The sequence below is a fragment of the Semicossyphus pulcher genome, unplaced genomic scaffold (genome assembly GCF_022749685.1).
Source record: "Semicossyphus pulcher isolate SPU_LCO1_2020_fin unplaced genomic scaffold, fSemPul1.0.p SCAF_24, whole genome shotgun sequence".
Taxonomy (NCBI): Eukaryota; Metazoa; Chordata; class Actinopteri; order Labriformes; family Labridae; genus Semicossyphus; species Semicossyphus pulcher.
Window position 1 is genome coordinate 13101283 of NW_027211698.1, and position 132261 is coordinate 13233543.

Consider the following 132261-nt stretch of genomic DNA (forward strand, 5'->3'; position numbering starts at 1 on the left):
AAGATTTAACCTTTAATTTTGCTATTCTCCTTTCTTATAACGTATGATTTTTGTTTGTATTTGGTATTTGTGAGAACATAACAGCCAAAATAAACCATAAAACATCCTCATTTGAACTCATGAATCTAATATTTAATAGTTACACGTTACCATAATATAAATTTGGAATATATTTCGATTAAATCATGTTGTTGATCTTGTAATCCACTTTGTAATTCAGCCTTGAATAAAGATTGATGTGCCATGCTTGTGCTTTCATCTGTTTGCCCTCCCTGCCGCCAGAGGGCGCAGCGCTTTAAGTTTAACCCGACTCAAACCGGATGTGTCAAGTGTCAACAACATGCAAACACGTGTGGAGTAGCAGTGGAGGAAGAAGCATGTGTCATACAAACCCTTTATTTAACTTTCTACAGTGATATACACACTAATGAAGTATATAGATGCGTGAAATTTAAGGAATATTCACTAAAATGAAGTTCGCTTATCGGGTAAGTACGTCACTGCTAGCTTACTTGGTGCTGTTTAGCTGCTTTGCTGCGTAGAACTGCAACTAGTGTATGAGTGAACGTCACACCAAAATTCATTCAAAAAGTTTTATATTTAATGTGTATTTACTTATCCTTAAAGGTAAATATTATGTGACACATTAGAGACTTTTTATTTTGAAGTGTAAGCGTTCACACTTAATTTCGGCTGAAGTCTATGATAGCAAACTGCAATCTATTATGCAAGTTTAACGTTTTAAAAGCGCTCTTTTCTACCCGTCTCCAATAAAGTAACTTATGTTAAACCGATGAATAGCCATAGTATTGATAATTAACTAAGCCGTTAGCTTATCAGAGTATGTTACTGTTTACTTGTTGAAGCCAGTTTCATGTACACTTAATTGTAAGCGAGACGCTGCTGACTTACCACATTTGTGAATGGAATGAGCTTAAAGATGAAAACAGCCCCCTTTTTATTGCAGTTTTCCAACCTGCTTGGAGCAGTCTATCGTCAGGGGAACTTGAATTTCTCCAAAGATGGCAACGCTGTCATCAGTCCGGTTGGAAACAGAGTCTCTGTCTTCGATCTGAAAAAGTAAGAAATGATTAAAACATGAAAACTTGGAGCATGATTACTACTGTCATATTTTGGGTATTTAAGACGAGTATTGCTGTGCAGAGCTCCTGCTTAAAAATGAATGAATTAACTCTGTTTTTGTGTCGCATTTTGTCCATAGTACCCATTTTTTCCCAGGTGTTTTTGAAATATAGTAATTGAACTGAACTTTTTTCCTTCTCTGTTCTTTAGCAACACATCAGAGACATTACCCATCTCTACCACAAAGAACATCACATGTGTTGGTCTCTCTCCTGATGGGAATTTAGCAATCATAGTAGATGAAGGTAAGACTTTCCTCCAATCTGAATAAAACCTTGCTTGTCTTCTTTTATATTTAATGCAAGAAGGCAAGCAAATAGTAAATATCCTGTTGCAAAAAAACCCCATTAGAAGTACAAATGTGATTCGGTGTTTGTCACAGATGGAGCAGCGTTGCTGGTCAGTCTCATCACCCGTGCCATCCTTCATCATTTCCACTTTCACAAACCTGTCAACAGCATCAGCTTCTCACCTGATGGCAGGTAAGAAACATATCATCTTTACTGTATTACAACAGTTACCTGAAGTGGAACAAAACTAAGCGTCATTGTATTTTTCTGTCATAGGAAGTTTGTAGTCACGAAGGAGAATGTAGCTCTGATGTACCACGCTCCTGGAAAGCAGCGCGAATATAACGCCTTTGTGTTGGACAAGAGCTACTACGGTCCCTACGATGAGACCACCTGCATTGACTGGACAGACGACTCCAAGTGAGTTAAAGTCGACATCTATCTGCAAGTTCAGTGTAGGCCACACCAAACCTCATTCAAAAAATACTCAATTTAACATGTTTTTACAAGTTGTTAAAGGTAGAAAAGCTGTAGCATGTTTAAGACATTTTATTGTTAAGTGTTAGTATTCACACTTAAATTTGGCTGACATCAAACAGCATATTACATATCATTTTTAGGTCACACTTTTGGATTATTTTTACTCGATTGAGGAATGCACAATCCATTCCAGCAATAGACTGTTGTCTCATGTTTCCCTAGATGCAAACAGGACTGATGTAGTTTTTTAGACATTAAGTCGGAAAAAAGAAAATTATAGTAAAACATAATTGACACATTTTCCTTCAGGTGTTTTGTGGTGGGCAGCAAAGACATGTCCACATGGGTGTTTGGTGCAGAGCGCTGGGAAAACCTCATCTACTACTCCCTGGGTGGACACAAAGACATCATCGTGGGCTGTTTCTTTGAGAAGGACAGCCTGGATGTGAGTTTGTTTTGGCCTTTCAGTAGTTTTAATTAAGCTAAAAGTTCAACAGTGGTTTTGTACAAGACTAATGAAGAAATTGTCAATATTGGGATTTAAAACTGTGCCTTATAAGCGTGTTATTCCTGTGTTTTCAGCTGTACACGGTGAGCCAGGACGGGACGCTGTGCGTCTGGGAGAGCGACACCGAGCTGGACGGCCTCGTCCTGTCAAAGAAGAGCCGGGACAAACCAAAGCTCCCGAAGAAGGGGGCGGAAGACGACGAGGAGGAGGAAGAGGAGGAAGAGAGGATAGAGGGAGAGGAGGGAGAGGTCATCAGAGGGAAAGCAGAAGCTCCGAAAGAGCAGAGGGCGAAAAATGTGCGATTTAAGCAGAGGAGCAAGTAAGTAATTCATCTCTTTGGTTATATATATATAAAGAAGCTGCAGCTAATCATTATTTTAATTGTTTGTTGATTATTTTCACAAATATTTATACTAAAAAATTGCTGTCAAAAGTCCCAAGATGATGTCCTCAACTCTCTTCTTTTGTCCACAGCTCAAAGGAATTCAATTTAGTGTCATAGACTAGTAAATACACAGACATAAATCACAATTTAGAAGCTGGAATATGAGATTTTTTATACTTTCTGCTCATCCTAAAATTAGTGCAGAAGTTTTTAATCCAGTCTCTCAGTCACAGCAGTTCTGAGCAGCCAAAAGTCCTTCCAAAAAACGCCCTGATGTTCATGCTCTGACACTTTGAGAGGCAATTATCCCGCTCTCCATTAGGCTTTTGGCTTCACAGAGCAGATGTATTCGTCCCCTGGCTGCTCTGAAACTGTAATGGCAGTATCAGCATTTGTAAATCAGTCTGTGCTGCAGCTTTGAGACAAGGTCCTGCAGTCATTCTTCTTTTCAATTAAGCTTCAGAGGCTGCACAAGTTGTTCTCAAAGTTGTTAATAAAGTCGTTAGCTGCGTCTTAAGATGCCCCGTGGCTTTAGAAATCGAATAAAGGCGTATTTATCCTCTTCTTCTTCTTGTCTCGTAGACACTTTTTCAACAAGGAGGGGGATTTTAACAACCTGACAGCTGCCGCTTATCACAAGCCGACCCACATCCTGGTCACAGGGTTTGCCTCTGGCGTCTTCCACCTGCACGAACTCCCAGAGTTTAACCTGATTCACTCCCTCAGGTGAGAGAAAAGTTGTTTTTATGCATGAAGGGATTTAAGAACATCCTGCTGGCGCTTTAAGGCAGGACATTTAAATGAAACAAGGCTTCTCGTTGCAGTATTTCCGACCAGAGGATCTCCTCAGTGTCTATAAACAGCTCTGGAGACTGGATCGGCTTTGGATGCTCAGGTAAGAAGTCCTTTGATGTTGTGTTTCTTTCATGTTTTTGTACTTTTTTGTGTTTAGATAAGCGTGAATGTTGTTTCAGGGATGGGTCAGCTGCTGGTGTGGGAGTGGCAGAGCGAGTCGTACGTCTTCAAGCAGCAGGGACACTTCAACAACATGGCCTCGCTGGCGTACTCTCCAGACGGACAGTACATCGTGACGGGAGGCGATGATGGCAAAGTGAGTGCTGCAGACTCTCTTACTTCTTCCAGTAGTAATCAGAGCATTTTCTGGGAGTCATTGTGGTGTCTTTTCTTCTGCAGGTCAAAGTGTGGAACACAAACAGCGGCCTCTGCTTCGTCACCTTCACCGAGCACACCAGCAGCGTCACCAACGTCACCTTCACCTCCAGCGGCTTCGTCATCGTCAGCGCTTCCCTGGACGGGACGGTCAGAGCGTTCGACCTGCACAGGTGACTTATACTGCGCCTGGTTCACTTCCAGAAGTTTGATAGAGAAACAGTGATTAGAAATGTGTTTGACTGTTCTGTGTGCATTTATTTGTTACAGGTACAGAAACTTCAGGACCTTCACATCGCCCCGGCCTGCGCAGTTCTCCTCCCTGGCTGTAGATGTCAGTGGAGAGCTGGTGAGCGCAGGAGCCCAGGACTCTTTCGAGATCTTTCTGTGGTCCATGCAGACAGGACGACTGCTGGAGGTAGAGAGTTAATGATCACCTTTCATTTATCTATTAAGAGGTTTAATGGTGAAATGTAATAAAAATGTGGTTTATCTTTAAATTTTCATCTCTTTTGGTCTTCTGTTTGTGGTCGGCTAGGTTCTGGGAGGCCACGAGGGTCCGGTCAGCTGCCTGTGTTTCAGTCCGGTTCAGTCCATCCTTGCCAGCGCCTCGTGGGATCGCACCATCCGGCTGTGGGACATGTTGGACAGCTGGCAGGTCAAAGAAACACTTCCCCTTAACTCTGATGGTAAATAACCACCCTTAACTTGCTCCTTTTGTGTTAAGACTGTCTCTATTTTGCAAGGACACTTGGGCGCACTTAAGTCTTGAATTGGAGGGAGTTTCCTCTGCAGGAACTTTCCAAAGGGACCAGGCTTCTTTAGTGGAATTAAAGGGCCAGTTCGCTGATTTTCAACCTCAGTCCTATCATGCTATCATGGGGAGCTAATGCCATTATGGTCGGAAACTTACGAAGATGTGTATGGATGAGGGCCCAAATTTGTTGTAAAGTATCCACTCTCACCGTGTTTTGTTTTCACAGCTCTGTCAGTGACGTACCGGCCCGATGGTCAGGAGCTGGCCGTGGCCACTCTGAACGGTGAGATCTGTTTCTGGAACCCTCAAACAGCAGCGCAGACCGGCTCCGTGTCCGGACGCCATGACCTGGAGATGGGCCGCAAAGAGACGGACAAAATCACCGCCAAGCAGTCTGCGAAGGGAAAGTGAGTGAGACTGAATGTATTCCCTTCGTTACAAATCACATGACTTTTTGTGGGCGTCTGTTCAGGTTGTTTCTCACACTTTTTGTGCGTCCAGGTCGTTCACATCGCTGTGCTACGCTGCTGATGGGGAGTCGATTTTAGCAGGAGGCCAGTCAAAGTTTGTCTGCATCTACAACATCAGAGAGCAGATGCTGATGAAGAAGTTTGAGATCTCCTGTAACCTGTCCTTCGATGCCATGGAGGTGCGGCCTCACCTGCAGCTTTTAGATTTACACATAACCGTCAGAAATACACAAAGATATGTTAAAATAATGGTCTTACATTTAAAGCTTTTACTGCTTTTTTTCCCCGGGTCCTTGAATTTCAATAATTGCTGTTAAAGTCAGAGTTGGAGGTCTGACTCGTTTGTGGTCTTCTGTTGCCTTCAGGAGTTCCTGGACCGACGGAAGATGACCGAGTTTGGCAGCCTGGCTCTGGTGGACGAGGGAGCGGGAGACGGGGACGGCGTCAACATCAGCCTCCCTGGAGTCAGGAAAGGTACAACACTCTTTTCAACACTCAGACCGGCAATTTTTCCCCTGCATTGTATTGTCTAAATACTATGTTGTTGAATTTTCTTTCTGTGTATCCTTGCAGGTGATATGAGTTCTCGACACTTCAAGCCAGAGATCAAAGTGAGCTCGCTGCGGTTCTCCCCTACTGGTAGGTGACGGAATTACAAGTGGATGTTTTTTTTTGTCCTCCGTCTGCAAGAACTTTGTTTAACAGGTTTTCTACAAAGAATTTAAGTCTGACAAATGAGATAAACAGAAGCTGGTCGGTAATAAAGTGGTGACATCTTTCTCAGGGCGTAGCTGGTCGGCCACCACCACCGAGGGTCTGCTGGTCTACTCCCTCGACGGCTCTCTGGTCTTCGACCCCTACGACCTCGACCTGGACGTGACGCCGGCCAGCATCCGTAAGCAGCTGCGGCTGCAGGAGTGGACGTCGGCCATCGTCCTGGCCTTCAGGCTCAACGAGAAAGCTCTGAAGCAGGAGGTACTGGAAACAGTGCCGCATGACCAGAGTGAGTAAAACATAACATATTAAATGATGTAGCTGATTAGATGAGTTTTAAATTTGCTGAATGATATTTTGTGTCTTTGTGTTTCAGTCCAAGTGGTGTGCAGCTCTCTTCCGGACATCTACGTGGAGAAGCTGCTCGGCTTCGTGGCGGCGCGTTTGGAGAAGTCGGGTCACCTGCAGTTCTACATGAGCTGGGCTCAGAGCCTGCTCATGCTGCACGGACAGAAACTTAAGAACAGGTGAGCTCCCAGTCTTTTTGTACTGTTTTATTAATGTGTTTGCATCATAGACTTATATAAGAAGTGGACGTAGCCAACTTGACGTGCACCTGAGTTTGCATTTTTGCCATGGCCGTCTTGCTTTTTGTGCCTGATGTGACCATATTTAGACGAGAGGGTGGAGCTGGGGAAAAACTAAGTTTACCAGATAATGCTAATGCTAGCTAGGTTAGCAAGGTGCATCTGTAATTCAGGGTAACTGTAATTGGAATGCTAATTATGCTACATTAACTTCCTATATGTACTTCCCTTAAACAGTCCATGGTTTTGTCACATTACTATCGCCTTATAATAGTGAGGATCGGTACCTGATCATCTTTGTTTTGATTGCAGGTCAGGATCGATACTTCCCACGCTCCAGGCTCTGCAGAAGAGCATCCAGAGACACTTTGACGATCTGTCCAAACTGTAAGTCTCATCTCTTTTTAGCAATATCAGCTCCATCAGCATTCCATAAATCTTCATATTATTCAGACCAAATCTGTAATTATGAATGTGTTTGTTTCTACAGGTGTGACTTTAACATGTTCAACATCCGCTACGCGGCTGCCCTGTCCAAGCAGAGGGGCATGAAGAGAGCAGCTGAGGAGGACGAGGGAGAGGGAGAGGAAGATGATGATGAAGAGCTGTCTGAGGAGATGAGTGAGGCCTTCTTAGACGGTGCAGACATGATTCTGTAGGCCTGAAGCCGATCCACCTCATTCCAGCAACGTGGCAGAACAATATTGTTGGACTGTAAAAGCAAAGAAGTTTCTGTATAATTAAGAAAACATGATGTTTGTAAACTGTTTTTTATTAAATACATGTAAATGTGCATTTGTTCAAGTTTTCTTTGTCATGTTTAGTTCCTTCACAAACAGTTGATTCCACTTGATTTTGCTGATTAAACTTGAGCTAAACTGAGCCAAATTTAAACTGAGAAGAGGTCTTATCAAGAAAAATGCGAACACCTGTGTGGGTGTGCATAGCATAAATGTTTGATGTTGAAAGAGCCCTTTTTGGAAGCTTTTTCAGCATAAAAATGGGCACGCAAAGCTAGTTCTGGTATCATTCACTGCACTCATAATCCATAAGGGAGATGTAGTCTGTCTGGCATTTTAAAAACTACAAATCACAGAGGGTACCAGAACCAGCATCCTTAGTATCTCTACCACTTTAACTTCCTTAATGCAGTGCAAACAAGCAGTAGCTGTATGTTGTCACCTTTAATTCTTGAATTACCTCAAGAACATGAAAGGTTGCTAGTTTGACTCTCCTATATTTTATGTAATATTTCTTCATTTTAAACTGGCCCTAAACTCTGTTTTTTGCAGTATTCAGTAAAAATAATTTGTCATTGAGTGTATTTAATTTCTAGTGCTGCAATTTTCAAAATGTTTAATTATTTAGTTTTTTAATAACCATTTTCTTGCACAAAAACAGAACTACAACTTCAGACTGAATCGAACTACCTTACCCATCGGTAGTTGCGTCAGTGGGGCGGAAAAGGCGGAGTCTGAGCCAAAATGAGGGAAAATAAGAACATGTCCGAGTCCCCCTCTCAAGCGGGAAAAGAAATACCGGCGAAAAAACAGAAATTAAGCAGTGACGAGAACAGTAACCCCGATTTATCAGGAGACGAGAATGTAAGCAGTTGAACCCTGTTGTTCTTCTTAATAACGACGTATAACATGCTCCTAGCTAGCTAGCATCATGCTAACGAAGCCGGCCGGCTAAAGTTGTTAGCTAGCATCTTTGTTCACCTGTACCGGCTGCATCAAAACAGCTGGTGTAAATTGACTAGACATCATGTTATTAGTTTATTGACACTTATATCTGTTTTTAAAACACTGCACACATATGGTGTCATACTTTTGAACTTTGTATTGTTTTATAAATATTCACAATACGGTGTCCTATTGCTCAGACATTCACGTGCAAGCAAAGGTTAGCCCTAGCAGCTGCAGCTAATATAAGTTAATCAGGGTTAGGGACAGGATTAAGCTTCAGGTGTATTATAAACACGGCTTGTGGTGATGATGGATGTCCTGTCATTACTAAAATAGGAGGCCAAATCACAGCCATTTTAGTCTTTAGCATACAATATTTACATCCTGTCAGCAGATAAGGGCTACAAACGTGTTTAATGTTAGTGGTTCAAGTATAGAGCACTTGTAGTGAATAATATGAATACTAACATAAAACATTATGAAGAAGCAGGGTATTGTACACTTTGCGGTAGACAACAGGATGCTCTGTGCACTATGGCTCCTCACTTGTTAGAAAAATGTGTGTTAGAGTGTGAAAACAGCTGCTGCAGCCACCAAGACAGACAACTGTAACCAATGTTGACACATACGTATCTCTTTTTGCACTGGTAGGATGATGCTGTCAGCGTTGAGAGTGGGACCAATGCAGAGCGCCCAGACACACCCACCAACACCGCCAACGCTCCGGGCAGAAAGCTCTGGGGAAAGGGCAAATGGAAGTCCAAGAAGTGCAGATATTCTTTTAAATGTGTCAACAGTCTGAGGGTGAGTACAGACCCCCAAATATCGACACAGCCTGATGTACATTTCCTTTTGTTTATACAACTTAACAAGCTGAATGAATCATCTACTCCATTTAAATTGTATGTGCTGGTTGATCTTAAAATCAACCATCCTCGAGAATAATTTTTTTTGAGATAATTTTTTTAGCTTTTGCCTTTATTCGACAGGACAGCTGAAGATAGACAGGAAATGTTGGGAGTAGAGAGTGGGGGATGACATGCACCAAATGATCGGCAGACCGGGAGTCAAGCCTGCGATCAGTGCGACGAGGACTATAGCCTCTGTACACGGGGCGCCCGCTCTACCAACTGAGCTACCAGCGCCCCCCTAGAGCATTTTTACTGTAACCTCTTATCATATGCACAAATAACAAGCATATAGGTGACATGTGTTGATGTCTTCCTCTGAATTAGTTCCGTTGTTCATAATGACATTGTTGTCCTGCAGGAGGACCACGGCCAGCCTCTGTTTGGAGTTCAGTTTAACTGGCACAGCAAGGAGGGAGACCCGCTGGTGTTTGCCACAGTTGGTAGTAACAGGGTAAGTCATTAAGGAAACGTGGTACCGATTGTTCTTTAATATGTTTTATCTAGTATACACGCTAAAAATTAGTGGTGGGGCAACATAATATGGAACTACACCTGATTAATTTTTTATTTGCATTATAAAAAACTGTAGTTTTTAATTTGTTGTCTTGGTCCAAACTGCTGTTTCTTTTCTCCCCCAGGTAACTCTGTATGAATGTCACTCTCAGGGAGAAATACGACTCCTGCAGTCTTACGTCGACGCAGACGTATCCTTTCACTCGTTTGAGATAACGAGCTCCTTCCTCATTCTGTCACTCACACAGTTTCAAGTGCAGTTTGTTTAGTTTTATTGTGATATAAAAGATATTGTGTAACCTAGATGACAGAAAATAAACAGACATATTTGACCTGAGCTAACCCCAAACAACGAGTGGATTAAGTAGAACTAAATGTTGTTAAACGAGATAAAAATCCTGCCCCATTTTGTTCCCTTAAAAAAGCCCAGACACTCTTAGTATGATGCAGCCTGTTGCAGAGTAACATACACGTACCATTCCTCAGAAGAGGGCAGTTTTAAAGTGACGAGGGGGTATCTTTTTTTCCTTTGATTGTCCTTGACTGAACGCGTGCAAAGGCAGACGAGAACTTCTACACGTGTGCCTGGACCTACGACACCAACACAAGCCACCCGCTGCTGGCTGTAGCCGGCTCGCGTGGCATCATAAGGGTGATCAACCACATCACAATGCAGTGTATCAAGGTAAAGTTGTGACACATGAAAATCCAATAGATATAGTTAGTTTGTAGACACCATGGATTATGTTTCTGGGTTAAATTCAATAGCACACACGTTGCAATCCCTTCATTTGCTGTACACATGTTAAGGTCTCTGATTTAAACTTTAAGAGACATTAAACAACTGGAAGCCTTCGACTGCGCAGTTCAAGGCTCCAGATTTTAATCATCTTCATATTATAACTGATTCCTGAAAAAAAGTAGACACATTGGTTTAAGCTGCAAGAAAGGGAAGTCACATATACCGCGTATATATTGCATCAAATATTGCCTTTTGATTCTGGTTTGACTCATGAAACCGTATGCCATAAATGATTTCTCGTACGTAATTCAATCTTAAAATCTCTGTGAATAAATCAGGACGATGTCTAAAGTTACGACTTCTCCATTTTTTTGAATCTCCAGCATTATGTGGGTCACGGAAACGCCATCAACGAGCTCAAGTTTCATCCGAGGGATCCAAACCTCCTCCTGTCTGTCAGCAAAGGTAAAAAGACGTGCAGACGGTGAAACTATGACCCAGAAAAGCCGGCAGGTTACAATATGTTATTGTGAATACAACAGCAGTGACGCAGCGTATTTCTGGATGTTATAACATCGACTTTGATGGCTTTATAGACCTCATCCTAACACTAAAAAATTATCTCTCACCCACGTCCATAAAGTAAAATAAGTGCAGGTTACAGTGGGTGTTGTGTTGTGTTATCATGTGAGTGTCAGGTGGTTCCTTAAACGAGTCTCTCATTTAAGAAACCTCATATTGGCAACATCTGACTGTAGTTTAAGTTGTTTTTCTTTTTGTAAAAGTGTCAAAATTCTGCTTTTGTTTGTTTATTTGCCAATGAGCAGAGACACCAACCACACACATAATCCAGGATGAGCCGAAGTCCCGTACTCGCTCTCTTTCAGCCCTGTTTGTTTGGTCTCCTCCTGCTCCTGAATGGCTCTTTAGCGGCTAAATGTTCACCAGCTAGTTGGTAACATTTGGTTCAGACAGCTAAACAATGAACTCTTTATACAGTTATAAATATTGACTATAGCAGCTTAAAGTCTATGAAACAGCTTGATTGGTGATTGTGACGTCCTTGTTTCCTCAGATCACGCCCTTCGTCTTTGGAACATACAGACGGACACATTAGTGGCGATATTCGGTGGAGTGGAGGGTCATCGAGATGAAGTCCTGAGTGCTGTGAGTCTTGTTAAATGGGCCCCTCTTTCAGTAGCAATAAACCCCAAACAATAATGCATTTTAATATGTTTTTGTTCTCCTGCTGCAGGATTTTGATCTTCTGGGAGAAAAGATAATGTCGTGCGGGATGGATCACTCCCTGAAACTCTGGAGGATAAACTCAGAGAGGATGCAGAAAGCCATTCGTGGGTCTTATGAGTACAACCCCTCCAAGACCAACAGGTAAGAAACAAACATGATGTCAGTTTTTACATTTGTTAAATTTATTGGGGGTTTTTTAATGGTGGTCATGATTTTATCTGTTTCTCTTCAGGCCTTTCGTCTCACAGAAAATCCACTTTCCTGACTTCTCAACGCGAGACATCCACAGAAACTATGTGGACTGTGTGCGGTGGCTCGGGGATCTTATTCTTTCAAAGGTGAGTCACTTATTCAACTTTAAATCAATCAATCTTACCTTTATGACAACAAAAACAAGTTGTCTTTTTAAACCAAAGCTTAAAGTGGTCATCTCGAAGATCTCAGTTTCGTTCTCAATAAACGGTAATTGCGGGAGCACACTTCCCAGATATCCAGACAGTGCTGCATGTGTGACGTCCACGGTTGGCTCCGGCTCCTGGCTTTCCTTTTCAGACTGTTTGCTTCATCTGAGCGTCGAGTTTGTTTCTTCTTCTTTGGATTTTCACTTCTTGTTGAAGTTGTATCTGTAGTCATCCATCTTTTCTTTGTTTGTCCAGCCATAGTAGATTACTGTTTACTCGCAACACGTGCAGAGAGCGGAAAAGCAGCCGCTTAGCTCCGCCTACCCTCCCTGGCAGACCAACCACTGCTGAGTGATGGAAAACGTGTCACTAACTGGGCGCTGCTTGTGATTTTTTCCATGAAAGTCACCACAGACACCCAGTCTGTAATACTGCGATTGCAAAGGCTTTCATCAGAGACTTTACAGACAGTTATTTAAATGAAAATCTTCCTTATTACTTTTAAAATACTTTAAATAAAAGCTTAAAAAACACACAAACAGCTTTATATGTAGCAATAACTATTTGATGTAACATCCTTTTTATTTCATCCCTTCCGTCTCGCTGCAGTCGTGTGAAAACGCCATCGTCTGCTGGAAGCCCGGCAGGATGGAGGACGACATCGACCACATTAAACCCAACGAGTCCAACGTGACGATCCTGGGACGCTTCGATTACAGCCAGTGTGACATCTGGTACATGCGCTTCTCCATGGACTTCTGGCAGAAGGTAAAGTCAATCACACACGTAAGTCCACTTCACATGTGCACTGTGTCGCCTGTTGCTGACATTTTGTGCTGATTTACAGATGCTGGCTCTGGGGAACCAGGTGGGGAAGCTTTATGTGTGGGACCTTGAAGTGGAGGATCCACATAAAGCAAAGTAAGTGAGCGAGACAGTTTTATTATGACGAATAAATCACAGTTTTATTACCACGTTTGACAGACAAGATGTTTACTCTGATAAGGATTCACAGCTACATCTCTAAAAACATACGTATGAAAGGCTTTTGTTCGACAGGAAACTCTGAGTGTGATATCCACGTAAATAATAAGAAGGTTGAATATTTTGTCGGGGCTTTCAGATGATTTGTGAGGTTTATATTTGTGTGTTGGGATGAAGTAGATGTAGTGTTGGTTTCACAAATGCAGCCGTCCTTTGTTTTGCATACGTCCTCTTGATTTATAGCTTTTTTTTCCTTGTGAGAGTTTCCAAAGACAAACATTCATAAATATTCCACCGAGGTCAAACGAGCATAAACGCTGGAGAGAAAAAAAACTAAATAACTTCCTCATTCATGGCAAACATTACCAAAAAAATGGAATAGAAATAATTTAATGTGCTGAAATTAATAAATGACAGTTGATTAGATTCTTCCTGTTGCATTTGTCAGATTGCTGCATGTGTGACTGCTCGTCTCTCCTCTCTGCAGGTGCACCACACTCACCCTCCCCAAATGCACGTCGGCCATCCGGCAGACGAGCTTCAGCCGCGACAGCAGCATCCTGATCGCCGTGTGCGACGATGCTTCGATCTGGCGCTGGGATCGACAGCGCTGAGACCTTTTTTTGTTTTTTGTTTTTTAATGAAGACTTTTCATTTCCTGTTTCTTTCCCCTGAAACCCGCTGCCCTTTTGTGCAAATCTACACTGCAAGAAATGTCTGTTTAGTCTCACGTGTGGTCTAAAAGTGAATCTTATATTTCCTTAAAAGAAGTGAGAATCTGTGCCAAGGTGAGACGCTTCCTGTTGTGACTCTGGCCAAGGAGATTCACTTCCTGTTTGTCTGTTGGCAGGAAGTTTCAGGATAGGAAACAGATTTCTCAGACGTTTTATGACAGGAGGAAGGAACATTTTATACCGGACAAACATCAGAGGGGATCTGGGAGTTCTTTAGTTTTAGATTAATGTTTTTCAGCTGCAGCAGTGAAGAAACACTTTGTTCCAAAATATGAGTTTAAATTTTAGGAAACTTACTAATTAAGTGCCTTTGAGCTTCCTATGCAGACTTTAAAAGTATCAATACATCACTTTTATGATCTGCAATCAGGGATGTTTTTTTGCTAACTCTTTACACGAGGAAGTTTCTGTATTCCACTGAACCGGCAGATTTTCATCACTTGTTTTAAGGAAAAATGAGCTTTTAAGACACAACGGATGAAACGACCAAAGGTGGATATTTCTCGCAGTGTGTCGTCTTTTATATTAATTTGTTCAAACATTAAAAAAACGACGATTTAGTCCTTTTTTTATTTTGGTTGTCCGAACATGTCTGACATTTCTTTGCATCTTTTTAAAAATGTTTTGCTTTGATGCCTCCTCCTGTTCACCCCCACACAGACACACAACACACTCAATAAAATGTATTTTGTAAATATACAGTTAAGAGTGCAATTATTGAGTATTACCAGTGGAAAATGTGACTTTTATTTACTAAATTTAGGCTGTTTTTTAAGTAATTCTCCTTTTTAATTTCTTTGATTAAGCCCTGTTGGATGGAACTTTTTACTGTCAGCAAACTGACTTTTATTTTGAAAATTTCTGATTATTCCTCTAAAATAAAAGTCAACCAAAGGAGAATAAACTCAGATAATTTCACAAAGGAAAATCAATTTTTTCTTGAAGTAGTTTTAAGCATTTTTCTACCTGTGTCGCTTAAATATATTGAACCCAGCACGCTGGATCTTTTTACTGTCAGCAAACCTGCTTTTATTTTGAAAGTTACTGACTTAATCCGCCCAAATAATAGCATTCTGGAGAGAGTAAAAGGGGGAGTCTTTTGCTTTGATTGAGTGCTTTTCATTGAATTTATTTGGAATTTAATTCTTCTACGGACAGCATGCTGTATTTGTGTAACCAACGTTTCTTTAAAAATATGGCGTTAAATTGAGATTTCGAATCATCTTTACGGCCTCAAATAAACTTTTATGGCAGTTTTGGAGCGTCTTTCTGCACGTTCTCCTCCAACATGCAGAAGTCATGTGATTCAAAGCATTACCCTCCCTTTTCCTCACGGACCCCCTCTGATCAAAACCCTCCATCTCCTCCTCTGAGCGCCAGACAAACATGACGTTTCACCGGAGTGCGCACCGGCGCTGCGCCGCGCTCCTCTTATCTGCCGGAACCGGACCGAGCGCTGTCACTCTGCGGACTTTTGCCCTCTTACTTTGATAGGAGAAGATAAGCCGAACGGCGTGACAACAGCTGGAGCCATGTTTTCCCCAAAGTCGCCAAAAAGTCTCTCAAAGTATGTCTCCAATTCTTCGCAGGGTCCCGGGGAGCAGATCTGTATGTTTGAATCCAAGCCGGACTTCACCCGCAGCGTCAACTCCAGCAGCACGAGACACAGTGCGCGCGAGCTCAAGGTAGGCCTCCGGAGAGCTGAGGGCATCTGCATGAACCTCTCTTAACAGCCTCACAGGTGTCTGTGTCGAGGATTTGACTCTGAGCATTTTAGGGTCGAGAATGGGATTTTAAAGTCTTATTTTGAAAAGGTCAATACTGTGATTTTAACGTCTTAATTTGAGAGTTTATTTAGCTTCAAGAATGCCATTTTAATGTCTTAATCTAAAAGGGTAAAGAATGGGATTTAAAAGTCTTATTTTGAAAACGTCTTTTAGGATAAAGAATGTGATTTTAAAGTCTTATTGATAAAGTGTTTTAAGGGTCAGGAATGTGATTTTGCGGTCTTATTTTGAAGGGTTTTTTAGGGTCAGGAATATAATTTTGCAGTCTTATTTGGTTCTATTAGGTCAGAGAGCCACCTGCAGCCGTTTGATTTAACTCTGTTTATTTTAGCTCATCAGATCAGCTCAACAGGTAGTTTGATGGAGACAATCGCATGCTTTATTTACTCTGTGGGTACATGGAAAAGGTCAGAGGGCCCATGAGTAGAGCTGACTCTCTCTTCAGGTCTGCGGTGTGTCAGTGAATATTGACTTTAAGCAGAGTCACGTTGGGAGGCTTATGTGAAGAGCAGGTCATGTGGGTTTTTTGGCCCCAAACTTGGCAATGCAGGACTTTTCTTTTGGGGTCAAGGCCCCGTTTTAGGAGTGAAATCCTACTCCTACTTTAACCATTTCAATTTAATTGACAAATATATATTGCACCTGATATAACGGCTTCCTTTGTAGCAGCCTACATAATTGGACAGTGTTAAAACAGATAGCCGTTCTGCTGACTCCTATTTCAAGTCTTGGTCTCCAGGAATGTGATAAGAAGGAACCAGCCCAGACGGCCTGCATGGAAAGTGAGCCCGCGGGTGATTCACAGGGGGATTAAACCTTTTTGAATGACAAACTTTTGCTCTATCCATAAATCTAAACTCTAATATAATAACCATTTTAACAACATAGACTCATATGGGTCTCCTAATTTGTGGTAAGTTAATATTTTATGGAAATGTAAGCAGTAAAGTTAAGAATATATCTTATTTATTGACTCGACCAATAGCCTTTTAGCTACACGTTTGATATTTTCCAGAAATACCCTAAAAAATATCTTATTTTTATATAAAAAAATGTAGGAATAGTCTCGAAGAAAGCAGGTGTATAGACTGACATACATGCAATACCATGTATGTCTTTCAAAATAAAGACGATGACACCTTTCTTGTCCAAATAAACAAGGATAAAACAACCTACATTTCAAAATAAAAGCTGCTGTACTAAGGCGTTATGATCCTGGTGGTCTATTTCCACAAATTTGGTAGCTACGTCCCTGTGCTGAGTAACTAATAGAAGGTTTTAGTCGACAAATTGAGGTGCAGATAGAACTTTTCAGCCTATATTTAAACACAAAAAGGATTTTACTTCTACTGAGATCAGGGATTTCAGGACGGAGGTTTCAAACAGGTGTTGTAGAAACATATAAAGGCTAAACCGGGTCGAGTGGGTGCTTGTTGGGTCTCTTTAGAAACCCATTCATCTGTCCCATTGTACGTCTGCCACTCAGGAAATTGAAAAGAGCACAGAAACAACAAGGAGGGCATGTTTGTGAAGACGAAACAGGAAATTAGAAGTAAGATATGTGTTCCAAAAGCTTAAGTAAACATAGACAAGGTGATATTACAAGATATCTCTTGTGAAGTTTATCAATAAAAGGTGTGGTAGCGCTGGTAAGAGTTGGGTTTAGGGACAATCCTCAGTAATCATTTTGTAGTTTTTTCCAAGGGTAGGGCTGTCCCGATACCAATACCAGTATCAGAATGCGATTTAGGGTGATGAACCAAACCAATTCCCTTACCAACTAGCCCCCAAAAGATCAACAGGGTATAGTTCTTGGTATCGGCCAATATTCAAGTCTAGTTGTTGGTATTGGGACAGAAAAGGATGTATCTGAACGCCTATAATCGAGTGTAGATTCCAAAGAAAGATACTCAATTGTTTCTTTTCTCTTTCCAGAAAAAACGCCCTGGCGTCGAGAAGCACGGCCTCGACAACTTGGCGTACGAATATGGCAGCAAGAGTGAGCTCTACCCTCCACCGAAAACTTCCTCCAGAGCGACTTTTAGACTCCGGGGACTCTCCCCTGAGCACCATACCCAAGCAATCGAAAGCAGAATCTTGAGCTTGAATGGAGTACTCGCCGCCAGCTTGGCTCTACCCAACAGCTTGGCCAAAGTGGACTTTGATACCTCAGTTATCACGACCAAAGAGATCGCCCTGGAGTTTCAGACGATGGGGTTCAATGTGGAGTCGGCGGTGCGGATCAGGGTGGACGGTATGCACTGCCAGTCATGTGTGCAGTCCATTGAGGGGCGGATTGGGGTTCTACCTGGAGTTTCCCATATTCAGGTTATTCTTCAAGATGGTGTAGCAATGATTGTGCATCAGCCTCTTCTGGTTTCACAACAGGAGCTAAGAGACAACATCGAGGACATGGGTTTTGATGCCGCTTTATTAGGCGACAATCCACCTGGACTAGATATAACCTTATGGCAGAGGGACACATTGACGGGGACCGTTTGGATTGTAGGGATGACTTGTAACTCTTGCGTGCAGTCCATAGAAGGGAGGATCTCTCAGATGACCGGGGTTAAGTCTATATCGGTGTCACTGAAGGAGGAAAAGGGAACGATAACCTTTGACCCCAGTTTGACGGAGCTTGAGAAGCTCAGGGTGGCCATCGAGGACATGGGCTTTGACGCATCACTTGAAGGTAACGAAAAGAGGTTACTTACAATTTTGATGGTTAATTTGAGGCTGTAAATCAAACAAAAGCGTCCAGATAAAACACCCGAAGGACAATTTAGGGGGTTTGATTTTGAAGTATGATAATGGCAGGAAGTATAAATGGGATTGGATCTCTAAGAGAAGAAAAGCCAATGGATACTCAGAACAGGGTTCAAACCCGTGACTATTTTTGGATAACTGTCTATCATAGTAACCCTTAACCCTAAACCAGGATGTTTTGTCCAACAATCAGATCAAACTTCAAAGATATTCTGTTAAATATCACTGAAAACAAGCAGGTTTTTTATATTTCAGAGGCTAAAAATGGTACATTTTCATTATAAACAACTTTAATTCCATTAAAAATAGTTGCTCATTAACCCTTTGTCCTTCCATATATTGATTTTTAGACTAGCTGTAGCATTATTCTTTGGAATGTGCCGTGCTAGCTGTTTCCTCTTGCTTTCAGTGCGTATGCTAAAGCTAAGGTAGCCCTACCTTCAAATTTCCATTGTTTTATTGCTAACTAAGCAACTGCTTCCATCAGGTAGAGTAAACAAGTAAGTTTTCATCAACACTTTTCTCCATTGGCTGGTTTAAGATGTATTTTTAGCCATAGGTCAAATAGGATGATGCGATGACGAGGCGTTTTTAAGCTAGCCCAGATCAAGCTAGAAAAACATCAATTTTTCCATCAATACCGTTTAACTTTGTAATTACAGCCTCATGTGTTCTACCAAAGTAGAAGTGTATCACATCCACACCATGAGCAAAAACACTTAATTAAATTCTTTCCTCTATGACCTTCACAGAGCTTTGAGCCGCCATGCTAACCTCACATTCACCTCGCCTCCGTTTCCATAGAACCCAGAAGTACGCTCTCCAGTGCGACATGGAGGGCCCTTATGCCAGCCGGGCCTTTCTTGTAGGATTAAATGACGAAAACAGCTTGCCAAGATGTGGAATTAACTGAGGCAGATTATGAGCAGGCTCTTTCATGTACCTTTCAAGGTCGAGCTTTATTTTGGTAGTTTGAAATTGTACCCTTAGAGCAGAGGGCGGTGCAGCTTTTTGTGCCTCTGCTGTCAAGTTTATAAATTGGACTCGGCATGAAATGTTATGTCTTCCTTTACTTCTATTGCTTCACTTAGGCAAACTAAAGCTGATTTTTGGGTCACATTCCAAAAGATAGAGTGCATTTTGGACTGGGAATTCAAGAAATTAAATACTGTATGGATTGGCGAATAGATATAACTCCTGTTCGTTTGAAAGTGATTTCATAAACCACGTTTAAATGTTGTACTTTACATGTACATGCTCAGTTTCCAGTTTATATGGGTCTGATTTGACCTCTTTGTCATTTAAGAGGCTGTTATTTGTTTCTTATGCATCTGAGCAAACAAGAATCCCACGTGGAGTTCCTCAAGGTGCCAATCTCGGGCCTCTTTTATTCAACATCTATGTCCCCCTTATGGAATATTAAAAAAATCTCCTACAATACTTTTGCGGATGATACACAAATCTACATAATAGTGTCATCACACGACGGAAGCCCCTTCTATTTGCTTAATAACTGCACTGAGCTAATCAATGAGAAGATGGGCCAGAATACGATTGAATAAAGGCCCAAAGAATAAAGACGTAAGGGCAGTTCTCACCTTGATTATAAGGACTTTTAACAGCTACTATAATACAATAAATAAATACATCTACTAATATCCTAAAAACACTGCAAAAACAAGCTATTTTTTTGACCCACTAAACTTTAAACCTTTGGCTCTTGAAGCTGCTTCCACTGACTTCCTCACTTTTCCTTTACAGAACCGGCGGCATGTATCAAGAAGAAAGAAAAGTCTCCACCTGTTAGTTCTGGACCTTTTGAGCTTCCGGACTTACAATCACAAAATAAGGAAGGAATAAGCAATGGCGCGGCATCACAGGCAGCTTCTGGAAGTGAGATTAAAGTACAAAAGTGCTTTATTTGCGTAACTGGGATGACCTGTGCTTCCTGTGTGGCCAACATTGAGAAGAACCTGCTCAAACACACGGGTGAGCAGACTAAAATGTTGTTATACAACGTTTGATTTAGTCTTGATTTATAATTTTAAAACCATGTTGACTTTTAGGAATCATCACCGTGTTGGTGTCACTGATGGCTGGAAAAGCAGAAGTTAAATATGATTCAGACGTCATGGACGCTGCGGCTGTAAATCAGCTCATAGAAGACCTGGGCTATGGTGCCAAACTCATAGAGGACAGTGAAGTCACACAGGGGAAGCTTGACCTCAACGTAAGTCTGCATATTATATTGTCAGGAAATCATCCCTAAACACCCTGAAAAAGTCATGCATGTCCTCCAATTTCACCCGTAGATAACAGGTATGACATGTGCATCCTGCGTCCACAACATCGAGTCCAAGCTCACCGCAACCAAAGGGATCCTCAGGGCCTCAGTCGCCCTTGCAACCAAAAAAGCACAAGTCGAGTTTGACCCAGAAGTGCTCGGCGCTCGAGATATAATCAAGATCGTTCAGGTAATCACCACTTTCTATTTTTAAACCTCCTCTCCTGTGAGTGTTTGACCTTTTAGTAGCTTGTGTTTCTGGTTTTAGAGCCTTGGTTTCGAGGCCAGTCTGGTGAAGGCGGGCTTCAAGAACAACCTCGATCACATGGACGAGATTCGACAGCAAGTATCTTGTTTTAAATTGTCCTTATTATTAGAATACATGCATGTGTCAGTGTTAAGGCATCAGATCAGATTGTTGTTTTTCCTGCAGACGTTTGGTTTAGATTGTTTAGACTTTGTGGTCCTTCATCGCACTACTCAGCCCAGATGGGAATCAAACCCACGTTAGATTAACGATGCTTCATAATTTGACATATTTCTGTTGGACTATCATCTTGGACTACAGGTGTGATTTACGCAGGAGTGGTTACACAAGTATCAAAGCTACTAAATCTATAATCTTGACACATTTGTGATCCTCTCCAGGTGGAAGAACTCCTTCCTGCTCAGCCTCATATTCGGGCTTCCTGTCATGGGCCTCATGATCTACATGATGGTGCTGGACAGTCAGCACCAGGAGCACGGAGGCTCCATGCCCGCGGAGCAGAACCTGCTGCCCGGCCTCTCCCTCCTCAACCTGGCCTTCTTCCTGCTCTGTACGCCTGTGCAGGTAAGGAGGCATAACGTTGTTTAGACTGCACTGTAAATTCTAACAAGTTAAGTTGCATTAACACAAAACAAATACCGTAAAATTTAGTGCATAAGACGAACTTTTAATACTTTTTTTTTCATCTATTTATACCCTGACTTTAACATTATCATATAAGTTAAAACAACTGCCTTACAAAACAGAAACTTCACTGTGTCCGTGGCTGTGTCCTTCGTAGAGCCCGTGGTGAATGTTTTCAGCAACAACCATAAAACGCAGGTTTCCCTCCAGAAATATTCCTCTTCCAGCAGGCTACAGACGCGGTGTAAGTCAAATTATTGCTCAGTCGTATCGTCTCCTTTGCCTCTTGTGCACGCCGCACTCTTCTGAACGGTCACTCTGCGTCAGAGCAGCCCTCAGGCGGGTTTTACAATTTTAAAAATTGCTATGAACTCAAGTTAGATTAAATAAGTTAATGTAACTAACTACGAATCAATTGTTACAACTTAAAGTGCATCACCCAAAATGAATGTACCACAATAGTCATTTTTGAGTTCTGCTAATTCATTGGGATGAGTAAGTTAACGCTGTTAGGTTCATTTGGAGCTCTTTATCCTTTGCTTCACATGGGTCGTGTGCAAAGAAGGAAATTGATAGTTAAATGCACTTCTTAGACACCAGATAGCTCTTGGCACCAGGCTGCCTTCACCTAGAGAGGAATGCTTTAATGAAAAAACCACCAGGTCCTTCTTTGTCTTATAAAAGAACCTAAAAAAAACATTTAAAAGTTTTTTAGGTTGTGCTTCGAATCCCCAAAAACAAAGCTGACTTAGTTTTTTAAAGGTATCATCAGCCGCAAGCAAATCAAATGCAGTCCACACAGATTTCCTGTTGATGTCAGGGGAGCCAGCTCGATCAATACTCTTAAAAAGAAGAAGATGTACGTTGTTATGGTTTTATTTTCCAACCTATTAGCAGGCACTCGATCCTTGTTTTAATGTGATTTCTGTGCATTTATTTCCTTATTTGAGGCACTCTGAGCTGCCTTTCGTGTGTGAGAAATACTTATAGCTTCCAAAATGCGTACCTTTACCTTCAAAGGAGCCTCCTGCCGTACAGGAAATTATTATCCAATTTTCAGTTTGTTTTAAAGAAATGAAAGAGTAAGTTTTATAACTGACATCACATTTTCTTTCTTCTTCTTCTTCTTCTTCTTCTCTGTAGATTTTCGGAGGCCAGTACTTCTACATCCAGGCGTATCGCGCCTTGAAACACCACACAGCCAACATGGATGTGCTGATCGTGTTAGCCACCTCCATCGCCTACTTGTACTCCTGCGTCGTCCTCGTTGTAGCCATGGCTGAGCGGGCCAGCCAGAGCCCCGTCACTTTCTTCGACACTCCGCCTATGCTCTTTGTGTTCATCTCGCTGGGGCGCTGGCTGGAGCACGTCGCGAAAGTAAGACAATCAAACAATTAAAAAAATATAAATAAATATTATTGATTATAAATCCACAACCAGGGGATAAACAGTTTAACTAAAGGTACAGGATAACAGTTTAAAAACAGCTAGTGTAAGGCACAGATGCTTTATGAGCAGTCGATAACACTAGCTAAATGCTAAAAGTAACAGTTAAAATAGTTAAAATAGCTGGAATATTTTGGATAAATGGTTGAAATATAATGTCATTGAAAAATGTTTAGCTAAACTGATGGATGAACACTTGAATAAGTTGCTAAGAGTAACAAATTCATGGTTAGCTAAGCGCATCAGATAAATGGCTAAAAAAGTTAGCAAAAAAGGAAAGGTAAAAGGTGTTAGCTTAAAGTTAGAAAATGTGAATTGAAAGCTCAAATTAATACATTGTTGATATATTTAGCTTAAAGTTACAAATAAATGGATTGAAACAGTGAGCTAAAAGTAATGCGGTAGCTAATCCAAGTGGTAGTAGCACAAATGCTAACTCAGCTAACACCCAAAACATTGACACGATGCCGTTATCTGAGGTGTTACTTGAGGTCATATTGAGCTTGTTTGTGTTCAATGATTACCTGAAGCCATAATACAATCAAAAGTCAACATTACATTTTATCCTGAGGTTTGTTTATGACCATGTTGGAGCACTTCGCACAGTAAAAGCTTTGACCTTTCACCGAGACATAGAAAAAGATGTGCCCTAAATAAGAGACTTGTTTTGACATCATGTTGGCGGCTAATCTTTGGGTGAAATACGTTTCATTTTGAAATGTCAATGTGATTATTTAACCTTGGAATAAGTGAAAAAAACAAAGGAAAAATTAACTTTTATCGCTAACTAGTGGTATTGCTAGAGTTAGCATTTCTAAAACACTATTTCCCATAAGCCTTTGCTCTGCCATCTGCTCTAGAGTCAGGCTTCTTCTTTATGATCTAAAGTGCTTTCTTTGTTTCTCATAATATCACTGATATTAAATATTAAACTAAGTGACGACAAATTACACCTTTAGAATATTAAACAGCCAATCAGAACGCACTCCTTGTTAAGCCTATAATGTGTTTCTACCTACTCAGAGTAAAACCTCGGAGGCGTTGGCCAAATTAATGTCGCTCCAAGCCACTGATGCCACCGTGGTCACTCTGGGACCCGACCACTCCATCGTCAGGTGAGAAACACACACACACACGAGTTGGATATTTCGACACATAATGATCATGTTTTTTATTAAAATGTCTTGGTTGTCTTCAGTGAGGAGCAGGTGGTGGTGGAGCTCGTCCAGCGAGGCGACATCGTGAAAGTCGTCCCAGGAGGAAAGTTCCCCGTCGATGGGAAAGTGAGAGAGGGGAGCTCCATGGCAGACGAGTCTTTGATCACAGGTAAGTTACTTAAGTACTTTCCTTGAGTAGAATTTAGAAGTACCTGTCTATCTGTGTCATGCTATCATACTTTTAACGTTATTCTATTAAATTGCGAACTTTTGTTTCTTTGCAGAAAAATAAATTAGGATGTATAATTACATTACAGGTTACAATAAAACTTTATTGACCCCTGGGGGATATGAACAAGCTACCAAGCAGCTAATAAAGTAATTACATTTAGGTTTATCTTTACGAGCCGCAACATGAACGTGACACACAAATCATGCATCAATATTTATTATCTAATACTATAGAATCATTTATCTTGAATGGGCATATCTGCATAAAGAGTTATTTTATTATTATAGCATATTTATGTTATCAGATTGTTGCCTGCATATTTAGTACATTGGAGGTTATTTCAGGCATCTGTTTCGGAGCAGTTTATTATTGTGAAAAAGATTGCTTTTAAAATCGAGTTTTACAAGCTTTTATTTTGAAATTCTGTTGAAATCAGCCCCCTGGTGGTCAGATATGTTAAAGTCTTTGAACACAACCAGCAGATTCACACGTGATTGACAAGAGACATTTATAGTCACAAATCTATAAGTGAAGTTTGTTTTTTGTTTATTGTATGTTTGCAGAAATCCTGAACCTTTCAGTGTAAGAGCAGTGATTGCAATTTGAGTAGTCATATCCATTAAATAGTTTTATAATGGATGCATTAGCTTGCCTCCTTTTTTCGGCCTCTAAACCATTAAGGACATAAAGTCAGATTTTGCAGCCTTCAAAATAACGTCTTAATAAAACAACCAAATGAAAATAATTGTTTATTTAAATTCTTCTTCCTGTCTGCTCCTCCGTCAGGTGAGCCGATGCCCGTCAGTAAGAAGGTGGGCAGTCTGGTGATCGCCGGCTCCATCAATGCTCACGGAGCTCTGCTGGTGGAGGCCACGCACGTCGGTGCGGACACGACTCTGTCTCAGATAGTGAGACTGGTGGAAGAGGCACAAACATCGAAGGTCAGCGGCAGCTTGAGCTTTATTTTCAGATTTTCACAGGTTATCTCACCATAAAGTCTTTTCTCTTGGTGTGTAGAACCAAAAAACCTTTGATTTCAGAAAGAAAATATACAAAAAATACAAAAATACAAAAATACAAAAATACATGTTACTCCTTCACTGTCAAATATTATCAGCTTAAACCTGTTTTATGTGAAAAAAAGAACAAAATTCAGCCAATTCTCGAGCTTAAAAATGCAGTTTTAGATGTTTTCTACAAATCAATGTTGAAAAACAAGAAAAAAAATGCTACTACCAAAAAAATGACAATTGAAATATACAAAAAATATCTATATATCTATATATACTCTGTTCTCCTTCGTGTTGCTCAGGCTCCCATCCAGCAGTTTGCAGACAGGCTCAGCGGTTACTTCGTGCCCTTCATCTCGCTCGTCTCGCTGCTCACACTGCTGGCCTGGCTCGCTGTCGGGTTCTTAGACTTCGACATCGTGAAGGAGAACTTCCCGGTAGGAGAAGCTTTCACAAAAAGTCTCCATAGTAACGCTTTAACATGTCACTGTAACGTCCGACTCTCTTCCTGTCAGGGTTACAACCAGAACATCTCCAAAGCCGAGGTCATCGTCCGCTTCGCCTTCCAGGCCTCCATCACGGTTCTGTCCATCGCCTGCCCCTGCTCTCTGGGGCTGGCGACCCCGACGGCTGTGATGGTGGGGACAGGGGTCGGAGCTCAGAACGGGATCCTCATTAAAGGAGGCGAGCCGCTGGAGGTGGCCCACAAGGTGAGGCACTTTACTTCCTGTTTCATCTGCATAGTACTTCTATTAGAGTCTATTTGCTAATTAATTAGTGACACCTTGTGGCAAGAGGCGTTACTGCATGATAACTTTCAGCACTCTTTACCTTCTTCTTGGAAGGAAATCACTACAGCTTGCTCACCTGACTTACACTGACTTCAGCTTCACAAACTCCAGTGAGAGCTAAACTTTGGATTTAAACTCTTGCTTTTAAAATGATGATTGATTTCAGGTAAATAAGTAACATTTAGGTGTGTAGGACCAGGTCACACACACACACACATGCAGTGCTGGAGTCAAGACTCTGTTTCTGTGTTTCCCCCCTCAGATCCGTGTGGTGATGTTTGATAAAACCGGCACGATCACAAACGGCGTCCCGCGGGTCACTCGTGTGTTGGTGCTGTGGGAAATGGCCCGTATGCCTCTGAGGAAGATCCTGGCGCTGGTCGGCACAGCGGAGGCCAGCAGCGAGCACCCACTGGGCATGGCGGTCACCAAACACTGTAAAGAGGTGAAAAACTTTCATAGTCTACTTCAGTCTGTATTTTCTTGTAGCATTTGTTAATGTCTTTGTGTACACACCAGGAGCTGGGCTCCGGCATGCTGGGATACTGTCAGGACTTCCAGGCGGTGCCTGGCTGTGGGATCAGCTGCCGGGTTTCCAACGTGGAACATCTGCTGCAGCCGCAGAGCGAGCAGCGCTTCCTGCTGCCGGGAGCCACCACGGATGAAAGCAGCCTGATCGCTCCTGCAGAGGGCACGACTGCAGGTCGGAGGGATTTGTTCAGTGTCTGGGGTTTTACTCAGAATGCTAAAAGCTACCAACAGCTGCCTTCAGCACATAAACAAATATATTCAGAAAGTCTAGTAAAATTCACCCGAATATTTTGTACATTTACTCTTAAATCCTCCCTTTTGACAATATATCATTTTAATTCCATGTTTACTCTCAACTCTTAATATTTCTACGCTTTTAGGAGAGCCTTTGTCGTACTCTGTCCTGATTGGGAACAGAGAGTGGATGAGGAGGAACGGCCACCACATCGAGGCAGACGTCGATGCCGCCATGTCGAGCCACGAGACCAAAGGACAGACCGCCATCCTGGTGGCTATCGATGGTGAGGAAACAACCTGCACACAATAAAACACTTAAATGTACTTTTAAAGAATATATTCAGCATTTTATTGTCTGCATTTTCTCTGTAGGTGTTCTGTGCTCCATGATAGCCATCGCAGACACAGTGAAGGCAGAGTCGGCGTTAGCGGTGCACACGCTCAAGAGCCAGGGCATCGAGGTGGTTATGATCACAGGAGATAACAGACGCACAGCAAAAGCCATAGCTGCACAGGTAAAACACACGATAAAGAGGACTTTATACCTGATTATAAAAGATGAAATTAATAAAGTTATTTTGGATCTCAGGTGGGGATCAGGAAAGTGTTTGCAGAGGTGCTGCCGTCGCATAAAGTCGCCAAAGTTCAGGAGCTGCAGGAGAAAGGCCTGCGGGTGGCCATGGTGGGAGACGGCGTCAACGACTCGCCCGCCCTGGCCCGGGCCGACGTCGGCATCGCCATCGGCACGGGCACAGACGTGGCCATTGAGGCGGCCGACATCGTCCTGATCCGAGTGGGTGAAACTCTCCGACAGTGCAGAAGCAGACACGTGATTAAAGTGTTTGACTTTGAGGTTTCTTTGCAGAACGACCTGCTGGACGTGGTGGCGAGTGTGGAGCTGTCCAAGAAGACGGTGCGGAGGATCAGGATCAACTTTGTCTTTGCTCTTATCTACAACCTTGTTGGAATTCCCATCGCTGCAGGTGAAGATGGATTATACACCAAAGCAGCTTCACACTGAACCTTTTTTTTTGGTATGCGTTGCAGTCAGAGAATTTTAAAAGCACTGTTGCCCACGCAGTCGCCTCCTCTCTTGTTTCAGGTGTGTTCATGCCCGCTGGCCTCGTGCTCCAGCCCTGGATGGGCTCTGCTGCGATGGCTGCCTCGTCCGTCTCTGTGGTTCTGTCTTCGTTACTGCTCAGAACGTGAGTCAAATGTAATTTCCATCACTTGAAAACAGTGGATGGATTATTAGTTGATAAATGATGTGAGAGTCTCAAGAGAAAGGTTGCCGTGGTCTCACTTCTTCATTAGCATCAACAAAGTTTCAGTGTATTTATCATCATATTAAACATAAGAGGTTGTTATAACAGCCGTCTGTTTCCTGCAGGTATAAGAAAACCTCTGTGGAGCTGTACGAGGTGCGTGCGCGGAGCCAAATGAGGAGCCTCCGCTCGTCTCAGATCAGCACACATCTGGGTCTGGACGGCCAGCGGCGGAGCCCGGCTCTCCCCACCGCCGCTCGGGAGCAGCTGAGCCAAACCAGCGCGGCCCCACCTGACCTCTCCAGCCTGCCGTCCAGCCAGGGGCCGTCCATTAAGTCCGTGCAGGAGCTGCTGGACTTTCAGACTGCAGAGGACAATAATGTGTAGAGGAGGGAAAAGGGAAGATATCACAGATTCTTTACAGTGGAGCTTTTTGTCTGATATTTCTATGTATTTATGTAAATAGACACTTTTAAAAGCTTTTATTTTGGCGAGACACATATTTTTGTAGCCTATGAACCCCAAACTGCCCTCTGAGGACACTAAGTCAACACCAACACATCACATTATTAAGGAAATGTGTCAAAAAGAAGCTGCTGATACTTACAGGAAAGGTTTTACTTTGTTTTCAGGCCCTGAAAAACTCTTTGTCACTGCTGTACAAATGCACTATTACAATATACACGACTCAAAGTAAAGCTACACTTGTCTCTTTGGATCCGACTGTGTTTCGTGAGTGCTGTTCTGGGAGTCTCCGCTTATAAATAATGCATGAGCTGATAGAGAAAGAACATTTTCTGCAGCGCGTGTTTGTGCATGTTTCATCAAACCGCTCTGATTCGAGCTCAGATTGAACATTTCGCACTTCCTGTCGGCAGAACTTTGAGAAAAATGTTCAACTCTTATTTTTGAACAAGCGTAAAGTTCTGGTGTTATATATAGAAGTGCAGATGAAGTGCAGAGCAGGCTTTCTGGACTGTTCCGAGGATAATGAATGGAGTATATTAATCACATGATTCATCCACAGACTCTAAAGTTAACCAGGAGGAATCAGTTTCACGCTCTGTTGAGCTGAGGCATTAATTAATAGCTATGTGAGGGATATAAATATAACATGTTCACCTTTTTCACAGCAGACATTTTGACAAGGGGAAAAAGGAGAACGAGGTGCATGCTGGGAAACATTATGTTATTAATTACACCTGTGCTATTCCTGCTAAGCTAAGTCCTGCAAACATGGCTGCTCACAGGAAGTGTAACATCCAGGTTAGTGCTGCACTTTCATTTTACTCAAATTTGTTGATGTATTTATAATTACATCCACTGATTTGAAAGCTTCTGTTACATATAAATGCTACATAACAAGAGAGCAAGTCGTCAGAAATACATCCATGCATCATCTATAACGCGCAATGAGAGGCGGGGTTACACCTGGTCTGATCACAGGGCCGACACACAGAGGTAGACAACCTTTCACGCTCACAGTCAGAGTGAGCCGAACGAGCATGTCTTTGGACTGTGGGTGGAAGCCGGAGTACCCAGAGGGAACCCACGCATGCACGGGGAGAACATGCAGACTCCACACAGAAAGGCCCGCTATGTCTGGAGTAACTGGAGGCTAAAACGATTGACTAGCTTTATCTTAAGGTTTAAATAAAAGTGTAAATGAAAGAATTAATGCATAAAAAGCTTATAAAATGTGATCTTTTGTTATTAATTAAGATACTTGTGCCTTAATGATACGAATAAGCGCTCAGTGAAGAAACCCCCTCCCTCTTATAATTCACCTAACCTACCACCGCAACCCAAGCAGCACTGAAAACTTCAACAGACCGAGGCTCTGTTCATGCAAGCTCCAGGTATGGACAACGCTGCTACTACCTACACTTCTACATGGCTTCTAATAGCACCCACATTTGAATTAAACACACAAGAGAAAACATAGAGAGAAGAGTTTGAAGAGAGATTAGGCTGGGCTAGGCTGTACGCTCTACCTCCCCCTACTCCCCCATTTTCATGAGGGAAGATGAGATACGATAGAACTTTATTAATCCCGAAGGATTAGACAGTTCCAAAAATACAGTAAGAATTAGAGATATACAAAAAACAACTTGAATATAAGTGAAAATATAAAGTGTGTGGGTTAAAGAGAGGAGAGAAGAGAGAGTAACTTAAACTTGTGGTTAGATGGGCAGCGAGAGCCAGCATTCTTTCAGAGAACATTAATAGGGAACTATTTTTACTGTTAAAGTAGTTTTTCTTTTTCTTAATTAACAAACTTCCTGCTTCTCAAATGTGGGAATTATCTGCTTTCCTTTAAATAGTATTTCTGTACTAGAAAAATCTTTAAGATCCTACAAAACACTTTCCGTCTTAACGTTATGTGCTTGCCTCCAGACTTCTGCAGGGAGAGGCTTTACAGATTGCATCTCCTCTTTAAGAGTTATTATCTTCGATTATCACTTTATGTTGTCAAAGTGCTAAACACGTTGGAATCGAAGCCTAACAGGGTGTCAGAATGTGTTTTACAGCAGTGTTATACAGGCACACAGCACCCTGGGGAGTGCTTCCCCTGTTCGGTTATGCATCTGTAAGCGTGCCAAGTTTGAGGCCCAGAAACACGGTCCGATCTCAGGGCTTAGAAACACGCAGAGACGTTGTAAAAAGGCCCTCTGACAGAGCATGGCAGGGAATTATCTGTGGTCCGCACCCTTGACTTAAACCATGAATTTGTTAATCCTATGACAGCTTGACAGGTCGAAGAGGATCAATCAGATCTTCAATATAAGCTGTTGGGATGTCCAATGACAGCACTGTAGGTAGGGGAACAATGACATCATAACAGGCCTGTTAAAGACTTACAAAACTCCTGTTCTTTAAAAGAAGGTGTCGGCCATTTTTAAGGAGTTAAGCAAGATTTCCTATTATTTCCATGTCTTTTTTCTTCTTCAAACTCAGTATAAGATTTGTGTTGCACTTTCCCTTCTAATACTGGTACTTCCCAGTAGAGGGCAGTATATTTCCCCCCCTTAAAGCCACGCAGACCCCAGCAGAGGCACAGTAACGTCAGCTCATTTTAACATTCACACACAACACACTGCCTGAAGCTCAGAAACCCCCGAGTGAAGGTTTTTCTGCAAAGACAATCCTCTGACCCGAGAGCAGAGGACGAAGAGATTAAGCGTACTTCCACAGAGCCCACATGGATTAAACATTTCACCGCGCAAAGGTGTGAAAATACTTGTTTTACTTTTTCTTTTACGGATATAAACGAGCTCTTTGTTGCAGTTTAGGGGCTGCAGCAGCCTCTGATAAACGACCTCCCTGGCCACTCGCTGGTTTTAATAGGCTGCTGAGGGCGCTGACTGGTTCAAGTGCTCCTCTGCAGCTGGCCTGTATCGTCCTTGTGCTAAATAATTATGGAGCTGTGCCTCCAAACACAAAACAGATTTAAAGAGAAGGAAATTCTCTATAGAAGGTTTCCTGAATTTAGGGGTCGTAATACTTTTGTACAAACACAAGCGAAGCCCAGAGATGCCTCACAAGAAATTAATTGAAGTATGTCTGTGGCTACAAACCGAGGGTTCAGGACTCCACAGGGTAAATCTGAGGGGTCCAAAACAAATTAAAGAGATTGAAAAGGGAAAAAAAGAGATATATTTGTTACATTTTTCATTATTTTCTTTTATATTTGGCTCTTAAGTTGTTTACATTCACCTCCACAGACTTTGTTGGTCTGCCAGAGAGGGTAGGCGGAGCTAAGCGGCTGCTTCTCCACTCTCTGCAAGTGTTGCGAGTAAACAGTAATCTACTATGGCTGAACAAACAAAGAAAAGATGGATGACTACAGATACAACTTCAACAAGAAGTGAAAATCCAAAGAAAAAGAAACAAACTCGACGCTCAGATGAAGCAAACAGTCTGAAAAGGAAAGCGACCGTCAGCCAGGAAAATCAAGAGTTACAACCGGAGCCAACCGTGGACGTCACACACGCAAGGAAGTCTGGGAAGTGTGCTCCCGCAATTATCATTTATTGCCTTGGGTGCTGCCAAAGCCATTTTATGCTGGGATACTTCAGTATGTCTCTATTTTGAGTACATGTAGGTTTACAGCATATCAACATTGTCCCGTGCTGCAATGAATAAAAATAAATAAATGGTAAATGGACTGTACTTATATCGCACTTTTCTAGTCTTTGCATCCACTCAAAGATGCTTTTACATTACATGTCACATTCACACACACACATTCACACACTGATGGCAGAGGCCATAAAGTGCCCAACTGCCAATCAGGCATCACACCATTGGCTATGCCATCAGGAGCAATATGGGGTTCAGTGTCTTGCCCAAGGACACTTCGACTGAGGGAGCTGGTGATCGAATCACAGCCGCTTATGATATACCATAAGTGTCTCAATTTGGAGTGTTAATTAATTTGTTAATAACATTTAAACCCCACAATTAGATTTTTATTAACTTAGTTTAATCAAATTATATTAAATAGGTACAAAAATGCATAATTAACTATTTAAAGAGCGTTTAAATCAAGAATTTGTGCCAAGAAAAGTACACTTTCTCAGACCTGGTTCCAGTTGTCCAGATGACACACAAAACACACAACATTTTAAGTCAGTACTCGTGCATAAAACTCAGAATGTATATAATCATATACCATGTCTGTGCGTCCGCATAAGTGTGACCATCCCTCTATTGCTCTTTCCATCCTGTCACACACACCGATATAAAAACGGTCTCTCAGCGAACGCATCCTGAATCAAAATCATGTCAAAGTGCAGAATTCATTTTTTATCTGCCTCTGCCTCATCTCTTTCTCTCTCACACACACACACGCCCGCTCCAAACACTTCATATCTCTGAGATTTCATCCCGAACAGAGCGGGGCCCCGCTCAGCATGTTCACCCACCAACCTCCCGGTGCAGCACAATGATAGTGAATCATTCTCTCTCCAATTCTCTCCTCCTCTGTACGCCCAAACGTTGCACCTTCCATCAAAACTGCGGTCTAAATGGAACGGCCCCTCACTGTGAATGCCTCAACTTTTTGTCGCAATGCTCTTTTCTTAGTTTGTCTTCTTTGTTAGACTCTGTCTGCTTCCTAATGTCCTTACTCACATATTAAAAACACTCATTTGAGAAGGCATCCTGAATTGAAAGACAACGTATTCGAGGAGGCGTCCTAAGTCTCGTTAGCATGCGCCCCTTGTGCTATTTTGGATAACAGACGGTCATTAGCAGACATTATGTGCTCCATGAATATCCTTACAACAGAAATTTGTATTCATTGCAGTGTTTCGTTTGCTTTTCCACTCATGTTTCATGTGTTGCCTGTCTTGACAAACAATTTCAGCTACAATGAATGTCTCTGGAAACCCGGGAAACATCTGCTCAATAGTATCAAATGTTTGCAAAGGGAAAAGATGTCAGAGTGCAGCCGGTTCAATCTTGGGAAGAATGCTTTTTGCACATATTCATCGCATTATTACTGACATGCTAAAAATTGTTATGCTGAATGTATCTCTCTACCTTAAGGGCAAAATCTGTGTGTGTTCATCACAACATGTGTTGAATATTAAAGTAGTTGTTAGCTGTTTGGTACCTGATCCAATAAAGGGAGACAGTTTCCTGACACCTTAATTGAATTAGGTGTGGAGAGGAGAGCTGCTACAATAACACTTTAGGACAGCTGCTTGCACCGAGGAATCCACTTGGATAAACACATGAGGGCTGATGATCTCAATAACCTTTTAAAAGACATTTTAGGAGTCACTTTAACCACTAAGTGATGCTAATTTTCTTATATATGTAAATAAACTCTATTGATGCAACTCAAAGTCAAAATTCAAATTCAAAACAACTTTATTAATCCTTCTAGGGGCAATTGATTTGGAGCAGTTTGTACATAAAAGACAGGAAAACACAGTGACGTACAGACGACGATTATATATATAATAGCTCAAATGAAATAAGATGTAATACTGAGTAGACTGATTAATAAATAGAAAAACTAAGTTGATGACCTGTCTTGATAAAAGGATAAAAGACTCTATAAGAAATATAAGAAAAAAACATTAGGAACTGTTTATTAGCTCACAAAGTAATCATTGGAAGCTATAAAATGTGTCATTTAACATGCATTAACTAGAAATGGAATAAAAAACGAAATTAATTTCTTTACCATTAGTTTATTGTAATTTTAAAAGGGTTTTTCTTTGTTAATAGACAGATTAATCGTGCTGCACCTCTCACCATTTGCTACTCTCTCCTCTTTTTCCATCATTTGTGCTGTCTCTCTTTTTTTGTCTGTCTGCATCACATAAAAACACTGTATGATCAGATGAGTAGTGCAAGCTAATTAAACAATGTAGGTTCCAATATATGTATCAAAACATTAAAAAAACGATTTTTCAGAGGGTACAGACGCCAACTTCTTACCCTCCCCTCTATTACAAGATCGAGCTGTAACTTACGTAGGAAGTGCGGAGTGAGTGAGTGGTCGAGCAAGCAAGAGAGAGAGCGCAGCAGAGTGACGGTACTATGCGCGAGCGTCATAAGGCTTCAGCTACAGGCAAGTTAGCAAGAAACACGTATTAAAATTGGAATTTAAGGAGACTTCAAAGCAATTGTCAAGGGTGAGTTTGTTTAATTAATACTTTAAGTTTGAGTAATTGGAGACATTTGCTTTCTAATTCGCTTATATCTGATACATATCTGCTAATGCTAGATGCTAACATTCATTTAGTTGGTTTAGCTAACATTGGGTTCTCAAGTTGACATTTTCTTTTGTTAAGCTATGATTTTTTGGTTTAGCTAACATTTTTTTTATTTAACGGTTAGCTACTTTTCTTTTGTTGAGCTAACATTAGTCTGTTTAGCTGACATTCTTCTGTTGGGCTTTATTTTTTATTTTTTATCAGACTAATGTTCCAGGAGGGTCCATATGCAGTAGCTCAGACGTCTCTCCTCACGCACCCAGAGACCTCCCTACTCAGGTACCCCAGACATCTCTGCTCAGGTAACTCAGACCTCTCTGCTCAGGTACCTCATGCGGGAGGATGTATTATATTTTCATGGATCAGGAAAGTGACAGCGTTTTAGTTTTATAGTTACTTGCAGAGCACACATTGTTTATTTATTTTATAAAACTGCATTGGAAAGCCAGATGCTAGCGGCTATGAGCAATGTTGCCAACTCAGTAAGGAAAGTAGCTATTGGCTGCCCTAAAAGTCGCTAGAAGTCGTTAAATGATGTCATCGCCTAATTGGAAAAATTGACCATTTGCATGTAATTGTAATGGACGCTGTAGGAGAGAGGAATGACGTCGTGTGAGAGACAGAAAGTGAGTAAAAAACACCCTAAATATGTTTAGAACTATAAATGAACTTTCTTCTTTTGATTCTTGGTTTGTTTGTTTTTTTATTTTGCCATTGAAATCGGCCATCACTTCTCAAAATAACTTGACTAATGCTTTGTTTAGACCCACATTACATGTATCGATTTTATCCTGTATTGTTAAATGTTAGAATACCAAATTTATAAAAAAACATTTACTCTTGCATCCCGCTCTGTAAGCCAGGGCGGGATCAGAGGCGGTTTTGCGCACGCGCGATTCATTGCAGTGTGGACACGGAGTGGTGTGGGTCTCCTCTGCGCTCTGACTGTAGCTGGGACTGCTGCGCGAGGCTACTGTGAGACTGACCGCCAGTGAGTGCTTTGGGACGGGGGAGGGGCTCACGGCAGCACCTGCTGATCGTTATCCAGAAAAGTCTCCAATAACACCAGAAAAAGTCGCTAGATTTGTTGCTAGTCGCTTTTAAAAAAAAAGTCGCCAAGAGGATTTGGAAAGTCGCCAGATTTAGTGAGAAAGTCACCAAGTTGGCAACACTGGCAATGAGCTAGTGCTTAAACATGGAGGTCACGTGTGCCCATGCTCAAACCCCATTGGCTCACAGAACTAGGTGCCGGAGGTCTGCATTTGGACCCCTCTCTAATGTTCCTTTCTTTAGCTAACATTCTGTGGTTTAGGTACCATTATTTTGTTTAGCAAAAAGCCAGCGTTCTTTATTCAGGAAACATTCTTATGTTCAGCTTTTATTCTTTATTCTTTTGTTAAAGTAATAATAAAGTTTTTCATTTAAATAAATCTCTGTTAAGTCACTATCTATTGCTGAATGAGGTAACACAATAGTGATTGAGCCTATAGCCCAAGCTCTGGTGCGACTTTCATGGAAAAAATCACAAGTGGTTTGTTATACGTTTTCCATCACCCACTGCTGGTTGGGTGAACTCGACGCCCAGATGAAAGCAAACAATCTAAAATGGAAAGCTACCGTCAGCAAGGAAAATCAAGAGTTACAACCGGAACAAAGGGAGCCAACTGTAGACATCTGGTCATCTGGGACGAATGCGCCCGCAACTGCCCCTTAGCGCCACTAGGTGCCGCCAAATAGAACAAAACTGAGAACTTCGAGATTATCACTTTAAGCTATTATTCTTTTATTAGGGTATTGTTCTTTTGTATCTAACATTTGTTTGTTTAGCTAAAATTCCATTTTTAAGCTAATATTCTTTCATTCTATTGATTGTTTAGCTTATTATTTTGTTTAGCTCTTTTTTAACAATGGTTTTTGTAGCTAACATCCTTTTTTAAGCTAACATTCTTTTGATTAGCTTACATGCTTTGGTCAGCCTAACACTCTCTGTTTTGCTTATATTCCTCGCATTCATAATGGCAATTTTCCTTTCCTCAGGAAATATATTTTGGCTTTTTATTCTTTACTGAATGGACCGGAACTACAAAGGACATCTTAAATAGAAGTTCAGGTGAGATTTGAAACTATTGGGTTTAATGTAATAAATAATTTTGTGCCAGGCTAAGAAACCAATTGCTCTTGCTAACATCAAGGCTAACAGCAGCCAGTTATCAGAGTGACTTGTTGTTCCCTGCAAATCTGTATGTGTTGACGAAAACAGATATTATTCATGCTTCAGGGGTTATACTGTATCTGCATACTTTTTTAATTTCATAGAGCAACAGTCAAGCTATTCCCCAGCTTGTCTTGATTATATGCTTGGCTAATTGCCTCCTGGTTCTAGCTCCATAATTAATGCATGAGTGGTGGCTAATAAGTGCCAGACCAAATATTGTTTAATATTACACCCTTAAGTGCTTGGCTTGTCTGTTTTAGAATCTTAACTAGAATGTTACATAATTCATGCATGTAATCCTACTGTAAGCCACAGTTTATGCCTCAAATGTTGACATAATCATTCTTTCTTCTAAAACTTTAATACTATGTGATCTTTGAAAAATAAAAATAATGCAAATAATGCAAAAGTAACTCCTCCAACTATCTCAATGAACCATAACCTTGGCATTATTAGCACCACGCTCTAACCATCTGAGCTAACCGGCCTGCTTTGGACAAGTTTCCAAATTTGTCCGACAAATAAATCAGGTAAGAAAGTAAAAGTGTAATTTCTGGGGATTTTGCCTCATAAAGCTGGTCTTTCAACCACGAAGGGACTCGAACCCTCAATCTTCTGATCCGAAGTCAGATGCCTTGTCCATTAGGCCACGTGGTTGTGCAAAGCATGTGTTTGTTCACATTTTGGAATGTTTATTCTCTTGACTGGTTTGTGCAAGTGGTTTCCTGAGAACCAAAGCAGCAGAAAAATTGTCTTTTGTTGGTCAGGCAGTCTTGACTGATGCAGTCTGACATCAGTCTTTGATAAGCTTTTAAAGGAATGACTGTTGGCCGCACCGTTACATCCATGTGTCAGTCAATGGCCAGTATGGGGATCGAACCCATGACCTTGGCGTTATTAGCACCACGCTCTAACCATCTGAGCTAACCGGCCTGTTTTGGACAAGTTTCCAAATTTGTCCGATAAATAAATCAGGTAAGAAAGTAAAAGTGTAATTTCTGGGGGTATTGCCTCATATAAAGCTGGTCTTTCAACCACGAAGGGACTCGAACCCTCAATCTTCTGATCCGAAGTCAGACGCCTTGTCCATTAGGCCACGTGGTCGTGCAAAGCATGTCTTTGTTCACATTTTGGGATGTTTCTTCTCTTGACTGGTTTGTGCAAGTGGTTTCCTGAGAACCAAAGCAGGAGAAAGATTGTCTTCTGTTGGTCAGGCACGTTTGAATTCAGATGATAGCTGACATCAGTCTTTGATAAGCTTTTAAGGGAATGACTGTTGGCCGCACCGTTACATCCATGTCTCAGTCAATGGCCAGTATGGGGATCGAACCCATGACCTTGGCGTTACTCTAACCATCTGAGCTAACCGGCCTGTTTTGGACAAGTTTCCAAATTTGTCCGAGAAATAAATCAGGTAAGAAAGTAAAAGTGTAATTTCTGGGGGTATTGCCTCATATAAAGCTGGTCTTTCAACCACGAAGGGACTCGAACCCTCAATCTTCTGATCCGAAGTCAGACGCCTTGTCCATTAGGCCACGTGGTCGTGCAAAGCATGTCTTTGTTCACATTTTGGGATGTTTCTTCTCTTGACTGGTTTGTGCAAGTGGTTTCCTGAGAACCAAAGCAGGAGAAAGATTGTCTTTTGTTGGTCAGGCACGTTTGAATTCAGATGATAGCTGACATCAGTCTTTGATAAGCTTTTAAAGGAATGACTGTTGGCCGCACCGTTACATCCATCTCTCAGTCAATGGCCAGTATGGGGATCGAACCCATGACCTTGGCGTTATTAGCACCACGCTCTAACCATCTGAGCTAACCGGCCTGTTTTGGACAAGTTTCCAAATTTGTCCGACAAATAAATCAGGTAAGAAAGTAAAAGTGTAATTTCTGGGGGTATTGCCTCATATAAAGCTGGTCTTTCAACCACGAAGGGACTCGAACCCTCAATCTTCTGATCCGAAGTCAGACGCCTTGTCCATTAGGCCACGTGGTCGTGCAAAGCATGTCTTTGTTCACATTTTGGGATGTTTCTTCTCTTGACTGGTTTGTGCAAGTGGTTTCCTGAGAACCAAAGCAGGAGAAAGATTGTCTTTTGTTGGTCAGGCACGTTTGAATTCAGATGATAGCTGACATCAGTCTTTGATAAGCTTTTAAAGGAATGACTGTTGGCCGCACCGTTACATCCATGTGTCAGTCAATGGCCAGTATGGGGATCGAACCCATGACCTTGGCGTTATTAGCACCACGCTCTAACCATCTGAGCTAACCGGCCTGTTTTGGACAAGTTTCCAAATTTGTCCGATAAATAAATCAGGTAAGAAAGTAAAAGTGTAATTTCTGGGGGTATTGCCTCATATAAAGCTGGTCTTTCAACTACGAAGGGACTCGAACCCTCAATCTTCTGATCCGAAGTCAGACGCCTTGTCCATTAGGCCACGTGGTCGTGCAAAGCATGTCTTTGTTCACATTTTGGGATGTTTCTTCTCTTGACTGGTTTGTGCAAGTGGTTTCCTGAGAACCAAAGCAGGAGAAAGATTGTCTTTTGTTGGTCAGGCACGTTTGAATTCAGATGATAGCTGACATCAGTCTTTGATAAGCTTTTAAGGGAATGACTGTTGGCCGCACCGTTACATCCATGTCTCAGTCAATGGCCAGTATGGGGATCGAACCCATGACCTTGGCGTTACTCTAACCATCTGAGCTAACCGGCCTGTTTTGGACAAGTCTCCAAATTTGTCCGAGAAATAAATCAGGTAAGAAAGTAAAAGTGTAATTTCTGGGGGTATTGCCTCATATAAAGCTGGTCTTTCAACCACGAAGGGACTCGAACCCTCAATCTTCTGATCCGAAGTCAGACGCCTTGTCCATTAGGCCACGTGGTCGTGCAAAGCATGTCTTTGTTCACATTTTGGGATGTTTCTTCTCTTGACTGGTTTGTGCAAGTGGTTTCCTGAGAACCAAAGCAGCAGAAAGATTGTCTTTTGTTGGTCAGGCACGTTTGAATTCAGATGATAGCTGACATCAGTCTTTGATAAGCTTTTAAAGGAATGACTGTTGGCCGCACCGTTACATCCATCTCTCAGTCAATGGCCAGTATGGGGATCGAACCCATGACCTTGGCGTTATTAGCACCACGCTCTAACCATCTGAGCTAACCGGCCTGTTTTGGACAAGTTTCCAAATTTGTCCGAGAAATAAATCAGGTAAGAAAGTAAAAGTGTAATTTCTGGGGGTATTGCCTCATATAAAGCTGGTCTTTCAACCACGAAGGGACTCGAACCCTCAATCTTCTGATCCGAAGTCAGACGCCTTGTCCATTAGGCCACGTGGTTGTGCAAAGCATGTCTTTGTTCACATTTTGGGATGTTTCTTCTCTTGACTGGTTTGTGCAAGTGGTTTCCTGAGAACCAAAGCAGGAGAAAGATTCTCTTCTGTTGGTCAGGCACGTTTGAATTCAGATGATAGCTGACATCAGTCTTTGATAAGCTTTTAAAGGAATGACTGTTGGCCGCACCGTTACATCCATCTCTCAGTCAATGGCCAGTATGGGGATCGAACCCATGACCTTGGCGTTATTAGCACCACGCTCTAACCATCTGAGCTAACCGGCCTGTTTTGGACAAGTTTCCAAATTTGTCCGAGAAATAAATCAGGTAAGAAAGTAAAAGTGTAATTTCTGGGGGTATTGCCTCATATAAAGCTGGTCTTTCAACCACGAAGGGACTCGAACCCTCAATCTTCTGATCCGAAGTCAGACGCCTTGTCCATTAGGCCACGTGGTCGTGCAAAGCATGTCTTTGTTCACATTTTGGGATGTTTCTTCTCTTGACTGGTTTGTGCAAGTGGTTTCCTGAGAACCAAAGCAGGAGAAAGATTGTCTTTTGTTGGTCAGGCAGTCTTGACTGATGCAGTCTGACATCAGTCTTTGATAAGCTTTTAAAGGAATGACTGTTGGCCGCACCGTTACATCCATGTGTCAGTCAATGGCCAGTATGGGGATCGAACCCATGACCTTGGCGTTATTAGCACCACGCTCTAACCATCTGAGCTAACCGGCCTGTTTTGGACAAGTTTCCAAATTTGTCCGAGAAATAAATCAGGTAAGAAAGTAAAAGTGTAATTTCTGGGGGTATTGCCTCATATAAAGCTGGTCTTTCAACCACGAAGGGACTCGAACCCTCAATCTTCTGATCCGAAGTCAGACGCCTTGTCCATTAGGCCACGTGGTCGTGCAAAGCATGTCTTTGTTCACATTTTGGGATGTTTCTTCTCTTGACTGGTTTGTGCAAGTGGTTTCCTGAGAACCAAAGCAGGAGAAAGATTGTCTTCTGTTGGTCAGGCACATTTGAATTCAGATGATAGCTGACATCAGTCTTTGATAAGCTTTTAAGGGAATGACTGTTGGCCGCACCGTTACATCCATGTCTCAGTCAATGGCCAGTATGGGGATCGAACCCATGACCTTGGCGTTACTCTAACCATCTGAGCTAACCGGCCTGTTTTGGACAAGTTTCCAAATTTGTCCGAGAAATAAATCAGGTAAGAAAGTAAAAGTGTAATTTCTGGGGGTATTGCCTCATATAAAGCTGGTCTTTCAACCACGAAGGGACTCGAACCCTCAATCTTCTGATCCGAAGTCAGACGCCTTGTCCATTAGGCCACGTGGTCGTGCAAAGCATGTCTTTGTTCACATTTTGGGATGTTTCTTCTCTTGACTGGTTTGTGCAAGTGGTTTCCTGAGAACCAAAGCAGCAGAAAGATTGTCTTTTGTTGGTCAGGCACGTTTGAATTCAGATGATAGCTGACATCAGTCTTTGATAAGCTTTTAAAGGAATGACTGTTGGCCGCACCGTTACATCCATCTCTCAGTCAATGGCCAGTATGGGGATCGAACCCATGACCTTGGCGTTATTAGCACCACGCTCTAACCATCTGAGCTAACCGGCCTGTTTTGGACAAGTTTCCAAATTTGTCCGACAAATAAATCAGGTAAGAAAGTAAAAGTGTAATTTCTGGGGGTATTGCCTCATATAAAGCTGGTCTTTCAACCACGAAGGGACTCGAACCCTCAATCTTCTGATCCGAAGTCAGACGCCTTGTCCATTAGGCCACGTGGTCGTGCAAAGCATGTCTTTGTTCACATTTTGGGATGTTTCTTCTCTTGACTGGTTTGTGCAAGTGGTTTCCTGAGAACCAAAGCAGGAGAAAGATTGTCTTTTGTTGGTCAGGCACGTTTGAATTCAGATGATAGCTGACATCAGTCTTTGATAAGCTTTTAAAGGAATGACTGTTGGCCGCACCGTTACATCCATCTCTCAGTCAATGGCCAGTATGGGGATCGAACCCATGACCTTGGCGTTATTAGCACCACGCTCTAACCATCTGAGCTAACCGGCCTGTTTTGGACAAGTTTCCAAATTTGTCCGAGAAATAAATCAGGTAAGAAAGTAAAAGGGTAATTTCTGGGGGTATTGCCTCATATAAAGCTGGTCTTTCAACCACGAAGGGACTCGAACCCTCAATCTTCTGATCCGAAGTCAGACGCCTTGTCCATTAGGCCACGTGGTCGTGCAAAGCATGTCTTTGTTCACATTTTGGGATGTTTCTTCTCTTGACTGGTTTGTGCAAGTGGTTTCCTGAGAACCAAAGCAGGAGAAAGATTGTCTTTTGTTGGTCAGGCACGTTTGAATTCAGATGATAGCTGACATCAGTCTTTGATAAGCTTTTAAAGGAATGACTGTTGGCCGCACCGTTACATCCATCTCTCAGTCAATGGCCAGTATGGGGATCGAACCCATGACCTTGGCGTTATTAGCACCACGCTCTAACCATCTGAGCTAACCGGCCTGTTTTGGACAAGTTTCCAAATTTGTCCGACAAATAAATCAGGTAAGAAAGTAAAAGTGTAATTTCTGGGGGTATTGCCTCATATAAAGCTGGTCTTTCAACCACGAAGGGACTCGAACCCTCAATCTTCTGATCCGAAGTCAGACGCCTTGTCCATTAGGCCACGTGGTCGTGCAAAGCATGTCTTTGTTCACATTTTGGGATGTTTCTTCTCTTGACTGGTTTGTGCAAGTGGTTTCCTGAGAACCAAAGCAGGAGAAAGATTCTCTTCTGTTGGTCAGGCACGTTTGAATTCAGATCAAAGCTGACATCAGTCTTTGATAAGCTTTTAAAGAATTGACTGTTGGCCACTCCGTTACATCCATCTCTCAGTCAATGGCCAGTATGGGGATCGAACCCATGACCTTGGCGTTATTAGCACCACGCTCTAACCATCTGAGCTAACCGGCCTGTTTTGGACAAGTCTCCAAATTTGTCCGATAAATAAATCAGGTAAGAAAGTAAAAGTGTAATTTCTGGGGGTATTGCCTCATATAAAGCTGGTCTTTCAACCACGAAGGGACTCGAAGCCTCAATCTTCTGATCCGAAGTCAGACGCCTTGTCCATTAGGCCACGTGGTCGTGCAAAGCATGTCTTTGTTCACATTTTGGGATGTTTCTTCTCTTGACTGGTTTGTGCAAGTGGTTTCCTGAGAACCAAAGCAGGAGAAAGATTGTCTTTTGTTGGTCAGGCACGTTTGAATTCAGATCAAAGCTGACATCAGTCTTTGATAAGCTTTTAAAGAATTGACTGTTGGCCACTCCGTTACATCCATCTCTCAGTCAATGGCCAGTATGGGGATCGAACCCATGACCTTGGCGTTATTAGCACCACGCTCTAACCATCTGAGCTAACCGGCCTGTTTTGGACAAGTCTCCAAATTTGTCCGATAAATAAATCAGGTAAGAAAGTAAAAGTGTAATTTCTGGGGGTATTGCCTCATATAAAGCTGGTCTTTCAACCACGAAGGGACTCGAAGCCTCAATCTTCTGATCCGAAGTCAGACGCCTTGTCCATTAGGCCACGTGGTCGTGCAAAGCATGTCTTTGTTCACATTTTGGGATGTTTCTTCTCTTGACTGGTTTGTGCAAGTGGTTTCCTGAGAACCAAAGCAGGAGAAAGATTGTCTTTTGTTGGTCAGGCACGTTTGAATTCAGATGATAGCTGACATCAGTCTTTGATAAGCTTTTAAAGGAATGACTGTTGGCCGCACCGTTACATCCATCTCTCAGTCAATGGCCAGTATGGGGATCGAACCCATGACCTTGGCGTTATTAGCACCACGCTCTAACCATCTGAGCTAACCGGCCTGTTTTGGACAAGTTTCCAAATTTGTCCGAGAAATAAATCAGGTAAGAAAGTAAAAGTGTAATTTCTGGGGGTATTGCCTCATATAAAGCTGGTCTTTCAACCACGAAGGGACTCGAACCCTCAATCTTCTGATCCGAAGTCAGACGCCTTGTCCATTAGGCCACGTGGTCGTGCAAAGCATGTCTTTGTTCACATTTTGGGATGTTTCTTCTCTTGACTGGTTTGTGCAAGTGGTTTCCTGAGAACCAAAGCAGGAGAAAGATTCTCTTCTGTTGGTCAGGCACGTTTGAATTCAGATCAAAGCTGACATCAGTCTTTGATAAGCTTTTAAAGAATTGACTGTTGGCCACTCCGTTACATCCATCTCTCAGTCAATGGCCAGTATGGGGATCGAACCCATGACCTTGGCGTTATTAGCACCACGCTCTAACCATCTGAGCTAACCGGCCTGTTTTGGACAAGTTTCCAAATTTGTCCGACAAATAAATCAGGTAAGAAAGTAAAAGTGTAATTTCTGGGGGTATTGCCTCATATAAAGCTGGTCTTTCAACCACGAAGGGACTCGAACCCTCAATCTTCTGATCCGAAGTCAGACGCCTTGTCCATTAGGCCACGTGGTCGTGCAAAGTATGTCTTTGTTCACATTTTGGAATGTTTATTCTCTTGACTGGTTTGTGCAAGTGGTTTCCTGAGAACCAAAGCAGGATAAAGATTCTCTTCTGTTGGTCAGGCACGTTTGAATTCAGATCAAAGCTGACATCAGTCTTTGCTAAGCTTTTAAAGAATTGACTGTTGGCCACTCCGTTACATCCATGTCTCAGTCAATGGCCAGTATGGGGATTGAACCCATGACCTTGGCGTTATTAGCACCACGCTCTAACCATCTGAGCTAACCGGCCTGTTTTGGACAAGTTTCCAAATTTGTCCGACAAATAAATCAGGTAAGAAAGTAAAAGTGTAATTTCTGGGGGTATTGCCTCATATAAAGCTGGTCTTTCAACCACGAAGGGACTCGAACCCTCAATCTTCTGATCCGAAGTCAGACGCCTTGTCCATTAGGCCACGTGGTCGTGCAAAGCATGTCTTTGTTCACATTTTGGGATGTTTCTTCTCTTGACTGGTTTGTGCAAGTGGTTTCCTGAGAACCAAAGCAGGAGAAAGATTGTCTTTTGTTGGTCAGGCACGTTTGAATTCAGATGATAGCTGACATCAGTCTTTGATAAGCTTTTAAAGGAATGACTGTTGGCCGCACCGTTACATCCATCTCTCAGTCAATGGCCAGTATGGGGATCGAACCCATGACCTTGGCGTTATTAGCACCACGCTCTAACCATCTGAGCTAACCGGCCTGCTTTGGACAAGTTTCCAAATTTGTCCGACAAATAAATCAGGTAAGAAAGTAAAAGTGTAATTTCTGGGGGTATTGCCTCATATAAAGCTGGTCTTTCAACCACGAAGGGACTCGAACCCTCAATCTTCTGATCCGAAGTCAGACGCCTTGTCCATTAGGCCACGTGGTCATGCAAAGCATGTCTTTGTTCACATTTTGGGATGTTTCTTCTCTTGACTGGTTTGTGCAAGTGGTTTCCTGAGAACCAAAGCAGGAGAAAGATTCTCTTTTGTTGGTCAGGCACGTTTGAATTCAGATGATAGCTGACATCAGTCTTTGATAAGCTTTTAAAGGAATGACTGTTGGCCGCACTGTTACATCCATCTCTCAGTCAATGGCCAGTATGGGGATTGAACCCATGACCTTGGCGTTATTAGCACCACGCTCTAACCATCTGAGCTAACCGGCCTGTTTTGGACAAGTTTCCAAATTTGTCCGAGAAATAAATCAGGTAAGAAAGTAAAAGTGTAATTTCTGGGGGTATTGCCTCATATAAAGCTGGTCTTTCAACCACGAAGGGACTCGAACCCTCAATCTTCTGATCCGAAGTCAGACGCCTTGTCCATTAGGCCACGTGGTCGTGCAAAGCATGTCTTTGTTCACATTTTGGGATGTTTCTTCTCTTGACTGGTTTGTGCAAGTGGTTTCCTGAGAACCAAAGCAGGAGAAAGATTCTCTTCTGTTGGTCAGGCACGTTTGAATTCAGATCAAAGCTGACATCAGTCTTTGATAAGCTTTTAAAGAATTGACTGTTGGCCACTCCGTTACATCCATCTCTCAGTCAATGGCCAGTATGGGGATCGAACCCATGACCTTGGCGTTATTAGCACCACGCTCTAACCATCTGAGCTAACCGGCCTGTTTTGGACAAGTCTCCAAATTTGTCCGAGAAATAAATCAGGTAAGAAAGTAAAAGTGTAATTTCTGGGGGTATTGCCTCATATAAAGCTGGTCTTTCAACCACGAAGGGACTCGAACCCTCAATCTTCTGATCCGAAGTCAGACGCCTTGTCCATTAGGCCACGTGGTCGTGCAAAGCATGTCTTTGTTCACATTTTGGGATGTTTCGTCTCTTGACTGGTTTGTGCAAGTGGTTTCCTGAGAACCAAAGCAGGAGAAAGATTGTCTTTTGTTGGTCAGGCACGTTTGAATTCAGATGATAGCTGACATCAGTCTTTGATAAGCTTTTAAAGGAATGACTGTTGGCCGCACCGTTACATCCATCTCTCAGTCAATGGCCAGTATGGGGATCGAACCCATGACCTTGGCGTTATTAGCACCACGCTCTAACCATCTGAGCTAACCGGCCTGTTTTGGACAAGTTTCCAAATTTGTCCGACAAATAAATCAGGTAAGAAAGTAAAAGTGTAATTTCTGGGGGTATTGCCTCATATAAAGCTGGTCTTTCAACCACGAAGGGACTCGAACCCTCAATCTTCTGATCCGAAGTCAGACGCCTTGTCCATTAGGCCACGTGGTCGTGCAAAGCATGTCTTTGTTCACATTTTGGGATGTTTCTTCTCTTGACTGGTTTGTGCAAGTGGTTTCCTGAGAACCAAAGCAGGAGAAAGATTCTCTTCTGTTGGTCAGGCATGTTTGAATTCAGATCAAAGCTGACATCAGTCTTTGATAAGCTTTTAAAGAATTGACTGTTGGCCACTCCGTTACATCCATCTCTCAGTCAATGGCCAGTATGGGGATCGAACCCATGACCTTGGCGTTATTAGCACCACGCTCTAACCATCTGAGCTAACCGGCCTGTTTTGGACAAGTCTCCAAATTTGTCCGAGAAATAAATCAGGTAAGAAAGTAAAAGTGTAATTTCTGGGGGTATTGCCTCATATAAAGCTGGTCTTTCAACCACGAAGGGACTCGAACCCTCAATCTTCTGATCTGAAGTCAGACGCCTTGTCCATTAGGCCACGTGGTCGTGCAAAGCATGTCTTTGTTCACATTTTGGGATGTTTCTTCTCTTGACTGGTTTGTGCAAGTGGTTTCCTGAGAACCAAAGCAGGAGAAAGATTGTCTTTTGTTGGTCAGGCACGTTTGAATTCAGATGATAGCTGACATCAGTCTTTGATAAGCTTTTAAAGGAATGACTGTTGGCCGCACTGTTACATCCATCTCTCAGTCAATGGCCAGTATGGGGATCGAACCCATGACCTTGGCGTTATTAGCACCACGCTCTAACCATCTGAGCTAACCGGCCTGTTTTGGACAAGTTTCCAAATTTGTCCGAGAAATAAATCAGGTAAGAAAGTAAAAGTGTAATTTCTGGGGGTATTGCCTCATATAAAGCTGGTCTTTCAACCACGAAGGGACTCGAACCCTCAATCTTCTGATCCGAAGTCAGACGCCTTGTCCATTAGGCCACGTGGTCGTGCAAAGCATGTCTTTGTTCACATTTTGGGATGTTTCTTCTCTTGACTGGTTTGTGCAAGTGGTTTCCTGAGAACCAAAGCAGGATAAAGATTCTCTTTTGTTGGTCAGGCACGTTTGAATTCAGATCAAAGCTGACATCAGTCTTTGATAAGCTTTTAAAGGAATGACTGTTGGCCGCACCGTTACATCCATCTCTCAGTCAATGGCCAGTATGGGGATCGAACCCATGACCTTGGCGTTATTAGCACCACGCTCTAACCATCTGAGCTAACCGGCCTGTTTTGGACAAGTTTCCAAATTTGTCCGGCAAATAAATCAGGTAAGAAAGTAAAAGTGTAATTTCTGGGGGTATTGCCTCATATAAAGCTGGTCTTTCAACCACGAAGGGACTTGAACCCTCAATCTTCTGATCCGAAGTCAGACGCCTTGTCCATTAGGCCACGTGGTCGTGCAAAGCATGTCTTTGTTCACATTTTGGGATGTTTCTTCTCTTGACTGGTTTGTGCAAGTGGTTTCGTGAGAACCAAAGCAGGAGAAAGATTCTCTTCTGTTGGTAAGGCACGTTTGAATTCAGATCAAAGCTGACATCAGTCTTTGATAAGCTTTTAAAGAATTGACTGTTGGTCGCACTGTTACATCCATCTCTCAGTCAATGGCCAGTATGGGGATCGAACCCATGACCTTGGCGTTATTAGCACCACGCTCGAACCATCTGAGCTAACCGGCCTGTTTTGGACAAGTTTCCAAATTTGTCCGACAAATAAATCAGGTAAGAAAGTAAAAGTGTAATTTCTGGGGGTATTGCCTCATATAAAGCTGGTCTTTCAACCACGAAGGGACTCGAACCCTCAATCTTCTGATCCGAAGTCAGACGCCTTGTCCATTAGGCCACGTGGTCGTGCAAAGCATGTCTTTGTTCACATTTTGGGATGTTTCTTCTCTTGACTGGTTTGTGCAAGTGGTTTCCTGAGAACCAAAGCAGGAGAAAGATTCTCTTTTGTTGGTCAGGCACGTTTGAATTCAGATGATAGCTGACATCAGTCTTTGATAAGCTTTTAAAGGAATGACTGTTGGCCGCACCGTTACATCCATCTCTCAGTCAATGGCCAGTATGGGGATCAAACCCATGACCTTGGCGTTATTAGCACCACGCTCTAACCATCTGAGCTAACCGGCCTGTTTTGGACAAGTTTCCAAATTTGTCCGAGAAATAAATCAGGTAAGAAAGTAAAAGTGTAATTTCTGGGGGTATTGCCTCATATAAAGCTGGTCTTTCAACCACGAAGGGACTCGAACCCTCAATCTTCTGATCCGAAGTCAGACGCCTTGTCCATTAGGCCACGTGGTCGTGCAAAGCATGTCTTTGTTCACATTTTGGGATGTTTCTTCTCTTGACTGGTTTGTGCAAGTGGTTTCCTGAGAACCAAAGCAGGAGAAAGATTCTCTTCTGTTGGTCAGGCACGTTTGAATTCAGATCAAAGCTGACATCAGTCTTTGATAAGCTTTTAAAGAATTGACTGTTGGCCACTCCGTTACATCCATCTCTCAGTCAATGGCCAGTATGGGGATCGAACCCATGACCTTGGCGTTATTAGCACCACGCTCTAACCATCTGAGCTAACCGGCCTGTTTTGGACAAGTCTCCAAATTTGTCCGAGAAATAAATCAGGTAAGAAAGTAAAAGTGTAATTTCTGGGGGTATTGCCTCATATAAAGCTGGTCTTTCAACCACGAAGGGACTCGAACCCTCAATCTTCTGATCCGAAGTCAGACGCCTTGTCCATTAGGCCACGTGGTCGTGCAAAGCATGTCTTTGTTCACATTTTGGGATGTTTCTTCTCTTGACTGGTTTGTGCAAGTGGTTTCCTGAGAACCAAAGCAGGAGAAAGATTGTCTTTTGTTGGTCAGGCACGTTTGAATTCAGATGATAGCTGACATCAGTCTTTGATAAGCTTTTAAAGGAATGACTGTTGGCCGCACCGTTACATCCATCTCTCAGTCAATGGCCAGTATGGGGATCGAACCCATGACCTTGGCGTTATTAGCACCACGCTCTAACCATCTGAGCTAACCGGCCTGTTTTGGACAAGTTTCCAAATTTGTCCGAGAAATAAATCAGGTAAGAAAGTAAAAGTGTAATTTCTGGGGGTATTGCCTCATATAAAGCTGGTCTTTCAACCACGAAGGGACTCGAACCCTCAATCTTCTGATCCGAAGTCAGACGCCTTGTCCATTAGGCCACGTGGTCGTGCAAAGCATGTCTTTGTTCACATTTTGGGATGTTTCTTCTCTTGACTGGTTTGTGCAAGTGGTTTCCTGAGAACCAAAGCAGGATAAAGATTCTCTTTTGTTGGTCAGGCACGTTTGAATTCAGATCAAAGCTGACATCAGTCTTTGATAAGCTTTTAAAGGAATGACTGTTGGCCGCACCGTTACATCCATCTCTCAGTCAATGGCCAGTATGGGGATCGAACCCATGACCTTGGCGTTATTAGCACCACGCTCTAACCATCTGAGCTAACCGGCCTGTTTTGGACAAGTTTCCAAATTTGTCCGGCAAATAAATCAGGTAAGAAAGTAAAAGTGTAATTTCTGGGGGTATTGCCTCATATAAAGCTGGTCTTTCAACCACGAAGGGACTTGAACCCTCAATCTTCTGATCCGAAGTCAGACGCCTTGTCCATTAGGCCACGTGGTCGTGCAAAGCATGTCTTTGTTCACATTTTGGGATGTTTCTTCTCTTGACTGGTTTGTGCAAGTGGTTTCCTGAGAACCAAAGCAGGATAAAGATTGTCTTTTGTTGGTCAGGCACGTTTGAATTCAGATCAAAGCTGACATCAGTCTTTGATAAGCTTTTAAAGGAATGACTGTTGGCCGCACCGTTACATCCATCTCTCAGTCAATGGCCAGTATGGGGATCGAACCCATGACCTTGGCGTTATTAGCACCACGCTCTAACCATCTGAGCTAACCGGCCTGTTTTGGACAAGTTTCCAAATTTGTCCGGCAAATAAATCAGGTAAGAAAGTAAAAGTGTAATTTCTGGGGGTATTGCCTCATATAAAGCTGGTCTTTCAACCACGAAGGGACTTGAACCCTCAATCTTCTGATCCGAAGTCAGACGCCTTGTCCATTAGGCCACGTGGTCGTGCAAAGCATGTCTTTGTTCACATTTTGGGATGTTTCTTCTCTTGACTGGTTTGTGCAAGTGGTTTCGTGAGAACCAAAGCAGGAGAAAGATTCTCTTCTGTTGGTAAGGCACGTTTGAATTCAGATCAAAGCTGACATCAGTCTTTGATAAGCTTTTAAAGAATTGACTGTTGGTCGCACTGTTACATCCATCTCTCAGTCAATGGCCAGTATGGGGATCGAACCCATGACCTTGGCGTTATTAGCACCACGCTCGAACCATCTGAGCTAACCGGCCTGTTTTGGACAAGTTTCCAAATTTGTCCGACAAATAAATCAGGTAAGAAAGTAAAAGTGTAATTTCTGGGGGTATTGCCTCATATAAAGCTGGTCTTTCAACCACGAAGGGACTCGAACCCTCAATCTTCTGATCCGAAGTCAGACGCCTTGTCCATTAGGCCACGTGGTCGTGCAAAGCATGTCTTTGTTCACATTTTGGGATGTTTCTTCTCTTGACTGGTTTGTGCAAGTGGTTTCCTGAGAACCAAAGCAGGAGAAAGATTCTCTTTTGTTGGTCAGGCACGTTTGAATTCAGATGATAGCTGACATCAGTCTTTGATAAGCTTTTAAAGGAATGACTGTTGGCCGCACCGTTACATCCATCTCTCAGTCAATGGCCAGTATGGGGATCAAACCCATGACCTTGGCGTTATTAGCACCACGCTCTAACCATCTGAGCTAACCGGCCTGTTTTGGACAAGTTTCCAAATTTGTCCGAGAAATAAATCAGGTAAGAAAGTAAAAGTGTAATTTCTGGGGGTATTGCCTCATATAAAGCTGGTCTTTCAACCACGAAGGGACTCGAACCCTCAATCTTCTGATCCGAAGTCAGACGCCTTGTCCATTAGGCCACGTGGTCGTGCAAAGCATGTCTTTGTTCACATTTTGGGATGTTTCTTCTCTTGACTGGTTTGTGCAAGTGGTTTCCTGAGAACCAAAGCAGGAGAAAGATTCTCTTCTGTTGGTCAGGCACGTTTGAATTCAGATCAAAGCTGACATCAGTCTTTGATAAGCTTTTAAAGAATTGACTGTTGGCCACTCCGTTACATCCATCTCTCAGTCAATGGCCAGTATGGGGATCGAACCCATGACCTTGGCGTTATTAGCACCACGCTCTAACCATCTGAGCTAACCGGCCTGTTTTGGACAAGTCTCCAAATTTGTCCGAGAAATAAATCAGGTAAGAAAGTAAAAGTGTAATTTCTGGGGGTATTGCCTCATATAAAGCTGGTCTTTCAACCACGAAGGGACTCGAACCCTCAATCTTCTGATCCGAAGTCAGACGCCTTGTCCATTAGGCCACGTGGTCGTGCAAAGCATGTCTTTGTTCACATTTTGGGATGTTTCTTCTCTTGACTGGTTTGTGCAAGTGGTTTCCTGAGAACCAAAGCAGGAGAAAGATTGTCTTTTGTTGGTCAGGCACGTTTGAATTCAGATGATAGCTGACATCAGTCTTTGATAAGCTTTTAAAGGAATGACTGTTGGCCGCACCGTTACATCCATCTCTCAGTCAATGGCCAGTATGGGGATCGAACCCATGACCTTGGCGTTATTAGCACCACGCTCTAACCATCTGAGCTAACCGGCCTGTTTTGGACAAGTTTCCAAATTTGTCCGAGAAATAAATCAGGTAAGAAAGTAAAAGTGTAATTTCTGGGGGTATTGCCTCATATAAAGCTGGTCTTTCAACCACGAAGGGACTCGAACCCTCAATCTTCTGATCCGAAGTCAGACGCCTTGTCCATTAGGCCACGTGGTCGTGCAAAGCATGTCTTTGTTCACATTTTGGGATGTTTCTTCTCTTGACTGGTTTGTGCAAGTGGTTTCCTGAGAACCAAAGCAGGATAAAGATTCTCTTTTGTTGGTCAGGCACGTTTGAATTCAGATCAAAGCTGACATCAGTCTTTGATAAGCTTTTAAAGGAATGACTGTTGGCCGCACCGTTACATCCATCTCTCAGTCAATGGCCAGTATGGGGATCGAACCCATGACCTTGGCGTTATTAGCACCACGCTCTAACCATCTGAGCTAACCGGCCTGTTTTGGACAAGTTTCCAAATTTGTCCGGCAAATAAATCAGGTAAGAAAGTAAAAGTGTAATTTCTGGGGGTATTGCCTCATATAAAGCTGGTCTTTCAACCACGAAGGGACTTGAACCCTCAATCTTCTGATCCGAAGTCAGACGCCTTGTCCATTAGGCCACGTGGTCGTGCAAAGCATGTCTTTGTTCACATTTTGGGATGTTTCTTCTCTTGACTGGTTTGTGCAAGTGGTTTCCTGAGAACCAAAGCAGGATAAAGATTGTCTTTTGTTGGTCAGGCACGTTTGAATTCAGATCAAAGCTGACATCAGTCTTTGATAAGCTTTTAAAGGAATGACTGTTGGCCGCACCGTTACATCCATCTCTCAGTCAATGGCCAGTATGGGGATCGAACCCATGACCTTGGCGTTATTAGCACCACGCTCGAACCATCTGAGCTAACCGGCCTGTTTTGGACAAGTTTCCAAATTTGTCCGACAAATAAATCAGGTAAGAAAGTAAAAGTGTAATTTCTGGGGGTATTGCCTCATATAAAGCTGGTCTTTCAACCACGAAGGGACTCGAACCCTCAATCTTCTGATCCGAAGTCAGACGCCTTGTCCATTAGGCCACGTGGTCGTGCAAAGCATGTCTTTGTTCACATTTTGGGATGTTTCTTCTCTTGACTGGTTTGTGCAAGTGGTTTCCTGAGAACCAAAGCAGGAGAAAGATTGTCTTTTGTTGGTCAGGCACGTTTGAATTCAGATGATAGCTGACATCAGTCTTTGATAAGCTTTTAAAGGAATGACTGTTGGCCGCACCGTTACATCCATCTCTCAGTCAATGGCCAGTATGGGGATCAAACCCATGACCTTGGCGTTATTAGCACCACGCTCTAACCATCTGAGCTAACCGGCCTGTTTTGGACAAGTTTCCAAATTTGTCCGAGAAATAAATCAGGTAAGAAAGTAAAAGTGTAATTTCTGGGGGTATTGCCTCATATAAAGCTGGTCTTTCAACCACGAAGGGACTCGAACCCTCAATCTTCTGATCCGAAGTCAGACGCCTTGTCCATTAGGCCACGTGGTCGTGCAAAGCATGTCTTTGTTCACATTTTGGGATGTTTCTTCTCTTGACTGGTTTGTGCAAGTGGTTTCCTGAGAACCAAAGCAGGAGAAAGATTCTCTTCTGTTGGTCAGGCACGTTTGAATTCAGATCAAAGCTGACATCAGTCTTTGATAAGCTTTTAAAGAATTGACTGTTGGCCACTCCGTTACATCCATCTCTCAGTCAATGGCCAGTATGGGGATCGAACCCATGACCTTGGCGTTATTAGCACCACGCTCTAACCATCTGAGCTAACCGGCCTGTTTTGGACAAGTCTCCAAATTTGTCCGAGAAATAAATCAGGTAAGAAAGTAAAAGTGTAATTTCTGGGGGTATTGCCTCATATAAAGCTGGTCTTTCAACCACGAAGGGACTCGAACCCTCAATCTTCTGATCTGAAGTCAGACGCCTTGTCCATTAGGCCACGTGGTCGTGCAAAGCATGTCTTTGTTCACATTTTGGGATGTTTCTTCTCTTGACTGGTTTGTGCAAGTGGTTTCCTGAGAACCAAAGCAGGAGAAAGATTGTCTTTTGTTGGTCAGGCACGTTTGAATTCAGATGATAGCTGACATCAGTCTTTGATAAGCTTTTAAAGGAATGACTGTTGGCCGCACTGTTACATCCATCTCTCAGTCAATGGCCAGTATGGGGATCGAACCCATGACCTTGGCGTTATTAGCACCACGCTCTAACCATCTGAGCTAACCGGCCTGTTTTGGACAAGTTTCCAAATTTGTCCGAGAAATAAATCAGGTAAGAAAGTAAAAGTGTAATTTCTGGGGGTATTGCCTCATATAAAGCTGGTCTTTCAACCACGAAGGGACTCGAACCCTCAATCTTCTGATCCGAAGTCAGACGCCTTGTCCATTAGGCCACGTGGTCGTGCAAAGCATGTCTTTGTTCACATTTTGGGATGTTTCTTCTCTTGACTGGTTTGTGCAAGTGGTTTCCTGAGAACCAAAGCAGGATAAAGATTCTCTTTTGTTGGTCAGGCACGTTTGAATTCAGATCAAAGCTGACATCAGTCTTTGATAAGCTTTTAAAGGAATGACTGTTGGCCGCACCGTTACATCCATCTCTCAGTCAATGGCCAGTATGGGGATCGAACCCATGACCTTGGCGTTATTAGCACCACGCTCTAACCATCTGAGCTAACCGGCCTGTTTTGGACAAGTTTCCAAATTTGTCCGCCAAATAAATCAGGTAAGAAAGTAAAAGTGTAATTTCTGGGGGTATTGCCTCATATAAAGCTGGTCTTTCAACCACGAAGGGACTTGAACCCTCAATCTTCTGATCCGAAGTCAGACGCCTTGTCCATTAGGCCACGTGGTCGTGCAAAGCATGTCTTTGTTCACATTTTGGGATGTTTCTTCTCTTGACTGGTTTGTGCAAGTGGTTTCGTGAGAACCAAAGCAGGAGAAAGATTCTCTTCTGTTGGTAAGGCACGTTTGAATTCAGATCAAAGCTGACATCAGTCTTTGATAAGCTTTTAAAGAATTGACTGTTGGTCGCACTGTTACATCCATCTCTCAGTCAATGGCCAGTATGGGGATCGAACCCATGACCTTGGCGTTATTAGCACCACGCTCTAACCATCTGAGCTAACCGGCCTGCTTTGGACAAGTTTCCAAATTTGTCCGACAAGTAAATCTGGTAAGAAAGTAAAAGTGTAAATTCTTGGGGTATTGCCTCATATAAAGCTGGTCTTTCAACCACGAAGGGACTCGAACCCTCAATCTTCTGATCCGAAGTCAGACGCCTTGTCCATTAGGCCACGTGGTCGTGCAAAGCATGTCTTTGTTCACATTTTGGAATGTTTCTTCTCTTTATTGGTTTGTGCAAGTGGTTTCCTGAGAACCAAAGCAGGAGAAAGATTCTCTTTTGTTGGTCAGGCACGTTTGAATTCAGAAGATAGCTGACATCAGTCTTTGATAAGCTTTTAAAGGAATGACTGTTGGCCGCACCGTTACATCCATCTCTCAGTCAATGGCCAGTATGGGGATCGAACCCATGACCTTGGCGTTATTAGCACCACGCTCTAACCATCTGAGCTAACCGGCCTGTTTTGGACAAGTTTCCAAATTTGTCCGAGAAATAAATCAGGTAAGAAAGTAAAAGTGTAATTTCTGGGGGTATTGCCTCATATAAAGCTGGTCTTTCAACCACGAAGGGACTCGAACCCTCAATCTTCTGATCCGAAGTCAGACGCCTTGTCCATTAGGCCACGTGGTCGTGCAAAGGATGTCTTTGTTCACATTTTGGGATGTTTCTTCTCTTTCTTGGTTTATGCAAATGGTTTTCGCGAACCAAAAGGTATCCAGAAATTATCAACAGAATTTAGCTGCAATACTACACACAGTCCAAAGGTAGAGCTCCAACATAAGAAATGGATGATGTCCATAAAATGTACATGGAGTACAGCCTGTTAGCCAGGTTTTACACCAAGATAGAATTCACGTAGAAACTTAACGCTTGAAAATACTCAATTATGAAGAACAAACAACTGAAATAGCAACTGCTAAATGCAATAAACATACACAAAGCCAGCATTGATATGCTAGAATTCTGTACATGTGTTTGTAGCATTAGCTTAAGCCTGGCAAGATATTAGCTGAATTGCTTAGCATAATGTAAGAGTTTGAAAGTTCCACAGTAACAGTAAATGGTGTGAACCAAGTGAGAAGTGATACTTGTGCAATTGGTCATTACTTTGATTCACATAGATGCACCCCAAACTTCACAAAAGAGAAAGTGAATTTAACAGACGGAGCAGCGGGTATGTGACCCGGAATGCTTTGGACAAGCTTCCAAACAAATTTAGTCCCACATATAAATAGGGTAAAAAGGTAAAACTGTAATTTCTAAGGGTTTTGCCTTTTCCATTGGGGTGCTTCATCTATATAAGATTTACAGCATAATGTATAATCAATAATCTTTCAACCAATTTCTTTTCGTGGCAGATTGCACTTTTAGCACATTATCTTCTCTCTGTTTCATTAGCCAGCACCAGCCTCTGATTTAAAAAAAAAAATCTTTCCCTGCAATTATAGGCATTGAACCCATGACCTTTGTGTTATCTCTAGCACCCTACAACTGACAAGTAAGAGAAAGCAAGCCATTTGACGAAAAGGAATACTGATGCATACATTTATTGTCAGCCTGGATCTAATCATGACTGGATTCATACATTCTTCTTTTAAGGGCTTTTGCCAAGACTTTCTTTTCTGACTTGTGAAACTTGAAACTGAGCCTATTCCTTCCTGGCTGTAGATGGTATCAATGGAAAAACTAAAAGTACAATATGTACGCAGTTGCCTTTTGACATTTTCTATTGTACTTAAGGTCATTGTTTATGGGAGAAGACAGGGTGGCCTTCAGGTTCAGTATTCTGCAAACATTGCCTGTCCACTGAAAAGTGCTAAATCTCCAAACAAAACAAAATCCTGTTGTCCCTTGTGTATGTGTATCATAAATCAATGACACTGCAGTAGATTGGAGTAAATAAGAAAAGAAAAGAAAATTATAAAACAACACATTTTCCAGCACTCCGATAACTACAAGAGATGGTACAGTTGTATAATTCTTGCAGAGAATAATATGACAACTCTGACCATTGTTAGTGCGTATTTGTGTTTGGAGGAATGACTGGTCTCTCCGCTGCACTAATGTTATTTATTATTATTATTTTTGTGTCAGTAGTGATGTATATGTGTCTTTAATCTTTGATTTACATTCCGGATGCTGCTTGTTCAGCAATATGGACACTATTATTCAACAGCCTGGCTTTATATATTCTAATTTGTGGTCAGTTTGAGGAGCAGGATGTTTCCAAGAGGTGTTTTTCCCTCCCTGCCTTTCACCCTTTTTAACACTCTTTACAACATGGTTTTGAAGTATGTATCCAAGACCAACAACAGGAGCAATGGTGACTAAAGAATGGGAATTCAAAGCATTCTTCAGGACAGCTGCTAAATACTATAGATGCAGGCACATTTTTTGTTGCTCATGTATGTAAATGAATGCCTCCTGTTTCACTGAACTTAGATTTAGAGAGACACACTGACCTCAGCTGGAACCAGGTAATTATTCATATTCAATTCATTAGTACGTCCCAGCCCCAGGGACTTGTAAGACAAAGAAATGTGAACCATAATTAATGTTGTGACCGTTTGACAGGAGAGAGAGGTCGGGTTTCAATTAATACAAGGTCACCATTATACTATACAAAATATGTATAGACACAGTTAAAAGATAAGACTGGTAACATTGTCTTACCAATACAATTTAGCTCATTGACGAAGAAAGTAATAACTATTAATCCCTAATTCAGACATAGTCTAAGACGAGTAAAGCTTTCCTCTTTAAATGTTTTCCTCCAAGTTGCACTGGCAGACAGGAAACTCCTTGTAAAAGGGAGTTGCCAGGAGCAATAGAAATAACATTATTTATTTACAGAAATGTGAAATAGTTTTGCTTATTTTGTCTTAACTCTGAATACTAATTTAAAGAGAGGCTCTGAGATAAAACATAAAAGTACGTGCGACAACTTGTCGATGAGTGACCGCTTGTATTCCAAAGTGAAGTAGCTCAAAGCTGTCCTTGCTTCCCCGCGTCTTGTTAGCTTTCGTTGGCAGCTTGATAAAGGCACATCTTCAGAAGTGCTACCATTTGCCAAAAAATTCAGAGTTTGTTTGTCTCCTGATATTTTTGTGTGAGCAGACATTCTCTGTTAGGAACTTGAAAAAGAACCACTTGATGTCGAGAACTGATCCCTTGGTGTATGTACTGCAATCCACATCTTTGTATCACATCTCTTATTTGATTCAAAATGTTACCTGTGTCTTTGTCGTATGAAATTCTTATATCCTTGTTTCTGAGTGTTTGAGCCTTTCAATTTGTGTTGGAAAGATTTTCCACTGTTAAAGTCTTGGTTTAAATGAACCTGTGAGAAAGACATTTCTCAGCTTCGGGGAGCTGTTAAGAATTCTTGGCTGCTGTTTGCTTTTTTGATCTGACAGTGAAGAGACCTGTTTAGAGCGGGGCTTAAATTTAACTATGTTACTATTGGAAAGTGTTACAGTGCATTGCATTTGTTATGGTACAGAAGTATGAGAGGAGGCGCAGTCGGCCCTCAGGTATTTTCAGGATAATTGAATTTTGCCCTTTTTAAATTAGTCTGGACACCCCTGATAGATACTGCAGAGAGATCCTAAGTGAGCGCCATCCACAAAGGCTCATTACATTTATGGATTTGAACAGTAAGTGGGATGGAACTATTTTTGGGTGGCAAGACCTGTATTAATATTCAGCCTCATCCAGATCTATGCAACTGAAGATATATGGGTTCCATATTTGGAGCTGTGGATATTTTTTACAGTAATCTGGAAGGAGAAATAACAGATTTAATGACTGTGGACGAACTGATAAAAGATTGTGTGGAGGTATAAAATGTTTGCAAACTTGGAGCATATTTGTTTGCTAGAGGCTGTAACGGCAATGACCTTAAAAATAACAAATTTGTTGCAGGATTCAAATCTCTTTCTTCATAAAAAACGCACAAACACACCTTTTACTTACCTTTTCTTCTTCTTTTGAGGAAAAAAAGGGACAGGATTCTGATAAATGTTCAGTTTTGTTTTTATTGTCCAAAGAAGAAGGAAGAAAATAAATGTCTTGTGATAAGAAGTAGCAAGGCAGCAGTATCTGACTTATTGAGCGAGCCACTGGGACGCTCACAGACCCATAAAATCGCAGCAGCTGTAAATACAACCTCTAGAAAATGTACTCGAACACACATAAAGCTGCAGTTTCTAATTAAAAATACACCAATTGTATAATTCTTAATCTGAAAGTGGGGTTGTAATTGAGAAAACCAGCTTAGAAAGAGGAGGAAAGGACACAGTCTATGCTTGGGTTTTGTACATTTTGTGGGGAGCTGAACAACCAAATTTCATACGTCATCAATTTGACTTTGGAATATGGTGAAGTCCCTTCGGAAAGGGAAGCACCAGGGCCCGCACACACTTAGCAGAGATTGGGATTGGACCAATAGCATTGACCAGCGCTGTTACTCTTTATCTTGATCAACTTAAAGCTTTCATAAAAAGTGGATGGAAGTGTGAATTAATGTGCGTAATGTGTGTAATTTTCTTTTACCAAAAATTTTGCTTGAATTTGCTTTACATTTGAATGGATATGTGATTTGTAAGACCATGTGAAGTGGTTTGTCTTACCCATATAAGTTTTAGGAGTCAGGCACAACTGGAAGTAAGTCATTGATTTCAAGAAGTTGAGGGAAACTGTTCTGCGTTTGATTGTATACAATTGAACTAATGACAGGAGAAGAAACACAGTTCCAATTTTCTCAAAACTACTTCCTTACTATTTTAAACTTGAGACATGTCACACAATATCAATTAATAAAAACCTTGTAGATCATTTAGAGAGACACAATCCCAACAACTTTTGTTTTACAGCCGAGACAGACTCATCTAATCAACATTTTCTTTGACAGGAATTGTCTTCACTCTTAAAAGTGACAAAGTTATTACCTTTAGAAGCAAAACCTTAAGTGAAGTGACAAGTTGTCAAGCTTGAAATTTAATTCTTACAAGTGCCCTTATCTGCACTACTGACTTAGATCCTTTATAGATCCATAAATATACAGAATCCTGACATTAAGTTGGAGCATGCACTAGCCTTGACATTGAATTTAATAACACATCTAAATATAACATTCACCTTTTCCTCTTCTTCTGCTGCCTCCTAACACCCCCAGTCAGGATTTACTCTTTTGAGCTGCATCATCAAAGAAATTAAAAGTGAGATTTTTCTGCACTTAGCCCCCTCTGAAGCTATGAGGTTATACTTCAGGTACCTAGTTGAATAATATGAAACACTAGGGTTTTGGTGGAGGTAACCTTCAAAAAGCTTTTATGTTTTATACATATCATGTGAGTGAAAATGATGATCTGCTACGGTTATCATGAAAGGAAAACAAATTGCGACTGCTGAAATCTCTTAATGTTTTCTCTGCTGGTCTCCCATTTGAGCTTTCTAACAAGCTGAAACTTTAACGATTTGTTATTGAAGTTTTTCCGTGTAGTTTTAAAAAGCCTTCTGCTTTTTTAAGCCTGTACATGTTGAGAACATCTTACTTCATAATGTATTTGTACATCGTGCAGTGCGTATCACAGAGCAGAGTTTTATCACTCTCTGTCAAGCTGTCACTTATCAATGTTCCCTATAAGCAGTAAACATATTCATTGGTACACTTCCATCTGTATTTACTTGTGCACATTCAACTGTATTTCCCAGAACAGTACATCCTTTCTCAAACACATTAAAACACACTGCTGGCTGTGTCATAGTCCTTACTAATGTGGGAAGTGCTGGGTAGGGACTTAAGGTACTCCATGTGCCTCCTGGCGTCCTCCTGGTTGTGTTTGATGTAGTAAATGATGTAAGCAGTCACCATGGAGAACCAGCCGAACATGGCCACAAACATGGCCACATCTGTCGTTTTGTGGTGGAAGTTGCAAAAGTTTATCCCAGAGTCCAGGACTTGGATGACCGACTGTCCCACGTACTCCTCCTGCACCGACGTGTAGCAGCTGACCTCGTTCACCGTCTCAGGATCGAGCCTCAGCTCCCTTAGCACTTCCTGCAAAGAGCACTCACAGTGCCAGGGGTTGTGGGACAGACGGACCCGGGCGTGTAGCTTAGCAAAGGTGTCCTTTGGGAGGCTGCTGAGGTGGTTGTTTGATAGATCCAAGGTCCGCAGGCTCTCTGAAATTCCCTGAAAGGCACCTACCTCCACATTCTCTATGGTGTTTTGAGATAAGTCCAATTCCCTGAGGCGGTGGAGGTCCATGAAGGCCTCCTTTGTGATGTGTCTGATGCGGTTAGATGAAAGCAAGAGAATGACCGTGTCCTTGGGCAAGTTCGTCGGGACACTCTCAAGGTTCCGTGAGGTGCACTGCACCACCACACCATTCCTGTCTGTGCAATGACAGACCTTAGGACAAGAATTTGCAGTCATAATCATTGACAGAAGCCACAATGTTAGTACAAACAAAGGAGAACCAGAGGACAGAGGTTTTTTGGATGACCTGCACCTTTTAAAGGGCCCCATTAGCGGGCAAATCAGCCCTGCGGCAAAACAACGCAAGGGGTTGCGTTGGTGGGATGTTTTGCTTTTGGGACATGAAATACAATCCAGGAAGTTCAGTTTGAGTAGATCCGTGATTTTGAGGTTTATTAGACGCCAAAACTCTGAAGAGCTGTTTTGATACTCAGGAACAGATATCGAATTGTTTGAAAAGCTATCACGATGGAGATTTTTATCACCTGGCTTGAAGATTGCAACACAAGGAGCAGAAATCCTCCGTTCACATTACAGAGTAATCTGCATATTTGGTTTGCCAATGAGTTCTCTTGTGGATGAAGTAGCGTTGCAGCAAAACATGAGCCAGTTTCAACTTATTTGCTGGATGACCCCGCTGGTTGTTGCTGGTGCCCTTTATGTTAGCATCCCTGCTGTGTTGCCTCGTTCAATGAATCAAAGGGCTGTCTTAACGCAGCCTTGGTGTCGGTATTCACTCCCAGGGCACCTTTCAGCAGTCGCTTGGACATTATCGTTCATCATTTACGTCAGATGTAAAGGGAATCCAAGCCCTGATCCAACACAAAAGGAGCTGATGTCTAAAGGTTTGCATGCTAGCTAAATGAGATGTCAGAGTTCAAAACAGCTGAAGAGAAAGGGCCAGAAAAACCTGGGTGGAAGGAAAAACTTCTTGGCTGATAGGAAACCTGCAAGAGAAAGAGATGAAAAGATGGAGAGACAACAAGTAAGATAACGAAAATGTCAAATCTTTCCTCAGAGTTCTTTAGAAATGTCTTTGTTTTGTATTTTTTTGTGTGCCCAGTCTTACAAAGATGCTTCTCTTTACGAAAAGGCTCTGAAAGCTTGTAATGATGCAAATTTAACAAACAACTGTACCATTCTTATGTAGATACATTTTTGGTCCTATTATCTCACAGCTGATTTTCAGTAAGATTCCCACAACATTTCCCCTTTTTCAGATGACTTCCTTTTTGGATGGCAAGCAAGCAAAGTTCAGGATTATCATAATAATAGCATCTTTCTGAGGCATGGGTCCCTTTACACAAGATGTGTCCCTGTGAGAAAATGACAAGCCATTAACCAAGGTATAGGCTCATCAATATGCAGCAGATGAACTTTGAATCAGTGATTTGTGATTAAATAAAGAACTGATGTACTCTATAAGATTAACACTGGTGTATGTGAAAGCAGTGAAGGTCAGAATACAAATTAAAATAGGACACAGTGCATTGGGGCTGGAAGATAAGAATTCAAAGGCTATCTGATAAGCAGGAAGGAGTTGTTTGATTGAGATGATCAATGTCAGAGTTTCTCAGAAATAGCTTTTAATTTCTCCAGCAATCCTAGAGTTAATATTAATATCAATAGGATACATTTCTTAGCAAAACTATTAACTAATTGTAGTACAAGAAACAACCCAAACCTTACTAAAGGATAGAAGATTCAATAGGTTCATTCATAGATCATTTTCAATATTGGTTATTTTTTAAGCAAAAATTACAAAAATCAGCTTGGTCCTGTTCAAATCCGGTACTTTATCTGGATATTTACTTGTTTCCTAAATCTTTTGTGATAGTAAATTTGAATATTGTGTTTTGAGCTGATAAATTGACAAAACGAGAGGTTTGAGGATATCAGTTTGGTCTCCAATCATCAGTTAATCAAGCTAGAATATAAACAGCTGATAAATAGGTAATGAAAATAAATAGTTGCAGTCCCATAAAAAACACTCAAACAGACCTTAAGAACATTATAAAAATGAAATTTCAATTTAAATAATTAAGCAAGTTATGACATCCAGTTGCTGAGAAACTAATTTTAAGATGAACAACCAGAGCTGGAAACAAAACAATTTGTGATTCTTACTGTCTTAAATCAATCTATTAAGTTTGATTTGCGATCATATAAGATACCATCACCCTGAAATACAAGCATATATATTACTTACAATTACGTATTCACCTCTTTAAAATGTAATTAATTCCATCACAGCAGTAAGAAGGAGAGTAAAAAGTGAGTCGAGGTTGTCGGCACCTACCTGATAGCTTCACTCCGTCTGGCTGGGAGATATATTGTTTGATGAAACATCCAGGAGTGACTACCCAGGGAAAAATCCTCTGCAAATAAACGTCTCCAGCAACAGAGAAAACATCCAGTTGAAGAGTTCTGCTCCAACTGTTTGATCGCAGTTTACAACCTGCTGTCAGTGCAGCTTTGCAGCAGCTGTGTGCCTTGTCGGTGTGTGTATGTGTGTGGATATGCGCAGAGGCGCAGTAGTGCAACTTGCACCGCTGTGGTCCTTTTTCCTCCTCTCATGCTGTTAAAAGGGATCCCTGCTGAACCTGCGAGTCAGCAGGGACAATAATGTTATTACCCCCCCTCCCCTCCCCCAACTCAAGCTTTATCAACAGTCCATCCTTTCCACAGATAATAATCCAATCACAACATTTTAATAAAATGGCTATATTAATTTCCCTCTTTTATTACAATTATACGGAAGGCTATAATACTGAAGCATATACCCCAAAGACAATAACTGGCCTATTAATAAACTTTCATTTGGATAATGGAGGTATCATTTACTTGAGTACAATTTTGAGATCCTTTTTCTTGAGTTTATCCAATTTCTACTTCTCTACTTACAAATTACTTTACATAATTATTTTACAGCCAAATATATTCTGTAGGATCAGCTTGTATCATATGATAATATTCTATCTACTCTTTAATCCTACAAAATAGAACTTTTACTTAAAGATGTAGTTTGCCATTTGGGTAAATACATGCATTTGCTTTATTGGTTAAGAGATACATGAAACAATTGATACCACTGTCACATGTGTATGGTCACAATTAGGCTAATTCCAGCAGCTGGTTAGCTTAGCTTAGAATAAAGACTGGAAACAGGTGGAAACTGCTAGCCTGGTTCCGTCTGAAGGTTACAAAACCCACCTACCAGTGTCTCTAAAGCTCACAAATAAATATTTTGTGACATTATTTTTTTTAGAAATACAAAAACTAGCGTGAACCAAGCTAGCAGTTTTCCCCTGTTTCCAGTCTAAATGCTAAGCTAAGCTAACTCATCAAATGCTGTACCTTGCTTTGTGGCATTTTGTATCATGAACAGTGTAAATTTACCCACAACTTTGAAATCACATCTGGAGTTTACTAGACTAGTTGCTTATAATGTTCAGAATACAATATCACCTGGAATTTCTCTTTGTTATAATGCACCTACTGATGTGTCAAATTTAAATTTCATGCTCAGTGGCACCTTTGGATGGCATCCATAAATCTCTTCCTTAAGTTTTTGGATGTCTCCTTTATTTTTGCATATATACGTTAATTCATATATCTACCATGGTCCATTTATTTGAAGCACTCTAAAAAAGGGGGAAAGACAAAGGGCAGTATAATGCAAAAGTCCTCTGTAAGTGCCTATATATAGATACTGCACTCTACTCCATTCACCAACAAGATATCGTGAGAAAGAAAATGAGATAAGGGTGGGTCTGATCACAAAATCAATGACAGGACTGTCCTGCAAAGGCATTTTGTCTTCTTTAACAGCCCATCATAAGACCCCTGAAAGCCCCTGAACCTCCTTTTTGGTCACCTGCCAATGCCTTATTTTCGTCCGAGCCCTTGTCTGTGACTGATTGCATGACTGACCTCCGTGTCAGGCTCTGTCATTCTTCATAAGCATTGATTACAATTGCCCGGTCCTGAAGGAGGACTTCAATACTCAGCCCTCCGCATGGACAGTGACAAAAGACCTTTGAAGGTACTCTCGGCTGTATCACTGTGACACAAAAAAAGACCACCTGAGCACAGCCAGCGCTTTGCAAAGCATCTGTCTGATTAAATGTGCAGAGTTCAGCCCTGTCAATTTTGCTGAGAGGCAGAATCATTGATTATATTGACCAGTGAAGCGTTCTACAGAGTGCGAGTATGCTTTATTGTAAGAGCATCAAAAATCCCAAAGTGCGCTCATAAATGTCACAATAACCCCGGACACCAGAGTTTCTCTTGTGGCTGGGTTATCAGGGTGATTTACTTCACATTCTCCGGTGTTTACTTGAAACTTGCCAAGGCATTTGTTCAACACCCTTTCTCATCATGTCGGACTCCTGGCAAAGTCCCTGCCTGGTGAGCCATCTTGAATAAATTCATACCCCTTTCACCGGATCACAATGATATGGAGACATATTTCTCATTTTTTCCTCCTGACAAAGCCACAGTTTCGACATCAGTCTGTCCCATCTGCACTTCCTGCGTGATTTGTTCCTGATGACATTGCGAAGTCACTCTCTGAAAGCAGCACTGTGCTGCCCTACAGTATATATTGACCTCTCCAAAGCCATGCTGAGTACATTTGATGATGCTTTCCCGGAGCAGAGACTTTGTGACATTGGATTTTGCTCTGTCTGCCTGCAATTGGTTTCACTCACGAAGGGACACGGCACGTTTTGGCATCGTGACACCCTGCATTCAAACACGGGGGGGTAAAAAAGCCTGGGACTCCTTACACTTCAGGAAGTATGCAGCAACTTCTAGATACCCATGTCATCTTCTTCATTGCAGTGACATCACTCCTTTGCATTAAAGAAAGGGTTGTCTGTAAGTAGCTTACAGTATTGCTGAGTAATATCATGGGCACACTCCAACTTTAATGCCAAGCCAACACAGGGGCCTCGGATGCCTTTACGTTTTGTCAGACGAGCCAAGTCGGACAAACTTAATTGAAGAGAGCACAATCTGATCTGCTGACGTCCTTTTTTTCGCTTTAAGCCAGCTTCAGAGTGTTCTGCGTAACATTCCCATATTTTGGTCCTCCCTTGCTCCAGTTTATGATCCGAAAGGGCACACAAAGCGATAGATGAAAGTAAGTGTGTGTTTTTTAAGTGGAGCAGATTATCTGATCGTTGGCTTAAGTCTATTCCCGGCTCAGATGTCTCTTCAGATTTACTGTAAGCCTCTCAGGTCATTGAGGAGCTGGATGTCACAGTACTTTATCAAATGCATAATTGGCTCCAATAGAGTTGTGATGTGGGAGTTATTTTGGGCAGTCCAGTTCATCATCTGCATAGGGAATAAGAGGTGGCCAGCAGCTGGAGTACTTCCAGGACTTGAATGGACATGAAACTCTCCTGGCTGACTCATGAGTACAAGCTGCAATACGGACTATTGCATATTAGTATATGTCTATGTCTACTATATGACAACAATAGCTGAGGCTTATGGGTAGACCAAACCAATGGAAAATCTGTGACTTCTGATGGCGATCCTAAATAAGCAGCACCTTCTATGTAGCTGCTTTGAAAGTAACTTAACAAGTTCTTCTCGTTTCCTGATTAAATTCCACGAATTAGAGTTAAAATGTGTTTTGTTTCTGATTTATATCCTTTTGCTTGCAAAGAACTCCATGTTATTCTGGTCTTTAAAAGTACAATGTGTTACATTTCTTATGCCTGTTGTGTGACAGGACTTGACTACTCAGTCCGGCCCTTGGTCAGCTGCAGTGGCAGCACGTTGAACTCTCATACACACTGCAAAGCTCCTCGCTGGACCCCTGCCAATAATTATGGCCTGCCGACGTATCAAATTCTCAGACAGCTTCTTGGCTCTCACGAAGAAAAATTCTTAATCTACCCTTGAATCCTGCCCTGAACCCAGAAAAGACTGTTCTGTTTCACTAAAACTTTGGGGACCCCTTCCCACCGGCGTGAAACTTAAAATTCCTGGCATTGTCTTTAAGCCGTCAGTTAAACTCAGTGGTATGCTGGCCATCACACATGATTTCACTGCTCAGCCACACACCATATAACAAGACCAGCTTTCTGTCCTTGAGGATCTTCTCGTCTTAGAACGAATCTAGACACAGAACACTTTATCCTGACAAGTATCTCTTGAGTTTGAGCTGAAAATCCTCTCTGCTGTTTATCCTCTTTAATGCTCACAACTGTAAGGTTCGGGTCTTTCTGCGTAATCCAAGTAAAATTCCTACATGGGTGAAAGAAATTACTGGTCGTCCACTCCAGAGGGGTGAAGCCTTTAAGTCTGTCTGTTGCTTGCTAAATTTAGAATGACAAATAGCTCCATATATTAAATGTGTATGTGCTGAAATTTGACACTTTATTTAGTGAAAGAAATACCAAACCAAAGCCTTATTGTATGGAAACCTTGGTTAATAACATTTGTTGTTACAAAAGGAATCTGATTTTATCTCAGGGGACCCTACAATAGGATCCTTTATTCATTGATTTATCGTGAAATTATCCAACTATCTGTTCTGTAGCTGCTTAAATAAGAGTGGTGAGAGAGCATTCTTTAATTAGCATAGTCATCCTTTGTCATTCTCTAATTAGGACAAATTAAAATTAAATAAGAGTTAATGGTTATAATTATAGGAAATTAAAGTTATTCCTCATTTTGCCACAGACTTTCACAAAAGTCCTGTACGACCTCACAATGCCCCCAAACCCCCCCACTTTGACGGTATCACTGCTCATATTTAATTGCCTTTTTTCAATCCATTTGTAATTTTTGTTTCATCAAATAGCACGGCTATCTGCAAAAATTTAAATGTAGGTAAGAGTCCCATTTAAACCTCATCGTCTAATTTCCATAATCACTTTGCCAAACAATAATTAGCTGTATTCAATAACTAACAAGACCTCCTCTCCCTTTTGGCAGCCCGTAGTACATCAGGATTTTATGTGCGCACAGAGATAATGCAGGGATGATCTCACTCATGAAGAAGCAAAAAGAAACCCAGAGAAAAACAAGTCACAGAAAGAAAAAATGAAACTTTATTTGCTTTATACTTACCAACACTTTGAAATTAAAACCTATGTAATTACTCACAACTAATATAGATCTGCACATTGCAAATAAATCAATCGAAAATAGTTACGAAGTTCTATCACTTTTTTTTCCCAAACTGCAATACACACAAACAAAAGCTGAAAAACAAAATAAACATGTCTAGTCATTCTTTTTTTCCTGCTGTTGCCGCCACATGTAAAGTGGATAAAATTAAAAGCATTTTTCAACAAGCTACACAGCTCTCCTGTACCTATGCTATTAAGTAACTAACTGAATAAATAATTGCACATTGCACCCTATTATTGCATTAGTTGCAGTTTGTTTCAAAGTCGTAGTATACTCAGCCATATACACAAATGTAAATACAGTTTTCAAACACTGAGTAACACATGAATATTGATGTTATTAAAATCACACTGCCATCACTTACAACTCAGTATTCCTGCTTTGCGATCAAATTCATATAACACAACAAGATCTTTGTCAAACGCACAACTGTGCTAATAAACATTAGCAATCCATGTTTTTCAATGATTTTAATTCTTACATATGTGTACTATTTTGAAGCAAACATTTCAATGGTACACATGCACTGATAACAGTTGTATAAAAGCTGTAATACCCTTGAGGATGTTCTTTACTGGTGAAGTGCTGTTGGGAAAGAATGCCCTCTTAGGTATTAGCTAACTGTTGTTAAAAGTAAGTTTGCTGAACAATTTTAGTTTGTTCATTTGACAAACGTTTCCATTGAAATACAAGCTATGACAATTCAAAGTAAAAAGAAACACAAATTTATGATTTCAATGCTAGCACGACTACTTGAGTTCACATCAAAATGTAAGAATTATTGCAGAATAATCAGTGACGATGCATGGTTCAGTATAGTGATACAGCATTTGGTCCATTTACATAATCACATTAATGTCATGAAAGCGCTTAAAGTTTAACAGTTCAAGAATTAAAATTATTCACTTACTTGCCGAGAGTTAGACAAGTAGATTGATACCACTCTCAAAGCCGTTTGCAAAAATATAACGGCTAGCAGTCTGCTAACTTAGCTTAGCATAACAGCTAATCTGGCTAATCTAGCTAATCCACATATTCACAAATCATAAGATCACTTATTAATAGTTTATCTTGTATAAAAACTGAAGTATGTAACAAGTAACTGTGTTCTATGAACAGGTATTTGCCAGACTATTTCCTGGTTAGTGCCACTTAGCTCAATTTATTAAAATCTCTGTCTGGGCAACCAAGAACTAGTCCAGGTTTTTTATTTTATTTATCTCTGATAGAGTAATCCCTAGCAGAGTTGCTAAATATAAAGTCACATGCAGGACACAGTTAGCTTAACTTAGCTTAGCACAAAGACTTTAAACAAGGGGATGCTGCTAGCCTGACTCTGGTCTTTACACAAACTACATGTAGCTAGTATGCTTAAGGTACTGGTAAACAGTTTTCTTTAGCTTAACAGGGTCAAGTAGCTGTTTCCCCCCTGATTCTAATCGTCATGCTAAGCTAAGCTAACCATCTGTAGGAGGCAGCTTCATATTTAACTTACTGACATGAGAGTGGTATCAATCTTCTTGTCTAAAACTCATAAAAGTGAATAAGCCTATTTCCCAAAATATTAAACATTTATGTTGAGCTCAGCTTGGAAATGAAATAAAGTAGTGGTACGTATGTATGAAGAAATTCAGACACTGAAAATGCAGAATGTTGCTGTGTTGGACAGTAGATAATGTGATTCGACAATAACATTCAACAGCTGTTTGTATGTGTCAAAACTTGATTGAGCTCAGCTGAAGCTCAGAATTGAGATAACTCAAGCTGTCCAATAGTATTTAGCGCATCCTTATGAGTAGAATACACGAGGGGTGGTTGAAATACTGACTCAAATATCATCCATACCTCCCTCTCAAATAAAATACAATACAACAAAACTAACTTAGCTTAAGTGTCATGATCAACAAACAAAAAGTCAAATGTGCATCACCACACCATAAATAAATACATGCTGGTTTTGCTGGAAACCAGTGAAGCAGGAATTGTCATCCAACTCGTCCTTTTTTAAATAAAAACAATTAAATTGCTGACATAAGTCGTGACAATAAAAAGACATTCAAACCTAATGCGTCAAATCAACCGTATGACAACAAAAAGAACACGACAAGATGAACAATCTTGAAAAAGAGACTGAGTGGTCACGTCCGCCCAGGCCCCGTGGGTTCCCCCCAATGAACCCCTGAACATTCCTTGGCCCGAAAAATACCATTCGGCTTCGTCCAAACACGTAGGCTTCTTTGCCATGAAGAATCGGCTTCTATCCCTTGTTTTTCCCCTCTTATAAAAGCCTAAAACAAAAAGCAAATTTTTTGCCAGCAAATATTTTCCTTGACAAGAGAAAGAAGCCGATGGTTTGGACGCAACACTTGGCTTTTAAGTCCAACTTAATCCTCCCATATCAGAGGCAGTCCAGAGTAAAGTGTTGAATAGTCTATTGCATGAGCGCCGCGTAGTCGACTAATGTGCTAAGTCACAAAAGTCATTGTACAAAACAAATACAGTATAATAATAAGTTAGTAAACAATCATTTAAATTTTCAGTTAGCGTTTTAGCGACTGATTTTTCACTAATTCCCATTCATGCATCTATATACTAATAATCGGTGTTGATAGAAGGAGGCTATGTCGGAAAGTTTTCCATTTGGGCAGGGAGTAGGACTAGACGTGAATGGCCAAAAATGCTGAAAAAGTTTGCGGAAAAAGAACGGGAGCGCAAAGATATAATAATAACATTTGAAGGAACACGTACACTGAACAGGTATACTCAAATACACAACCATACAACATTGAACACATGCAATATAAGCGATAATGTAAATATAGGAAATGAACATGAGAAGGGAGGCTCTAGGAGTGATACCATTGGCTTAAAAGGGTCATGTGATGCAGCAAAGAGTCATGGGTAGAGATTGGATTTGTAGAGTATACAAAGATGCAAATTAGGACAAAAGCAGAACAGTCCAATGTTTTTTTCTTTTCAAAATATATTATCAAAATTTGATAATTTGGCTACATCCCACCACACACTCTGCCGATAGCATCACTGAGCAGCTGTAATATGCAAATAACTACGTTCTACAAAAGTTTTCAATCTTTTACAAGTACTTTAGTTAACTTTTAAATGATGTTCTATGACGCAGCACTGACAGAGAGAGAGAGAAAGCAATAGATAGAGAGAAAAAGAAGAAAGATTAACACAAGTTTTTCCTAATAAACATTCAACATGCTTCAACAGTTCTCTAAAAAACCTAATCAACAGAGAGTTTCTTTTTTGTAATTCTTTTTTTAAATGATTTAATTTGGCTCTCTGAAATAGTAACGAGCGCCGAACCCTCCCTGATGTATAAACAACTTTGAACCAGGGCGGGAAGGCGGTCAGGGTTTTTCAGGGAGCCACAGCCAGAGTCCGAAGGGCTTCATCAGGGTTGTCTGCGGTAGTCAGTCATTGGAAAGGGCCAAACGGAGGAGCCAGTCAGGGATCTCAGGATGTGGTCATGGAAGATGGGTCGTTCCACATGGCCGCCACGTCTCGGAACCTGAAGGAGGAGCATCGGAAGGTAAGAGATAATTCCTTATTTTCCTTGAAGACACCTGCGTATAGTGGCGTCTGTACTATTTCTAGAGTTGTTTCGATACAGGTATTCCCTATACCGATAGGCACTGTTAAAAATATCCGGCTACTAGCCCCTTGTAAAACACCAAAGTTTGAGGTTGCATTTTGTACGGATTAAACAAAGAAGATGTAACATGTTAGTCAGTCAGCTTTCAAGATGCTGGTGAGCTTATTTTGTTACCTTTGGACTTCTCTATGCTAAGCTAAGCTAACTGGCTTCTGGCTGCAGCTAGATATTCACAGAAACATAATGGGAGGTGGATAAATCTTCTGATCTTTGTCTTGGCAAGAAAGCGACTGATTAAATTTCCAAAAATGTCTTACTATAAGGTTCAGGTAAGGTTTGAATATGGCTGTTTACAGTTTAAATTACAAGATGTGAGGATGGAGGCGTTACTTGTCCTTCTGCCACCCTAACCTTCTCACACGTACTTTTCAATCCACTGCATTAGGGGCAAATTGTTAACGGCAGCTCTCTTATATTTCAAAGAACAGAGACAGACTGCAGGCAATTTAACAACAAGAACAATGCTGGAAAGCAATAGAAAAGGAAGAATAACTAAGATAAATGCAGACAGACAAGAGGCTTAATGTGGTTCTATGCTCATTAGGAAACCAGTGCTGAGAGCAGCTAATTGGCTGCTTCGTTATTTCAAAACAGAAGAATCCATGCCGTAGCTTTCACAACACTTTGCAAAATGAGACTTTAACAGTCATTGACGTCTCACCTTGCATTGATGAGGTACTGGGCCAGGCTGATGTTGGCGGGGGTCCCTGTGATGGTGATCTGGCGCTCCGATGACCCTTCCATGGCGTTAGCAATTTTGATCTGCGCCCCAGACATCTGACGGATCTCGTTGATTTTGGTTCCCTGGCGTCCGATTATGCAGCCTATTAGCTGGGAAGAAAATAGAATAGCCATGAAAGAGACATAAATACACGCATTTTTATCTTGCGTTATATTCTGCAGGACATGTGAGTACAATTTAATCATTGTAACTTCGATGCTTTGCCAACAAGTCTCTTCCATTAGGGACAATGTCTTTACAAAGCCAACTGCCTTTGGCTATCCTAAATCTCCACTGTGGAAGAGGAGATCTCAGTAGCTGAACTGCTGTCAGATTGTATCTCAGGAAACCTCAACAGGAAGCCACTTTAAAAGACAAGAAAGCAGTTATTTAGCCAATAATGTTTTTGATATTTGGGCTGTGAGAGCGGCTAGTTCCCGACCAGTGCTGGGGTTGTTTCTGTTCTAATCTAATCTGTCTTTAAATATACTTAAATACTCAAGAAGGAAGAAATATTTGCAATGTTGCTTTACGTATGCAGTATGTAGTTTGCAGTTGCTGTGACAAATTACCACAATTGGCAGCATATTATCCTAACCGCTGAATAAGCCTTACAGTTTGACACATTGTCGACGTTATTGTGTTTAAATGCCTGCGGTAAGCAGAAAAATTGACACCCTGTCAGTTTTTAGAAGACAAATCTTTCCTTATGAATTGAAGTGTTGTTGCTGTTTTGTTCAGAATGAATTTCTGCCAGGAAAAGTGCATAAACAACACCTGTAATAGTGAGAAGCAGACATGTTTCACACTATGAGAAATCACCCAGTCGAGTGCCAGCGGACGGAAATTCGAGATCGATTTTCGCCAGTAACCTCATAACATCTCCCGCTTTTATTTAATCTCATTTAGACTATTGCAACTCTCACTACACCCGCCTCAGTCATAAATCAATCACACGTCTGTAGCTTATCCAAAATGCTGCAGCAAGACTTTTAACTGGCTCTAAACATAGAGACCATGTTACAACTGTCTCAGCACACCTGCACTGGCTTCCTGTAAGATTTGAAATTGATTTAAGGATTTAACTCATTACCTTTAAGGCCTCTGGATATATTGCTGAGCTTTTAACTCTATATGAGCCGGAATACAGGCCACGAGCAAGGCTGTTTTGTTTGTGCCTCAGTTCAGACTCAAGACTGAAGCTGACTGTATGGCCTTAAATAAAACCATAACAGCAGCAGTATAACTTACACAACTTTTGCAGATATGACATCACAATAAGCAAAAAGCAATGAAGGCAGTGGCAGAGTTTAAAGGTTTAAATGTACTCACATCATTGGGAATGGTGAGTTCATGAGTACTGGCCTGGTTACTGGCATCCAGACCTGCTGCTGAACACAGGAAGCAGAGAGAGAGAGACAGAGAGAGGAGGGAAGGAAGAGGACATAAAATAGAGGGAGTGAACAGCATTGATGAACTGTAGACCTGGAGTGTTTTTCATTCCCCTGTCTATTGACCGCTAGCTTTTCTGTGTCACTGGATGGCCTGATTCGGCCCTGAGCAGAGCCCATTGACTGGGAAACTATACTGTACTCTCAAAATTGGGGGGAACAATCTGAGGTAGCATCTTCAAAAAAGGGGGAACCAAAGAACAAAAGAAAACCTCAACATCAACAAGAGCAGACCACCAGCAGGCCATGTCATGTGATTCTGTGCACCACAGAGACCATTAGGAGGAGAACGACGAGAAGAAGAAAAAGAGAAACAGGACAGAGACAGGAAAAAGAAGAGAAAGAGAAATAAAAGGAGGAAGAGAATGTGTTTGTCTCTACAGGTAAAAACGAGAGAAGGAGCTGCGGTAAAGAGGGTTCGTCGTGTAGGTGGGTACGTACCGGGGAAGGCAGGGGTGGTCTGTCCGAGGGGGGTAAAGGGGGTTTGCTGCATAGCCAACTGGTGGAGCTTGCTCAACTGCTGAGGGGGGGAGGAGGAGGACAGCAGAGCTATGAGGTCATCGTTAAAAAAACACACACAAAGTCGCACACGCTCACGCAGACACACGCACAGATGCGCACAGGTGTGTCCGAGAAGGCTACAAGAGTAGAGAGAGGATCTGAGGAGAAGTAACAACACAGACAGGTGAAGGACAAAGACCCAGAGAGACAGAAAAAGAGGAGAAGAAGAAGAAGCTCATTAAGGACTTGGCCTGAGTTTGTTTTTGTTGTGGAATGAAACCACGTGCAGACGACTCTCTAATTTATATACCTTTGATTTATTAACATCAAGTGAAGTTTTATTTGAAGGATCATATCAGCCTGTTCAGGATGTACCCGCTGCAGCACCCTGTGACGAGGAATGGACGATATCAAGGGTTTATTGCGTGTTCCAAAGCTTATGGTATCTTTCTTTCAGAGTCATTTCCTCAGCCGCGTTTCACACCTCTGAATCTACAGATCTTTAGTGATTCTTACAGGCTGTTTATTGACGGCTGTTTCCTCTTGTGGAAAAGTAACTGAGCCAATGAGAGCTTCTGAGGAGGACTTAAGAATAATGCACTCTGAACACTTCTCTAGATTATTTTCTGTCTACGTTGCACATTCTCTATCTTGTACATTTGCACACTCCCTGGTCAACATTTTTAAATATCTTGTACATTTCTTATGTAATTTTCTTTCACTGTTTCGATGCTTTTTTTTTAGTTTATTTAAGTTTCGAGGAAGAGAACTGCTGTTGACTAATCAGTTGTGTTGTCATGCACCAAACTCCAAACCTATTTGACAATAATCTTGATCATCCATCCATCCATTATCTATACAGCTGGTTGCGGCGGGCTGGAGCCTATCCCAGTTGTCATTAGGCGAGAGGCGAGGTACACCCTGGACTGATCGCCAGTCAATCACAGGGCTGACACATAGAGACAGACAACCTTTCACGTTCACATTCACACCTACTGCAATTTTAGAGTCACCAATTAACCTAACGAGCATGTCTTTGGACTGTGGGAGGAAGCCGGAGTACCCGGAGAAAACCTGCGCATGCACGGGGAGAACATGGACACAGAAAGGCCCCCTAAGTCCCCCTAGTATCCACAACTGCTTCTTTATTGACTGAAAATGATGATAAAACTGTTAAACTACCAATATTTCCAAAAAGAAATGGCTACATCGAAATGATGAAGCGGGAAAATAGGGCTATTAAATGATTAGACATCATTTCCTTTAGTGTCAAAAGTTTTAAAGCTCAGAACTGCATTATATTTTTACCCCCCAAAAAATGAATAAATCTGCCCAATGTCTTCTGCAATGGATCGCTAAGTTTATTTCTGTCATATTGAAGTAAAGGGAAAGCACCAGCTATGTGAAAAGAAGGAGAAAAACTTCTGTCATGTCAATTTTTCAAGCCACATTTGTAACGTACTTCAGGCCAAGCCCCATGAGAGTGTATGCCAAACAAAGGGCAGGGAGGCAAGAGTCAGAAAAGTGAGAAGAAATAGGAGTTATATATCAGAAACAAAGCTGTATTAATATTAACAGTTAATATTAATATGGGTGGAGAGAGAGCAAAAGAGCCTGCGAGTCATAGAGAGAAACATTTGGATGCAGAGAGACAGACGGGCTGCCTCGTGGGGTTAGCACTCACATCTGGATGAGGGATGGCGTACTGTCCTTGAATGGTATAAGCCTGCAAACATGAGAGGAAGAGCTTATTGTTATCTTGTTACGTCATTGGAAAAGCACAAAAACATCCTTGTAAATACATTTTTAACAAGATAAAACTGTTAAATCTACAACTAAATTAAATTAAATTTAAGAAAAATTACATCAAGCACTTTATTTTTTACATTTCCTGCTGTATTTTTACCCTATTACAATAAAAGGTCATGCACTATAGACTCCCTGTCATGTTCTCATCAATCAGATCCAGTTGAACTAAATCAATAAGGGACAACTGAGACAGTGGGGAGGTGACGGGGAGGGCGTGAGGGAGGAACCAGAGGAGCGGCCCTGAGAGGAGTAATGAGACTCCCCCTATTGGACGTGAGTTAAAGGGTCCACAGAGGTCAGAACTGAGCTTAAGTCTATTTCATCGGCCATGACAGCTACAAGAGTGATCATCTGCATGAGGTCGAGTCAGCGGGAATATAGAAAATTATGACCAAAAAGGACCGGCATTATGTATTTTGTTACTTTAGTTTAGTTTATTTGTGATCATATATATATTATTAGTAAATGGATACTGTAAGCTAACATGAAGCAAGCTAACAGTAGTTAAATGTAAATCTGATGCAATGAATCCATCAGGTGTTTAAGTTCTTTAACCATTTTTACCATTTATTAATTCATTTTCAGGTCATTTAGAAACCAAAATGCAAAGAATTCATGAGGATTTTCATATTTTGTGATAGTAAACTGAATATTTTTGGGGTTAAAGGTGATTTTTAGAACCTTAAAGCAACATAAGGTGCTTTTCGACCAAAAGTGCCAGGAACTTTTAGTTCCAGGAACTTCTCTTCAAGGAACTAAATGGTTCCTTTGGCCCATTGTTGCCTACACCACCAGTCCAGTAGGTGTCGGTAAGAAGAAGATGATGCCACACAACAAAGATGACGCCATAAAACGGGCCAGTATCATCATGTGTGCGACACTACACGGAGATTCAACCTGTACTGTTTTTCATAGTGCTTTATTGCATTGCAAATTAATTCACAGAAGTAGCACGATGATAACAGCGAGCTTGCAGCTGCGTTCTTAAACATAGCAGGTGAAATAAAACGCTGCGAGTACTCGACCAATCAGAAACAATCAGCACTGCAGGCCCCGCCCTGAAAGTTCCTGGACCTTTGGATAGTACTACCAGTTACCCTGGAGCTAAATTTAGACCCTGGTTCCTGCTATTGAGTTCCTCAAAAGGTTCCTAGTTCCTGGGGAAAGTTCCTGCTGTCGAAAAGCACCTTTAGAGGGAAAATTTAATAGAATGAATGAGGCCTAAGAATGTCAAATATAGCTGATCAGATCAGTTAGAAAGCGTTTAATTCTGGAGTCAATCAACAGTGAATTTAGCAGCTGTAATTTTAAAGAGATTGAGTGAGTAAGTGATGATTTTTATTAGAGAAAGTGCTTAAAATTCAGCTTTTTAAATGTGATTATTAATCAAATTTCTTGTTGTTGTTTATGACAATTTTTAGCCCCAAAGGATTATAAACTGATTAATATATTGGCAAATTGATAGTTTGAATTTTCGGCCTCAATAAAGTCAACTATAAGAGCCCTGACGCTCTGTGTTGTTTACTCTCATCTCCTGTCATTCACCTCCCGTCCACTAGATGCCCCCGCTGAGTCTCCCTCCCTCTGCAGATCACCTGATTCAGCTTCCTGTCGGCACACCTGCTTCTCTAATCAGCTCTGTGTGTTTACCTGGTGCCTTCTCTGATCATGTTACTGTAGTTTTAGGAAAATTGACCTCATCGTAACCAGGATGTTACGTCTGCTTTTGGATCCATGCTAAGGCTAACATGTGTTAGCTTAGCTCTGCTACCGAAATGAAGGTAAAGTAAGTTAGCTGGCAAGATGGGAGACCATTATTGTGATCGCTCAGGTTATGAATGAGTGAAAACGGTAGCTCTGTCGTTTTAGAGTCTTGTTTTCAGTGTTTTTATGCTTAGACTTGAGATTAGTTGGTTGAATTTAAGTGTTTTTGCACCCTCTGTTCAGGATTTGCATGGAGTCCCATCAAAAATGTTGCTTTCACTGCCTCTCTTCTCATCACCTAAATGGTAAGTTTGCCAATTTTCCCCCTAAATTTGATTAATTAGTTGATACCAATAAACACTAGTAGTATTTATCCCAGTTCTGGTTTGAGTGGCTGCAGGTGGTGGATGACAGTGAGGGCAAAGTAAACAGCAGTGATGGTTTCATGCTAGTCAAGAGGGGGGTCGGGGGAAGTGAGGGAGGGAGGAAAAGTGAGTAAAACCTGGTGCGACACTAACAGGCAGTGGCTGGTGCTGCAGTAAGAGGCTGAGGTTGGCTGTGGACGCCCCCAGTGGGTCTGCTCTTACCTGGCCACCTGAAAAAATGACAGGGGTGGAGGCAGGCTTGGGGCGGTAGGGGATGGTGGCACCTTTCGGTGGGGACTGAGGAGAGCAAAGGAGGAGAGAGTGGGGGGAAAAAAGAAGAAGAAGAAGAAGGGTGAGATGTGGAGAGAGTGTTAGAGAAAGAAAAGAAAGAGAGAAAGAAAAAGAAGTTGCATAAAGTGAGACCAAAGAGGGACGGTGCCTGAGGGAAGACAACCTGTGACACTCACACAAAAAGTGCTCTTCACTGTGTGTTCATGCTGACAGAAATGTCCAAATCGTGGTTCAGTGCACAACTAAACTTGGATTTACCTGGAACATCACTTTCAACTGGATAATGATGACTCTACAAACTGTGTATTTCTTTACATATATCTGGTAAAGCCTGTGTTCTAGTGACTTACAGTCATGTCACATATGTCCTAGTATCCATGGCTGGTGCCATCATGAAGGCCCAATGGAGAACTGGCTGTGCAGATAGTTTCAAATTAATGGTGCGAGAAAAAGAGAGACAACTACAGAGTGTGTAGCCCTTTTATCCAAAGCATGATCAGGATCAGGAAAATCAGCTGAGAGTGGTTTTAAGCTGCAAAATAGTTCATAAAATGAAATATTGCTCATTTAAACATGGACCTAAGAGCTAAAAGCACAAGTTTCTGCTTAATTTGTTGCTAATTGAGAAGCTAAATGTGTTTGCAGCAGTGGAAAAGTACAACTTCAAAACACAAAACAGTCATATGCATCAGGTATAAAATAAATATATATATTTATGCATAGTTTAGCAGCAACATTGTTATCTAGCAGCTTTATCATTGGAGAGCCTTTGAAACTGTTAAAGTTATAATCCTTAAGATTTTAAAGGTTTCAAAGATGCTGTTTTCTTTGTTGGTGATGGAGTCCGCCATTTCCATACAGAATTCAGGTGCCCTAAATGCAACCCCAATCAACAGGAAATGGTGCAGCTTGTACCCCAGTGTTAGTATGTGCAATTTTGTGCATGAGCCATTGAGCCATTGCCATTGATAAGGCAAATTATTGACTGATTCCTCACTTAGATCGTATCATTTTGTTTGGCTGAACTGTAAAGTGATGCACAATTATTGTAAGCAGCTGTTTGGTTGCCACCAATAACGTAGAGTGTCTCCCATAGACTGTATACGAGAAGTGAACGTAGCCACCGTGAAATCATCAGTACGTTTGTGAACGTTTTTAAGCCTCGAGTTTGGCATTTTGATGGTCGCCATCTTGGTTTGTTGGAGCCATATGTGACCATATTTGCGCACGAAACAAATTAGCCTCAAGTCTCTGGTAGCTTGTCCAAACGCGTACCCTACTTTGATGATGATTTTACTCTAAGTGGGGGCATAATTTACGATATGAACATCATGCTGTATTGAGGAAGACTTCAAATTAGTGATTGAGGACATAAACTCTTCAGAAAAATGTTTACTTTTGGGAATTAATGAAATAAGAAGTAGGCTCATTTTCCCATCTGGTTTCATACAGTTTGAGTCAGTTGCCCCCTGCTGACCATTAGAAAGAATGGCACCTCTGCATTGTCATTACTTTTAAATCAAACAAGCTACATCCACCTCTTATATGCAGTCTATTTTGTCGCCACGGCTGAAATCTTAAGGATTATAACTGTAAAGCATTTGAATCCTAACATATATTCAGTGTTAATAATACATCCTTAATGTTCCCCTCCCTTCCCCAGTGTACCTCCAGCATCACCACACATATCTGTTTGACACACTGGATGATGGCTTCTGGGGCCCCTGAGATCGTCACTGCGCGCTCGGTGGAGTTGGGGAGCATGTCGCCTGCAACCTGGACCTGAGCTCCTGTGGACTGAAGGTGAGAAAAAAGTGATAATTTACTGGAGAAAATGTAAACAATAAACTCTCAACAGAAAAAAAGCTAAATTGAACTTCCTGCATGGAGATTATGAGGGATTTAAAAGCTTCAATGAAAGCTGTAGAACTTATAATGTTGGTTTAGAGAGTTTATAAGGGAACTATCAAGATAAATATGGGCATTTATGCACCATTAATGAGAATATAAACATGATTTCTGTCTTAGTTTTACACTAAAGAGTCTCTACAGTCCTTTGAACTCTACCTCTCTCATTTCTTTGATTTTGGAGCCTCCTTTCCCGATGAGGGAGCCGCACTGGCTGGCCGGGACGACGAGCCTCAGGGTGACAGGGGGTTTACTGGTGGCCGGACTGTTGCTCATAGAGTTGATTATATCCTGAGGAAAGAGCAGGTTTATAAAATGAATGCAGCGGTTACTGTGTGTGGTATAACCCCACCTTCATGCGTGTGTCCCGTATCAGTACAAAGAGTAGGAATCTCTCTCTCAAGAATGTGTTTCTAACTTTGTGGTTTGAATTTTCCTCAAGCTTTTTTGGCAATATGCTTTTGAACTTCCTTCAGACAATATTTAAACTTGCAATAGTTAATTTTTGTGCCACTAGGGGGCAACAGAAACGAGCTGTTAAAGACTAAACCTGATAGAAACGTCTTGCTTTTTTTGCTTCTTAGTGCTTTACTATGTTCAGAATGTAACTGGTTACTGTATCTTTCTGCTGTTGGCTGCTTAGCAGGAAGTAAACAGTGTTTATTCCCACCGAAATTAGCGCGTTGATGTGGGTTTTTCAGACCCAGAAAGACCCGCTTATAAATGCTGATTGTCTCTTTTCCCATTGCCAGTGAAGTATACTCCTGTCGGTCTCTTTTCTGCTGCGTCACAAACGCGCCAGAGACAAGGTTAGTAAACAGTGAAGATGTTACAATGGTTAGTTCTTTATTATATCTATTACTCGTTCAGTCTGTGTATGAAACTCATCGCCGATAAATTTGGAACGATGTTCGAGCGCTGCTCAGACGGAGACTAGCTCAGATGACAAGAAGTCGCAGAAGTTACTGACGGAGCATAGCATCGTGCCGGAAAGGGGGCGGAGATTAGCGTGTCGACACAGGTTTTGGTTTCCCATCAATGCCGATCGAAGCCGAGGCGATAATTACCCGGGTCTACTGCAGAGTCATTTGACCCGGGTCTGAATGCCGATTGTAACCTTTCACACTAAGGAAAAAAGTGAGTGGGTTTTTTGACCAGTGGGGAAGCGGCTTTAGAGTGATGACAGTGAACCAAAACAGTTAGGTTGCAGGAGGGACAGAAATAAAAAATCTTGATCCGTTCTCATAAAGAAATATTGAAAATATATTTTGCATAACCCTTTCTGGTTTATTTAAATGTATTTATTTGTGCCTTTTACATTTTTGGAGAGACGTGACAGGTGGCCAAGGGCGGGAGTTGAACCCGGAGCTTCCGCACCAAGGACTATAGCCTCTGTAAATGATCGCCGACTTAACCACTGAGCTAAACCAGCACCCACTCTTTCTGTTTTAATTAGGAAATAAACATCTGTCAATATTTAACGGTTTAAATCTGTGTCAATTGTTTAGTCTTATTATTTGGGGTGGGGTTTTTTTTGGAGACAAGAGAATCCTTTCCATGCAAACTATAAAATATGCTAAGAGTCAGGCACTGTATAGCTCTTTGTGAGTTGTAAAATAGGGTAGGGTCTTTTATTAACAAATTACATTTTATCATTACAATGTAAAAGTTTCTATATTTCAGAAGTAAATATTGTACTTCCTAGTTTCCACTCTAATTATTTAAGAGCTATAGCTAGTAGTTACTATGCAGATTCATATTTAACAATCATAATTAATGATCATTTTAATAAATATCCTCGTGTAAGTGTAACTCCCCTCACACAGTGTTTTGGAGATGCTCTGTCTCGGTCCGGCGGGCAACGTGCTGATCCGGCTCCCAAATTCAAACACAGACCTGGCCCAGATTCAAAGGGTGCTGCAAGGTTAGATCAGCACATTTCTGTCCTACATAAGCGGGCCAGGCCTGCTTTGTATTCATTTAGAGAGCAGTCAGGACGGACACTGAGGCAGAGCGAGGGAATACAAGCAGGTGTATTTACATCAGGACTGACAGTGTTGTTGTGTTGTTGAAGATGTTTTTCTTTTAGATTAAACTTCATATGCTTGGCATAAAATTTTCAATCCTAGACTTTTATTTTTTACAGTGTAAGTAAACCTTAAAAAACAGGCGAAAATGAGTTTTATACCTCCTCAAACTTGTAGGCGATCATTGCAAACGCCTTGAAAATAGCATCTGTCGGCCCGGTGATGGTCACTATCCGCTCAGGGCAGTTCCCCTCTGAGATGTTGATACGTGCACCACTCTGAAGGGCAGAACAGTACATAATTATGATTCAAAAACACACGATAGAAGTGTCAAAAATAACAGAGGACTTGTGGAAAAGTTTAGCTCACATCTTCGCGCATTTTCTTCACCGTCTCTCCTTTCTGGAAGTGAAGAAAAGCAACATTATTGAGATGTTTTGTGTGTTTCCAACAGGCATTTACATGGTCTGTTTGATGTGTTTCAGATGCATACCTTTCCTATGATGCTCCCAACCTCCTGCAGAGACACAAAGACTCATTATTAGGTGTATCCAGGGCCTTTGCAATAGTCTGTTTTTGATGTATATGACTGATGGTGTTTTGGTACCTTGCCGTGCATCAGCAGGCGGATGGTGAGCGTCACATTCAGTCCACCTTCTGATTGGACCTTGATGGGCTCCATGTCGGGATTGGATGTGAAGGAAGGGGCGTGGTCACGTGAGAGAGGAGTTCAAGGGCCAACGCGAGTGTGATGGTGGAGTCAGCCAACCGGTCACCTGAAAGATACGAATAAGACACACGGACGGAGATTTAATGTTGATGTTGCTTCCAGGTGACAAAAAAGGATAAAAAAAACATGCACATTTTAGGCTGATTAGCCTTTTTTCCACATGTTGTTCGAAAATAAGTTAATGACGGAGTCGGACAACTCGAACAAAGCGTGACTGAAGAGCGTCTTGTTTAACAAACGGAGGAAAAAGGGATTAACACAAGGCTGGATTACAAACCGGGGGACCCTCCGAAGACCTTGACGGGCCCATAAGGCCTCTTCTGTCTAGTTTGTGTTTAATTAAATGAAGAATCTTTTTGGAATATTATAATAACTATAGCTCATTATAGACTTGCTTTAAATAAAGCGTATGAGGATAATTACTGTACACATTTAGGCTGACAGGCTAAACAGTAAGTCTGTCTCACGCTACTTCCTGTTTGTGGCTCTCAGCTCCAAACTGATTGGTTCCTGCAGACTTAAATATAAAAAAAAGACTTTTTAAATGTTTGAATAAGGATCAGCATTCTCCTCAAACAGTTCCTTACTTTTGTTTTTATCCAACGTTACTTAAATCGGAGTAAAAGAGCTTTTGAGAGCTTTTCTACTAGAATGATGGAGCGTGTGGCTTTGAGAGGGAGTTTTTTCAGTGCAACAATGTTGCTCATTTGTGTTTTTAATAGTTTTTGGACAATAAAGAAGCTTTTGGGCACATAAAAGGAGATAAAAATACTTGTTATGTGATGAAATCGTTGTTTGTTTTGGACTTTATCTGAAGAAATATGTTGAAAATCATTGATATTGCTCTTTAAGCTTTGTCTTAAAGTTTGTGCTTATATGTTCCTCAGCTTGATCAAATAACAACCTTCAAACCTGAAGCCTGGTTGTATTTTTGGACAGTAAATTTAAAGAAAGGGGCGGAAAAGAGGGTAAATCTGGGCACAGGATCTGTCTTTTCCTCCGAGGGTTTAAAAAAAATCACAGGATAATAAAAGGATTCAAATTTGCTCCACCAATCCTGGTCACAAACGAGCAGCATTTCCCCAGATGTTGAGCTGTTGTCTCCCCCGTCTGCGGTTCACGGTGGTTTGTAATAAAAGCCGTTGTAATGTAGGTCAGCATATGTCTCTCCTGTCACGATATGAGCCATCGAACGTCGAGCGCCATATTTATTTTTATCAAGCCCGTTTCAGCTGGAAGCCCTCTTAATTCTGTCTGACAAGTGATGTAATGACTCAAACAGGCCTGCAGTATCCAGAGTGGCCACAAGAGGGCGGTGCAGACCTGGCAGTGGATCCGAGGACTTCATGCAAAAGGGGGCAGAGATTAAATCTGGTGCAAATCCAACACAAAATCAATCTGGCATTTATATTTAAAGGTTTTAGACAACTATCGTTTATGCAGCTTTAATTAACGGCTTTAAATAACGACAAAAATAATTTGAATACTTTATCCTCTTATATTTAAAGGGAAACACATTTAGTGTGTGCAACTGCCAGATTTATTGTCATTCTGCTGCATGAAAATCCAGATGTAGGCAGCCGTAAAAGTGCAACAATAGTTGATTATGCTTTACATTTCAAAATAAAAGCACCACAAACCATCAGATCTAATGCTGAAGCTTCAGGTTGCTGCATTTTGAGATCTAAAAATGATAATAGCATTTAAATATGAGTCAAATATCATTTAATCTTTGTGATCTTCACTGCTGCCAGATAAAAGGCCCTCCATGTAGAGAAGAAGCTCCTGAAGCCGCTGACCTTGACTGAAGGGACAGATAAAGTCACCGTCTGCCAATCAAACACATTGTCGCTGTGTGGGAATGGATTTTTCTCTCTCCCTCCCTCCCTGCCTCGTCTGATTGCTAATTAGCCGTTCCGGTCGTAGCAGTTAGAAATAAAGTGATCTGTCTGATGGCACAGACCTGGAAAGGTGTAGACGCTTCAGGTCATCAGGTCGGAGGACTGTTAGACCTTTCTGTCACCTGTTAAAGGGCCGTTATCACAAACAATGAGAGTCTGATTTAACAGCTTTAAATCCCCTGAACACGTGTGAATGCTGCAGAGTCGGTTGGCCCAGCACTGCGCCTGTATGTGGGGACCGAACTGATGTTGTAACATCTATTAGAAGCTTTAAGGATGCATCGAACGGGAAAACATGAATCTGTTAAAGGAGGTTAAGGATTTACTTCAACAATGATGTCTTAACGTTTTTTTTAAGGGACTTTTCCTGCACCTTATTCGATATTTTATCATAGATATATATGACATATACTCCCTTTACATTATAGTGCAACTGCTGCAGCATGAATCCATCTTCTCTTATGTTTCATACATTCTTTTGTTTGTTAGTTTGTCCTTTGACACGTGCAGGAAAAGCATACAGCTCTGAGTGTCTTAGTAAAAGTAGTTTAATCTTAACGCAGCTGCAAGTAACAATTAAAATTCATTTATCAGTTAACCTGCAAGTATTTCCTCCAATGATCCATGCATTCAATGTTTCATCTAGTTACGTTAAGTTCTTCCAATGTCTCCAAACCAGAGGATCTTCTCTTTGTGTGAACCTGATAAAAGCAGCTCCTTCTCACTCTGCAGAAGCTTCAAACACAGAATCACTGTAAGACTAAAAGAGTTCATCGATCCTGCTGAGTTTCTTGTCGAGCTGTTTCAGCCTTCCTGTTCGCGTGTCGGCGCAGCAGGTGGACTGCAACATGCGCAGACGTTTAGGGAAGATGCATGTTTATTAATGAAAGCACAATCCATCTTCTGCTGCTTATCCTGCGCTTATTTCATCAACATATATTATAATGTGAGTTAAGAAATAAGCAGATGATTCCAAAGTGTATTATTGTCGACACTCAGGCAATTTGGGATCCTGGCATCTTAAATTGACAGAATATAAAGTAGCTAAGTGAGTTTAAAGGATGCTAAAAATAGGTTATTAAAGTAAAATATACTAAAATAGCCACGGTTGGTTTCCAGTTGTTCCAGCTGAGTGTTTAAAGTATTAGATAAGAGCCACAAATATACTGAAAGTAACATGTTATAACTGCACCCATCAACCGCTGGCTGCAGAAGGCTCCTCCTCTAATCTACGCCGCCTGCAGAGCCGCGAGCCGAGGGCCGCGCTGGTCGCAGGCCAGGGGAGGTTCGGGAGATAAGGACAGGGATTCTGTTGCCAGCTGTCTCTCCAATCTCCCAGAGGAGACCAGATTACATAAAAAGCCTTAATCCGGGTTTAAGACCCAAGCCAGCGGTGCAGGTCCTCTCCAGGGGCAGAGAGGGAGGAGGGGCGGGGGAAAAGGTCCAAGATTGACGACTGGATTCAAGCTGACGTAGATGGTGCGTGGCGCGGTTAGGACTGTAAATTGAAGTTTTTAGAGGCAATTTGCTTCAAGATTTCTTTAAGCTTCGACTACATAACATTTGCACGCTATTATTTTGGACATTTGGAGGCCTGAATCTACTTCCTCTTGCCCACTAACGAACAACTTCCTCCCCCACGATCAAGGCGTAGAAACTGTAGATTTAGGTCGGCAAAAACGAGCGTGCCGGATCTTCTGAGATGAACGAGGTCACCGTTAAGAGCTGCGTTTGTATCGCCGTCCTCCCAGACTGTATTTTGCTCATACATCCTGTAGCATAATAGAATTAGGTCAAGGCCCTGTGAATCATTTGCCCCCAATGGGCTCAAACCTCCGAGCGAAAAGCCACTTTTTTATTTTAAGGTCCGAGTTTTCTACCCTGAAAAACAGCCACCAAACATCCAACTGAAAGCTTCAGACATTAGGATATAAACCTCCGCTCTTTGACCTCTTCCTTTCAAACACATCGCACATGCATCTATTTGCACTTTCCCTCCCGGTCTTTGTTAATCAGGCAGGAAGTTGGAGAAAGGGGGGATATGAGAAGCACACAGAGGGATGGCAGGGAATATTTCATGACATCTGATGGGGAAAGTGGGTCATGCTCGGTGTTGCAGCGCTGCTAGCCTCCTCCTCTATGGCGGCTATTGAATTAATCACGCTTTACGCTCGGCTGGACAACGCAGTGCACAAAATGGCTCCCCCATCCCATCTCGCCCCCCCCGTCCACCCCCTCCACCCCCCGCCTCCCAGCTCTCCCTGCGTCTGCTCAGCGCCCGGCACAGAAAAGACTCTTACATTGCTCTTGAAGAACTTGAGGTCTTTTTTTCTTTTATCCCTTCGTCCTCCTCGAACAATGAGGAGATGCTGCTGTTGTGCAGAGTCAGCCGGGTGTGAATGATGCAAAAACACTCGCAAATGCACAAAAAGCAAAGTTCAGAGGCGATTTCTGGCATGTGAAAGAGCTCATGTGCAGACTGATGTTATACGTGACTTTAAGTTGCATAAAACATGTTTATTTTTTAGATATTGAGGTTTATATCTGCATGTTTTCTCTCTTGACTTTGACAGGAGGAAGACAGGGGTTGCTGCAAACATGGAGACGTCTCATTACTGACATTAAACTCTTACTCCTCCCTGAACTCCTCGCTGCAAAGCTAAGTGACCATCAACTTACTTTGCCCCCCCTTTGACTCGATCCACGTCACGCTGTCGGGGAGTGTTTTTAAAGCGTGAAAAACCTGCAGTAGGTAGAAAAGTTCAAGTCTTACATCTCCTTTAACTTTAGGACAAGGTTGCTGTGACAACATAAAAGTTCTGTCCACTTATTTGAGCCATTTATGGATCTTAGAGCAACCTGAATGTGCAGAAAACAAACCCAGCAGCTCACAGTTTGCCTTTCATGATGCAGCCACGATCTACCTTTCTCAGCTGACCCTCTAGTTGTGCATCTTCTTTATAATCTCACATTAAGAGACATTTTTAAATACTTTTAATGCACAAGCTCGGCATAGAGCTTTAAAATGTGAGATTATTTCTGTTTCAAATGATCATTTTTCAGCACTTTCTGAGATCATCAAGGTGAGTTAAAACTCTCCACTGAATCCTGCAAAAAGCAGCAACTACAAATTTGCCAGAAAACCTGATTTTGCATGAAGTGTGCATGTTTATGTAATCATATAAAAAGAGTGTGTGTGTGTTGCAGCTTGTAACTCTTTAAGTTTTCCTATCATGATGTTGCCACACGGTCAGCACAGAGAGATGCAGTTAGAACAGAGAGAACAGGATATCAAACAGACAGAGAGAGAGACGCATCTGAAATCCTGTAAAGAAAATCATTAAATGGACGGCCTGCGGTCTAATCTGGGCCAAAGCCTCTGTCATCTGTTCCATCCTAATCCACATATCTACAGATATGTCATTCTGACGTTTTGATATAAAACCCTTCATGACTGTTGAGCAGAGCTGAGGCATGTGTAGCAACAAGAACCATAAGTCAAGCGACGGTCTCGTCTATTTAGTGCTTTGTCTCTTCAGTTTGTGAATGTGGCTTTATGCGTTTCAAAGCTTGGCGAAGAAAGTACTGTTTGGTTGTCATGTCACGTCTTTAATGTTTCACGTTTGGCTGAAAGCCTGCGCAGAGATTCTGTTCCCAACTGCTTAGCAGACTTAAACATAATGAATCCCAAACTAAGTTTATCTGCACGCTTCACGTGCTGTTAAAGGAGGCGTTGAACTCTGAGCAACACAGATAACTTCTTTGAACAGGTTCAAGATCAGTTCAAGTCGTGTTCGGCTGTTTTTCATGGGAGGACGGAGATTTGAGACCTTTAAGAGAACTCGTTTTGGTTGAATGCGGAGCAAGAGAAGGTCATTCTCAAGGTTGACTCTGTACGACAAGAAATAAATAACTTTTAAAGAGGGGATAAAAGGGCAAATTGGTGAAATATCCACATCTACTATTCAATCTGCCAATGCATCCAATGTTACAGAGCAAATAAAAGCAGCTTTCAAACCATCTAACCAATGAAAATGAATTATTTTACTCTTATCTTTTGTAATACGGCCAATAAATAGTTACACAACCGTAGATCTCAAGCAATGCAGCCAAATTGAACAGCGAATTTGTGCAGCTGCAAGCCAACTCAACCATGAGAAGAGGTTCACTTTTAATGTAGCCAATATGTTCAGCCCACGTCTGGGGAAGTCTCCCGACGCCCATGTTTGTGCTCCAATTAAGGCCGAACAAAAGGGAAATTAGCGTGCATGTAGGGCAGCAGAGGGGGAGCACAGAGGGTGACCTCGTTAATCCATATGTTGTACACGAGATCTGATCAAAGCGTCCGCACGGAGGAACTTCTCACTTTCTGGAGCGTGAGCCTCTTTCAAGTCGTCAGTTAAAGGAGAAGAAAAAGCTCTTAAAGGCAAAGTTTGTGACAGAGGAAGCAACAGGAAGAGGAGCAAAAGGGGGATGAATAATTGCTGGCGTTGGTCGCCCCTGTCAGAATTGTTAACTGTGGGCAGATCGAGTAGACGAAATCGAAAGGAGTTGCAGGGACTCCAGAGGATTCGGCCCTCAGTTTACTGGTATATGAGCAGCTCTCGTCTTGTCTGGCGCAGGCTTTTGTTGTACTTGGTGCGGTGCAGCAGAGTGAAGGGGGGGCGTCTACCCCATCGGCCTTCCTATACGCCGCTATGACAGTGCTCTCAAGAGCTGTCAGCCCACATCAGCAGCCCGGCATCCTGATAGCTCAGTCCAAATCACAATCAAAACTGTGGCCACCACATCCTCACCACAACCAGTCAAATCAGCGAATGCAGTGACCAAAGACGACGTGGGGAGCAACTATCACCAACTAGCTTAAAAAAGTAGCTCACAGAGGGCTTAAAATAGTCCGGGTGGAGGGGGGTGGGGGGTTCCAGTGAGTTAACACTGGTCGCATTAGTGTCTTTACAATGCAGGCACACCATGTTGTGCAATGAATGCGGCGCTAAGAGCTGAGCGTTAAGTCGGCCATTTTAGATTTGCCACAATTTGTAATGTGAGATCACCGCTTGTCACAAAGTCATGGCTTCCATACGCCGAGCTTTCATGCGGAACGAGTCAAAAGCACGTTCCCCCTTTTTCTTCACTTCCCCTCGTCTCCCCTCGCTCTGCTCGTTGCTTCCACACCTGCTTTGGTCGTTGCCATTTTTTTGGGAATTGTCACCTACATCTAGACTTTCACTGCTGATCTCGCTGCCAAATGACAAGCTTTTTTTTACCCAAACAAAGGAGCCATTCATTGGCGTGTTTCAAGTCCAATGCAGCGCTTAGCTTTTGAGGTAATGACGAATGACATTTTTGGTCTATGACTACCCAAGAATAAGGCCATCAGCTGCGCTAATATCAGCCTGACGATAATTGGAATAATGATCTTTGGAGCGAGTTGATGTATCAATTCCACTGACCATCATTTATGCGATCAATCCTCCATAGAAAAAGGTCAGCCCGGCTTTATACTTAAACAGCAGTTGTTTCGGTTATCATACATTTGTTTCCTGCCCTCGTTCAGACATAATTCGTCAACAATGAAATCGCTCATGCTTGAATCTAAGCCACGACAATGAACTCCAAAACAATGATAATCAAGAGACACCCAACAGCAAAATCGACAGAGCGTATAATCGAGTATTCTCCGGGGAAAACCAAAATATTTCCACTCGGCATGCCGTCACCTTCTTTGGGTGAACTCCGGATAACTTCCGAAGATGTTAACTTGATCTACCTCGAATAGCCGCATTGGATAACGAGTCAATAAGTCACGCTGTGTCACAGCTCATTACGAGGATAATGATTTTTCCCGGCTGTGTGTAAGTTATCAAGTTAATTAATTATTGAATGGTGTAACCCAACTCCGCGTTGGCCTTGCAAGTTCTCAACAGTTTGATGCTCTGGAAGTCCGGATGCCATTCATGACTGAATATGTTTATGATCCACTAAAGATTAATAAAGCAATTCATGCATTTGCTTTAAATATTCCAAGAGAAAATGCTACGGCACACCCCGGCCTTGGATTCACCAAATTATTCCGAATAAGAGGCATAAAAAGAGGGCTTACCTTTATGTAGCGCAGGATACCGTAGATGACGACCACTTTCGGCGTTGCAAGATTAAAAATCGCAAAGGGAAAATGATTTTTTTTCCCCTCTTCCTTTTGCTCTGCCCAGGATAAACTCTGCCTCCTGATTGGTCCGTACCAAAGGGTCACATGAGCGACCAGGGGAACACGTGACGGTTCTCGGAATTATATGATGAAACGAAATCGACTGGCATCCTCAGTGAGCACCGTTTTTTTGTTGCTGCGGTGCGATACTCTGTTTGCCGTACTGTTTGGTGTCAAGTGTAAATAGGCCGTATGATGAGGCGTAATCTGGGTGACCATCACCCACCGCCCCCCGTCAGCCCCCCCCTTCCATCGGCTGCAACAAAAGGGGGGCATGCCCAGTGAGGCAAGCGGGCATTGCGGGGGCATGTCTGGGGATGAGGTGGTCTGAATCAGAATTGTAGCCTCCAGGGTGCTCGTCTATCCCAAGGGAGCGTCGAGTACCCCTGAAATCCACCAAACTACCATCCTTGTCTTCGATTGACGAGAAATAACCCAACTGACATGTTCAAATATTTTCTTTACTTGAATTTAATCACATGAAGCTATGTTGTGAACTTTCTGGATGGTGCACCTTTAAAAAGTGGAGGTCAAACCAAACATGCACGCACTTACATATGCACCCAACAGTGCTAAAAACACGCCGCCATGACATGCATATCCCCTCCAACCTCTCTGCTTTTTAATCTGCTTCGAGTGTGTGTTCATGTGTGTCTCCATCCGTGAGTGTGTGTGTGCAGAATTACAGAGCTTTGGAGGCATCCCATCCAGATTTTCCAATCCAGCACAAATCCAGCCCTCATGTCAGATGGACAGTTGTGTGCGGAGCTTAATCTGACATTATTAGGGTTGGACGGCAGCAGCAGCAGCCGAACGTTTAAGGGAGATGCCTTGGTGGGGTTGTGGGCTGGATTAGGGGCAACAATGCAGACAATGAAGTATTTCACCTCATTGTTGATTGCTTTTATTTTGCACAGATGCTCCTCATGCAAAATCCAGTCCTACTCCTAAATCAAAGAAACTAAACACTCTGTAATGTGGCTTCCAATATGCATGTGCTTTTATATTTGTACCTACACAACAAAAAGTGGTAGCCATGCCTTTACCTACCCATCCGACAGTAAAATGGCCCATGGGATAAAATACAAATAGAGCATTAAATTTGCTCCACATTGAATCATAAAAGGAAGAGAGTGTGTGGTAAAAATGGAGCACCACGTCAAAGGAAATCTGCTTTATATTCCAACGACACTGTTGGCTCACCTTCAAAACCCAAATCAAGACGGGTGGCAGCCCTGGAAAAAAAACTAGTTTACATAACATTCTTGTATAATTGTGTAAAGTCTAATCCTCGTTACTGGTAAATGCGCTCTGTCCTCAGTCCTTTTGAAACGACATAAGCTGTAGTTTGATAGAGGAGCATTAATGGCTTACGGAGCTGTAATAAGCCGTCTAAATGGAAAAAATGAAATAATAATAAGTCGCGTATGTGAGCTAAAGACCCTTTTCTCAGGCTAAAACTTAAGCATTCTCACTTAGACCTTTTTAACAAGGCTCTCCTGAGGTCAAAGGTCAAACTGCTTACCGGTTAAGATGTGGGGAAGCTCCTTACCAGGAGAGAGGAGGTGCAGTCTGGGAGTTTAGGACCAAGATGGCAGATGATGGGCACACTAAGGGCTGGGGCAGCACCCAGGGCCCTATAAGTCAACTAACCCCCCCCGCCCATGGCCTCCAGCAAGGTGATGAACCCTGGCTGATCCATCATGTATAGACACCCCCGTTGTTGCCACCCCAACCCCACCAGGGCTTGTCCTCATAGCCACCCATGCGTCCTATCAGGGTGCCAGGGTCCTAATGGAGGCAGAAGGGCGTGAAGGAGAGAGTGAGGGAGATCACAGTGGCAGTCAATCCAACTGATTGCTGATGGACCCTGGCGACAAAAGGGGGCTGAGTTGACCCCGTTAGTACTTGTGTAGTGTGAAATTGTATGACAATTCCTAAGTGTGTGTAGTTTAATTTAATTTTAGAGGTGTATTTAATAGAGCGCAAGTCTTGAAAATCTTTAGGAAGTAACATTTTACCAACGTGTCCTTTTTATAGAAATTGAAAAACTTGAAAAGTAAGCTTGTGTGTGAAAAAGATGGAGAGGCAGAGTGATGGTTGATATTTGCTTTGGGCTACTTTAACCAGACTCTCCTTTGCAATCAATGTTGATTTTCCATTAGTAACAAACAGCATGTAACATTGACTGTCTGTCTGAGAACTGGACCATTGCCAGCCAACTCAGTGGGTATCACTCAAAAAGAAAAATATAAATTGCTTCTTTGGTGTCGTTCTGCTTAAGTGATGAAAATGTGCATCCTCCCAAATAACTATAGTCTTGGAATCTACAGCGATATCTGAGGATTGTTTTGAATTGTTTTGTTTGAGAAAATGTGAATAACGATACAAAACATAACCTCAAAGTTTGTATGGTAAACTTTGGTGTACCACAAGGCACTATACTCGGCCCACTTGCCTTTCTGGATCTTCATGCTCCGTCTTTAAGCTTCACTTGTACGCTGATGATTCTCAACGTTATATTTCTGATCGATCCAAAATAAGTTATATCTGTTGCTCTATTTCCAATACTAATTTGAAAAAAATATAAGCAGCTAGCCCTAACCCTAGGCCATCTCTACTCCGATAGCACAAGATGATCTGGTTTATGCTCTTTTGCCATGTCAATATTCTTTCGTTTGTTCTTTGTAGATGAATTTTATGCTTTTGAAAAACCCTCAAACCCTCCGAACCCCGGACTTAGACGAATCGGTGTAAAAGCAGAACATAAAAGATTTTTCAGACACAGAAAGGAAGCTGTACTTCATCACTAGTAAATTTGTTTTGAACGGAATATAGAAGCTCTTTTCACCCTTTTCCATTTTGACAATGTCAATCTCCTTTTATGTTGAGAGTTCATACCCAATAGCCATAACAGGAGCACTCTTGTGTCTTGGGAACAATAAACCTCCCATGAGTATTCAGCGTGCTCTGAAAAGCCTTCATCCTTTAACTCTAGAGCTGCTCCACACAAAACAACTCCGTGTTCCTAATGGAAAATATCGCCTGACCCTGTCCACTGATGTGGTCAATGCAGCCAGTAATGGGAACACATTGCCTCCTGGCTAAAACCGATGATGAATAGACTTGTGTTTGGTGAGGAACTTTGACTGTGTCTGACTCCTCTGGGCTCAAACACTGTGTTCTTGCTTTGTTCGTGTACAAATAGTCAAGATACTGTACCACGCAGATGCAATACATAATGTACAATAACTTCATTGGTGAGGAAGTTTGGGTTTTGCAGGGCGTTCAAAGAAATCATGACGCAACCTGGCCTTTTCGCGATGTTAATGCTGAAAATAACTTTTTTTGAGGGCCTTTTCCTCAATGACTGTATATATAGATGGACGACACATCTCCATCTGCTCCCATTGTACGAAAGTGAAGCCAAAATAGCCCCTGCGATAGGCGCTGCCATCTTGCGATGGTGACGTCATACAGAGCCAGAGTCTGCGCAGTAGAGATCGGCGGGTGGCGCCGCCGTAGCCACTTCCGCTAACCAAAACACACAACTTACTGAAACGTTCACAGGTATGGAAACTTCAATGACTGTGGTGATTGTTTTAGGTACGTCCCCTCTCGCCGTTCGTCCTCCACTCTGCTAATCCGGATCTGATCGGCTGCAGGAGCCGTATTTGTCAACAGAGCTGTCAGTCATCCTTTTTACCGCATCAAATAACTAATTAAAAATAAAATTGTCAGAAAAATTAACACTTGGATGTGAATCAGCATGATAATAACTACCTATAATGACAGAAACCATGTTTGAGAAAAATTTCTTTGCCGTTTATTTTGATTTTATAGTTTGACTCATGTCCCATCTGTTAACATGGAGGAGGCGGGCTTTATGACCTATATTGCAGCCAGTCAGCAGGGGGCGATAGAGAGGGTTTGGCTTCACTTTTAGGGAGCTGTCATGTCGTCCATCTATATATACAGTCTTTGCTTTTCCTAAACTATTAACACCAAAGATTCTGTTAACCTTTTTTAATATGAATAATTGTAGCAGAAAAATGCAGGTACTTGGTTTTGCATTCTACCTTGTTTTTCAAATATATGATCTCAAGCAGCAGAAGATAATCCCTGTGCTTTATTTTCAGTTCACCAAATCCCCGGCCCTTTGGTCAATCCTAATCTTTTCACATTATCTAAATGCATTGCCTTTATAGACAAAAAATCTAACATCAGGTTACATATAATGTCAAAACACATGGAAAACACTGGGCACGTCAGACTCGGAGTATTTCTTATTTCAACATTAAATCAAATATGTAATGCCACTTGTTCCCAACAATGCAGCTTTAGGTAGATTTTAGCCACAGTTAGCTCATCAATTTGGAAAACAGCTCTGGGTTGCGCCGTACACCATCTCAGAAAGATGAAATGAGGCAGAGCTGCAGTAGAGGAAAAAATGTTGCAAACATGCTAAAAAGCCGGTATTGAAGGTGGTGGAGACCAACACTGAGCTGAAAGGGATTTTTCATGTGGCCACAAACACGACTTGATCTAAAACCCCGTTGAAATTATCATTTTAATTTGAATCTTTGGGAGTTTAGCTGTTGGCTAATGTAAAGGTCATGTTATCTGGCTGTTGAGCTCACAACTGGTTATTGATTCCCCCAAGTGGCCAAAAATGGTTATTGCAGGTTTCATATTAGAGTTTTAACAGCTGTAACAGATGTATTTTGACTAGTATATATGGCAATTAAATGATGCATGGCTGTACTTGTCTGTCACCAAAACTGTATGACAGTTCAATCTGCAGTCCTAACATCGAGCAGGTTGCCTTCAGTTGGAGATGCCCCATTATCTTTCATTTGTCCCTTGTCACACAGCTTGCATATCTTTTATGCAATCAGTTTGGTTACTCTTTTGTCCAACAACTCATAGCTGTAACCTTGCATGTTGGCAGCTTTAAATGGCACCATGAGGAAGCTGGTTTAAGTCTCAGATAGGATGTTTTTTGTGCATAGCTGAAGCTGAAACTTTCTTTAAAAAATGGCTTTGGACGTTCTCTGCGTTTGCTGCCCACATATGTAATTTGTGCAAATGAAACTGTTGTACTTAGTAGCTTCAGTATCGCGGGAGGTTTTTTCCCACTGCAGACGCACATTGGTGTTGACGCTTTCTCAGGGTGTCTGCTTCAATCCGAGGATTACCTTGATGGTAATACAGTCCAGAACATCGGTGTGGAGTCACAACAAATACTGCATGGCGGAAATCTATTTTAATCATCACAATGCTTCGACACGTGGGCTCCCCTGGAACAATCCCGATAGGATTTAGACTTATACCATGCGATGAGATCTGACATGTTAAGATGCCGGGCACATACAGCTGTGAAATCAGATGAGGATGATGAGCAGGGCAACCATGTGCTGAACTATGGTGATATGAGCCAGGGGATTATAGGTACGGTAACTGCAGGGCAGGCAGCTCAAGAACACACGTGTGATGGAGATGATTTACAACACAATCGATTGACAGATGGACGTACAGAAGAATAAACGGGAAGATGAATGGACTCTTGAGTGATTGTATTGATGAGTAAATGGATGATGGTGCATTGCAGAGGCAGAGGAAACCATTTTCGTAGCCCGTCCAAAGAGCGCGGTGATAGAAATTGGTCCTGACCACGCCAGAGGCTGGAGACGAGAAACACTCGCACACACATGGAGGAACATCACAGAACCTCAGAAGGACAGTTTTTGATGCTAGCAAAGTTAGAGGGCCGTAACCCACAAACACTCGAGACGAAACCTCAGGGGCCTGAAGAGGAAGTGGAGTCGACTGGAACAGCCAGGCTGCATTTATTTAATATCAGAAAAGCTGCAGATGCACTCTAAATTCATATAGCAGACATACAGTTTATCAGACATAAACAAATACATGTTAAACTGATCTGGTTTACTTGTTTTAGATTATAAGGAAAAAGGTAGTTCAGAAAATGAAGGCATTAATGACTTATATAATACATAATAATAATGCATTTTTCTTTATCAAGAATGCTTCAAATACATTTTGTGGGGAAGCAACTTGTGTTTTTTATTCTATTAATCATATTATTATTATTTCTCAAATGAATGGTTTAATGGTGTAATTCAGCAGTACTTCCCAGAGCCCAAAGTGTTTAAATTGCTGGTTTTGTCCAACCAAAAGTTCCAACCCCAAACTGATTGAACCTATTAATCAATTCAATTAGTTGCAGTTAAATTTCAGCCTATTAAATATTTGGATTTATCATTTAATAAAGGTGTTTGAAAACCTTTTGAAAGCCTGTAATCGAGTAAAAAACGGCCAAAGTACCAATGACTTTAAACAAAGAACATTACATCAACAATTACTCCTCAGATTGTCCTGAAATTTGGTCAACCCATTCATGTTCCCCTCAGGATGAACCTTGGGGATCCTCTTACATGTTCTTTAGCAACATCATATTTTTGCACTTTGATTTATGCCCAAAGGCCTGCAAAAGCCTACGACATTCCCTATCGCCTTAACTCACTAGCATGCTAACAAACCAAGGCATGCAATCATGGTTAGCAGTTTCATTGTGGGTATGTTAGCATTAAGCTAAATGCCTCAGCAAAAAGTAGAGTGTGCAAATCATCTTGGTTTGAAGAAAGCATCAGTACTAATTGTCTCACCCTTCAAATCCTCCCCCAAACCGGAATAAAGGATCCCTTAAAGTCTGCAGGATGGAATAAATGAAAATATAATAATGTAATCGTAGTAAAAGCCTCGCGAAGACATATTTCAAAAGCTTGGATTGGTCTTTTTTTTGCACGCCTCTGCAGCTTCAAATTAATAATATTAAGAAATGTGTTCGCCCACTGGGTTTCTTTATAATTGAATGTGCTAGGCTCCAACATAAAGCAATCTTTTTTTGGCTGCAGGTCCTCATTTTTTCAAGATGACAGATTAAGTGCTGATACATCTTGTCTGTGTCCTTGTTGCTAAGAAATCACATCCGCAGTGTCGCTGGAGACCAGCTGTCAATCAAACCGTTCAATTGTGACTGGAGGTACTTCTGGATTTTATGTAGCATGGCCACGCAATGTCCTTAATAGTCTTACAGAGCACATAAATATCGGGATTTCTCTCTCTTTCTTAATACCATACTGTCTCTCGCCCACATACACACACAATAAACACACACACATACGCCCCGGCTGCCTCCTAGCTGAAGCTGCCAGTGTGGCAGAACCAGTTGCTTTGACAAAGGACACAAGTTCCCCTGGGTGTCAGTAGGACTGAAGCCTTGATGCCCTGAATATACTGGAAGTGTCACTGTTTGCATATTGGTGTGTTTGAGTGTCTGTATACTGTAAGCAAAGGGCCTGTGTGGTCATTCTACACTTGTGAGGACCAAGTGTAAAAAGGCGATACATTCAGTGTACAGAGCATTAGGGTGAAGGTGCGGTTATTATTATTACATATGTTCATGTTTAAATCCTGACAGATTGAAGGATTTCTGATCAAATGTATATGGCCAAACAAGAAGAGAAAATCCTGGATTTAGGTATTAAACACAGATTGGAACAGATTTGTGATGTTCTGATATAAGGTTGTGTGGAGCTTCCAACAGACAACGTGTACAGTACAGTTAGGTTGTGGAAAGCAGCAACTCGATGTCCTTTCATGTCTCTTTGTAGTTATTTTGAAAAGTCTACGTAGTTTATGGAATTTTTCTACCAGTTTTGTGTCTCATTGTAATAGTTTCATTTCTCTTTGTGTTTTTTTGTTGTCTTATGTCTTCCTGGCTGTTTTCTGCCTCTGTCTTGTCATTTCTTTCTACAGGTTTTATGTCTCTGGTTGCTTGGTGTCTCTTTGTGGTTACTTTGTATCCTTGTGGTTGTATTGTCTCCCTGTGGTTGCTTGGTGTCTCATTGTGGTTGTTTGTGGCTCTTTGTGGTTGTTTGTGTCTCTTTGTTGTTGCATGGTGTCTCATTGTGGTTGTATTGTGTCTGTGGTTGCTTAGCGTCTCTTTGTGGTTGTATTGTGTCTCTTTGTGGTTGCTTAGTGTCTCTTTGCAGTTGTTCTGTCTTTTTGTGGTTCCTTTGAATCTTTGTGGCTGCTTTGTGTCTCCTCGTTGTTTTATTGTGTGTGTTTGTGGTTGTTTTGTGTCTATTTGTGGTTGTTTGTGTCTCTTTGTTGTTGCATGGTGTCTCATTGTGGTTGTATTGTGTCTGTGGTTGCTTAGCGTCTCTTTGTGGTTGCTTAACATCTCTTTGTGGTTACTTAGCGTCTCTTTGTGGTTGTATTGTGTCTCTCTGTGGTTGCTTGGTGTCTCATTGTGGTTGTTTGTGGCTCTTTGTGGTTGTTTGTGTCTCTTTGTTGTTGCATGGTGTCTCATTGTGGTTGTATTGTGTCTGTGGTTGCTTAGCGTCTCTTTGTGGTTGTATTGTGTCTCTTTGTGGTTACTTAGCGTCTCTTTGCAGTTGTTTTGTCTTTTTGTGGTTCCTTTGAATCTTTGTGGCTGCTTTGTGTCTCCTCGTTGTTTTATTGTGTGTGTTTGTGGTTGTTTTGTGTCTCTTTGTGGTTGTTTGGTATCTTTTTGATTATTTTTTATTTATTTCTTTGTATTCATTTTGTGGCACCTTGTAGTTGTTTTCCTCTGTTGTAGTTTGGCATTTCTGTCGATTTATTCTGATTAATTTTGTTGATTTTCTTTGTCTCTTTGTGGTTGTTTGTCTCTGTACTGATTTTGCATTTCTTTGTGCCTCTTTATTGGTGTGTTGTGTATCTTCGTGTGTCTCTTTGTGGCTGTTTGAGTGTCTATGTTTTTTTATGTCTCTGTAGAAATGCGGCATGTTTTATCTCTTTTATGTCCTTGAGGTTTTATTTCTCTTTGTGGTCATTTCTTGCCTCTCTGTAGTTCTTTCACTTTCCTTTGTGCATATTCTTTAATCTGTGTGGTTATTTTATGTCCTTAACAGTAATTTCAAACGCAGTCCCACACAGTCCAGTGCTGTTCCCGGGGCCTAATTGCTTAGTCATACAGTGTGGGCGACGTGTGACATCTTATTCTCTGATTTTGCTGCAGTGCTTGTTCAAATAGATGCTACAATACTCTCCAGAATTACACGTTGTCTGTGATTTTTACAGATCTACCAGCTTATATGAATCAACATCAAACCACTACACTTTCTTAGGCCAGTCTGGAATGAGGGGTATCATTTATGCATATATAAAAAACACTTAATTCAAGCAAAGAGGTATTTGCAGGAGAATAGGAACCTGTAAATAAAAAACGTGAATGAATTTGAGCCCCTTAGCCCTCATGTCTGTTTGACATCATAATGAGCTGCTCCATGCATCAATACAAAAGCTGAATATTGAGACTGAAGCCACATTTAATGCTGAAAACAAAGTCTGGCTCACTCTGTTTCGATTATGTAAAAGCCTCTGCAGGACGGACGCTGCCACACAGTGCATTTGCTGCTCAATAACACTGACATTCCTCGTGGCTGCGGCGCCATATGTGGAGCTGCTCACTTAGCACACGCATGGCTAGCTCTCATCATTAGCAAAGAATTTTAATATCTAATTAGGTCTTGTAGTTTCAGACAATTCTCTCCCCCCTCGAGTGAAGATGCAGAGATTTTCACGGCTGCGTAAATGTGTGAAATATGAAAAGGAATCAAAAACAAACGACAGAATTTTAATTGATAAAAGCAGAAAGTTAGGAGACAAATTAAAGAAATCATGCAAAGAATGCATAAACGCCAGCAGGGACTGTTTGTGATTTATAATTCTTTCCATTGCTGTCATAAAGTGTTTTAATTTGCACTCTTTACGTCTTTAAGGGGAAACTGTAAGGTAGCATGAGCCGCTCAGCTGTGGCTAATTACAATGAACCCTCCAGCTTAGTGCTTATTTTAACAGGGGAATGCCTCTCTTCATTTGTTTTTAAAAGAAGCGTTCGGGGACAGCTCACAGCATTAAGTTGCATGTGAATATCTAAGGAGCAAATGTAACTGTTAATATAGACTGTGTTGCTGTCGTGATCCTTCGACCTTCGTTTCGAGTGATATGTCCCTAAAACAGTCGGATGAATTACCATGAAAATTAGTGCAGCCATTCATGGTCCCCAGAGGATGCATCATACTGACTTTGGTGAACCTCTGACTCTCTTGCCATAATTAGTTTCATATTTTAGTTGTATGTGACATTTCTTGGCAAATACTGGATGGAATTTTGTGCAGACGTTCCTGGTTTCCAGAGGATAATTCCTCGTGAAGTCTTCTTCTGTTGTTTGAGCTTAATGTCTGCACTACTTTAGGATTGACTGCAATTAATATCTGTACAGAAATTCATGGTCCTCAAGGATAAATGTCACCAGCAGGGTTTCCTTTGTCTTTAGAAACATAAACTTGGTGGACTCATTTAAAATTTGGTAGAGACATTCATGGTCCCCAGAGGATGAATCCTGGTGACGTTGGTGATCTCCTGGCTTTTCCTGTTGTGCCATTATGATGTTAACATATGTGATTTACAGTAAAATGCCTCGAAAACTATTGGATGGATTGCCATGAAGATGTGCTTTAGACATTCATGGTCCCCAGAGGATGAGTCCTTGTGACTTAAGTGACAGCTGCTAGCGTTTCCTTTGTTATCATTAACTTCAGATTGGAGTGTCCTCGATAAATATTGAATAGATTGCTTTGAAAATTGCTGTGGATATTCATGTGCCCATAAAGACTAATTATAATAACTTCAGTGAAGCCTAGTGCCATAGTCAGGTCATAAAACTGGATGTGTGCTGCATTTTAAACCAATAACATTTCCTTTAACACTGAGCTATGCTTTCAAGCTTGTTAGCTAATGTTAGCATGCTGAAACACTTAGCATACCTGCTATAAATCAGCAAGGGAGCTTTGTCATTATGAGCATGCTGCCAGGCATGCTTTGCATGTAGTACATGTAGAGTTTGTGCATGATATTGAAAATATAGTCATCAATTTCAGTGCTGAAAAATCCATTTTAATTGATATTTTGTCCTTTTTAAAAATGTAAAAATCTAAATAAAATGGTGACTAGTTGTAATAGAAACATTGTCCGGGGGTTGCTGCAAAACAGAAGATTTTAAACGCTTAATTTATCCCATAAATCAGTGCCCTTTCGTTGGTCGTTTAGTGTCATTCAGTGTGATATACGCTCGCACTACATTTTGTAATTTCTGCGTCCCACAGTTTCCTTGTAGTTCGATCAGTTTAGGCGTCAAATACATGAAATATTTTGACTCCAGCTGCATCCAGTGATTGCCCCTGAAGCTGCGCTGTCGATTGCTCATGTTTTACAGCCTAACAAGGTTAAACAAAAGCACAGGCGAGTCACACTGTATCTCTGCATGTGTGCTGATGTGCTTTGGCCTCGTTTCACTGGGCCTGCACTGGGTGTGTGTGTGTGTGTGTGTGCGCTCTGCTGGAGGAAGACGTGATCTGAAGTTGGTTGACTCATAATCTTGGCATCTTGGCCAAAGGATATATAATGTTGTGCAGGGTGCCAGCTCCCCCTGGTGGGGAGAATCGATGCTCAGAAATATAAAGGCATCATTTTAAGGTTTGTCTTCATTAGTTCTGCAGATTTAATCACATTTGCAGATAATAAAACATGCAAACGATCTGTTAAAGCCATAAAATACTTTATTATCGTAGCAATTATGAAGTCACTTCATTATTTTCTGCTATAAACTCAACAAAGTCATCGAATCGTTTATGAAAAATGTCCTGTAATCATCTTTAATCAGTCTTATGAAGCGACATCACTTCTCATTGATATTCAGAGCTTGATTTGTGACGCAGACGCCAAATAAGGCCCAGAAAAAATGTGACAGATCAAATGTCAGTAATTCCCTTCATAATTTATCCTGATGTGTTGTTTTATTATTCAAAGCAGATGCACCGTTAATCCTTTCACTCTGCGTCTCCACTCCAGGGCTTTCTCTTCCTTTCTGCTTGTTTCTCAGAGCATCATTCAGCAGGAACACATTAGCATACTGACATAAACAACCAGGGAGTCAACAAGTCCTCCTGGGAGAAGAGAGAGAGGGAGAGAGAGAGAGGACAGCTCATCAGGCTGTGCAGCAAAGTGGAACTTTAACAACAAAGCAAGTGCAGCTTTAAATACTGACTGTTTGGTTTGAGTTCCTTTCGGCTGCTGGCAATATATCGATGTTAAAGGACATTATACTTAACGCTCATACAGTCATGTTTCAATGCAAATCCTAGCTAACTCATGCTAATGCTAAATATAGATAATCTCTTATTCTAGTGGGATTTAATTGCAAGATTTAGTGACATCTAGTGGTGAGCTTTCTTCTTAGCATGTAATCGAACACGCAGGAACTCTGCAGAGCAGGTGTTTGGTTTGGCCTTTCTAGGCTACTGTAGAAACATGGCCGTGCAATGTTTACATATACAAAGGGCTCATTCTCAAGCAACAAAAATAGTACTTCTTATTTTCAGTTGATTCTACTCTGATTAAAACATATTTTTACCTAGAAATCCATCATGCTAAACCTTACGCACTGTACCTTTAAATACAGTCTAAATTATATATTCAAATGTTAAATTAGAAGTTAAATTAACACTAAATCATCAACTTGACTACAAAATATGAAGCTCATATTTACATTTCAAATACACATGATGCTTTAACATCCAGTGGCTGTGTATGAACATGTATAGATGCTTTTACTGCCCATCACCACCAACACATCCATTATTTACACGATACTCATTTCAGTCAGACGGCTTACGTTTGTAATAGTTACAACACAGCTTGTGTTTGGCGTCTCGGCTCCGCCCTCATCACTCCTCGCAGATTTATTTTACATGCACAAATTTGAGGAGTGATGACATCATATCTTAAAGCCCCCTCAGCTGGAGCCTGCAGGTGGATGCTGGGGCTGAAAGCATGAGTGCAGGGAGAGAGCGGGAATCTTGCAGCTTAATTAATTCTCTGCATGTTTCTGCAATGATTGTGGACTTTTCAAAATAAAGTTACAAAGAATCTAAACTTTTTTAGGGCAACAAGGAGGCAAATAAAATCACACGATTAAATGCTGCAGCAGATATGTCGAAATAGAAAAGTGTGCTCGCATTGATTCTGCAAGATGTAACTTTTTTATGTAAAATAATAATCTTGCACAAAATGAAGTCATGAAGACCTTTATAATCGGTTCAGAAGTTTAAGCCTGAGACCTTAAAACCAAACGTCCGCCCCCTCTCGGTCTGCTCCTCTCCGCCTCTGTGCAGCTCTGAAGCCTTTCCCTTCTGTCAGAGGATGATTCAGCTCATGCAGGGGGATCCCGAGGCGTTCCCGGACCAGATGGGATATTTCGACCCTCCAGCATGTTCTTCATCTTCCTGCTTTGTTGTTCTCCCTGCTGCACCAAGTAATGTCCACAGGGGGGCGTGCAGGAGGCGTCAGGAGCAGATGTCAGGAGCAGTCTCACGTCAACCAAAGAAAACACTGGAATAGATGTATTTATTTCTCAGATCTGTGACCGCAAATAGACTTTCAAACTAAGTTTTTAAGCTTCTCTTCTGCGTCTGAATCATGAGGTTATTTCAGTAATCACACAGGTGCATGCAGATGTTTGACTTTGGGTGTAAAAGCGTAAAAAGTGTGGACATTTTTATGTTTTTTGTTGTAGGATTCAGCTTTTTTGGACACTGATTAACTGAAGAAGCGTCCAAAAATCAACTTTAAATTAACTTTTATTCCATTTTTAAGACAAAAAAACATCAGAACAAACTAATTTAATCCTACAAACTGATTGGAAGCTCGTTTTTTAGCATATTTTACGCATGCAAAAAGTGATGAAATTATGCAAAAAGTGTTTGATGTCCTTGATGGCGAAGCTGCACACAGCTGCAAACAATTAAAACAATTGAAGAAGGTGGAGACGCAGCTGAACACGATGCATCGGCCTTCATTCTGCAGCATTTCTAGTGTTTTAATGGTCTGATACGCTGCATAAAAATGGTAAAAAATAAGGTGGATTTAAGTTCTAAAAACGTATAACTTTGAGGCTTCTTGTACTTTTCTTGCATCCAGCCTCGCACTCGACTCCACTTCCTCCTGCAGAATCCACTGCGCCTCACTCAAGGTCAGACTCTGACATTTCCTCTTGCAGATAAACTCCATCAAACTCGACGTAAAAAAGTCGTCTTTCTAGTTCACCCCCTCTTTAAAGGTTGTTCAGACTTCTCGCTGCCGTTTAATCCCAGAAAATCCAGCAGAAAACCCGTCGGCCTCCTCTGATCCTGAATCAATACGCCATGTCACAGATGTCAAACAGTACAGTGTGACTTTGCAGTGAAATAAAAAAAAAAAACAGGCTAAAGATTAATGACGGGTGAAACAGTCACTGCTGCCCCAAGCACTGTATTAAAGAGGTATTTTATTTTGACAGCACATCTGGGACAGATGCCAGTTTCCTGTGTTTATAGAGGTGAGTTTACAAACAAGGTCGCTCTGCTCCCTCCCTTATCTTAAAGTCACTTATTGCAAAGGTGCATCTATAATATACAAAATATAACATGCACATTTCTTTTGCTTTTATTATGAAAATCAAAATGTCTTTCCTGTTGTGTTACTATGGGGAACGATTCAGTTTTATTGACGCTTTTTGTCCGTTTACGAGGAAACACTTCCATAAAACTTTAGTCAGGCTACAGAGGATTTATGTTTGTGATATCGAGGCATCAGTAGAGAGTTTACAATGTCCATCTTCTGCTAGCTCTCCTTGGGGTGGTGGTGCTCAAACTGAGGATCATGACCCCTTCAAGAGGTCGCAAGATAAATCTTAAGTGGCTCCCAAGGTAGGATTACACTGAGAATTTCACCTTTATGCTAATTTACTCTCCCTTTTTTGGCCAAACTGCACTTTTTAATTGGAACAAATGTCGGATAAAATGGTCCAGTAAATTCTAATGTTTTATTAAAGCTCAGGCTACCCAGCAGTAGAGAAGAGTAGAGCTCCTTATTAAAGTAATGAACGTATGAATGCAGGTGCAATGGAGAGGCAAAAGCAAGACAACCCCCAACAAGGGAATGGTTTTGCATGTGGTGGCCGCAGACAGTTGCTCTCTCCCGATACTTTCTGACTGATTCTTCTTTAGTTTCGTGTTCTGCTAGAGTCCTTGTCACTACTGGTAGCATGAGGCGGTACCTGCAGCCCAATCAGGTTGTAGTCCAGCTCCTCCAGGATGGCACATCCATACGTGCGGTCGCAAGACTGACTCTCCCAGCACAGTCTCAAGAGCATGGAGGAGGTACCAGGAGACCGGTTGTTACACAAGGAGAGCTGGACAGGGCCGTAGAGGAGCATTAACCCAGCAGCAGGAGAGATATTTGCTACTTTGTGCGAGGAGGAACAGGAGGAGCACTGCCACAGCCCTACAAAATGACCTCCAGCAGGCTGCTGGCTTGCATGTTACTGACTAAACTGTCAGAAACAGACTCCATGAGGGTGGCATGAGGGCCCGTCGTCCTCTAATGGGACCTGTGCTCACAGCCCAGCACCGTGCAGCTCCATTAGCCTTCGCCAGAGAACAACAGAATTGGCAGGTCCGCCATTGGCACCCCGTTCTCTTCACAGACGAGAGCAGGTTCACACTGAGCATGTGACGGACGTGAAAGAGTCTGGAGATGCCGTGGTGAACGTTATGCTGCCTGTAACATCATCCTGCATGACCGGTTTGGTGGTGGGTCCGTGATGGTCTGGGGAGGCATTTCCTTGGAGGGCTGCACAGACCTCCATGTCATAGCCAATGGTACCCTGACTGCTGTTAGGTACCGGGATGACATCCTCCAAGCACTTGAAAGACCTCATGCTGGTGCAGTGGGCCCTGGGTTCCTCCCGGTGCAGGACAATGCCCAGCCTCATGTGGCCAGAGTGTGTAGGCAGTTCCTGGATGACGAAGGCATTGATGGCCCTCTCGTTCCCCTGACCTAAATCCAACTGAGCACCTATGGGACATTATGTATCAGTGCATCAGACGCCGCCAAGTACCGCCACAGACTGTCCAGGAGTTCACTGATGCCCTGATCCAGGTCTGGGAGGAGATCCCCCAGGACACCATCCGCCAACTCATCAGGAGCATGCCCAGACGTTGTTGGGAGTGCATGCGAGCTCGCGGGGGCCATACACACTACTGAGTCACATCATGAGTTGCCATGGCGACATTCACGCAAGTTGGATCAGCCTGTGATTTCATTTTTTTACTCCGATTTTGGGTGTGATTTAGAATCCAACCCTCAATGGGCTGATGATTTTGGTTTCCACTGACTGTTCTCAACAAATTACATGTACATCAGTAAAGATTTTCAACTTGAATAATACGTTCATCAAGATCTGATGTTTGATTTAAGTGTTCCCTTGAGCAGTGTATTTTTGGATACATTTTAATAAAAGTTTTTATTTCACTTTTTCAAGGTCAAACATAATAATTTTCAGTTTTTTATTGATAGTTTTTTTCCGTGTGGTATTGTGTGATATCCAGAATCAAGTACTTTTACTCAGGTATTGTACTTAAGCAGAGAATCCTCTATTTTGTTCAGTGTTACTGCTTCAGCAAGAGACGGACATCAGACATTCATCATACGGAAAAACTATGAGAGGACCATTTTACTGCACAAATATACAACACTTTTACTTTGTTGCTTATAATACTCACATAAAGGTTTTAAATGCAGGACTTCAACTTGGAGTTGAGTAATTCTCATTAATAGGCCGAGCTCATGTTCAGAACTCCATTTGGAAAAGCAACAATTATCAACCAAAAGAAATGCAGAAATAAATCATAAATCTATTTTGAATCTGGTTTTGCTTGTCTTCCTGAACTCCTTTCAAAAAAAAAGACCAATTAAAAGCTTACTGGTAAGAAAAAACTAATAATAATGTGTGTACAATTTTGACAGAAAAAAACAGTCTTAATTACAATATATGTGCTTGTAATAATTCAGGCGATCTTTCAGGTGTAACCAAGCCAATACTTTAAATACAACCTGATTACTTTGTAACTTTAAGTACATTATGTCAGTAATAATTGCATACACATTTTTAATGCAGGACAAATACTGTTGTACCTTTTTGTAACGTGTTGAATGCAGTAATTGTAGCGGAGTATTTTTACAGCGTGGTTCTGTCAGATAGTGAATGTATCCATAACAGGGAGGACTTTAAGCACATGTTGCTAAGTAACGTTTCGAAAGCAGGACTTGTACTTGTAATGGAGTATTTCTGCAGTGCAGTATTAGTGCTTTTGTTTGGGCTCTTTATGTCGTATCACTTTATTGTGTATTATAGGATTACTTCAATCCAATATACTGCACGGGCATGTCTGTAAGCTGATTACATAATCAACAGTTATTTGACAGCACGCAGGTGCTTCAGGGTGATGACATGCGCTTCCTCTCCCTCCCTCTCTCCGTCCCTCCTTCCTCCTCCTCCTCTTCCTCCCTCGCCCTCAGTGTAGTGGCAGGAATTTAACGTCAGTCTCGTGCACGCCGCGTGTGTTTATGCGTGTTTATGTGTGTGTGTGTTTGGCTGGAGGAGTTACCATGAATCTCCCGCAGACAGACATTTTCTGATGCTGCGGGCTGGCCATAATCTGTCAGATTAAAGCAGCTGGAGACGCTCGTGCACCTCTCACCGGAAGACTAAAAGGTGCTGTTTTATTCTTCATTTGTTTTGTATTTATTTAAATACTGAGAAAACGCCGATTTTTCTTCTTTCTTCTTCGCTGAAATGACAGCCGGACGTGCCTGAGCGCTGTCCGTGGTGCTGAAACCTCCCGCGACCTTTCACAGCTGCAAAAAGGTGAATTTCTGCGCCTCAAACCGAAGATTTGACGCAATTTTGAGCCTCATAGTCGCACGCGGAGCTGAGGACAACCTGTTAGCTTCTCCCGGATTATTCCGCCTCTGCTGCGCCTCTAATCTGACACCCAGGAGGAGAAGAAGACATTCAGAATATCACAATTCTTAGCTGCATACCTACTGACCTACTTTGCGCAAGTTGGGAATCGAACCCGCGACGCAGAGCTGGTGGAGATGGAGATGATGTGGAAGCAGTGGTGACCCTGCACGTGGGGAAACTTGCAGCGAAATCGCAGGAGAGTTAAAAGGAGTGAGGAAGAGAAGGGGTGATGAAGAGGCAGAGGTGTGCGCGCGCGGAGGAAGAGAAGGTTATGACCGCGTCTCTGCACCTGAACGTCGGGCTGATGCTGCTGCTGCTGGCCTGCTGGCAGACACCGGGGCTGGTCGGAGCAAGTGAGTCCTGTCTCCCGTTTCTTTTTTAGTTTCTAATTTTCAAAATAAATGCATTGAAATGAAGTCCAGAACGACTTTTAATGTGAAAACGTGACGTTCAAGAATCATACATGAACCCTCCGTTTAGAACTCCATTTGGAAAAACACAGAATTGATCTCAGATTTGTATCTGGACAATTACCAACCACAAATTGCTGAAGTACATCATAAAGATATGTCTTTCTGTTTCTGCTTGACTCTCCAACCTTGTCCCTCAAAAATATAAAATATAAGCTGACTGATGAGGCAATATTAACAGAAATAACGTCCTTAATGATGATATATAGGCTGTAACACCTTTTGTAATGGTAGGAGAGGTAGGTCTGGTGGTCATTTGTGTATCTAAGCCTTCTTTCCGAGCTGCCTGCCCTTTTCCTTCACATAGGACAAACATTTTTCTTGTTTTCCTCAAAATAATCCTCATTTCTGCAAAGTTTTTGGGTGAAAAAATATAGATCCTAAAGTGTATTTTGGCTTTTGAGGATTGTATCCAAAAATTGACAATAACCAGGCTGAGCAAAACATGATGAAATTATGATCATCTTCTCAGTGCATGAATGTCCTCTCTGTGTGTTGTCCTCTGCATCGATCCATTTACCCTCTAGCCTGCTGCTGCTCCAATCATAGGAACTCATGCTGTGCAGCCAAACATCTCTCTAGCCACAATACTAGAAAAGATCCCAAAGCTTCCAAAGATACCAAATATGTCAGGCTGAAACTTGAAGAACGTCTGTACAAACTGATGAGAAGAACACCAAACAAAGCCATCAAAATGTCTCACATTTCAATACAGAGGTAGAATCAGCTGATTCAGAATGACAGGAACAGGATGAAGGAGATACTAAAGAGGGAGCAGAAAGGGGGGAAACCGTATTGTCATAAGAAGCCACATAATGTAGAGTGTGAGGTTTATGACAGCTGCACATGCTGCTCCGTCTGTCCGACTCGGGGTGAGTGCTGGGGGTTGCTGCACCGTGTTCATGCCTCATAATTCAACTAGACAAACAGCTGTTGTAAAACTGTCAAAAGCTTAATTTAATGTTTATCCTGGGATTGGAATTCCAGAACAATCTCTCCCCCTCTCTGGAGTCTGTTTAATTAGCTGCAGCAGGAACGTTAAATCACCCCTTTCCACCGCTCACATCCCTGCTCCCTTTATCTTTATACAGCGTTAAAATCAAAGCTACGTCTGTGCAAATGAAACCAAATCAACGCTCTCCTCTTTGGCTGATCACCAACAGGCGGCTAATCTGCCTTTACGAGCCTCCGTATTGATTTATCCGGGCAAACGTGCCTTTTTATGTTTCCCCACATGGCCTTTAGCTTCCCCGCTTGTGAGCTCGTATCCGCCACGCTGCGTCCTGCTGCTGCCTGCCTCGGGGTGAAACCAGGGTTTTCATTCATGAAAAAAAAAAAAAAGCCGGATCAAAAATAAATCAGTGGAAAATGCTACCAAAGGCAAGAAAAACACATTTCTGCTCAGAGAAAGTAGCATGCAGTCATATCGGATTTTTAAAGATCTTTATTTACTTGGAAAAATGGATTTACCTGCAAAAACATGGATTATATTTAACCTGTTTCCAGCTTAAATCTCTGCAGGACAAAGCTGAAACTCCTCCAAACCCTGCATCTTCTATTAGGGGAGCTATTATGGCATTAAAACTTGAAATGCTTGGGGGTTATCATGTTCAGTCTAAATTGTGGACACAGTCGTTGAGGAAACAATCTTGCCATTTGGGTCCATTTAGTAGCTGTTCTGGAGCTGTCCGTAGTACCACAGGAGTTCCCCCAGTTGTTTGGGAAGCACAGAAGTTCAAGGTCAAGGTAATTGGTGTACTTTTTTTTATCATTTTGGGGGCATTTGATGTCTTTGTTTGGTAGCAATAGTGAAGAAATGACAGGAATAAAGGAGGACATGGATGCAATAGAGGCCTCTGACTGGATTCAAACCAGTAATGTGGCTGTTTATGGCTCGACTATTGGTTTTTATTAAATGTTTAAAACGTCAAAATCCTAAGTACCATATCACAACTGCTACCATACTGCTGGTGTCTCTTCAAACTTTGGGTTATTGCAGTTGTTGTAGATGTCAAATAAGGAAGACCGAGGCAGAGGTCAGGACTTTATTTAACTATATTATAAACCACCACCTGTTGTCAGGAGACCGAGGTGTGTACTCTAGACACATAATGACTCCCTAAGCAAGTTACATTCGCTGAAGTTGTCCTTGGAAGAAGGTCAAATGCCCCGGTAAGTGGATCTTGAACTTAGCATATTCACAATATGTATTTGTTGCAGAGATCAAAGTGAATCTGCATATTTGCGAGGATTCATTTTGGTTGTAATTCAACTCCAGGTTGCTTTTCTGTGTTAAACCTCTCTGTTCCCAGGTGGAAGTCTGTCAGGCAGTTCGTTTTCTGACCTAAAAATCTACAAGGTGTTTTGAAAAGGAGCTCAAAGCAGAAAGCTGAAGCTTCGCGGCACGTTGGGGATCATAAAAATGCACCGGCTGCGACCCCAGGAGGTCTTTATTAAGGAGGAGGGCAAAGAGCTTCTTTATTCATGCAGGGAAGACTCTCTCTGCTCGGCGCTGACTCCCATCACAGCTCCACTCATTGTCCATTATATATTCTCTTTGCTCGACTACCTGAAGATTTCTGTGAGCCCCGTGTCTCCGTTTCTTACACTTTATCTACCTGGGTTGATTTATTTTTGCTGCATCACTGCCGTGTTGTTGCACAGCAGATCTCACTTTTACAGCTTCTTCTGGGAGGCGACTTTATTTGACCGGGTGAGGATGAATTAAAATTCTCCACTAATTGCTGACATTTTGGCACAGTTCAAATAAGTTGTTGCATAATGTGGTCATTAGGCAGAAAATGATAAGCAACTTTCATTTGACCCACGGAAAGTTATGCAAGAATTAAAAATGGCGTCTTTCATATCATGTCTTACATTTATATGATACTACTCATTGAAGGATGACTGAACTGCCTTAGCCGGTGCAGGACCAGGGGCCAGAGGGTTAGAGGGGCAAAAAGAGACAAAACAACGACAAAGAGACATGAAAAATACATTAAATTACTACATGCAGAAATAAAACACAGAGAGAAACAACTACAAAGTAACACAACTGCAAAAAGTCTAATACAACCTACAAACTACAGAGATTTAAAACGACTACAAAGGCACTCAATATGTTGACAAGAACTAACTGGCAACAAAGGGACACAGAAGACCACAAAACAACTACAAAGACACTCAAAACAACTACAAAGAGACTCAAAACAGCAACAACACTCAAAACAGCTACAAGGAGACTTGAAACAGCTACAGAGACTCAAAACAACTACAAAGACACTTAAAACAACTACGAAGAGACTCTAAACAACTACAAAGACACTCGAAACAGCTACAATGACACTCGAAACAACTACTACACTCAAAACAGCTACAAAGAGATTCAAAACGGCTACAAAGAGTCAAAACAGCAACACAGAATCAAAACAGCTACAGAGACTCAAAGCAGCTACAAAGACACTAAATATCTACAAAGAGACTCAAAACAACCACAAAGAGACTCGAAACAGCTACAAAGTTGCCGCAATGAGTTGCAAAAAGACCATAAAAAGACCAAAGACAACCTCTTGGAGGCAAAAAATGACAACAGAGAGGAAAAATAAACATAAAAAGAGACAAAACAAACACTTTTTCACAAAACGACCTTTGGGCTTGTGGGTCTTTGTCGTACATAAAAGGAAAAAGTCACGTGTCTTTGTTGAGCTCCCCAAACACTCATAATTCCCTGATCAAACTGTATCAGCATGCACAGGTTGTAACTGAATCTCCAGCACACACACATACACACACACACGCTGAGTGGTGGGAGCCATTATCCAGATTAGGCTGTCTGAGTGTATCAGCAGACTGTTTCTCTGCAGTGATTTACGGCCGCCTGTCCGGGTCGGGTCGTACGTCACAGAATACTCCACTCTGTGAGAAACAATGTAAACACGCCGTCACGAGGCTCGCTGTTGTTTTCCAGACGGTCATTGTTGTGTTGTTGTGAGGGGCTGCAGAGAAAGCAGAGGCTGGATTTGATAAGAAATTAACATCTGGTGGAAGCTTTTGTCCGTCTTTGTGCAGTAAATGAATGGAGTATTGTGAGGAAAGATCAAACCGCCAGGCGTGTGTGTTTTTCTAAACTTCAAGGGCCAATTAAGGAGAGAAAAATGAGGGAAATCCTGAGTAAACACAACATAAGTGAACACATCCCCCCTGCTTCTCTCTTCTTGTTAGAATTAATTAACTTATCATTTTACTTTTGTGCTAAACAAGGATTAGGATGTGTTTTTTTTTTAATTCTGCTACTCTAGCAGGATCAGTTCCCAGTGATTTTCAGTAATTTACTTGTAAAGAGCTCCACTACTCCAGACTGAATATCCCAACAACTATATGATGGATTTCTATGAAATTTTGTGCAGACATTCATGTTCCCCAGAGGATGAATCCCACCAAGTTTGGTGCATATAGTCATTGTGTTATAGCAAATGTATCCCAATGACTGGTGATCCTCAAATGTGTCCTAAAGCTGCACCAACGTTTGTGGTTTTGTGTGGTACGTTTGGATTTATGTTGGACGATTCAACGTGATATTTGGTTCTGCCATTTGGTTGCCTAATGTGGTCCTTGGGCAGAAAATGATCAGCAACTTTCATTTAACCCACAGAAAGTTACACAAGAATAAAAAATGTCTTTAGTATAAAATTCTGTGACTGTAGCCAGATCGGTCCACCAGCTCCCTGTATTTTAAGAGTCAGCACTCCAGACGGAATATCCCAACAACTATATCATGGATTGCTATGAAATTTCGTACGGACGTTCATGTTCCCTAGAGGATGAATCCCACCTATTTTGGTGCAGATTTTAATCGTGTCATAGCAAATGTTCCCCAATGACTGTGATGATCCTAAAATGTGTCCTCATAGCTGCACCAAGAGTTCAACGTTTGAATATATTGGATGAATTGACGTGATATTTGGTCCTGCCATTCGTTATCCTCTAAGGATCATCTGTAATCACTTTAGGCACTGGATTTATTTTCATTTAGCGCCACCATCTGTTCAAAATTTGAATTTGTCCAATTCTTTACATTAAGTTAAACTTTTGGTTTCAGAAAGGACTCAAACTCCTGTTTGAAAGTCATGTTTGTTCGTCCCATCCATCGTCCCTACCTGCCAACCTAAACTAACTTTTCAGCTTATTTTACTTACCACCTTTTCTACCGTAACAACTCAAGGTCGCCAGACGTAGTCATCTAACTATAAACCTAAATATGAGTCCAAAGAAGCTTCGGCCCAGACGACCTTCAAGTTTTCAGGCTGCATGGGAACAAATCTAGAGCTGCACTGAAGCTAAATGTGTCCTGAAATGTTTAAAAAAATATGAATGGGCATGAATAATTAATCTGAACAAACAAGCTGAAAACATGAAGGACGAACAAGGTCGAGCGAGGACTGTGTGTGCATACGTGTGCTCGTGTGTGTGCTCCAACATCCACCTGAACTGCTATATTTCATCACTTAATCAATACCTCCTCCTCCTTGTTTTACCTCCTCTCTCTCTCCGTCTCGCGCTTTCTTTTACTCCTCCTAACATTGATCTTTTTTTCTCTCCCTCGCCGTCCATCCATCTCACTTTGCCCTCCGTCTGTCTTTTCCCTCCAAACTAAAAGATTGAAAATTCACTTCATCTCTTGATATCAGCCCGAGATAATGGCTCTCACTTCATCTTTTTATTTCCATCCTCTGTCCTCTCATATTCCTGTCCTCCTCTTCTTCATCCTCTCTTTCTTGACTCCCCTTTCGTCTCCTCTCCTGGTGTGTATAATGTAATCGCACAAGTCTATTCAGCGTGTGTGCACTGCGTGGCAGATGAAAGCGGTTGGGATTTAGCAGCCGTGACGTGACGGGAGTTCGGGGGAGATGTTGCTGTCATTGGCAGTGACACGAGAACACGGCTGTGTGTGTGTGTTCTTCTCTGAGGAGCGCGTGTAGGTGGAGGATGGGGAATTGTTTTGTATGTCTTCGCTTCATGTACATATGTTTGATTTGAGAATGTCTACATGGCGTCTTTTCTCTTATGTCCTCATAAAAAGTCAGTGTTGCTGAAACTAAGTGGAATTGCATCTGTGGATGATTTCCAGCTTACAGTTACTGGAAGAAGAACAGTTTCCTGTTCAGCCTTGAGCATTCAGAGTTCAGAACCAGATCCAGGAAGAAATCGTTTCCAAGTTCTTTTTGGAAGAACACAGAGCTTCGACTTCATCCAAAACTTTGAGCTAAATCAGAACATCCACAGTGAGTCGGCCTTCTTTTGTTGCCAAATTGACTTGAGGTGTTGTCAGGAAGATTGCCAAACCTCCTGTTGCATCAGCGGATGATCAGATCGAAAACTGTGCTGCTTTCGAAAGCGTGCATGAAGCAGAGTTTAAAAGGACTTGAAACCAGGAAAAGTTAAATCTGTTAGAAGAAAAGTTCCGCTGCTTAAAAATTCAACAACTGTTATAACTTTTTTTTGGCCATGTCTACTAAAGAGACAGGAATTGAATACCTTTTCTTATCATTGGCGTAGTTTGTACCAGTGTTGGCATCAAGTCATCTTTGCTCAAGTCCCAAGTAAGTCTCGAGTCATTTTTTCTTGGGCAAGTCAAGTCGAGTCCTTAGTTAAAGCAAGTCAAGTCACTTTTTTTCCACCCATGATCCAGCACTCTCACCTGTAGTATCCGCTCTTTGTAAAGAGAAAAGATGAGGTGTTAGCAGCCCGTCTAATAATTATATCATTGGCCATTTTATATAACCTGTTCAAAAAGTCTGACAGTGAATTGTATCTGTATTATCTCGGCACAGATGCAGCCATGATGATGGTCTGCTCTGAGACCATATTGAGTTGTAATGAGTACGACTGATGAGACTTCTCTTTGGGGGCTTTGATGTTGCGTGTTGCCATAGCGAGGAGTTGGACTGACAGCCAGCCATCCAATCAGTACAATCACATACCGGGGAGGTTTTTGAGTCGTCCAATCATGATTCCCAATTAACATACTTGATATTTAGGCAGAAACTTGACAGCATGGAATTCTATTATTTTAGATTTAACAGCTAACATTCAAACTTATGGACACATAAGTCAGCCGAGTCATCATGCCTCAAGTCATCAGAACAGTGACTCGAGTGTCAAGTCCACATCTCTGGCTTGTACAACCTTTTTGTTACAGAAAATCTTTGGAAGTTTGTTGCAGGTGCTGCTGAGACAGAAGATACAATCCAGGAAGTCCAGTTTGAGGTTAAGCAGACGTCAAATTGCTGCACAGCCATTTATAACACTATTTAAACTCTCAAAGGTAAGCTCTGTTGAAACAAATCAGCATCAGCAAGTTATTGTTACGAAACATAAGTAAAAGGTCTTTATTTAATCGGCCATTTTATAGTGAAAATGTGAAAAACATATCATATAAACACACGTGGGTGCTGGTTTGGCTCAGTTGGTAGAGCAGGCAGCCGTGCACAGAGGCTATAGTCCTCGACGCACTGATCGCAGGTTCATCTCCCGGGCTGCTGATGCACGTCATCCCTCACTCTCTACTCCACACATCTCCTGTCTCTCTTCAGCTGTCCTGTCTTATGAAAAAATAATCTTAAATAACACATAGACGAGCTAAAAAAGTAACAACCTACACATAGCTGCAAAAAAATGTCTCTTTAGCTTGTGGCCAAGTAAACTGTAAGCGAAAATGTGCATTTGTATTTGATTGGCAAGAATGACATGCTCTGACAATTGACACTAAATTTAGGTGCGGAAAAAAATATAGCAGGGTTCCATGTTTCCACGTAGGACTCCTCTTTCAGTGTGAACATACGTATGCATCAAAAAAAGGCATGTACAGAAGACACAGTGACACTTTGCAGAAGTTAGCTGTAACTCGTAAGCAACAATTTGTATGCACAAAGCGTGTATGTCTGCGTGCGGTTTGACAGCTCAGCTCGGACTGATCTACAACCTCACCAGGAATCGAGTTTATTTTTAACTCCACAAGATGAGGATCACTTTTTCATCTAGCATGGGCACTCATTCACTTTATCTGCAGACATGCTCCAAGTCGTCTGTCGTAGGAGCACATGAATTCCTCCGCACATAGAGGTTATAGTTTGGATGTCCACATATTTCTGGTCGAGTTTGATCTCCAGAAGTGATTCAGAAATGTAAAACATGCAGCTGTTCACACCGAGTCATTTCCTCCCAATCAGACATCCAGAGTGTCTTTCTGCAGCCACCAGCTATCACAGACATTTAATAATTATACAGAGAGGAATTTGTCACAGCAGCCAGTTCCTACGCCCACAGAGTCAGGAAATAGACCAGCATGCATTGCAAGCCACACATGCTGCTTTTTCTCAACTAAAAAAAAGACTCCCACTTTCTCTCTCTGGCTGCTTTCATTCACTCCACCTACACACACTGAGTGCAACAGGTTCATCAGCCTTCGCTGTCAAAGGGCATTCTGGGAAATCTAGGCTGACAAACTGAAGTAGACAAGGCAGATTGGAGACTAAACTCTCTTTATGCATTAAAATGTTCAAGAAATTTAGTAGATTTATCCTTTAATGACTCGGAACAAGCCTTGGCAGGCAGGCAGAGAGTCGAGCTAGCATAATGAGCTGTGGTTAGCTTGTTAGCCTCAGACAGAGCTTGACATTCATGGTCGCACTCCACAGAGCCCGGCGGGAAGCTTTCGGTTTGAAATCACTCTGACGAGCTAAAAAAAGAAAAAACCAGAGTGTTTGGAGAGTCGGTGTCGGTGCAGCCGCCTCCAGCCGCCTGGAAACGAGCTGTTGTCTTTGTTTTACAGCACAGAGGAGGTAAAGCTGCTGTCGTTTCTGGTTGGGTTGTTTGTTTGGCTCCAAATGAGGTGGGATTGATTTTAGAAATACTTCATGGAAGATCAATAAGACCAGGCCTCAAAAATAACCCTATGCAGCTGTGCATGTGGTTCTCATGACTAACATTCTAGCGATGGGTTTTGGAATAATTAGGCAATAATAACGCAAATAGTAGTTGAAATACTCAGCTAAAAGTTAGGAATGTTATCTTAAAGTAATGCAGAGAGAGTTTGAATGGTTAGTGTAGGTAAAAATAATGCCTCAACTGTTGAAATTGTAAGCTAAAGTCTGGGCTGGACCTAGCACATTCAGGGCTCTGGGCTAGCTCCCCCTGGTGCCCCCTGTTAGCTTAAATATACGAATAAACTATTTAAATTATTAGCAGAAGTAATAGATAAACAGTTAAAATAGATTTGTTTAAATAATGACAGTATTTCTGTAAGCTAAAATGCGTTAAACAGCTGAGATTATTAGCTCGATGCAATGAATGAACAGTTGAAACACTCAGCCAAAAGTCATAATTGTTAGCTTAAAGTAATGCAGAAACAGTTATAACAATTAGCATCGGTAAAAATAATAACTTAAAACCGTTGAAATTGTTGCCTAAAGTCAGGGTCGGACCTAGCACATTCAGAGCTTTGGGCTAGCTTAAATATGCTAGCAAAAGTAATGGATAAACAGTTAAAATAGTGTTCTTAAAATAATGAAATGTTTTGTAAGCTAAAATATGTTAAACAGCTGAGATTGTTAGCTCGATGTAATGAATGAACAGTCATAATGCTCAGCTAAAAAGCATGTATAATAGCTTAGTTATCATAGTTAGCATAGGTAAGAATAATGGCTCAACTATTGAGCTAGCTTAAAAATGCTAGCAGAAGTAATGGATAAACAGTCAAAATAGAGTTCTTACAATATTGACTAAGCATGACAGCTAAAATATGTTAAACAGCTGAAATTGCTAGCTTAAGTTGGGGCAGGACCTAGCATTTAGCGCTCTTGGCTAGCTCCCCTGGTGCTAGCATAGATAAACGGTTAAAAATGTTTGCAGAAGTCAGCTAAATTATGTTAAACAGCTGATTGTTTGCTGGATTTAATAAATAAGGAGTTGAAAATGTTAGCTTAGTTCTAATAGCCATGGATAAATGATTGAAATGTGAAGTTCAGGCCAACGAAGGCTCTTGCTAGCTTGTGAACCCTCACCCAGATGCTTAAAGCTTTAGACTCCACTTTTAATGAAATATACTCTTTGAAATGTGTCAGAACAATATGCCCAATAGCTTCAAAAGTATTATTGTTTCTATTTTCTTTCACAACAACATAAAAAAACAGTTTTCAGTCTGACTTAAAATATGCCATTATGCTAAACCTCAGCATTTAAATGCCCCCTTTTTAGCCTTGATGCCCTAATTGGCTGCTGTGAAGTCTCCTTCTCCCTCCTGACACAACACACACACACATAAGGACACACACACACACTCTTCCAGTGGACACATATTAATCTGGCGCCGGAGAAATGGAAATATGGAGAGCTATTCTTGTCTGAGAACTAAAATAAGGGCAAGTGTGAGTGGATGAAGTCATCGATAGATCCTGAGTGTCAGTAAAAATCCAGATATTGATCCCATTAATGTGAAATCATCAGAGGCAGACCTGGACGTGGCCTGATCATCTCTGTCCTTTTCTTTCTGGGTTTCTCCTTCTCTCATTTTATCAGTTTGTCTGCCTCTTTTTGTGTTGATTCTCTTGTCTTGTCATTTTCTTTCTTTTCTAAAGCCTGTCTTGCTTCCTTGTCTTTTTCTGTCCCTGAGTGTCACTATATGTCTTCCCTGTCGTCAGCTTTCCTTTTTGTCTCATTAAGTTTGTCTTTGTTCATCTTTTTGGCTCGTTCTGCCTGTGGTTCTGTCTCTTTTTATCTTCCTTCATGTCTTTCAGTTGAGTCTAATTTTCTGTCTTTCTCACTTTATTTAATTCTTTCTTTTCAGTGACATTTTATCACTTTCTTTCCTGCCTTCTAGTTTTTATGTCCTCGTTTCTCTCCTTTTATTTGTCTTTTTATGTCTTTCCTTGTTTTCTTTCTTTCTGTAACATTTTGTCCTTTTGTTTCTCTGTCTTTCTAAAGCAGTTTCTTTCTGTCTTTCTTTCTCCCAGATTCCCTTTCTTTTCCTCTTTTCCTTACCTTTCCTTCCCCCTCTCTCAGCAGAGGTTACAGCCTTTACCTGATGATTTAACGCCATTAAAAAAAATCTCTCTTAGCCGATACTTCCCATCAGTTTGAATGTCCCCCCAGAGAATCATTAATACAACCTTTAATGTGTGTGTGTGTGTGTCTTACATCTCCTGCACATGATCATACATTTACATTGCAGCCATTTATCTGACACTTTAATCCAGTGAGTGTCCGGAGAGGACAGAAAAGTCGTCCTCAGCATTGTGGTGCTGAAGGACGCTCGGACAAACGTCTGATGGAAACGGACAAAAACGCATGATGGAGTGTGACTGTGTCTGTTTGTGTGTTCAGGACGTCCAGATAGAGACCAGGACACTCAGAGGACAGGTGTGGGTGTGTTTATCAGCAACATCACACCTGTTAAATTTGAAGGACCTTTTGTCCTTTTTTTGTGTAATTGAAGGTTTTTTCTCACTTAGATACAAACAAAAACAGGAAGCTAGATGGAGAACCATTACAGGAGTAGATGTACATTTGCTTTCACCACCTTGCCAAGAGTTAGACGAGAAGATTGATACCAAACTTGTGTGATCAGTAAATATGTAGCTGGAGTTAGCTAGCTTAGCTTAGCATAAAGCTAGGAAACAGTAGCATGGCTCTGTTCAAAGGTAACAAATTTCATCACCTAAACTTCAGGCAAATTGCTTTAAAATGCTCACAGCAACAGGTTAAAAAAGTCTATTAATATATAAAAGAAGAGAGTAGAAAGTGGTTAAACTTGTTGAAACAGAGCCAGGGGGTTGATGTGCATAATTCATGTACATTAAATAGGTTCATGTTTCATGTATAACTTGTACTGAGCGGCATAAAAGCCTGAAATCTCAAACATAACTCAAACATTAATTTGATGTGGCTTTGAGGTTAGAACAAGGATTCTTTTGTCTTTGCGGACAGGAAACCGAGTTTAAAAGCCTGTAAAAAATGTAAAAAGATTTTCTTTTACATATTCGTCCTCCTGGTTTTGTATACCAACAGATTTTATGGACCAAACTATGCCGACTCCTCTGTTGTGTGCTGTGTTTTGTGCTTTAAGAAGTCATAAAATCTGGGTCCAAATAAGCTCTTATAGCTGCAGATTAATGAACATGTTGATGAATGTTTTCTTTGCTGCAGCAGGGTATGGACGTTCTGCAGAATAGATGTGTATCCTGATTCTTAATTGTGTCACTGCCCGTCCCCAACAAGTAAAAAACAAGTAACAAGTAAATGTGTGTGTTCACAGCTGTGCCGGCGGCCCCGGTGAACGTGTCGGTGACCCAGCTGAGGGCTCACTCGGCCATGGTGACCTGGAACGTCCCTCAGGGGGACACCGTCATCGGATACTCCATCTCACAGCAGGTATCGTCTTTGTTTTATCTGCTCGACTGTCGGTGTGTGTGTGTGTGTGTGTGTTTTATACGCCTGGAGCTTTAGATTGATCTCTCTTAATTGGTTTAATCCTCAAAAAGCTTGAAAAATAATTTGTCAGACTGCTCATTAAACGGAGTCAATCCGTCACACGTCAAATTTCTCCTGATCTGAACCTCGCTCTGTCTGCGCTCGTTTGGTTGAAGGCCAATTAATTTTTCAGGGATACAAATTGAAGGGATATAAATTATGAAGCCTCTGCCCAGAAAACCTGGAGCGCTGCCACGCTCGGGGCCAGAAAACAGGCTTCTCCGAAGTTGAATTATGTATTTTTTGTGATTGTTTTTGTCTCCCGGGGCTGGACTCTCTTCTGTTTTTGTCTTCCTGCGGGCCACGGGGGGTTTTCTAAAACGCTGCGTCATTCAGGAGGGCAGTGTTTTCCCAAACACACTCAGTCACGAAGAGGTGTCTCCTCTAAAAGTTCGCATAAAAACAACATTAAACTTGTCCGAGAGTTTGTTAACATCAGGACACAAGTTGTTTTCGGAGTAATACCAATAAACAAATGTCCTAATTACAAAAGTTTCACGCCAAAAGGGGACCTGGGACTCATTAAGTGTCCAATTAGCAGGAAAAAGAAGGCAATTATTAGTCGTAGAGGGGCAGTGTAGTTCACAGAAAATAAGTGGAAACACTGAAAGGACCTGGTTTTTATTATGTATTACAACTTTCATATCCCAAATGTGTGCACCCAAGCCGCATGTTATTTAATAATGTTAACAATAAAGTTTTATGCTATTGAAACCAGACTGAGGATTGTACAAGTTTATATCTTTTGGCCAGACTGTGCTGAGTGTCCATAAATCCACGGTGCTGTCCGTGGTGCTGAAGTAGCAGACGGGTGAGCACTCGTGCCTCCTCCTCTCAGTCCTGTCCTTCTGCTGGCTTTGTCTTTGAACTATAATATTCTAATGACTTCATATTATAATTAAAGAATGCGATGATATATTGTAGCCTCTTACGGGAACAGTGTCGCCCTCATGATCAATGTCACAGTCGTTGCAGACGAGCGAGAGGATCATAGGAGACACACCTGCTGCCTGTAGTAAACATATAGTGTTTATATCATTATGTAGCATCTCCTCTGCTGGACATACACCTCCAACCCGAGCCGCCTCTGTTAATGTGCAAATATTTTGAGGGAGACATGATGACAGTCAATCTGAAGACGTGTTCAGCCTGTCCTTGGTACACTGCAGTTTAAAAGCAGACAATGCTATTAGCCTTTTTTTTTTACCACTTATCCATGACTTCCAGCTGACTGTGTAAACAAATTTTTCTTTTACTTCTTACCAACCATTTCAGCCATTTATCCAGTGTTTTAATCTATATATATTAACTATTTAGCTACCTAATTCAGTCATTTATCTGTTCCCACAAGATTAAGTATTTCCACTTCTGATCCATTGCTTTTGGGTAACTACTCCAGCTTTAATCCAGGACTGTTAGCCAAGTGTTTCATCCACTTAGCCGTTTCTTTTAGCTTACTATACAAACCAATTATCCTTCACTTTTAGCCGAACAGTTCAACCATATTTCCTTTCAGCTATGACCTCTCTGCTCCTTTGCTAATTACTTTTCTCACTTTCCAAATGCATCACGTAGTACTCTGGTGTTACAGCTGACTCACTGTGTGATATTTAGTCGCACAACTACCAAACAATCTTTCCGAATACCCCCCGACGGCACCTGCAGCAGTCTCCCCCGGGGTGTTACAAGGACCCCCGGTTGTGAACCACGAGACATCTCACATTTAATCCTGCTAATAAATCACCTCATTTGTTGGTCTCGCGTCTGCTGTAACACCGCCTGCTCACTCAGCTCGCTTCGTCCTAATCATTTTTTACCTCCCACCGTTTGGCAAAAGCCGAACCAGACATTAGCCGGGCTCCGAGTGGGAGTCGTCTCCATTAGTGGAAATTATTTGGCTGGGTCCCGTCTCGCAGGAGAGACATCCTCAGCGGCCTCGCTGCCAAACGACTCTGTTTTTTACTTATTTATCTTTTTAAAGTCGCCTCCCGTCTGACTCACAATCCATCAACCTCAAGAAAACAGAGGATGAGGATGTAAAACATTCCCTGCCATGACCTCAGAGAGCACTCATGTGAAAAACACTCAAGTATTAATAGGGGTGCTGATGCAGGTAGATGCAGCCTTTGAGAGCCTTTTTTCTGTCCGTTAGTCATCAAAAGATGTGAGATAAGGGTGCAAAGAGGCTGTTACATAAAAGATACAGAGCTATCAATCAAGCAGAGATCCAGGATTTAATCAAGGAGCTGCTTTTAAGGCGCAAAAGAACAACAGAAATGACCATCTTAAGGCTCGATTTGGACGCACACAGGCCGCTGCGGGAGATTATTTGGTGTTCGTTATCTTTCCGTAACAAGCTGAGCCGTGTGTTTTGTGAAGGAGAAGCAGGACGAGTGAATCTGCTCAGACAAAGACTTCCTTCACTCATCTGAAGTCGTTCCAGAATCCCAGAGAGGCAACATCTCCTCCGCCTGCTGAGATTCACACGTTACGCAACACGCTCACACAGAAAGTAACCCAATTTGAGACGAACACACTCGCAGTGATCCTCACAAACACGACGCAAGGTAAAGTGATGATTGATGTGTGTGCGGGGGTGGACGTTGATCAAATAAATCCTCGCTGCTCCTGTTTTAAACTGTAGGCGTGTTCTGACGCGTCTCTGCCACCTGCAACAAGAAAAACTGACAAAACAGAGATTTGTTTGTCTGCTGAGCAACGTGACACCGCCGACTCCTTCTGACCTAAAAATAGCTTTAAAACCAAACTTTGTCTTCACCTGCTGGATCAAAGGTCTGTGCGCACAGGAAACGCATTTCACAGAGGGCGAGACCTTTTTAAAAAGTCAGCTGGAGGAAGCTAAAGGCTAAATGTTCCCAACTGAAAGGAAAATTCTGGATGACCTTTTGGTTTATCGTGTAACGCTGTAAAGGAAAGATATTGGTTCTTTGACTCAGGAAGACTTTAAAGACCTTGTTAAAGGGCCAGTACGCCGATTTTTAACCTCAGTCCTATCATGCTATTATAGGGAGCTAATGCCATTATGGTGGGAAAAGAAAATGCAGTTTGGAAGACGCTATCCGCTTCTCCAACGGGCCCTGGAAAACCTGGCCAGGGAGCTGTTAAACTACACTTCCTCAATCTAGGACGCCGCCTCCGATGTCATGTCTCGTTCAAAATCGTCAGGTTTGAAATGTCGACTGCAGACCTGAAGATTTTTTAGACGATCCACCTGCCGTATTTCAGATTCTGTCCCGCTCTGAGCCGTCGCCTGCAGGGAAACGGTAGTATTTCACTCCAGCGTCTCTTGCTGGGCCGTTCCTTTCAGAAGGAGGGGCGCAATGCATGCTGGGTGTTGTAGGAATGTAGAATGGACGAAACCACAAGCTGTTTGTACAACTTTCTCCAAAGCTATGGCGCCAGTATCAAATTATATTGCTTCTATCGATTACAGAGAACACCAGCTTTGACTGACTGTGGCTTTTTACAGGGACGATACTGCTCCTTTTAAAGAAGCATGTGCAGAAAAAGGTGGTGTTCACAATCAAAAACTGGAGCTTAAATTCACTTAAAACCCAAATCCAGAATAACACAATACATATCATCTAAAAAGCATCACAATTAAAGTTGGTGTGGTTAAAATCGGATATTTACTTTAAAAAATGTGCAAAAAGAAAGTTATACTTTTAATTTGATATCTTTATCAGCTTTAAAGGGAGTTTTTAAGAAGTTTGTGCAAAAAAAGTTTTATTTATTAACAAAAATACTGACCAAAGAGTGCACACATGAACTGTGACTTCAAAGCTTTTCAGGCATTTGAGCTAAACGAGCAGTTTCAAGTGCTTGATGGGCTTTTTTGCCCCGGGTTTTGCCACTCAGGCTGCCCTCACCTCGAGGCTAAGGTTGCAGGACTGCAGGCAAAACTCAGGAAGGAAAAGAGAAGTTGCTTCTGCTTTATATGTAATATAATATTTATGTTGATATTTAGGGATATTACCGTCCTCAAATGTCCAATTAAAGATAAAACTGTAAGGTTCAATGCTCTATTAATAAAAATACAACATGAACAAGAGGTAATTGTACATTTCTTGCACTAATATTCAGGAATAGATTCTGTATAACAACACTCTGACGTCATACACTCGGATATAAACCTCAAAAGTCGCACATTCTTTCCTTTTTATTGCCTGAATCAGTTGTTTTGTTGTTTCTGGCTGAAGTTCTGTTGCTTTAAATTTGATGGATTTTAATTTTTTTTGTCCCTGACTCGCCGGATCTTGCATAATCCCAGCTGAGTCACCGGTTCTGATTAAAAACCCTGATTAACATCCCTTTCAACCTGCATAAAGAAATTGTCTATGACGGTGTTTTTGTGCAGTGGGACAGTAAATCCTTCATCGCTGATCCGCGCCGCTCTCAGAGCTGCCAGAGGAGGCTTTGACTCCGCTCTGACTCTGCTGAGTCTCTGGTGATTCAGACATCTGGACCGCCTCGAGCGTCCTGCCAGCCCTCCATTTATTGACTCCTGCTCGGCTTTTAGTGCTTTACAGACACATTTACGTGCTGGGAAACTTGTGTCTCGTTCTGAAGTAGACTTTAACGCCCACCGCTGACTGGAGAGTGGAGTTTAACGTCATCGAGGAAGAACAGTTTGTGAACAGGGACTGTTTACTCGTCTTTAACCCTTTAAAATTCAGTGTTCATGAAGTGTGTGCACATTTTTTGATAGATACATTTCAATGAACTTTTTAAATATTAAAATCTGGAATTGTTGCTAAAATAAGAGTACTGGCTAGTTATAGATGGTGCTGTAGCTTTAAACTGAGGACAATCAAAGTCATGCTCGACTCTGGACATCCTCTTTTTAAGCCACTCAACTACTTTACTTTTATTAATTGACTTTTATTTGGAAGAGAAACAAAGATTTAAACTTTGATCTGTAATAACCCTTACCCTCGTCTTAAAGGAGCCGTATGCGACGGAGTATTAGGGCAACATTAAAGAAAACAAAAGTCTGACATAACGAGACAAAAGGCCAGAAGGGGGAACCAGAAGAGCAGCCAGCCGCCTGAGCTAAAATGGCTAAAATCACGAGCCACCCATGACAGTTACTAACGAGCGACTGTCGCCTTGTATCAGTTGTATTTCGTATTGCCTTCTATAATGGTAAATCTACATTTTCCGGTGCCGCAGCGGTGAGAGAGAGAGAGCGAGTGACGACAGGTGCTTGTGTGTCCCGTCTCTTCACGTGCACAAAACGCATCCAGGCACGCTCTGTTCTCTCGCCCTGTCAGGAGAACGGCGGGCTCCATGTCCTGTCGTGCTAGAATTTGTGCAACGGACACAAGCGCAAAAATTAACCATCATAAGAGCTGGTGAAATGCGATGTTAGCCACCTGCTTCTGCACGCTTAGCTAAAGCAGAGTCGGACACCGCGAGTCCCTCTTGTTACGTTAGCAGCTTTACTGAAAACGTTTAACTCTAAATGTGTGCCCTTATGTCTGAGTATTAATCTCCTAAAAAATGTTACCTACAAGTTGCTCTTGAAGTATTTGTGAAACCTGTACTAAATGTAAAGCTGTGTAATGTGCTTGCACAGTCTGCAGCGAAACCTTGGAGATCTCGCGTGTTCTCGCGAGGTACATGTATGCTATGCTTCCATGCTACCGGCTGTGTTCAATAAAGTGATATTAGCCTAAAATCACTCCCCATTCTCGTAATCTTTCTCGTAAATCTCGTACTTTTCCCCCCTTTAATGTGGCTCTCTCAGCTGTAGCTCATCTCAGCTCATTGTTTCGGTTCTACAGCTGCAACATTATCCTTCCGGTCCACTGTCACGGCTCTCAAAGGGTCGTTTTTAGTGGCAGCAAGCAGCTGTTTCTAAAGAAAAAACACCGTTGATTACTTGTTGATTAGCAAACGGGCAAAGTTAGCAGCCAGCTGGTGCACAACAGAGCTCCAAACAGATCCTGGACTTGCATTAAACCTGTGCTCTGTATCTGCTGGATGTGTAAGTGTAAGAATTAGGCATGACTCTTATCTTGTCTTTTCATGACATTGGTCCGGCCTCCAGAGGCAGGACGGCCTGATGCAGCGCTCCATCCGAGAGGTGAACACGTCGAGCCGCTGGTGTGTGCTGTGGGACCTGGACGAGGACACACACTACAGCGTCCAGGTGAGACGCACACACACACACACTCATCTCTGTTTGAAAGCTGCATGAACTTTGAGGTAGTTTAACATGTTAAAGACGTAGTTAATTTAATTTAATATTGACATTAAGCACTTGATTAATAAACCTTTCAGCCTGCAGGCTTACGTTTGTTCGCTTTCTAACAAGCTATTTTGTGAAAGTTAATGTGCTAAAGAGCCATTGATTAACATTTATATTAATAATGCATTAAGTGCAACACTTTATTTCACCCATGTATTTAAGGCAGCCCCTCATTATGCCTTTATAAAACACATTATCATGCATGAATGAGAGATTTGTGAGGTGTCTGAGTGATTAAAATACGCTCTAATTTATCTTTAAATGATTCTTCCTTATAACTGCTTTATAAACACTTAATTATTGCTCATATAGATAATCAGGTAATTCCCCCCCTCTATCACCATCACTCTCTGCAGCCTGCGATCGTTCAGGCTCTTATTAAAGACCGAACAAAGTGTCATGCAGAGAGATTATTCACCAGCTGGCGTCCCAAATGTTGTTTTTAATAACTGCTCGTACTCAAACGCTGATTAAACACGGAGCAAAATGATTAATGAACAACTAATACAGACGTCAGATCCAATTATCCAACTTTATTCAGATTTCTCTGTTTGCAGAAACACTGAATTGTTCTAATTAACTCGTGATTTTCAGGGTGTTTCTAAAACAACATTGCTTAGCTTAGCATCATAACTGCAAACGAGGGGAAAGGGCTAGCGTCAAAAAACGGTCAAAATATTCTAAAGTTAGCCCCTCAAAAATCAGAAAACGTTATTTATGTAGGAGGAGGAGGAGGAGTAGTGGGAGGTGGTGTAGGAGTAGTAGTAGTAGTAGTGGTGGTGGATGTGGTGGTAGTAGCAGGAGGCAGAGGAGTAGTAGGAATAGTAGGAGGAGGAGGAATTGGAGGAGCAGATGCAGTAGTAGTAGTAGTAGGAGGAGGAGGAGGAGGGGGAGTAGTAATAGGAGTAGTAGGAGTAAAAATAGTAGAGCAGGAGGAGGATTTGGAGGAGTACATGCAGTAGCAGGAGGAGGATTTGGAGGAGTACATGCAGTAGCAGGAGGAGCAGTAGTAGCAGCAGTAGGAGGAGGAGGAGGAGGGGAGGAGTAGAGATAGGAATAGTAGTAGCAGTAGCAGGAGGAGTAGTAGTAGAAATAGGAGTCGTGGAAATAGTAGGATTTGGAGGAGTAGATGCAGATGCAGTCGTAGTAGCAGTGGGGGGGGGGGGTAGAAATAGGAGGAGTAGGAGTAGTAGGATTTGAAGGAGTAGATGCAGATATAGTCGTAGTAGTAGCAGCAGGAGGAAGAGAAGGAGGAGTAGTAATAGTAGGAGTAGTGGGAGTACAAATAGGAGTAGCAGTAGCACCAGGAGTAGTAGTAGGGGTAGTATAGTAGGATTTGGAGGAACAGATGCAAATGCAGTAGTTGTAGGAGTAGAAATAGGAGTAGTAGTATTTGGGGCAGTGGTAGTGTTCGGGGTACTAGTAGTATTAGGGGCAGTAGTAGTAGTCGTAGTATTAGGGGCAGTAGTAGTAGTCGTAGTATTAGGGGCAGTAGCAGTATTAGGGGCAGTAGTAGTATTGGGGGTAGGAGTGGTAGTAGTAGTATTAGGGGCAGTAGTAGTATTGGGGGTAGGAGTCGTAGTAGTAGTATTTGGGGCAGTAGTCGTAGTCGGGGTAGGAGTCGTAGTAAATAATATTAAATTGAGGAGCTTAATTAACATTCTATGAATCGGCTCCTTTTCTTCTTGACCTCCTCTCTGTGTGTAATTAACACTTTTCCTTTACAGCTTTTAGTTCTTCAGCTCGGAGCTGTTTTAATCAGACGGCAGCACAGACTCTCTGAAGGAGGAGTATCTAATGTGGCTCCATTATCATGACTCTATTAAACAGTTTATAATCCATTATGGCTTAATAGACTGGCACAGATTGTCCTTCAGCCAGAGGACTCGGTTAAATTCACTCGTCAGCAGGCGGGCGTCCTGCAGGAGTGTCATTGAGCAAACGCACTGAAGCCTCGCCAACACCGGGAGCTCGGAAAGTTTCGACTTTTTTCACCTCTGACCTTCATGCAGCGCAGTGGGAGATCTAAAACGGACATTTTCTCTATGGAGTTTGGTGTCGAGTTTTATCCAGAGGGAGCGGATAGAATAGAGAGATCAAACTTGAAAGTTTTAATTTGGAGAAGACCTTTGAATACTTGTAGATTAATTCAAGGACTTTTTTTACTCTATTATTCTTTGAATGACTTGCAGCGTCTGCACAGAAAATCTGGACTTTTTCACCTCTGACATTGCTGTAGAGGAGAGGGAGATCAAAAACTGACATTTTCTCTGTGGGGTTTGGTGGAGAGTTTTTTTTTTCACTGTATTTTTCCTAGAATGACTTACAACATCCTCCAAACAAAAC

The 132261-nt window shown here is 41.7% G+C and overlaps 6 protein-coding genes and 80 non-coding genes across 87 annotated transcripts in view; 4 read left to right on the forward strand and 82 right to left on the reverse strand.

Moving 5' to 3' along the window:
* Positions 1–446: 446 nt before the first annotated feature.
* On the forward strand, positions 447–7253 carry pwp2h (PWP2 small subunit processome component). Its single transcript, XM_069675331.1, has 21 exons — positions 447–488; positions 968–1080; positions 1294–1388; positions 1526–1625; positions 1710–1853; positions 2223–2358; positions 2496–2740; positions 3389–3532; positions 3631–3701; positions 3781–3917; positions 4001–4149; positions 4247–4394; positions 4515–4665; positions 4960–5140; positions 5235–5382; positions 5569–5677; positions 5777–5842; positions 5988–6206; positions 6294–6444; positions 6817–6891; positions 6995–7253. Exons 1-21 carry the CDS (start codon positions 471–473, stop codon positions 7161–7163), a joined length of 2769 nt encoding a protein of 922 aa, XP_069531432.1. The 5' UTR covers positions 447–470; the 3' UTR covers positions 7164–7253.
* Positions 7254–7982: 729 nt separating this feature from the next.
* Positions 7983–14424, forward strand: eed (embryonic ectoderm development). Its single transcript, XM_069675292.1, has 12 exons — positions 7983–8108; positions 8844–8996; positions 9462–9554; positions 9742–9807; positions 10176–10301; positions 10742–10823; positions 11434–11525; positions 11614–11747; positions 11839–11944; positions 12617–12775; positions 12855–12928; positions 13479–14424. The coding sequence occupies exons 1-12, from the start codon at positions 7989–7991 to the stop codon at positions 13603–13605; spliced, it is 1332 nt and encodes a 443-aa protein (XP_069531393.1). The 5' UTR covers positions 7983–7988; the 3' UTR covers positions 13606–14424.
* A 903-nt stretch (positions 14425–15327) lies between these two features.
* Positions 15328–28754, forward strand: atp7b (ATPase copper transporting beta). The gene is made up of 21 exons (XM_069675091.1): positions 15328–15410; positions 17448–18250; positions 20086–20267; positions 20345–20508; positions 20591–20752; positions 20831–20904; positions 21211–21394; positions 22598–22831; positions 23924–24015; positions 24099–24226; positions 25076–25230; positions 25602–25736; positions 25815–26009; positions 26353–26535; positions 26610–26793; positions 27005–27142; positions 27231–27373; positions 27448–27651; positions 27724–27841; positions 27961–28063; positions 28249–28754. Exons 1-21 carry the CDS (start codon positions 15336–15338, stop codon positions 28508–28510), a joined length of 3918 nt encoding a protein of 1305 aa, XP_069531192.1. The 5' UTR covers positions 15328–15335; the 3' UTR covers positions 28511–28754.
* Positions 28755–37656: 8902 nt separating this feature from the next.
* Positions 37657–37729, reverse strand: trnar-ucg (transfer RNA arginine (anticodon UCG)). Its single transcript has one exon. It is a non-coding gene; the product is annotated as a tRNA-Arg (tRNA).
* Positions 37730–37931: 202 nt separating this feature from the next.
* On the reverse strand, positions 37932–38005 carry trnai-aau (transfer RNA isoleucine (anticodon AAU)). Its single transcript has one exon. It is a non-coding gene; the product is annotated as a tRNA-Ile (tRNA).
* A 98-nt stretch (positions 38006–38103) lies between these two features.
* On the reverse strand, positions 38104–38176 carry trnar-ucg (transfer RNA arginine (anticodon UCG)). Its single transcript has one exon. It is a non-coding gene; the product is annotated as a tRNA-Arg (tRNA).
* Positions 38177–38542: 366 nt separating this feature from the next.
* trnar-ucg (transfer RNA arginine (anticodon UCG)) lies at positions 38543–38615 on the reverse strand. The gene has a single exon. It is a non-coding gene; the product is annotated as a tRNA-Arg (tRNA).
* A 205-nt stretch (positions 38616–38820) lies between these two features.
* On the reverse strand, positions 38821–38894 carry trnai-aau (transfer RNA isoleucine (anticodon AAU)). Its single transcript has one exon. It is a non-coding gene; the product is annotated as a tRNA-Ile (tRNA).
* A 98-nt stretch (positions 38895–38992) lies between these two features.
* On the reverse strand, positions 38993–39065 carry trnar-ucg (transfer RNA arginine (anticodon UCG)). Its single transcript has one exon. It is a non-coding gene; the product is annotated as a tRNA-Arg (tRNA).
* Positions 39066–39270: 205 nt separating this feature from the next.
* Positions 39271–39344, reverse strand: trnai-aau (transfer RNA isoleucine (anticodon AAU)). The gene has a single exon. It is a non-coding gene; the product is annotated as a tRNA-Ile (tRNA).
* Positions 39345–39442: 98 nt separating this feature from the next.
* trnar-ucg (transfer RNA arginine (anticodon UCG)) lies at positions 39443–39515 on the reverse strand. Its single transcript has one exon. It is a non-coding gene; the product is annotated as a tRNA-Arg (tRNA).
* Positions 39516–39881: 366 nt separating this feature from the next.
* Positions 39882–39954, reverse strand: trnar-ucg (transfer RNA arginine (anticodon UCG)). The gene has a single exon. It is a non-coding gene; the product is annotated as a tRNA-Arg (tRNA).
* A 205-nt stretch (positions 39955–40159) lies between these two features.
* On the reverse strand, positions 40160–40233 carry trnai-aau (transfer RNA isoleucine (anticodon AAU)). The gene has a single exon. It is a non-coding gene; the product is annotated as a tRNA-Ile (tRNA).
* A 98-nt stretch (positions 40234–40331) lies between these two features.
* Positions 40332–40404, reverse strand: trnar-ucg (transfer RNA arginine (anticodon UCG)). The gene has a single exon. It is a non-coding gene; the product is annotated as a tRNA-Arg (tRNA).
* Positions 40405–40609: 205 nt separating this feature from the next.
* trnai-aau (transfer RNA isoleucine (anticodon AAU)) lies at positions 40610–40683 on the reverse strand. Its single transcript has one exon. It is a non-coding gene; the product is annotated as a tRNA-Ile (tRNA).
* Positions 40684–40781: 98 nt separating this feature from the next.
* On the reverse strand, positions 40782–40854 carry trnar-ucg (transfer RNA arginine (anticodon UCG)). Its single transcript has one exon. It is a non-coding gene; the product is annotated as a tRNA-Arg (tRNA).
* Positions 40855–41056: 202 nt separating this feature from the next.
* On the reverse strand, positions 41057–41130 carry trnai-aau (transfer RNA isoleucine (anticodon AAU)). The gene has a single exon. It is a non-coding gene; the product is annotated as a tRNA-Ile (tRNA).
* Positions 41131–41228: 98 nt separating this feature from the next.
* Positions 41229–41301, reverse strand: trnar-ucg (transfer RNA arginine (anticodon UCG)). The gene has a single exon. It is a non-coding gene; the product is annotated as a tRNA-Arg (tRNA).
* Positions 41302–41667: 366 nt separating this feature from the next.
* On the reverse strand, positions 41668–41740 carry trnar-ucg (transfer RNA arginine (anticodon UCG)). The gene has a single exon. It is a non-coding gene; the product is annotated as a tRNA-Arg (tRNA).
* Positions 41741–41945: 205 nt separating this feature from the next.
* On the reverse strand, positions 41946–42019 carry trnai-aau (transfer RNA isoleucine (anticodon AAU)). Its single transcript has one exon. It is a non-coding gene; the product is annotated as a tRNA-Ile (tRNA).
* Positions 42020–42117: 98 nt separating this feature from the next.
* trnar-ucg (transfer RNA arginine (anticodon UCG)) lies at positions 42118–42190 on the reverse strand. The gene has a single exon. It is a non-coding gene; the product is annotated as a tRNA-Arg (tRNA).
* Positions 42191–42395: 205 nt separating this feature from the next.
* trnai-aau (transfer RNA isoleucine (anticodon AAU)) lies at positions 42396–42469 on the reverse strand. Its single transcript has one exon. It is a non-coding gene; the product is annotated as a tRNA-Ile (tRNA).
* Positions 42470–42567: 98 nt separating this feature from the next.
* Positions 42568–42640, reverse strand: trnar-ucg (transfer RNA arginine (anticodon UCG)). The gene has a single exon. It is a non-coding gene; the product is annotated as a tRNA-Arg (tRNA).
* A 205-nt stretch (positions 42641–42845) lies between these two features.
* On the reverse strand, positions 42846–42919 carry trnai-aau (transfer RNA isoleucine (anticodon AAU)). The gene has a single exon. It is a non-coding gene; the product is annotated as a tRNA-Ile (tRNA).
* A 98-nt stretch (positions 42920–43017) lies between these two features.
* trnar-ucg (transfer RNA arginine (anticodon UCG)) lies at positions 43018–43090 on the reverse strand. The gene has a single exon. It is a non-coding gene; the product is annotated as a tRNA-Arg (tRNA).
* Positions 43091–43295: 205 nt separating this feature from the next.
* Positions 43296–43369, reverse strand: trnai-aau (transfer RNA isoleucine (anticodon AAU)). Its single transcript has one exon. It is a non-coding gene; the product is annotated as a tRNA-Ile (tRNA).
* A 98-nt stretch (positions 43370–43467) lies between these two features.
* trnar-ucg (transfer RNA arginine (anticodon UCG)) lies at positions 43468–43540 on the reverse strand. Its single transcript has one exon. It is a non-coding gene; the product is annotated as a tRNA-Arg (tRNA).
* Positions 43541–43745: 205 nt separating this feature from the next.
* Positions 43746–43819, reverse strand: trnai-aau (transfer RNA isoleucine (anticodon AAU)). Its single transcript has one exon. It is a non-coding gene; the product is annotated as a tRNA-Ile (tRNA).
* A 98-nt stretch (positions 43820–43917) lies between these two features.
* trnar-ucg (transfer RNA arginine (anticodon UCG)) lies at positions 43918–43990 on the reverse strand. Its single transcript has one exon. It is a non-coding gene; the product is annotated as a tRNA-Arg (tRNA).
* A 205-nt stretch (positions 43991–44195) lies between these two features.
* Positions 44196–44269, reverse strand: trnai-aau (transfer RNA isoleucine (anticodon AAU)). The gene has a single exon. It is a non-coding gene; the product is annotated as a tRNA-Ile (tRNA).
* A 98-nt stretch (positions 44270–44367) lies between these two features.
* Positions 44368–44440, reverse strand: trnar-ucg (transfer RNA arginine (anticodon UCG)). The gene has a single exon. It is a non-coding gene; the product is annotated as a tRNA-Arg (tRNA).
* A 205-nt stretch (positions 44441–44645) lies between these two features.
* On the reverse strand, positions 44646–44719 carry trnai-aau (transfer RNA isoleucine (anticodon AAU)). The gene has a single exon. It is a non-coding gene; the product is annotated as a tRNA-Ile (tRNA).
* A 98-nt stretch (positions 44720–44817) lies between these two features.
* On the reverse strand, positions 44818–44890 carry trnar-ucg (transfer RNA arginine (anticodon UCG)). Its single transcript has one exon. It is a non-coding gene; the product is annotated as a tRNA-Arg (tRNA).
* Positions 44891–45095: 205 nt separating this feature from the next.
* trnai-aau (transfer RNA isoleucine (anticodon AAU)) lies at positions 45096–45169 on the reverse strand. The gene has a single exon. It is a non-coding gene; the product is annotated as a tRNA-Ile (tRNA).
* Positions 45170–45267: 98 nt separating this feature from the next.
* Positions 45268–45340, reverse strand: trnar-ucg (transfer RNA arginine (anticodon UCG)). Its single transcript has one exon. It is a non-coding gene; the product is annotated as a tRNA-Arg (tRNA).
* Positions 45341–45545: 205 nt separating this feature from the next.
* On the reverse strand, positions 45546–45619 carry trnai-aau (transfer RNA isoleucine (anticodon AAU)). Its single transcript has one exon. It is a non-coding gene; the product is annotated as a tRNA-Ile (tRNA).
* Positions 45620–45717: 98 nt separating this feature from the next.
* Positions 45718–45790, reverse strand: trnar-ucg (transfer RNA arginine (anticodon UCG)). The gene has a single exon. It is a non-coding gene; the product is annotated as a tRNA-Arg (tRNA).
* Positions 45791–45995: 205 nt separating this feature from the next.
* On the reverse strand, positions 45996–46069 carry trnai-aau (transfer RNA isoleucine (anticodon AAU)). The gene has a single exon. It is a non-coding gene; the product is annotated as a tRNA-Ile (tRNA).
* A 98-nt stretch (positions 46070–46167) lies between these two features.
* Positions 46168–46240, reverse strand: trnar-ucg (transfer RNA arginine (anticodon UCG)). Its single transcript has one exon. It is a non-coding gene; the product is annotated as a tRNA-Arg (tRNA).
* A 205-nt stretch (positions 46241–46445) lies between these two features.
* On the reverse strand, positions 46446–46519 carry trnai-aau (transfer RNA isoleucine (anticodon AAU)). Its single transcript has one exon. It is a non-coding gene; the product is annotated as a tRNA-Ile (tRNA).
* A 98-nt stretch (positions 46520–46617) lies between these two features.
* On the reverse strand, positions 46618–46690 carry trnar-ucg (transfer RNA arginine (anticodon UCG)). The gene has a single exon. It is a non-coding gene; the product is annotated as a tRNA-Arg (tRNA).
* A 205-nt stretch (positions 46691–46895) lies between these two features.
* trnai-aau (transfer RNA isoleucine (anticodon AAU)) lies at positions 46896–46969 on the reverse strand. Its single transcript has one exon. It is a non-coding gene; the product is annotated as a tRNA-Ile (tRNA).
* A 98-nt stretch (positions 46970–47067) lies between these two features.
* trnar-ucg (transfer RNA arginine (anticodon UCG)) lies at positions 47068–47140 on the reverse strand. The gene has a single exon. It is a non-coding gene; the product is annotated as a tRNA-Arg (tRNA).
* A 205-nt stretch (positions 47141–47345) lies between these two features.
* trnai-aau (transfer RNA isoleucine (anticodon AAU)) lies at positions 47346–47419 on the reverse strand. Its single transcript has one exon. It is a non-coding gene; the product is annotated as a tRNA-Ile (tRNA).
* Positions 47420–47795: 376 nt separating this feature from the next.
* On the reverse strand, positions 47796–47869 carry trnai-aau (transfer RNA isoleucine (anticodon AAU)). The gene has a single exon. It is a non-coding gene; the product is annotated as a tRNA-Ile (tRNA).
* Positions 47870–47967: 98 nt separating this feature from the next.
* Positions 47968–48040, reverse strand: trnar-ucg (transfer RNA arginine (anticodon UCG)). Its single transcript has one exon. It is a non-coding gene; the product is annotated as a tRNA-Arg (tRNA).
* Positions 48041–48245: 205 nt separating this feature from the next.
* On the reverse strand, positions 48246–48319 carry trnai-aau (transfer RNA isoleucine (anticodon AAU)). Its single transcript has one exon. It is a non-coding gene; the product is annotated as a tRNA-Ile (tRNA).
* Positions 48320–48417: 98 nt separating this feature from the next.
* Positions 48418–48490, reverse strand: trnar-ucg (transfer RNA arginine (anticodon UCG)). Its single transcript has one exon. It is a non-coding gene; the product is annotated as a tRNA-Arg (tRNA).
* A 205-nt stretch (positions 48491–48695) lies between these two features.
* Positions 48696–48769, reverse strand: trnai-aau (transfer RNA isoleucine (anticodon AAU)). Its single transcript has one exon. It is a non-coding gene; the product is annotated as a tRNA-Ile (tRNA).
* A 98-nt stretch (positions 48770–48867) lies between these two features.
* trnar-ucg (transfer RNA arginine (anticodon UCG)) lies at positions 48868–48940 on the reverse strand. The gene has a single exon. It is a non-coding gene; the product is annotated as a tRNA-Arg (tRNA).
* A 205-nt stretch (positions 48941–49145) lies between these two features.
* On the reverse strand, positions 49146–49219 carry trnai-aau (transfer RNA isoleucine (anticodon AAU)). The gene has a single exon. It is a non-coding gene; the product is annotated as a tRNA-Ile (tRNA).
* Positions 49220–49317: 98 nt separating this feature from the next.
* Positions 49318–49390, reverse strand: trnar-ucg (transfer RNA arginine (anticodon UCG)). Its single transcript has one exon. It is a non-coding gene; the product is annotated as a tRNA-Arg (tRNA).
* Positions 49391–49595: 205 nt separating this feature from the next.
* On the reverse strand, positions 49596–49669 carry trnai-aau (transfer RNA isoleucine (anticodon AAU)). The gene has a single exon. It is a non-coding gene; the product is annotated as a tRNA-Ile (tRNA).
* A 98-nt stretch (positions 49670–49767) lies between these two features.
* trnar-ucg (transfer RNA arginine (anticodon UCG)) lies at positions 49768–49840 on the reverse strand. Its single transcript has one exon. It is a non-coding gene; the product is annotated as a tRNA-Arg (tRNA).
* A 205-nt stretch (positions 49841–50045) lies between these two features.
* On the reverse strand, positions 50046–50119 carry trnai-aau (transfer RNA isoleucine (anticodon AAU)). The gene has a single exon. It is a non-coding gene; the product is annotated as a tRNA-Ile (tRNA).
* Positions 50120–50217: 98 nt separating this feature from the next.
* On the reverse strand, positions 50218–50290 carry trnar-ucg (transfer RNA arginine (anticodon UCG)). Its single transcript has one exon. It is a non-coding gene; the product is annotated as a tRNA-Arg (tRNA).
* Positions 50291–50495: 205 nt separating this feature from the next.
* Positions 50496–50569, reverse strand: trnai-aau (transfer RNA isoleucine (anticodon AAU)). The gene has a single exon. It is a non-coding gene; the product is annotated as a tRNA-Ile (tRNA).
* Positions 50570–50667: 98 nt separating this feature from the next.
* Positions 50668–50740, reverse strand: trnar-ucg (transfer RNA arginine (anticodon UCG)). The gene has a single exon. It is a non-coding gene; the product is annotated as a tRNA-Arg (tRNA).
* A 205-nt stretch (positions 50741–50945) lies between these two features.
* On the reverse strand, positions 50946–51019 carry trnai-aau (transfer RNA isoleucine (anticodon AAU)). The gene has a single exon. It is a non-coding gene; the product is annotated as a tRNA-Ile (tRNA).
* A 98-nt stretch (positions 51020–51117) lies between these two features.
* Positions 51118–51190, reverse strand: trnar-ucg (transfer RNA arginine (anticodon UCG)). Its single transcript has one exon. It is a non-coding gene; the product is annotated as a tRNA-Arg (tRNA).
* Positions 51191–51395: 205 nt separating this feature from the next.
* Positions 51396–51469, reverse strand: trnai-aau (transfer RNA isoleucine (anticodon AAU)). The gene has a single exon. It is a non-coding gene; the product is annotated as a tRNA-Ile (tRNA).
* A 98-nt stretch (positions 51470–51567) lies between these two features.
* trnar-ucg (transfer RNA arginine (anticodon UCG)) lies at positions 51568–51640 on the reverse strand. The gene has a single exon. It is a non-coding gene; the product is annotated as a tRNA-Arg (tRNA).
* Positions 51641–51845: 205 nt separating this feature from the next.
* On the reverse strand, positions 51846–51919 carry trnai-aau (transfer RNA isoleucine (anticodon AAU)). Its single transcript has one exon. It is a non-coding gene; the product is annotated as a tRNA-Ile (tRNA).
* A 98-nt stretch (positions 51920–52017) lies between these two features.
* On the reverse strand, positions 52018–52090 carry trnar-ucg (transfer RNA arginine (anticodon UCG)). Its single transcript has one exon. It is a non-coding gene; the product is annotated as a tRNA-Arg (tRNA).
* Positions 52091–52295: 205 nt separating this feature from the next.
* trnai-aau (transfer RNA isoleucine (anticodon AAU)) lies at positions 52296–52369 on the reverse strand. Its single transcript has one exon. It is a non-coding gene; the product is annotated as a tRNA-Ile (tRNA).
* A 98-nt stretch (positions 52370–52467) lies between these two features.
* Positions 52468–52540, reverse strand: trnar-ucg (transfer RNA arginine (anticodon UCG)). The gene has a single exon. It is a non-coding gene; the product is annotated as a tRNA-Arg (tRNA).
* Positions 52541–52745: 205 nt separating this feature from the next.
* trnai-aau (transfer RNA isoleucine (anticodon AAU)) lies at positions 52746–52819 on the reverse strand. The gene has a single exon. It is a non-coding gene; the product is annotated as a tRNA-Ile (tRNA).
* Positions 52820–52917: 98 nt separating this feature from the next.
* Positions 52918–52990, reverse strand: trnar-ucg (transfer RNA arginine (anticodon UCG)). The gene has a single exon. It is a non-coding gene; the product is annotated as a tRNA-Arg (tRNA).
* Positions 52991–53195: 205 nt separating this feature from the next.
* Positions 53196–53269, reverse strand: trnai-aau (transfer RNA isoleucine (anticodon AAU)). Its single transcript has one exon. It is a non-coding gene; the product is annotated as a tRNA-Ile (tRNA).
* Positions 53270–53367: 98 nt separating this feature from the next.
* On the reverse strand, positions 53368–53440 carry trnar-ucg (transfer RNA arginine (anticodon UCG)). Its single transcript has one exon. It is a non-coding gene; the product is annotated as a tRNA-Arg (tRNA).
* Positions 53441–53645: 205 nt separating this feature from the next.
* Positions 53646–53719, reverse strand: trnai-aau (transfer RNA isoleucine (anticodon AAU)). The gene has a single exon. It is a non-coding gene; the product is annotated as a tRNA-Ile (tRNA).
* Positions 53720–53817: 98 nt separating this feature from the next.
* Positions 53818–53890, reverse strand: trnar-ucg (transfer RNA arginine (anticodon UCG)). The gene has a single exon. It is a non-coding gene; the product is annotated as a tRNA-Arg (tRNA).
* A 205-nt stretch (positions 53891–54095) lies between these two features.
* trnai-aau (transfer RNA isoleucine (anticodon AAU)) lies at positions 54096–54169 on the reverse strand. Its single transcript has one exon. It is a non-coding gene; the product is annotated as a tRNA-Ile (tRNA).
* Positions 54170–54267: 98 nt separating this feature from the next.
* Positions 54268–54340, reverse strand: trnar-ucg (transfer RNA arginine (anticodon UCG)). Its single transcript has one exon. It is a non-coding gene; the product is annotated as a tRNA-Arg (tRNA).
* Positions 54341–54545: 205 nt separating this feature from the next.
* On the reverse strand, positions 54546–54619 carry trnai-aau (transfer RNA isoleucine (anticodon AAU)). The gene has a single exon. It is a non-coding gene; the product is annotated as a tRNA-Ile (tRNA).
* Positions 54620–54995: 376 nt separating this feature from the next.
* Positions 54996–55069, reverse strand: trnai-aau (transfer RNA isoleucine (anticodon AAU)). Its single transcript has one exon. It is a non-coding gene; the product is annotated as a tRNA-Ile (tRNA).
* A 98-nt stretch (positions 55070–55167) lies between these two features.
* Positions 55168–55240, reverse strand: trnar-ucg (transfer RNA arginine (anticodon UCG)). The gene has a single exon. It is a non-coding gene; the product is annotated as a tRNA-Arg (tRNA).
* Positions 55241–55445: 205 nt separating this feature from the next.
* On the reverse strand, positions 55446–55519 carry trnai-aau (transfer RNA isoleucine (anticodon AAU)). The gene has a single exon. It is a non-coding gene; the product is annotated as a tRNA-Ile (tRNA).
* A 98-nt stretch (positions 55520–55617) lies between these two features.
* On the reverse strand, positions 55618–55690 carry trnar-ucg (transfer RNA arginine (anticodon UCG)). The gene has a single exon. It is a non-coding gene; the product is annotated as a tRNA-Arg (tRNA).
* A 205-nt stretch (positions 55691–55895) lies between these two features.
* Positions 55896–55969, reverse strand: trnai-aau (transfer RNA isoleucine (anticodon AAU)). The gene has a single exon. It is a non-coding gene; the product is annotated as a tRNA-Ile (tRNA).
* A 98-nt stretch (positions 55970–56067) lies between these two features.
* On the reverse strand, positions 56068–56140 carry trnar-ucg (transfer RNA arginine (anticodon UCG)). The gene has a single exon. It is a non-coding gene; the product is annotated as a tRNA-Arg (tRNA).
* Positions 56141–56345: 205 nt separating this feature from the next.
* On the reverse strand, positions 56346–56419 carry trnai-aau (transfer RNA isoleucine (anticodon AAU)). The gene has a single exon. It is a non-coding gene; the product is annotated as a tRNA-Ile (tRNA).
* A 98-nt stretch (positions 56420–56517) lies between these two features.
* Positions 56518–56590, reverse strand: trnar-ucg (transfer RNA arginine (anticodon UCG)). Its single transcript has one exon. It is a non-coding gene; the product is annotated as a tRNA-Arg (tRNA).
* Positions 56591–61700: 5110 nt separating this feature from the next.
* Positions 61701–62492, reverse strand: LOC138603739 (leucine-rich repeat-containing protein 3-like). The gene has a single exon (XM_069675636.1). The coding sequence runs from the start codon at positions 62490–62492 to the stop codon at positions 61701–61703; it is 792 nt and encodes a 263-aa protein (XP_069531737.1).
* A 10365-nt stretch (positions 62493–72857) lies between these two features.
* On the reverse strand, positions 72858–84515 carry LOC138603421 (poly(rC)-binding protein 3-like). Of its 2 annotated transcripts, none has more exons than XM_069675189.1 (12): positions 84441–84515; positions 84327–84350; positions 84203–84235; positions 83995–84111; positions 81966–82097; positions 81567–81695; positions 79830–79904; positions 77414–77455; positions 75670–75748; positions 75110–75162; positions 73718–73887; positions 72858–72912 (listed from the first exon to the last, which is right to left on the reverse strand). In XM_069675189.1, the coding sequence occupies exons 1-12, from the start codon at positions 84513–84515 to the stop codon at positions 72858–72860; spliced, it is 984 nt and encodes a 327-aa protein (XP_069531290.1). The 2 variants fall into 2 exon arrangements, with proteins under 2 accessions (XP_069531290.1, XP_069531289.1); XM_069675188.1 differs by having other exon boundaries at positions 75670–75745; positions 79761–79904.
* A 25862-nt stretch (positions 84516–110377) lies between these two features.
* Positions 110378–132261, forward strand: part of LOC138603654 (fibronectin type III domain-containing protein 5b-like) — a 29681-nt gene continuing 7797 nt past the window's right edge. Inside the window, exons 1-3 of the mRNA XM_069675530.1 lie at positions 110378–110999; positions 123427–123542; positions 129715–129816. Coding sequence (XP_069531631.1) covers positions 110876–110999; positions 123427–123542; positions 129715–129816 — 342 coding nt within the window. The 5' untranslated portion in view covers positions 110378–110875. The remainder of the gene's footprint in view (positions 111000–123426; positions 123543–129714; positions 129817–132261) is intronic.

Excerpts from the sequence above, each read along its gene's own strand:
- pwp2h (XM_069675331.1), top strand. Across the intron at positions 5,843-5,987 it reads GCTGCGGTTCTCCCCTACTG|GGCGTAGCTGGTCGGCCACC; the intron begins GTAGGTGACGGA and ends CATCTTTCTCAG. Across the intron at positions 6,445-6,816 it reads GGACAGAAACTTAAGAACAG|GTCAGGATCGATACTTCCCA; the intron begins GTGAGCTCCCAG and ends TTTTGATTGCAG.
- eed (XM_069675292.1), top strand. The coding sequence starts at position 7,989 with ATGAGGGAAAATAAGAACATGTCCGAGTCCCCCTCTCAAGCGGGAAAA. Across the intron at positions 10,302-10,741 it reads TCACAATGCAGTGTATCAAG|CATTATGTGGGTCACGGAAA; the intron begins GTAAAGTTGTGA and ends TTGAATCTCCAG. Across the intron at positions 12,776-12,854 it reads CCATGGACTTCTGGCAGAAG|ATGCTGGCTCTGGGGAACCA; the intron begins GTAAAGTCAATC and ends GCTGATTTACAG.
- atp7b (XM_069675091.1), top strand. The coding sequence starts at position 15,336 with ATGTTTGAATCCAAGCCGGACTTCACCCGCAGCGTCAACTCCAGCAGC. Across the intron at positions 15,411-17,447 it reads ACAGTGCGCGCGAGCTCAAG|AAAAAACGCCCTGGCGTCGA; the intron begins GTAGGCCTCCGG and ends TTCTCTTTCCAG. Across the intron at positions 27,374-27,447 it reads CAAAAGCCATAGCTGCACAG|GTGGGGATCAGGAAAGTGTT; the intron begins GTAAAACACACG and ends TTTGGATCTCAG.
- LOC138603739 (XM_069675636.1), bottom strand. The coding sequence starts at position 62,492 with ATGGGGCCCTTTAAAAGGTGCAGGTCATCCAAAAAACCTCTGTCCTCT.
- LOC138603421 (XM_069675188.1), bottom strand. The coding sequence starts at position 84,515 with ATGGAGCCCATCAAGGTCCAATCAGAAGGTGGACTGAATGTGACGCTC. Across the intron at positions 82,098-83,994 it reads TCGCCTACAAGTTTGAGGAG|GATATAATCAACTCTATGAG; the intron begins GTATAAAACTCA and ends CTCTTTCCTCAG. Across the intron at positions 81,696-81,965 it reads AAATCAAAGAAATGAGAGAG|TCCACAGGAGCTCAGGTCCA; the intron begins GTAGAGTTCAAA and ends TCTCACCTTCAG.